Source organism: Kogia breviceps, chromosome 2 (assembly GCF_026419965.1).
Source record: "Kogia breviceps isolate mKogBre1 chromosome 2, mKogBre1 haplotype 1, whole genome shotgun sequence".
NCBI classification, from domain to species: Eukaryota; Metazoa; Chordata; class Mammalia; order Artiodactyla; family Physeteridae; genus Kogia; species Kogia breviceps.
In genome coordinates, this window is record NC_081311.1 from 135,065,630 (window position 1) to 135,187,525 (window position 121,896).

The 121,896-nt window shown below is 35.0% G+C and overlaps 1 protein-coding gene across 9 annotated transcripts; it reads right to left on the bottom strand.

Annotated features, from left to right (window-relative positions):
• Positions 1-6,305: 6,305 nt before the first annotated feature.
• Positions 6,306-115,294, bottom strand: LOC131750102 (sodium channel protein type 3 subunit alpha). Of its 9 annotated transcripts, none has more exons than XM_059052439.2 (29): positions 115,047-115,271; positions 109,916-110,099; positions 95,995-96,189; positions 85,058-85,371; positions 79,348-79,466; positions 77,660-77,749; positions 72,302-72,430; positions 71,529-71,620; positions 70,461-70,733; positions 70,199-70,262; positions 65,313-65,454; positions 64,032-64,238; positions 57,929-58,219; positions 53,322-53,522; positions 52,013-52,145; positions 50,421-50,659; positions 43,288-43,461; positions 41,947-42,303; positions 39,653-40,123; positions 28,674-28,794; positions 27,390-27,544; positions 26,466-26,639; positions 15,569-15,691; positions 12,840-13,112; positions 11,863-11,916; positions 10,899-11,036; positions 9,733-9,837; positions 8,113-8,383; positions 6,306-7,600 (listed from the first exon to the last, which is right to left on the bottom strand). In XM_059052439.2, exons 4-29 carry the CDS (start codon positions 85,319-85,321, stop codon positions 6,405-6,407), a joined length of 5,856 nt encoding a protein of 1,951 aa, XP_058908422.1. In that variant the 5' UTR covers positions 85,322-85,371; positions 95,995-96,189; positions 109,916-110,099; positions 115,047-115,271; the 3' UTR covers positions 6,306-6,404. The 9 variants fall into 9 exon arrangements, with proteins under 9 accessions (XP_058908422.1, XP_066882319.1, XP_066882317.1 ...); XM_067026218.1 differs by having other exon boundaries at positions 53,313-53,522; XM_067026216.1 differs by having other exon boundaries at positions 53,226-53,522.
• Positions 115,295-121,896: the final 6,602 nt, after the last annotated feature.

A 121,896-nucleotide genomic window follows, 5' to 3' on the forward strand; every position in this document is an offset into this window, starting at 1 on the left:
AGCCACTAGTTCTCTATATCTGTGAGTCTGTTTCTGTTTTGTTATATATATACATTTGTTTTAGTTTTTAGATTCCACATATAGGTGATAACATAGAGGACTTACCCTGGTGGTAGTGTGGAGCTGTGCTGCAGAGCAGGCGGGGTACGTGTGGGTTGGGGCATGGGCTGTGGCCATGTGGCTGCAGTCAGGGACACAGACTGCTTCTGATGTGCTGCCTGTGTAAGTGCCTGTAATGTCTGCCCCTGCCCTACTAAGACACTGCTCTGGGTCTGAGCCATCTTTGTGCCTTACAGCCGACATTCCCCTCGGCCACAGCAGCCCTCGCCCTGTGTGGAGTTGTGTCCTGAAGCAAGTGGGTCTAAGCGGTACCCAGCTCAGGCCAGGGCATACGCTGGGATGGTAGGAGGAGTGCAGTTTCAGTGTGCCTTTTCTGCCCTGTTTCAGGAAGGTGGATTTTAAGTCTCCCATTTTGTTTTGATTTCAATCATTACATTCTTTATTTCTGTAAATAGCATGATATCCTTCTTCAAGCATGCCTCATAATTTTGTATCTCTCACTTGTCTTTTTTTCTTTTTCAGGCAGTGTAAATTCTCCAACTATGTTCTTTTATGTCAAGATTATCTTGGCCTTACTCAGTCTTTTGTTTTTCAATATAAGTTTCAGAATCGAGTAATCAATTTCTGTAAAGGAAAAGTTTGCTTGGATTTGAGATTTTTGTTGGGATTGCATTGAAAATAATTACATCATACATGTGTATGATGTAATTATTTTACATTATATGTATATGTGAGATAATATATATATGTTTGTGTATATGACTTTCTAATAATATTGAATTTTACCACGCATGATCTCTCTGCTTTATTTAGACTGAATTCTGGGTCTATGACTATGAACCTTGGGAGACTTTTTTCTATAAACTAGAGCTAAGACAAGACAGAAATGTTCCCTTGCTAAGGTTTTCTTTCTGTCTGCTTTTGCAAGGTTGATTTTTAAAAATGCTTTCATTAAGTGTGTAGCTTTTTGTGGATCTTGAATTTATTCAGTATCTCTAACCCATATTGGGTTAATCTTTGTCTTCTATTTTCTGTACGTAGGCAGTTAAAACCAAGCTATAGATCACTGGGATCAATAGAAGCCCACAAAATAGCCTCTGACTTTAGTGCTAGCTTACCTTTCACTCTCAGTCCTAAGGAATTTCCCTTGTTTTCTGGTAAGGCTAACCATACATTAAAATGATCTTCTAAAAATATTTTATTCTGTTTTTAGATATTTTGTGACAAGAGTTTTAGGATAATTGTCCCATTATATGCTGGAAATATACATTCATCAAGCAAAATCCTAGTTATCAGTGTATTACCAGTGTACCTATGAGTTATTCAAGTGAATAATATATACATGATTAAGGTGGTGAAATAAAACCTGATTATGTTTTCTTATCCATGCAGCATACATCTAATTGAGGACAACTAAGTAAAACTATTCTTTCACTGGCAGAATTAATGAAATGAAGTTTTTTTTTCCAGTAGTTTTTGTTAGGCAATAGGCATTGCTTATAAACTATAGTTACAAGGTGTACTGTATTTCTGAGATATTTTGTAATTATGGTAGTGGTTTATCTGAATTTAGATGGTAATAAATTTGAGAGTCATTCTCAGTAAGGACTGGAAAAAATTTACTGGTGTTGTTGTTTGGCACTTAAGTATTTTTGTGTTTTCCTGCAAGACTCAATTCTTGCAATGTATCTGAAAACTGGTAGTCACATACCCTGTTAGTCATTGCTAATAAAGCATAAAAGGGTGAGAAAATTAATGAGATGCATCCCATACCTTGGATGTACTACAATCTATTAGAAGAGATAAGTGCAAAGGAGGTAATACAGCACAGTATGGTACATAAAATCCTAGATACACATTAGGAAGTCTGAGGAGAAATGTTTTGGGGAAATCTGAGGAAGCTTTGAAAATATGATATTTGAGCCAGTTTTTGAAAGATGAGCAACAATTTGTCAGGAAAAAAAAGAGAAAGACATTTCAGGCAAATACTGTAGCATGTGCCAAGACAGGAGAGATGTCCAAAAATTGTGTAATTGGAGACTATGTGATTCCGTGGGGAGGAGGCATGAGTTGTGGAGTGATGGCCAATGACAGAGGATAGTAGTGGGATATGTGAGGGACAGGTTATTCAGGGTTGTTTTTTTTTAAACTCTGTAATAAGAAAGAGAAATGGATTCTCTGAATAATGGGATGCCATCAGGTTTAGAAGATTTCAGATGTGTAGTTCAGTATGCCAGCTAGACAGAATATTGGAGAGACTCTGGAGAGAAGAGGAGAAATACTGCAGGTGGAAGGACGCATAGGAAGGAGACAGTTAAAACAAAAGTTTGGTTGCATCAAATCATAAATGTCTTTCTCTGTGAAAGAATAAAACATTTTAGGTGTTATCATAAGATAAGAGAATGATGTGCATCTTTTATTTTTTCAGTAAAAATAGTGCTCTAGGGAATATAAGACTTAAACCCAACTTCCTTAAGTTTTGTGGCAAATGTTAATGACAAAGAAGGAGTAAGTACACTTGTAGTTAGAGACAATTTTACAAGTAACTAATGATTTCTTTGTTTTAATCTCTTCTGTTATATATCAGGTGTTGTATTTTAGAAATCTGTAACATCATAGAAGAGAAATAATAGCCATCCTTTCAATTATTTAAAACATTCTTCAACTTTGTCATATAAAATCTTTGAGGACAAGAAGACTTCTTCATTAGTGGGGCTAAAGTCAAGGTCAAATGTTGCATTTCTATTTTAAGTTATCTGAGTAATGTTTAAAATGGTGTATTGACAATGCACTTTTTAAAAATTAAGTATTACTCATATAAAGGAAATTATTCATTTTGAACAGGCAATTTGATTTTGAACATAGAATTTTAGAATTAAAGTACTACTAGAGACAACATCCCTAATCCAGCATCCCCATTCAAATAAAGGGGGAATCTGAGGGGCCAGAATTTGGTTTGCCTGGATTACACTGCTAGTTTTATACCAGAACTAAAACTAAAAGCCAAGTGTCAGAACTCTTGGTCTAGTTCTTTTTACATTTTTCATTTCCACAAAAATGGTCAGTAAGAACTTTCTTTATGATTACTACTGCGTAGTTTGAAATGCACAAGAATGATTTTCAAGTTATTGTATTCTAGTTATTTGAAAATTAGTAAAACACATAAATTTATATAGACATTATCTTTCAGCTACATTATTTGAAATACAGAATTCTCATTTTTCTCTCCACACAAATGGTTTTTCTTTACTAAAGGATCACTTATTGGTAATTTAGTATCACTTATTGGTGAATTTAAGTTTCTTTAATTTCATGGTATTGTTATTTCTATGTCCAACTTGATTAATTCTAGTTTTTACAAAATTCTATCATGAAGTTTAATAATAGAAGGATTTTTCTTGTGAAAGTAGTTATTTCAAAAATCTATCAAATTGCATTAGCAACCCTGTATTCTGAAATTTTTCAGAATATCCTTAGGCTAGGTATATTTTTTGAAGTTTTTTTTTTTCAGCTGAGACTCTTCTGAGCATAAGATCATTTAGATATAATGCATATCAATTAATAGATTGCTTGGCTAATGATTATATAATAGGATGCATAAAAAGGTTAAGGACTTTGCAGAGTAATACTTGACTTCTCTGTGGTGTTGGCAAGGTCTGAAAATTTACCTGAACAGCAAGAAGGCAGTGAATTCCAATTAAGTCACCTCATACCGTTTATGTTGGGGAAATTATGAAATGCATATTTAGATCCAATTCATCAAAAATATAAGCATTATAACTGGAGTTTTCTACTGAGAAGAAACATTTGGTTTTGACCTGACATAAATCCAAGGGACCCTGAAAAAAAGTTAATATAAATTTTCAGTCACTGCATCATTACTATTTTATGTGTAAATAGGAGTTCATAAAATGGATTTAAGTAACAAACTATGTAATATAACATTTATTTACTGCCAAGAAATTTGGAGATTACAATAATTACATTGAGAGGAGTTGAGGTCAAAATGTTTACAGCCAAGGGAGTTAAATGAAATTGATAACCATTGTAGATGGCTATTATTATTGTTGTTGAACTTGAAAGTTGGAATATGTGAGCTTGATCTTTTGCACACAGAAAAATTCACAAAAACTTCTTTTAATAGACTTTATTCTATAGTACTGCTTGGTGGATCATGCAGTAGGTTGTTATAAAATTCATGTGAACTTTTATGTATACAAATGTCAGATCAAGTACAGGTTTCATTAATTATGTATGTTTTAAACTTCCAACAATAAAAAAAAAAACCCAGAAGCCAGGAAATTAAATACAATAAAAAATGAAATATTTATTCGTTTGGCTCAATAATGACATAGCTCACCATTTGTTTTAGTAATAGCAATTCCCTGCATGCAGTTCATCAATACACTACAAGTAAATAGTTGTGTAAAAGGAATTAACATTAATCTTTTGGTTTGTGCAAAAAACAAAAATTTATATCATGTTAGGTAATTGCACAGCTTAGCCACTATGTTCATGGCTAAAAGGGTCAGAGCCCAAGTTATATCTCTGATAGCTTTAGTGCAACAGGAATTAAAAAAATAAGACTAGTCTGCATAAGCAAATACTACAAAAGTTGAGTAAAAAAAAACCTTCCATGAATAAAGGGTTATATTGAGGCAACCATAGTTGGTAGAAAATGATCTAGGTTTGAATTTTTGACCAATGTTCTCGTACTGGAATGGTAGAAAATATATTATAACAAAGAAATCCACAAAACACATTGTCTAACTTTAATTTTAAGAAATTATCCATTGAAAATTCTTATGGATTTAAAAGTTTGGAGTAGTGATTAAAAAGAAAAAGTAAAAGCATAAAGTAAAATAAATTGGCATGTCATCAACCTGAAAATAATTTTCTTATGTACAAAATGCAACAAATAAAATTGATTATATTTTTACATTATTTATATTTAAACAAGTTTTGGACATATTTTAGCAAAATATGAAGTATAGGTTTTGACAGTAGGCAGTATGCAGTGTGTTTCCTTGAAATCTAGAGAGACACCATATGACACAAGTTGAATTAAAAATGCAAAAGGAAAGGTGCTTTTAAATAACTGCAAGCTATTCTGCTTGATGTACTAGACATAGAGCTGGTTGAAATCACTCTACTACCAACATGTGACGACTTCTAACCAAGACTTGTGAAGAATGGATTGAGTAACATAGAGCAGCATAGGTAATTAACATGCATTAGTGGTAATCTTCAAACTATTTATGTTTAATGAATGTTGCAGGATACATCCCTGTTGGAAGCTCGTAAAAGACACATACACTGTGGTACATATTTAATAGAACTTGTTTATCAGGATATATATATATATATATATATATATATATTCCCAAACATGCCCCACAGGATAAAATAACTATTTACATAACAGAGGGTGTGTTTAATTGACATAATATGTCAGCTTTGCTGAGAGCAGGAGATGGCAAAGCAACACTGCATCAGAAGGTGGAACAACTATTCTAAAGCGATACTTTAGATATACTTTTCTAGAACAGATTTATTAGATTACTTTTTTTGGAAAGCATTTAACCAAAATTAAATATAGTGCTCTGGAACTTAGAATAAAATTTGCACTTGCTGAAACAGAATACTTTGCATAAAAATAATCCTTTAAAAATTAGAGGAGACTTTACAGGCACATAACTGTTTAGATATAAACAAACATAGACTAAACACTTTCAAAATTAAAGCCATCTAGAAAATGGAAGTACCTGAAATTGTTATTAGAATTTTTTTTTTCTGGTTTTGAGCAAGAATTTCATCTCTTGGACAAAAACCCTTTTGTCTGATTATTGGAGAAACTTATGGAGTAGGAACCCAGGACTCTTATATACTTTTTTCTCAACTTAAATTTCATTTACAAAAATAGTGACGTAGTATTATGAATAAACTATGAATTAGTGACCAGGGAAATCCACTAGAACAAATTTTGTAAAAATATGGCAGATATGGAAGTTAAAAATAGAGTGGATGCAAGTACTGTACTAAAAGTGTTTGGTATAGTTACAATGATCACTTTGCACGACTATCCCTACAGTCTAGGTAGCCATTGAGTTTCTCCTCAGCAGTGTCAGCTGGTAATGAAAACAGCAACCTCTTGTCAGTGTTGATACCCTGACTCACAGAGTTGTAGTGATGGAGAGGTCACTGTCTTGTTATAGGCACTGACCATGAGTATTTGTTAAAACAGTCAGTTTGGCATAGACCTCCTCTGGGAGTCCAGTTGACACATAAACTTTACCTTCTTAGGCTGTAAACAATTGATCACAAAGATAATTCTTTGTCTCTTTTTACTTTTGATTTTCCCTCACCTCTTTCCCTTTGCTTTCTTTTTCTGGTTTGTCTTTCTCAAACTTTTCTTTGTCTGGCTTTGTTACACTATCATAGGAAGGAGGAGAGGTGGTAGAGGAACTTCCATCTGTTTTTTCTGGGGTAGAGTTCCCATTTAATTTGTCAATAATCATGTTGTCTTTTATAGGTAAGTCAATCCTCCCTTTGATTGCCTCTTTGTTATACTCACTTAATACCTTCTTTAACCTTTGCCTTAAAAGATAACATCTGAAATTACGCTGAATGATAGCAGCAGATACCTCCTCTTGTTTGCGTTTCAAAGTGGTTGTAATGGGCTCATAGGAGACTTTGGAGGGATTCGATGCCATGAACCGATCTTCCATCTGTATTCGAAGGGCATCCATCTCTCCACTCTCACCCAAAACACGCTTTGTAAAGGCAAATAAAATGTCGAGGCAGTGGATCCGGTCCCCACTGACCATGGGCAGATCCATGGCAATGAGCTGAACTTTGTTCGGTTTTGCTATGAGAAGAGGAGGATCCAGGGCAGCCGCAAAATCAGAGAGCTTGGAGAACTCTATGAACTGGGTGGCATCGGGGTCAAACTTCTCCCACACCTCGTAGAACATCTCAAAGTCATCCTCGCTCAGGGGCTCTGCACTTTCTTCAGTGGCAACACTGAAGTTCTCCAGGATGACAGCGATGTACATGTTCACCACGACCAGAAATGATATGATGATGTAACTGACAAAAAAGAAAATCCCCACAGATGGGTTCCCACAGTCTCCCTTAACTGAGCTGCCAGGATGAATTGTGTCAGGGTCACAGTCAGGTGGTGCACTGTTGAGAATAGGTGCTAGCAGTCCATCCCAGCCAGCAGAGGTGGTAATCTGGAACAGGCAGATCATGCTGTTGCCAAAAGTTTCAAAATTGAACATGTCATCAATTCCAGCTTCCTTTTTAACATAGGCGAAGTTGGACATCCCAAAGATGGCATAGATGAACATGACCAGGAAGAGCAGGAGGCCGATGTTAAACAACGCAGGAAGGGACATCATCAAAGCAAAGAGCAGCGTGCGGATCCCCTTGGCCCCTTTGATCAGACGCAGGATTCGGCCAATCCTGGCAAGACGGATCACTCGGAACAGGGTAGGTGACACAAAATATTTCTCTATGAGCTCAGCCAGAAACATACCTATGGAACAATACAGAAACAGCTAAACAGTGAGTATCTTATGCTTACATGAATGCTTTTTCTTTGCAAGGTTAATGAAAACAACAAATTTGTTATGAGTATAATCCTTTACTGTTTGGATCCACTTCCTAATATTACCAGTGAAAGATTATAGAGTTTTATTTAATAATTCTATAATGTCATAAACCAATATGGACTCTTGCAAAATCCTATAAATTAAATAATCTCACATAGTGGTATGGCATTTTAAGATTATATACACCCAATTACTATGAATAGTTATCCTCGCATATGAAATGTGCCAACAGCAAAGACTATTTCTGAAATCTTCAAATATATTGTTTTCTTTTTTTGAATAGTTAAATTCTTCAGTTAGTGGAAAATGAACAGGAGTGTTGAACATTAGATCTATACACATTATGATTCTCAGATCTAATTTCCATGTTACACAGGTGATAGGCTTTGGGGACTTTTCTAACAACTGCACTTCTCTGTAAATAAACCATTCTTACCTACAATGGAGAGAATCACCACCACAAAATCAAAGATGTTCCAGCCTATGGTGAAGTAGTAGTATCTGAGGGAGATAAGTTTCAGCACAAATTCTCCAGTGAACAGGATAATGAACACAAGGTTGATCCGGGACAAGACTAGAGTCATATATTTGCTCTGGTCATCAGTTTCTACCATCATGGTGACCATATTGAGGCAGATAAGGATCATGATGCTGATATCAAAAACTTGTCTGGTTACAAAATCAAAGACCATTCCTTGGAATTTGTTCTAGAAAGAGAGGAAGGAGAAGGTTAATATGTATATTTCATAAATATTGATCCATAAAGTTACAGATGAAGTCCTTCTACGTATGGCCCATGGGATGTGCACCCTTCTCACATTACCACAAATTTGTTAAAAGAAGAGAAATAAATGAAAAATGTCGTATGACAAAAACAAAATATAATTGTTTTATTTAGGTCCCATGGGAAGACAAAGCTGAATAAAACATAAATTGGTGGCAAGTGGTTGATAATGTGCATGGGCTTTGCTTGATTTTAATAACTATGATAATTTTTACAAAAAATAATGACAACTAATAATGAAGATTTACAAAGTAGGTTAATATAGACAGACTTTTAGATGAATGAATATGCCAATTCATTTATCAATGCTTTAAGGATTTTGAATTATAGCTTATTTCTGTCTGTCCAGCCCTCAAAATATATCAGTTGTTTTCTATTTAATTCTGCCTCTTCTAACTATAATATTTAAGTGACATTCAGTAAAGCAGGTATATGCCCTTTTGTGTGCCCTGCCTTACATCCTCCCTCTGCCCTGCTTCCCCACCCCCTCCACCCCCAACCTGCACCTACTCCAGCTACTCTTAAAAATAAGGCAAAGTGAAGTCATTTATAGGATCATGAGACCTTTTCAGGTCCCAGTTCTGGCGATTACAGGCTTTGTGACTTTACGTACAGTATATACCTTCTTTGGATCTCAGTTCCTTATTCCTTACCCATCTAAGAAGATAAGTGATTTAGAATACAGCTCTGTGAACATAGTCCACCATCTTTATGACTTTCCACTATAATGAAGCTCTACAGAGTATGCATTCTGAATAAATATTTTGTGTGTGGGTGTATTTGCTGAAACAAAGTATTTTGATGATACCCTTTTCCCTTCTAAAAACGTTAAAAATATTTTTTAGTCATAACAATGGAGAGAACAAATAGCATAGAGGGAGCCCATGGGTGTAGAATGGGAAGTCTGGAAAACTCCATCTACTTAAAAGGACAAGAGGGTGCCATGTAACAAGATCAGAGGTGCTGGAACCAGGTGCGTTGTTGGCAGCAGTAGGTGGCAGCAGGAGCATGAACCTTGCTTTGGAAGCAGTTATTGGGAACCCTGACTTGGAGGTTTTCAACTGACAAACTAAAGAACATTGCCTCATTTTTAAGAACTTAGTAATTCTTACAGTGTAGTAGTTGCAAATTGTGTCACACAGTATGTACTTTACTATTAGGTCATATTATATATTGGTGATATCACCTAATATGTTCTGATCCAGAGCACTGCCCAATTTCATCATATGGAAATAGGGCTTTGCAGTGTTAAAGAAAATGAGTAATTCTTACTGCAGGCCGAGGTATGGGTTTCTGAGGTTTCTTGGACCCAAGTTTCTTCATTGCATTGTAATATTTTTTTTGTTCCTCTGTCATAAATATGTCTTGACCTCCAAAGTAAAGACATAGTATAAAACTGGTTACAATCCAACCTGTATTACAACAGTACTTTTACAAAAGTATTTCTGAGTCTCTCCTTTAATCTTTTTTTTTCAGTTTTTAAATGGATATTATCCTACTTCATATAGATTTATCCTGCTTTTCCCTTTTGTGTGAAATTCTGCGTACCTTAACATTATGTAAAACCCATAATCACGTAAAACTCTGATTAGTACAGGATTCTAATTTGATTATATTACATTTAGAAGGAGGCTCAGGAGTCTCAAATATATTTTCATGAAAGAAAAAAAATCTTAGTCCATTTCAGTGTTGACAATTTTACTTCTTTATTCAACACTTTTTGAGCACTTCCTGTGTCTTAGACAATGTACCCAGTATCAGAACTACATAGATATATAAGACACAGTGTCTATATGCAAACAAACAAAAACAACCCAGTACTGCAGAGATAACAATAATCTGTTTCTGAATCTGTTCCAAGATTCAGAAACAGGCTTTACATAGGGGAGTACCCTTAAGCTAGATCTTAAAGGATGATTAAGGGTTTGCTAGGCAAAGCATTTTAGGAAGAGAAAATATCCTATGTAAAGTCATGGAGGGAGAAGAGCATGCCTTGTTCAGAAAAGGGCAGAAAATCCATGTAGCTGTGTATGTAGCAAGTGATAGTTATGTTAATGGTGGGTGGGTGGTGACCTGAGGAGTAGGGAAGTGCATATAGAAAGTGTGGTGTGGGAGAAGATGAAGCAGGAAGACTGGGTGGAGATAATTCCTGAAAGGCTCTCTAAGCAAGGGTAAAGCATTGAGGCCCACTGGATGTTTTGAAGCAGTGGTCATATTTTTGAGTCAGAAAGACACTACAGCAGACCTGCAGAGGATGAATCTGGAGAGGAGCCACCAGTTAGAGGCTGGACTCCTCTGCAGCTGAACTGACCACATAGTGAATGGAAGACAATTTAAAAATGATCTAACTCTGTCATGACTATGAGTGTCCTGGTTATTTGGATGTAAAACAGACAGAACTTTAGAATGGAGAAAGGTGAGAGCTGAGGAATACTTATCTTCTTTTTCTGTTGGTTGAAGTTATCTATGATGACACCAATGAATAGATTCAGAGTGAAGAATGACCCAAAGATGATAAAGATGACAAAGTATAAGTACATATACAGATTTTCTTCATATACAGGCTGAAGTTTAACCTAAATAATATTGAAAATATTAAATAATATTTAAAAACACAATAAATACTTGAGCTAAATTAAAAATTTGGTGAGTGTTGTTACTTACTATAGAGTTATTTTTGCCTTGACCTGAGATACTGTTCTGCAAAAGCAATTCTTTTTTCAAATTAGTATGACCTAGTATAATGAAAATTTGTAATTTTACTTTGTTCTTAAATCTGTTTTCCCATTGTGGCTTACCTGTACGTATTCTTTAGAGTAAATAGCAGTGGTATAAACAAGGCAAATTTTTTGAACCTGTTATTAGTCTTACTATAATTTTTTTTGCAATATTTTCTCCTTGGGTTTGGAAATGCTAGCTCTTGGAGATAAGGCTTTAATAACAGAACATTGAATTCTAAGAGGAAAATTCAGCATAAACAGATATGTTCTGAGGAACTATTTTTATTCCTATTTTCTAAATTGAGTTTCCCTGAAACTTGCTTGCTTTTATCATGATATTTTTGGAAGCTGCTTCACAGACTCTGGTTTATCATACTCTCCAGGGATAGGGAGAGACAAGTTACTTCCCCATTGAGCAGCTTTCCCAATCTTAAGAGTCTCATTTACTGGACCAATCTGATTCTTCTAATCCATGTAGTTAGATATCCTTTCATATTAGATCAATAATAGACATATGTTAACCAAAATATCATTTATATTGAAGTGAATTGGCTTAAAAAGAGAATTTCTATATGCAGTTATAAATGTTCTGATTGCTTCTAATATAAAATTCTGGGCCTTTCAGTTAAATTATCACTATGGAAAAATCTAGTAGCTATAAATAGTATTTGATGAAACTTACATCTCGTGAATCAACAGCTGCATACATAATATCCATCCAGCCTTTAAATGTGGCCTGTAAACAACATATATTTGAATTCTGCATAAAAACCTAATCCAAGAATATGCATTTTACCATATGAAAATATGATAGTGTTATTAAATAACTTTTTGTACAATATTATGAAATATTCTACAAAGAGATTGAAATGGATTGAATGAAGAAATGAAATTGAAATAGAACAAGATTTTATTTCAAAACTGGAACTCTTTTTCTTTGTTTGTCTTGGAAGGTATTCTATTTTTTTCTACACTAACAGTAACTAGGTGAAACTCTCATCTCAGACTCAAATCCCTTTCAAAAGGTAAGCTCTATGCTGCAAACCTCTGGTGTGTTTAAACACTCAACTGTTTTCATTAAATTCTTGATTAGTTAATATACTGTCAGTTAAGTCAAAATAATTAAATATTACACATTTTGAAATCCACTCTATAAGATTTGCATTTCCACACATAGTAGAACTATACTCCTTAGATGTTGGTACAATTAATTATCTGTACATTAGTCTGTACATTATCTGTACATTATCTGTATCTGTGTATTAATTGATTAATACATAGATTAATCTATACATTTAATTAATCACTACAATAGATACATTATTATTTTAATACATATAATTGCTTCTTTGGCATTTATTGCTACAGAAAATTAAAAATGGTAATAGTACAATAACACTCAATAATAGAGTAAGAAAAGACAGGAAACAAATATAAAATCACATTAAAACATATTAACAACTGAACACTGGGGAAAATACATTTTAAAATCACTGCAAAACATCTTCTTTACAGTCAAGTCATGCTAATAGTACAGGTGTTATCATCAACTACTTTTGTGCTATCAGATATTGATCACTCAAACAAAGAACATCAGAGAAATGATCTTACTTGAAACATTTTGAAAACGTATTCAAAACTCATACGGTAGGCACTTACCACTTGAAGCAATGCGAGATAGCCAGCGCCAACATTATCAAAGTTTACTTTCACGTTTTTCCACCGAGCTTTCTTGCCAAGAGCCTGACAATCACTCAAATTGTTAACTTCACTAACTTCAAACATGTTACCAGTTGTCGTGTTTACACAGTGGTAGAACTTGCCAGCAAACAAGTTCACACCCATGATGCTAAAGATCAGCCAGAAGATGAGACAAACCAACAGCACGTTCATGATAGAGGGAATTGCTCCAACAAGAGCATTCACAACCACCTAGAAGAGGATGATAAGGATAAGGCAGCTTACAAATCGTTAAAATGGAAACCATTTCTTCCATTATTTATTCAATATAAAATGGGTGTGAAACGAGTTAAATAAAAATCTAGGTGGACAAGTTTGTTTCTTCTGATATTTTCTAGGACATATTCGGTAGGGGAAAACAAACAGTGACACACTGAAGAGCTAAAGGATTTAAAGAAAGCAAAATATGCCAAAGTGTGAAAAGAAATAAACAAAAACCTGATATAGTAAGATGGAGTCAGAAAATGTTTGTATGCTGGGGAAAAAAAGAAAAAAAAAAGATGTATTAAATACCAACAAGAAATAATCACCATTGAACAATACATGTTAACTTTCAAGAGTGTTCATGAATGATTGATTATTTGAAAACATGGTTAAACAAACCCATTACAAATAAACAAAGTATTAATAATGCCTTAAATCTGTATCACCAGATCAAGTTAACTTTTGATGAAGATGAAGAATGGTATAAGGAATTTACAAGGTCCTTTTTCCCCATATTGATAATTCCTAATTTAAAAAATATATATATTAAATTAGGAAATGAGATGGAATTTATCTCTGGACATAAATTACTGAATGTATTCCCATTATTATTGATCCAAATCTCTTAAATGTTCACTTCAGGGCACATGTTACTTCACCAACCCAGGCCAACCTATTTCATGAAGTAGAAATTCAGTCATCTTTCCTCTAAATTCAGAAGAGATTAATGTGTATTTTCAAATCTCTAGTGATTTGTATCTTTTCTTATCTAATTAATCTACCTCATACTGGGACTATTTTGTTAAGCACTTAATATTAAATGAAACGATTGTTTTATTTTAAAATACTGAAACATTGTTTTAGAAATCAACACCAAAGAATTTTAAATTAATATCAAAACCTGAAATCCAAAATTGCAAAAATTTCTTATGCTACTTGAATCTTATTTCTTTTAGAAATTGTCATATATATTATACGGAAACCAGGTTTTCTTGGCTCTAAAATTTGTGTAAAATGACCTCCCACAAGTTCTCTTATCATCAAATAAATGCATACCTTTTACCGTATTTTATACCTAGAATATTAATGCTGCCATATGACAAAATTAAAAATGCCAAACTTAGAATAGTTTTCAGATTAGAGCAAACTTGGAAGTTTTCTATTTTGTTCAATTGCTGTCTCCCCTCAAAAATGAATTATTAATATGAAACCATGCAGCCAGATGAAGGCTTAAATAATGTGAGTAATGGTAAAAGATTGGTGTGGAAAAAACTTGAAATTACATAATCATTTTTATTAATTTTGTCTTGTGACTTTATTTATCAAGTAGCAGTGAAAGAAAATTATAATGTAAAAGCTAGTATTTCTTTGCTTACAGCACATCTGGAGAGTGGTTTCATTCTTCCTGGTGAGTGAATCTCAAAGTCAAGACTGAAGTGTTTTTATCGCTTAAACAAACCACCTCCTAACATAAAAGCCCCATGGCCTAGAAGAAATTCAATATCCATGTGCATTTGCAAGCTGGGTTAAACAAAGCTGACCTTTGTGCTAAATAGTATTTTGAGGGGAGTGGCAAGTAGATGTGTATATAAGTGTGTACTTGATGTTTAGATGCATAAAATATACACTAAGCAAGAGAGCTGGAGAGGAAAATACAATTGCTAATGGAAAAAGTGAACCTCATTCAGAATGCTCACTTAAAAGGGAGATCTATGAAACAAACCCCAGGGGTTGCCTTCAATGCTTAGTTAATTATCCTAACCCCTACTTTGGTTGCTTAGAATATATAGATTTTGTCAGAGGCTACAATTTAGTGTTGTTTTCTTGCACAACAACTTTTATTACTGATATTAATTGAAGAAGTAGAGCACACAAAAAGCATTCTATCTTGCATTCATTACTGATAATTTTTGAGAAATCAAACTACCTATTGAGAGGAAGAAAAATCTCCTCCTAGGATGAATGTCAGTAGTAAATAGTCATTATAAAATGCATAAGCAATGAAAAGAAATAAATGGCAACACATAGTTTGTACTTGTTGTGGAAATATCCTTGAACTGTCACCAGAAGACTTGGATTCTAGTTCTAGCTCTGCCACAAACAATTTTTGAGGGCCTGTTTTAGTTTCAGGAGGCTAGGCTCAGTGATCCTTAGGATTTCTGCTTTGAAATTTTGTAACTCTATGAATAAATATCAGAAGAGTATGGCAGCCCTCTGTATCTAAATCATTATCTACACTTAATTTTTTTTCAACAACGCAGTTTATTTAATTAATTAATTTTTTTTTTGGCTGCGCTGTGTGGCATGTGGGATCTTAGTTCCCTGACCAGGGATTGAACCTCTGCCCCCTGCGTTGGGACCTGGAGTCTTAACCACTGGACTGCCAGGGAAGTCCTTACATTTAATTTTGACATGAATCATCAGAGAGCCTGTATTTTTCTTACCCTCATGCCTTCAAACCGGGATAAAGCCCTTAGTGGTCTTAAAGCTCTTAATGTCCGTAGGGATTTGATGGCACCAAGTTCTGAGTAACCAAGAGCATTGGCTACCAAGCTAACCAAAGAAACCTAAAGAAGAAACAAATATCAATCAGTCCACCAAGAAAATATCTATTCTTTAGTGCCAACCAAATAAAACTTCAGACATACCTTGGCAGCCTTCATATTCCACATAGTGCGATCATCTTACATTGCCAGCCTCATATCATATTATTGCTTTTCTTATCAGTGAAACTGGAGTCTTTGCCCATTTATATAAACATCTGTAAACCCCTCCAGTTAGATATTTTACCCATGGAGCCCTTTTCAACCTGTGCATACACCACTGATGATTTGGGATTTGATTCAAAAGCCATATGCTCCACTGATCTGTGCTTAATATCATTGATTAGAAATCATGCTTTGCTTCCAAATTTATGTAATATCTTAGTTATGTGTATTGGAGGCATTGACCATGTAATAGAGTCAATAGGTTAGATATCTTCTCTCCCCTTCCAGGTCACATTAACTTTTTATGGGCTGAGATGAAGCATTTTTCTTTTAATGGTCCTAATAATGTCTGATTGAATATGTTTTAGTCAATATATGTTAGATAAATTAAAAAAAGAAGAAAGTATAACCTAGAAAAATATTTTATCTAAACTACTGGACTTACAATTTAGAATACAGTACCTCTCATTCAGAATGATAATATATCTTTCTGATATTTACACAAATGCTAAATTTTACTTAAATATATGAAAGGTTAAAGAAGACATGTCTTTTTTGGGAGGAAGAGACTTTATTTGCTTTTAGTTTCTTTCAATATAATAACATTTATTGGAAATTTACTATATGTTAGGTTCTGTTCTGAGTGTCTTACATGTATAAGTCTCAAGAAGTAGATACTATTACTTTTGCCTTTTCACCAGTGAGGAAGTTGAGTTTCCCCCACACTCCCCTCTTCAAAAAAAAAAAAAAAGTATGTACAGGTAGAAAGAGGTGAAGTTAGAATCCAAGTGATCTGACTTCAAAACCATATCTCAACCTTTTTCCTCCATTATCAAAAATTCATTCTTAATCTGAACCACAGAACCCAGAAAATGACTTGTATGATTATCTTCTCAATTCTTGCAAGGATTGTATATTACTAGTCCTCTTCTTGATGCATCAGAGAGAGGTTAATTTACTACATCCACTGGATGGCTTAAGGGTCATGGTGTAAAGGTGACACCAAAATCAGAACCGAGACTTTACAGGCAAATGGAGCCACTGTCCCCTCATTATTTAATTTAACATACATCTCGCAGAATTGAACAGAAAAATAAATGCCTTGAATGTTAAACTTCACTAGTGGCAGTATAATTTATCGAGCTATTCATTTCTGTCTAGTGTTCGTGCTACAGAAGAGTGGAAAGATGGGGAAGGTTATTATTAGAGAACGCACAGGCTTCTATATTCTGGGCTCATTTGCCTCCGGAAGCATTCACAGCTTCTTTAAGTTTCTGGAGCTGCTTTCTGAAGACTTCCCTCATCTTCTCAACCGACCCTGATGTAAGGAAGCTCACACTTTGAAAGGAAAAGAAAGGTAATGGTCAGAACCAGGAGGTTCTGGAAGAATAGCAAGTTGTGGGTTCAAAGCTGAGAGGTACCACTTGCACACTAAGGCGGCTCTGTGTGTTGCTTGAGAAGCTGCATTGTAGTGAACTGCCCTCTTTTAATGGACTTCATTGTCATTTTGTATAGGACAAAAACTCATCTTATTGAGTTAAGTATTGTGAAAAACTTAATATGCTTTAAAGGCAATTTTGAAATAAATAATTTTAAAGATTTTCAACATATTTAAAATTGGAAGATGATGCCTTATGTTGGTAGGGTGCTTGCTTTAAAACTTACAGTGATCTTTTTCACTCATTATCTGTGTCTCAGAGTAGTCAAATGACTAGTCCAAGAAAAGGTAGCAAGGGGCAAGCACATAACTAGAATTTCTCTTTTCATGTCCAATGTATTTCCCATCTCATCAACTTTGTCCTTTTAATCTTAGTCTCTTATGCTAAACACAAAAGGCATTCTTCCTAATGTGTGCAAAGTGTAACAGAAACTCTTTGCCAAAAACTGAATTTTTAGTACAAATTTACATGATTCTAGATACCTTACTACCCAGAAAATATATGAGACCACAGCGGGTGGTTTAGTTGTCATCCACACCCTTCCACGGTCCTTTGGCAGTTGAGACTGAGAAGGAAGGGAATAATGCAGGAGGGAGTTGACGGTTCTGAAGAAGACCCTGGAAGTCCTGTGATTGTTTAATGAACTAAGTGATATGAATTTATTTCCCTTAAAATGGCTAAAGATAATTTTAAAAATTCAGTATAAGCAGTTAAAAGATTAAAACCATATGATCGCCTCCATACATCAAGATGATACATTTCATTGCAAAGCCTTGCTTAATTTTTGATGGAGAAATTTAGAAGCATTCTCATTAAAACCAGAAATAAAAAAATATGTCTACTACCAGTATTGTTATTTAACACTTTCTGGAAAAAGAAATAAGAGCTATAACAATTAGAAAAGTGGAAGAAGCCATTATTTACATATATGTTATTTTTGACCTCAAAAAATCAGGGGAATAAAGTGAAAAACTATTATAAACTATATAATTATTTTCGGTTCTAATATATTTTTTCATATTTTTTAAAGTTTATATGTGTCTTTTGAAACTACACAAACTTTAAAATATTAATAAGGAAAAATAAAAGTATAAGAATAATCTAAAATATTGTTTTAAGAAGAAGAGCAATCAGAAAGGACAAATTCCACCTGATAATAAAGCTAATTATAGATCTGCAATAATTAAAGCTGTCATATTAGTAGACAAAGAAGTGAATCAAACAAACCCAAATTAGACCCAAGGCATACTGGCATACCAAGATTTAGCACATAGAAAAGGGTAGCATTTTAAATGAGAAGTGAAAGAAACAACTAAAGTGAGAAACCACTTTGAGGAAGATAGAATTGGAGTCTCACCTCACACCTTACACCAAAATAAGTTCCAGACTGATCAAAAATTCAAACATAAAAATGGATGAAGAAACAAAACTCAAACAGTAAGGCTGAGGGAAAAAGCATGACAAAATGTTTTAATAATCTTTAAAGCAAATGGTCTTCTAAGCATGAGAAAAACCAAAAAGGGAGAAAAAGGCTGATAAATTTGACTAAACCAATATGAAAACATTTTCACATGACAAAAAAAGGCTCAAGAGACAAAAGCCCAAATCAGCAAAATAGTCATACCACATGTGACAAAATAGTAAATTTCCTTAAAGTAAAAGAGTTCCTACAAATCAGTAACAAAAAGGTCATTAACCAAATAGTATAACATACAAATTCCCTCTAAACTTTCATTTTAATATATTTGAACAACATATTTATTTATACTCCTTATTGAAATTTAACTTGAAGGAAAACAAAAGAATACAAAGAGAATGCAAGAAGAGACAAGAAGGAAGAGAGTTTTTAAAAAATTCTGGAGTTTGAAAAACTAAAGCACACCGGAACGATTACTTTCTCAGCAGAGCAAAAGCAGCAGCAGAAGCCCAAGTGCCTGAAGAAGTAAGTCAGATTATTCCAGTGGACTCTGAAAAGGCTCTGGACATGGAAGCCCTGTGTTCTTCTAAAACGGGGGTAATGGATGGCACTGAAAACAGAATCGGTTCAAAGTCTCTATATAGGGAAGCTGGACATTCTTGAGTCCCTTCACCCACCCCTTTCCAGCCCTGCCAGAGAGCAGAATGGAGTAGTACTCCTTCACGGCTTACAAAGTAAAATCTGTATTTGTTACAGACGTCAGAACGTAGCAACAGTAATCCACGTTGTGGTTGGGTTTCCTTGTGAGACCACAAAAGCCTCTTTATTACATCATGCAATAGAGGGTTTTCCATTCATAGTACCATAGGGTTTAAATAGCATGTGGACTAACTCAGTATTTCCTAGAGAAGGGCACCTAGAATTTCAGATTGCTAAGTGCGTACCTCCTTCCTTCTACTCCAGAACAGTCGGCTAAGCAGCTTCTAAAAAGGGGCTCAGGTGATGGTGAGGGAACAGGTACAAATCTTCCATGGAAGTGGTGGCAGAGGGCTCTTAACAAAGATGGGAGGTTGGGGATACCAGAGATGGCAGGATTTGATCAGCTGGGATGGGTAAGGTTTATGGTAGGAATGGAGTGAAGACCATCCAGTGTCTGAGAAGTGAAGAGCAGTTCGTATGCAATGTCAGTCAGGAATGAAAGTCCTTACACTTTTATGTAAGGGAAGTCTGTAGCTCAAGGCTGCCTCTTTGCTTTTGACATTCTTCTACTTTTATCTTAGGCTTTTATCGTTTATTTATTCGTCTATATCTTTTTACATGATTAGAAAATTCATAATGCTCACCAGACATGTAAAAGTGAGCATCTTGGTAATTATGGTATTGTTTGTGGCAGGGGGAAACTGGAGATAATCTAAGTGCTCATTCCTGGGGAATGGATGAGTAAATTCTGGTGGTGCATAGCTGGGGACTGCACTGTGGCATGTAGACACCATGGGTTCCATAGGAATTTCATTGAAATATTCCAAACACCATTTTTTTAAAAAATGAGGACTTTGAATCAGGTGATTTCTAAGTTTACTTCCTTGCCTGGAATTCCGTAATTTCAAGATGATTAAAGTAATATAATGCTGTATGTTATTCATGTTGAGAAGATAAATCACAGTATCTTTACTAATGGAGGCATCATCTTTAGTCAAGTACTCTACTGGTAAAATACTGGTAAAAGTGGTAGTCTGATTGATTGTGAGGATGATTACTTATGGGGTATGTAATTGTGAATCTGTCCTTAGGTTTAATTATTGTTTTTTTCTAGGAAAACAGGAATTGTTTTTGACATTTTACATAATGAACATATGTTATATAGTCACTTAACAGCTAAGTAATTACTCTGTGTCCCAGTTTCCTCATCTACAAAATTGAGATCATAACAGTGGATACCTCAGTGGTTGTTGTGATGATTAAATGAATTAAAGCAAAGGTTAATCGTTATTAATATTATACATGAGAGCCCTTATCTGCCTTCACTGTCACTGCTTAGAATCTTAGCAGTGATGAGTTGGTACGATATCCCATGGGAAGGCTTTTAGAAAAGGAAAGAGACATGTGGATCTTCCTAAGGGAGGTATTTAACGAGGTCATGACTAGAGGCAGGGAGAACATTTATAAAGCAGCTCGTTGCTTTATGACCACCTAGAGGGCTGGGATAGGGAGGGTGGGAGGGAGATGCAAGAGGGAGGACATATGGGGATATATGTATATGTATATCTGATTCACTTTGTTATAAAGCAGAAACTAACACACCATTTTAAAGCAGTTATACCCCAATAAAGATGTTTAAAAAACAAAAAGCCATTGCTTGGTCCAGTTAGTCATTGTGATGTTGGTGTGTTGTTGAAGAGGAGGGTCCAGACCTCCAATTCATTTTTTAGTTGGTAATTTGAAGTAGAATTTGTTGATTGATGGACAGTGAGGGGTGAAAAAAAGGGAGAGGCTGAAGATGATGTTTAGCTTAGCTTCATAAATATACCACTACCAGACTAAACAGGACATTCAGGAAGAAATGCATGACTGGAGGGAAAAAATAATGAATGTACTCAGTCAAGAGGAGGATCAGTATGTATTATCTAGGAAGCAATTAGAAATGTGAATTGGGGTTTAAGGAAAGACCAGTATTGGCTAAAAGTCATAGTCTTTTAAAAACAGGAATATAGAATTTATGCTGTTAAATTAACAGGATTATCTCTTTAAACCTAGCCAGTGAAAAATTTTTCTTATTAATAAATTGATAATGCTAAAAGAATTAAATTCTTCCTGAAAAGGAACAAAGTGAGTCATTCCTATTAGGAGACATTTGTAGAAAAAGCCAAAGAACATACTAGACTGTTTACATGGAAGTATGTGTTGTTGTTTTTTTTTTTTCGGTACGCAGGCCTCTCACTGTTGTGGCCTCTCCCATTGCGGAGCACAGGCTCCGCACGCGCAGGCTCAGCGGCCCTGGCTCACGGAACCAGCCGCTTCGCGGCATGTGGGATCTTTCCATCCCGGGGCATGAACCTGTGTCCCCTGCATCGGCAGGCGGACTCTCAACCACTGCGCCACCAGGGAAGCCCTGGAAGTATGTTTGAAGAGAGATCAGAAATTGATATGAAATGACAATAATTTATAGCTATTCAGTTCCTTTACCTCAAAGTTCTTAATTTAATCAAATACGTCTAAAAGAGCTCCAGGTGAAATTCAAGGCAGGTGTGTCCACATTAGCAAGGCATATTATTGTTTTCATTCACCACCACCAAATGCAGCCACCTTCAGAGTGTAATGTGGGAACTCTTTGACTATTGCAACATGACATTTTACATACATCTGTGCTCTGTTGCAAAATATGGGGCAAAGAAAGAGCACAGTGCTAGACAGAGGTAGCTCTGAACTAATAGCTGTGTGACATCTCTAAACCTCATTTTATCAGTAGCAAAATAGAGATAATAATAAAAATTACATCACAAGATTGTTAATAAATACTGTATAATTAAAAAGAGATATTGATAATGAGGTTGGTGATGTAGGGGTTAGGAAGCACGGTCATTAGAGCCAGACTCCTTGGTTACAAAATCCATCTTAGCCTCTTTTTTATTTACTGTGTTTACAAGTAACAACTTTTCTTTGTCTTAGTTTCCCCATCTGCAAAATGAGAATAATTATGGTTTCTAACTCATAGAGTTTTGAAGATTGGATGAATTAACGTATGTAAAGTGATTTTAGCAGCAATTGTACACAGTAAGCATTAAATCAGGGTTACCAATTTTCTTTATTATTAGGTAAGGCTCTGAATTAGTGCTACTCCCACAGTAAGTGCTCAGGAAGTGCTAGGCATCTTATTGTGGCTACTAATATTAATAACAATTCTGGCTTCATTATTGAGGATGATGATATGTCAAGAATAAATGTCAAGAACGGCCAGGATCACCGGATCTAGAGGTTGATGGCAATTGTAAATACATATTAGAATCAGAAAATGTCCCTATTCTGCTTTTGTTCCCTTCAGCAGAGCAGCTGATGAGGATTCTAAGGAGCCCTTGAGCAAGCAGGATGTCTGAGTAGCAGACATCAAGCATCTCATTTCAACCACATCAGCAACCTGTGCTGTCTGTAAAGTGGAAATCACTTGTGGACAAAAAATATTTCATGATGGTTGAATCTTTACCAAGAGTGTGTTTTGGACACATTACCACCTTAGGATAATTTAGAACCAAATTTGAAGTTGTCATGATAGATGCTCAATGAATTTTCTTAGGGAGACGTGTGTAAAACTCACCGTGTACTCTTGAATGTCTAATTGGCATCTCAAACTTAGTACATCCCTCTTGCACCTACCATCTGCTTGCCCTGTCAAGCCTGTTTTCTAATCTTACCCATTCCAGTTAATGGTTTCGTCTTCTACCCATTTGTTCAGATTGAAAGAAACTCTGTTTATCGAATTCTCCTTTTCCTTCATATCATACATCCAGTTCATCAGTAAGTCTCATCACCTTAGTGTAAGACATAATCTTCTCTTTCCTAGATTATTAACACAGCTCCCTAATTGGTCTCCCTGCTTTGACTTTTTTGCTGTTCCTTCACCATAGCCAGATGTGATAGTTTAAAAACAGTAGAACAGATCCCCGCTCACCCTTTCTCCCTTGAGTTTCCCATTGTAACTGTAATCAGTATACATTAAATTACATAATATGTACAATATACGTTAAATTAGAGTAAAACATGAACTTCTTACCATGGCCTCTAGGTTCCTTTCTGAATTCAGTGTCTATTACTCCTGCCCGTGTTTCATCACACACAAGCACAACAGTTTTCCTTCTGTCTCTTGAGTGTCCCTGGCTCATGCTTCGGTGCCTTGAGATTGTTCTTTTCTGTTCCCTCAGGTCTTCAAATAACTGTCCCATTGTTATAGACTGAATGTTCATGTCCCCCCCCAAATTCATATGTTGAAACCTAATCCCCAGTGTGAAGGTATTTGGAGGTGGGGTCTTTGGGAGGGTATTAGGTCTTGAAGGCAGAGCCCTCATGAATGGGATTAGTGCCTTTATTTATAAAAGACACCCCAGAGAGCTTGCTTGCCCCTTCCTGTATGTGAAGACACAGCGAGAAGACTGCTGCCTATGAATCAGGAAGCAGGCTCTCACCAGACACTGAATCTTCTGGCACTTTATTCTGGGACTTTGCAGCCTCCAGAACTGTGAGAAATAAATTCTGCTGTTTGTAGGTCAGTAAGTCTATGGTATTCTGTTACAGCAGCCCAAATGGACTGAGACACTTTTTCTCATCATTTACCTCATCAAAGACACCTTCCAGAGACTCTGGATAAAACCCTCCTGCTCCCTACTCTGCAGTCATTCTCTATCCTGTTATCCTGTTTTCTTTCATAGCAGTGATCACCATCTGCTTTTATCTTATTTTTGGATTTTATTTGTTTACATCTTTACTCTCTGTTCCACTCTCTCTTAGAGTGTTAGATCTTGTAGATCTAACAGGGCTTGATTTGTCTGGTTCCTATTTCCTTTATCTAAAATAGCATGTGGCCCTTATTAGGTGCTCAAAATATCTATTAGATCAATGAATGAATGTTAACGGAGGTTGGAGAGATAACCCAATACCTTTATTTTTAGGTAGGGAATTGAAGATAGATAAATTTTACATAGATAAATTTCTCCAGGTTTAAAAGTGTATTTCTTCTGGTTTGAAGTTATTCACTTATACTTCAGTTTTTGGGGTTTTGCTTTGTTTTGTTTTTAGCTTTCTGTGACTGCTTAGTTGGTATAGTATCTTATGGACTGTGAAACCCTTTTAAGTATGTTTTACTTGTACTTTCAAAAACTGTTTTAACTCTATGTTTACTTTAGCTTATTGGACCCAGTGGTCTGAGAACAAGTTGTTAGTTGAGGTTACATGAATTCACACATTTTAGTCCCTGCTTTGGGAAAAGAAGAAGATAGACCCATTTAAGATTACATAACTTGCCCAAAGGTACCCAGTTCCATTTTACGAATTTAAACTTACTAAAACGGAAGTAATTTGGGGGGCACCATTCTTTGACATTATTCCGTAGCTAACTAAGTGTCTATATTAGGTTTCTAAGGATTCAAACATGATACAAAAACTTGACAGATTTTTGCATCATATTTATTTCTTCAATATGAGGGAAATATACGGACTTAAGTACAATGTAGTAAGTGTTTCAGTGAATGTAAATTTTTCAGTAAATGAAAATATTTTAGTAAATTTCAGAATTTTCTGGAGAAGTTCTGTCACATTTGTAAGCAATCTTCATACATGACAACATTTTTTTGAACCAGAGAATATTATGTGTTTCATGTTTCATCATTTCAGGGAAAAGCTGGAGATCATAAATGCTGAATTCCAAAGCCAGTATGAAAATATAAACATAACATTTGTACCAGTTAGATAAGAAATCTGTAGGGTAAAGGAGCACTGAATTGAGAATTAGGAAATTAGAACACTAATCTCAACTTTGTTATTAAGTAGTTGTGCTATCTAAGGAAAATTCTTTAAACTGAGGCTTTAGTTTACAATAAATTGTTTAGAAGACTGTGTAGAATAGAGCCTAGATATTCTTTAAGGTCCATTCAAGCTGCAGAATATGAAAGTATTAAACTTCCCTGTTTGGAAGCTTTTCAGGACAGTATTGAGATTCATCTCTATTATTCATTAAAGACCAAGACACAGGAAGTTGGAAGTCATTTCCGATCTATTAATAGTGACTTGGCACCAGATTTCTGCTCAACTCAAAGGGTTAAACACATTTTGGTTATAGAACTACGAGTATGTATGTATGGGAGAAAGGGGAGTAGAATTTAGATAGGCCCACACTTGTCAAAGATGATAAAAAGAATGAATGCACACATAGTGACAATCATTGATTCATAGTGGCAAGCATTAGAACTAAAAATAAAATGCTTTATGATTGCTGGGAAACAGCTAGAGATAGTGCTTAAAGCACCTTTTTGAGGTGGAGGAGGCTGAGAAGCCTTGTGCAATGGAACATCACAGACTGCAAAGGACCAGTTGACTCTCATTTTGCCCCAGTGCCTCTCCGTTGCTTGGAATAAAAAAGTAGGCTGCAAGTCAGACAGGTCTCGTTATTGGCAATGTTCCTGTGACTGCTCACCTCAGGGTACTCAGATTCAGAACAAGGCTTCTACACCTATCTCTTTGCATGGTAAATATTTAATTAGCTACTGAGATATCTAACTACTGATTTAAGAATGGAAATACATTTTATTGTCTCTGTGGGTTTGTGGCTGAATGAATACAGTGAATAGGTTATTTTAACATTATTTAGTAACATACACTCTAGTAAGGGATTAGAGTGCAATTCTGACAATTCCTGGCCCCAAATATGTCTTGATTTTACCTGCTGGAGATATTTTTTTTCAGTTGAACCGTTAATAAGCTAGATCTGTCAATTAACAGATTTTTAGCTATTCTTTATCTTGAGATCCTTAATTTTCAGAAAAAGAAGAGCTATTTGCTTATGGTTTTCTCTTACCACTGTCCACATTTTTAGGACCTTTTCTACATGCTTCCCATGAGATTTACCTCATTTTTGCATTTTTTTATAGTTTTTTAGAAAGATAATTGCATAATTGTGTCAGAATTAGTGAAACTAGGGTCTAATTAAAGTCAAGGTTTTAATTATAGAAATATATGAAATGTCAAACTTGCCTCTTTTAAGAAGAATTTCATAAAAATCATTTAGGATACTTACATCGACAATCAAGAAATCTAGCCAGCACCAGGCATTAGTGAAATAGGTTTGAAATCCATAAGCTACCCATTTGAGAAGCATTTCCAGGATGAATATATAAGTGAAGACCTTGTCAGCATATTCTAGCATGGTTTTGATAGTTTTTCGTTGTTCAATGTATATATCTTCAAAAGCCTGTGAATCAAGAATGCCTTTATTTTATTTGAATGGCTTGCCTCCACCAAATACTTGATAAAATTCTTAGTAGAATGCTTGGCACAAAGCACTAATTTGATAAATATTGGCTAATATCAGACAAATGTGGAACCAGGTGAAATCTAAAGACTAAAACTAATGGAAAATGTTGGCAAGAAAATGTCAATATCTTTACTGATTTAGTTTGTACTTTCTTCTCTGCCTCTCACCCCAAAATCTGTATCTCAATTACTTCTACAAAGACATGCTTTTAGAGAAGTAATATGAACTCAGAAAGTATCTAGAAGTTGTCTTAACGAGGGATAGACTTGGCCTATTCCAACCTTACTTTCATCAATTCTCTGAATGATCTGGCTCATTTTGAAAGAATAAATTGATTAGACATTAAAAAATACACTTTTAGTCCATAAATATTACTATGATTATTGGGGAGAACTGGATGGGATTTGACATGGAAGGTAATGTAGTTACAGAATGTCCCTGGAAATGGTTGTCTCAGTAAGGAAAACATCTGTTAGGAAAGCACCAGATGAGAAATTCCATCTGGCTGCTCATGGTTCTAATTTATTCTGTAATGAATTTTGCATAGTTAAACCCTGGGTGCCAAGCTCTGCAAAGTACAAATACACCTCTTGTTTTGCTCCTTAAACTAAGTGTATGCTTCTGGTATTTTTGGAGATAAGCTATTTCACTAGAACCTGATTCTTGCCAATTATGCGTTACACTTACCAGAGCACCACTACTGAGAAGGATCATGAAGACAATGAAAGTCTCAAACCAGTTGTGTTCAACAATGCTATAGCAGGTTTTCCGAAGATTCCACCAGACTTTTCCTTTGCCTTCTTCTATACTTACTTGACAGAATGGAAACTTTTTAATACATCCTAAAAGATAACATTAAATATAATAAATTAGAAAAATATATTTCAACCTTAAATAGGAAGAAATAAACTTTGTTGCTTCCTCCCCAATCCTAGTCTCAGATCATCATTTTATACAGCAACTGGCTACTTCATTCCTTAGTTATCTTCAGCATCCCTCCTGTATAGTGAATCATTCTCAGACTTATATATCAGCCAGCTACCTAGAATCAAAGAATTACTTTACCAAGAGCTGCTTGAGTATAAATGGTTCCATTCTTTAATACTGCTTAGGATCTGTCTTTGCCTCAAGGCCAGTCATGGACAAAAACATCTCTCAGGTTTGGGGAAAAACTGCATATTCAAATTGTTTATTCATTTTTTGATGTGATCCTGGATTTTTACACACTTCTTTTCACACAGAAAATTCACCTGTCTCCCTAGGTATCATCCACTGTCAGTTTTCCCAAGCTATTTATTTTCAGCTTTAGTGCTTTTCTTAGTCACACCTATATAACTCATCTTGTCAGTCAGTATCTCTCTTCCTTTGTCCTCCCACTCTTAGCTTTCATGTTATTTCTAACTTCCATCCACTCTTTTGCTCTTTGTTACTACTTATGGGATTCAATCCAATCATACTGAATCAGCAAACCTTTATTGATTTGTGTGCTAGCCACTGTACTGGTCACTGTGAGAATAACTGCTGGTCTCCCTGACAAGGCTCTAGAGCACATCTATATCCCCAAACAGCTCTGGTCACAGCCCAAATTAACCATATTTGAAACTGTAAGTGATGGAGTGTAATTATTGCAGCATCTATAAATCAAATCACAACACTGCCAATGAGGTCTGAAGGAATTGCTTTATCAATAATGAGATGATGTTCCAGAATGTCATTTATCTTCTAGGGTTCACTTCTCCACATTCTGGAGGATGAAAAAAAGGACATGTCAAATTATCTTAATTGTCCAGACACAGTAGCGGCTATAGTATAATCAGGAAATACAGATAAATTAACTTTTTGGAAGAAAAGAGAAAACAAAGATAAATATGCCTTCACCATTTCTTTGAAATATTTCCTTCAAATTAGGTGTATTTAGTCTCTGTAAGGAAAGAAGGGAGATTGCATTTAACCATATTAGAGCTTGTTTACCTTCAGTAAAACAAGCTTCTGGCTTAAGGTCTTCCTCGGGTTCAATTTCAGCTTGTTCACCTTCTCGGGGCAGAGCAACATCAACTGTACTTCCTTCAGATGAGCTGGTTGCATTTAATTTCTGGAAACAAAACCCCATTGCAAAGATGTGATTTTTCTCCCCTTTTATTCAGCTAATTTGGAAATGCTCTGTGATGGTGTGAATAAACAATGGTGGTAGTGATAGCATTTGACTCTGTTAACAGTACTGATAATTATGTACTAATAATTTAACAGACTTGAAGTCCTATTGTTTAAAACAATGTAACTACTAAGTTGATTCAGACAAAAAATGGTTAGACAGCATTCAATGTGGGTGATTTGGGAGTGATTTTACTGATTAACTTGTTTATGATCTCTACTTGTCTAGGGATGCCATATGAAAATAATTTAATACATCAACACTCAGGCCAAATCAAGAATAGTTTGATAAAAGTTTGGTATGCTGACATTCACTATTGATTATATTAATTAAAATGCTTCAAATCAAATTGTAATTTCCACTCTTCAGTGGAAATTTTCAGAGGGCAAAGAGCATTACCAGTTGTCTGTAACTACTGTCCATATTTCTGTAATTTTAGAAAGGAAGAGTGGCACATTAACATTAGTCACAGTCATTATAGTTCAACTTTGAGCTATATTTTTCTCTGGCTTACATAATTTTCTTTTTACTTTACTAGCAGAAAAATGATAGATCTCTCTTTCTCTTTCTCTCTCTTTTTTGAACTGCTTAAATGAATTCAATACTTGCCAAAGAATTCTAAATGAAATGGAAATTTCTTCATAAATGACATTGTTCAAAATCTGTATAGACTTTTATTAGGAGCACATTCCGAATTCAGCATGTGATCAGGCTGTGAATTTTTCCTTTAAAAAAAGTTTTGTGACATGCCACATGGCTAGGAAAAGCCACTTTAGTGTTGCAAGAATAAATACCTAATAAGTACTCTGATACCACTTGGGAAGACATTATGGATGTGCAATGCTTTATGAAAAGTGATGCAAAGACATGACATACAGCACAACCCAGGGAATGTAAAACTTTTAGAATGAAAGAACATGGACATGTTAATGGTTTCAAAGGCCCCATTAACTTTAGTAGCTGAGTGATAGGGTCACTCTGCCCTAACCCTCTGAAAGAGTTAATGTGTTACTGAAAAATACCTGGAAACTCCCTAAGCATCAGTCATATTGGAAGAAATTTGGCTCAAAATTCTTGATTTTTTGAAATCACCATGCAAATGTAGTTTAATACTTTATAATGTGAACATGGAAGAGTAGTATCCAGATGATATTTTCTGTGGTATTACTTTGAGGGTGACGTTAACCATGTCCAATTAAATATATTATGAAAGTTACCCTAAGTCAAAATATAATTCTATAATAAAATATCTCCTAGTCTGGAGTATGCTAAAGAGAGACTAGGCCATTGATTATGGCCAATGGTTCTTAGGATCATTAGAGTACAAGAATTTTTATCATTAAAATCCTCTACTTTTTGGAGAGGTGGAAGGTCAAGACATATTTTCTTCTCTCAGGATTTTTCTGCTTCTTACAGCCAGAATATCTTTATTCTTTTAAGAAAATCCCAGGAAAGCTACTGCTGGATAGAATTGCAACAGCTTCTGGTATAACCAAGAAAATACTAGATAATTCTTCCCTTCCAATTTCATTGGTGGTTTATGGGTTGGACACTCTGACATTTGATGAGTGGCAGCAATAATATCCACTGTATAAATAAAACCAGTAAGAAACCAAATTATTTTGAGGTTAGTTATAGAAAGCTTCATGTTTCTTCTTCCTCTTGGCCAATCCAAGCTGAATAATATCTTCTGAGCCTGGTCACGATCCACCTTTTCCATGAAGCCTTTCTTTCTTATGATTTCTCCATGCTAAATTTTATAGAACGTTTTGCCCATAATACTTGTTTGCTTTGACCAAATATTCTCATAAATATATGTATATAAATTATATATATACACATAAAATTGTATATTTATGTACATATATATTACAATGTACACACATACACAAATATACATCTATACACCAAAAGATCAAGCATAGAATAGACACTAAATGGTTATGTTGAATTTATGAAAAATGAATAAATGAATGAATATTTTGTTATTACTCTTATAGAGAGAATTATAGTGTTTAGATAATTTGATCTCTTCATTTTGATATGTAACCCAATTGTGGCCTTTACAGAAGTCTGTTTAATTGCATTAGAAAATACATTTTCTTAATGAATAGGTATTATTAATGATATTTTAGTGATAAAACACGTATTTCCAAAATGTTTCTCTAAAATATTGGCAGACATTCAGTAAAGAAATCTGAAGGAAGAAAGTAATAAGTATATATGTATACACATGCAAATACACATATACTTTTCCATTTGAAAACTTTAGAAAATATACTCACCCTTCACTTCTTATTTTACCACTGTTAATACAGTTGTGAAATGTTCAATTTTTTGCATCGTAATTCTCTGCCATGTATTACACAAGTGGCTTATATTTAAATACAAATATTTAAAGCAAATCCTTCACAGCACAAGTAGCCATTAATCTGAATGACAGTTGTATCCACCGTTTACCAAGTATTGACCTCTGGATGTGTCTTTGTTATCGGTACTGTCTTTAGATTATAAACTTTTGTGAATGTGGTTAGCATGTTAAAATACAAATAATTACAATTTTCTAAATGGCTGTGGAGGTTATGTACATTGTAAAGCAGAGAGGGTCCGTGTGTGAGTTAGTTTACCTCTATCTGCCTGGCGTTATGAAGCATAGCATGTCTTTTGAAAACAGACAAGGAAAAAAAAACTGCATGTATTCTGCTCTTCTCAAATGAGCAGAACCCATTTTACATGCAGAATTGCTTCACCGTTATCCAGGATTTTTTCTGATTAGAAGGATAAGCTCATTAACTTTATGCTCTGCAAAACTCCTTAAGGAATGTTTAGACAGAGACTGGATGAACCAAAGTTTAAAAAATAGTTTGTAGGCTAGTGTTTCTGCCACTAAAAAGTGTTTTGTGGGAGGCTCCTTTTCCTATGAAAGTTGGCATAAAGTTAATTCCTGCTAGTTGGAGAGTCAGGCTTATTCATGGTTTAATCTTTATAGGCCTCATTTTTGTCATAAGAAAGTACATATACTTTATCCTATGAAGTTATAAAAATATTGTATCAACTACATAAACATTTTAAAGTTGTGAATTTACCTACATTTATAAATTAAAGCTTAGACTTTGTTCTTATTAAGTTACAACAACTTACCAATTAAGATATACTGCCTGATAAGCTTTAGTCACTGGAAACATAAAGAATTTTAGTACTGTATTTTTAAATTTTGAAATTTATATCCTAGAAAACTACTTAAGCATTTAAAATTCTATACATGGATATAATACTATCTTCATAATCTGAACATTTCTGATTAAGTTCAACACTTTGGCATTCATACTCTGGTAGAGGGTAGTTTGTCATACATTTTATCATAGCCATAGCAAAATGACTTCCAAATTTTATTTAAAAACACATAACTGATTTAAAAGCAGGTGACTGATGATAAATACAAAGAATAACTTACTTTCTTTAAATTGCCATAGCTGTGCTACTAAAATGATAAAAAAAAAAGAAATGAAATTTTCCACATTAAGGAACTTGATGCCTATACTAAATAACTAAAATTAATACTTGTTCTGAATTAGTTATAAAAATGTAATTAGGTATATAGGCATAACAGTAGAAAGCTTCCATATAAAACCACATAGTACAAGCTCATCACTTGTTTCCTTGTACTGTTTTCTCCCTATCTGTCCAATATTTTATGGCACTTAAGGCTAGATTCTTCCATCCCTTGTAGAAACTACTGAGTCTACAGAGGGATGATGACTTCTGCTCTACAAATGCACACTGGAAAGCAGGTTTGAAGATGCAACATTCTCCAGACCTAATTCAGCCACAGGAAGCATGCCTGGCTGTAGCAGAAGCCTGGCGCAATGCTGTGGAAGCTGCACTCTGGTCCAAGAACCATGTTCTCAAAGGCATGGTACCCGAATGTGGAGTATTCAAGGTTAGCTGCAAATACTACTTGTAAGAAATGACAGAATCAGCACCCAGAAAGGCAATTTTCCCCCGATAACATGAACTTATATAGAAATCCCCCCTTATGGCGAATATTGCTCAATTTTTATCCAATTAAATAGTGAAATTTAACTTTCAGAAATGGAAAAGAATGTCAACAACTGGCCTACTTCCACCGAAATGCGCTCACATTTCATTTATTTTCAGTCAGCTATCAAATGTTTGACTCTCACAAACTGCTATATGATTCAAAAGGCAAAAAATAAAAGATTCAGCCATTACAGACTGCCTTTAAAATCTAGCCATTTCTTTCAAAACTTCTGGGTTTTGTCTTGAAAGTAAAAGAAGAAAATCTTTTAGTTACACAATCTATCAGGGCCTTAGTCTGATCTTTTGGATATGCATATCCATATCTTGACTTATATTTCATTTGAAGGACAGGTAGCCACACAGTGAGGTCACTGGGCTGCATATCCAAGGCAGGAGGAACACGACTAAAACCAATAGCTCTTTTTTTTTCTGGACCACTTATTGAATTGTTAAAAATATAAACCATCTCTATTTAGTTTGGCCTTAACATATTTTAAATGTGTAACACCCCTGATGCACCTTTTATTTTAAAAGAGCCTTACTAAGAACATAACATAGGAAACTGACAATAATTATATGGTAGTTGAAGAATAAGGTAAAAGGACATCCAGCAGGCAAAAGAAAAAGCTGGTTTATGTTAAGAAGATAATACAAAGATTTCCATCTAAACTTGCCTTAATTTTTATTTCAGCAGAAGTACACTGAAGCACCAAAACCATTCTCGAAAGGTCGAGATAGGTTTAAAATGGCTATTCATACTCCCATCTGTGCCTCTGAAAGAGTTGTGTCACATTCAGTTTCACAGAGAGCATTTGGAAGACACTGAGAACATAACAAATGGGAAGCTAGAGGTACTCTCCCATTGCTCTCCAGATTCTGAAAACAGAGCACAGGGCCTTTTCTAGAAGGGTATGTGCTTGGGACCTTAGTCAAGCATCATTTACAAAGTTTCCATAACGGCTTTGAAAAAGAGGGAATCCTGTTATAAACATGGTGTAAAAGATAATTTTCCAGTACCATTTAATTCTTCCCTGCTTGTGAAGAAAAAATAATCAGATTTTCTTCAATGACTAATAATCTTGTTTTACTCCTAAAACTAAAAAGTCATTTTAAGTAAAATTACATAAATCACCAGGGGCTGTATTTTAAAAAAATTTTATTTATAATTTTATGTCTGAATTTGTTTCATTTTACAGCTAATTCTCAATAATCCCTAAAGAAGAAGAGAGTATGTATAAATTAAACCTACAGACAAACCCCAAGCTCTAATTAGGTTTTTTTTTGCACCAAAAGTCTTGAAAACTGCTAATAGTCATGAACTTTTCACTTTTGCTTTTTAATTTGCCTTCAAGAACACACACTCTGGGGAATTCCCTGGCTGTCCAGTGGTTAAGACTTGGGCTTTCACTGCTGTGGACCTGGGTTCGATCCCTAGTCAGGGAACTAAGATCCCACAAGCCGTATGGTGTGCTCAAAAACAAACAAACAAGAACACTCACTCTGTCTGTGATTCCAGTAACAGGAGAAAGTTGAGTTAAGAGAATAAACTAAAGATTTATTTCATCCACAAACCTACAGCAATTTTTGGAGGTATCCTTTATTCTTCATAAAACTATAATCAATAATTAATAATCCAAAGTAGGAAATTTTCCAGGTCTCTTTTTTGCCTGCTCAGTTTTGGGTAGAATATTTAGGGAGAAATTAATGTAGATCAGGGAAATTTTTTTAAATGGGTACACTGAACCAATTACTTAATATTAAGATACAATGAACTTTTCCTACCCTGTATCATGATGCTTTTCATTTTTTAATTACAGTGATCACTTAGGGTTTGGCAGACACATGACTTAACAACTTCCCCAAACTACATGACAATCCAAGATATGTGGTGCCCAAATGTATACAGACTATGGCCCTTCATATCAAAATCTCATGATCACCTTACTCTTTTTTTTTTTAACGGAGGCTTTCCCCCAAAACATGAAAGCAAACATTTCTCTCTGGAGCACATGAATTGGATGGATTGGAAATTATATTCACAGATCTGAATATAATGATCTGAAAATGGCAACACTATCAATCAAACCCTGTGAGGCTCATTTTGGTAATACAGTTTACTTATAAGGGCTGAATCAACAACAACAAAAAGTTGTGGTCTTATTTTAATGAAATAAAAGCAGAAAAAAATGCATCCTCTCAAGTTCTTAACTATTTTGAACTTTAAACATTTGTATCATGTTTTAAAATAGATATAAATCCTATAGAGCATGCAATTATTGCTTTTAAAAGCCTAAACAGACTAAACTGGAAAGTCATTAACAGAATCAAATATGGTGTTGGGACTGCCCGTCTTGCCTGACCATGCTGTGATGTGTCACACGATTCAGCAGAGAGCAGCTGGGCACGTCTAGCACTTCCTTGCCATGGCAGGGGAAGGAACGTAGCTGAGTAGCATGCAGGCCAGTCAAAATTTATTTAGAAAGTGATTGTACGTGTACAACTTGCTTGGGTAACCTGGGTAAAAGTGGTGGCACGAGCCTCTGGCTGGTTAAAAAACACCAGAGTTTCATTCTTGAAGGCTCCAGCTTGATTTTACCCCTGTGAGAAGTAAGAATGGTAAGCAGTGAAGGTCACAGTATGATATTCCTAGATTGAGCTTTGGAATTCAACTTCAAATATGCTTCTTAAGAGCATTTATTCTATATCCTTCACCTGGGAAGACAATGAAACCTTTTAAGAACTAAATTGTAAAAATCCATAATTATATAAAAATGTCAAGAAATCATGTTTATATAAAAACAAAATTCTACATTATATCTTGTCACAAAATATGTATAATTCCAAGTTTTTCCAAAATAAAAGGATCACTATTGTGAAATCCATGCCTTCAATTTCCTTAAAATTTTTTTCATGCAAAACTTTATGTTCGTTTCCATACCAGTCTGTTTATGTTACTGGTGCATATAATAGATACACATATATAAAATATGTATTACATAATATAATAACAGCAATTCATATTTTTATCTCTAAAAACTTCTAGAGATCATTTCTCCCCAACTGTGGTATAGCTAGATATTTTGAAAATGAATGGGAGGAATGGAGCAGCTAGAGTTTTCAAATACTATCTAAATTAATGATTAATTTACTGCCTCTTCTTAAAGCAGAAATGTGTTGCAATTCTTTTTTCTTTTCTTTCTTCCTTTCTTTCTTTCTTTCTTTTGAAATGTATCATTCTGTTAGGTTTAACTTGTACGATTTTTCACTTTGTCAGCAAAGAGAAAGGATATTTTGTGTCCCCCAAAGCACAGCCCAATGTTCTTTTTCTACTTGTGTTCAAAAGACTAAGAAGCGCGAACCAATATGCCACTTTATGGATACGTTATTTTTAATTTGTGTGTGTGTGTGTGTATGAGTGTGTGTGTGCAATAGCTAATAAAGAAGAACAACCCAGCCAACATAAATGTGAATTTTATATGTGATCTGTGTTCAATGCCAGCAGTTTTCAGAAATTTCAGATTAAAACTGAACTTCACTGGAATTTATTTAAATCTATTCTATGATGCCGATTTTTGCTTTTATTTTTGAAAACAGTGTACAGTTGACCCTTGGACGACACAGGATTGAACTGTGCAGGTCCACTTACACACAGATTTTTTTCAATAGTAAATACTACAGTACTACAGGATCCTCAGTTGGCTGAATTTGCAGATGTGGGAGTGCAGATACGAAATCATGTATATGGAGGGGAAACTAAATTATACTCGGATTTTCAACTGGATGTAGGGTTGACACCCCTAACTCCTGTATTGTTCAAGGGTCAACTGTACTTTTAAACTTGTGTGAGCATATGTGAGAATTGCCCTATTATTCTTTCAAGGTTTTTCTGGTACTCATTTTAAAAATCATCCACATAAAACTTATTGCTGAATTTAATTTTACTGTGCAAAATAATTTGAAATTTTATCCTAGCTTTATAAAAGTTTTAATTTTATATTTACTTTTAAGTATTTTCCCTCTAATATATCTGTACACTTTAAATAATTTTATTACATTCTATAATTGGATTCCATGTATCCAAAACTAGCTTGGAAGAGGACAGATGATTATTTAAAAAATCACCCAGTAAAGAATTTTTGTTCAGATAATAAAATGTTTTCAAGGACTTGAAAATGAAGACATTGTATCTCATTGTTCCAAATTTATGATTTTTTAGTCATGAAAAAAAAGACATGACAATGAGGTAGTATTCTCCTAAAGCAATAATTTGAAATATCTGTGGACATCATAGAGTTTTTTTTTTTTTTAACATCTTTATTGGAGTATAACTGCTTTACAGTGTTGTGTTAGTTTCTGCTGTATAACAAAGTGAGTTTTTGAAGTATTCTGGAGACCAACTTTTTGGTAGAAATTAAGATATATCATTTCCATGAGTGCAGTGAGATGAAACCTATGATGTTAACATAGCAAATGTTTCTCTACCTCTTTGGCTTTTCTGTCTCTTCTTGACCCCAAGCTAGTCTTGTCCCTAGTCTTCCCTTATTTTCTCTTTGTAATTACTTCTTTGGGGAACTCCTCTATTTTCAAGGAATCAGGTAATTATGAAATCTGCATTATTAAATCTATGTTTAAACCCTGACTGCTATTCCAGTCTCTCGTTCCCACTATATCCCACTTCTAATTCAGTATGTCCCAATTGAATTCTTTCTCTTCCCACATAAACCCGGTAACCTTCTTAAAAAGGCTATTTCAGACAGTTGCATCACCATTTTCCCAATTTCTCAGATTCTTTACTAGGTTGGTCGAAAGCCAGTTAGTCTCAGTTCCCATACTTATTACCCTAGCCCAGAATTCTGTCACCTTATTATTATCAAATGATTGTTACCATATTCCCCAAGATAACAGTTTTCACTCTAAATGGTTTTACTTATTGCTATCAAATACATTTTCCTAAAACATCACTTTCCTATTGCTTTTCACCTGCTTCAGAACAAATAGCACCTTATTGACTATGCAGCCAATTCCAAGCTCTTTGACTTACTTCAAAGACTGTGTAATCTGAAACTACCTTACTCACCCATACATATTTTTCTGGTCTTTTCAACCAATACTTTATGTATGCTGATTATTTCACTGCTGCACCTTAATACTAAGCTCACTGTAACTCTGGCTTTTGTTTAGTAAGTTTCTGCTTTCTGTTCATGTATTTGACCCACATTTTGAGGCCTACTTTAATTTTATCTCTTCCGTTTAACAATTTGCTATGTTCTTCTCAATACTTGTATAATCTTGTATTCAGCCCTACAGGATTAAACTTTTTAATAGGTTTTTAATAATTTTGTGAGTTAGTATTAGCTTTCTCAAAGATGTCGAGATATCCCTGAAGGGGGTTATGTTATGACTCTCTCCTTTAACTCTTCCTTACCCTTAGTATCCAGCAGCGTGCTGAATTCACAAAAGTGCTCAATAAATGCTTGTTAATTAATTGATGATTTTCTTAAATAAATCTATGTCAAGTGATGGAAAATAAAATTAAAATTGAATTCTTATTTTACCAGAATGAGCAACACATAAATTAGAAGTGAACTCTCTAAGTAGACTTTGAGTGGAATTTCGGAGAAAGAATGTTATACCTCGTTTTGTATGTATTTTTACCTTTTTCAAAATATTTTCAAATTTACTATTACAATATACCTGAGAAGCTCTGAAATGCCTGAAAAAAAGGATCGGAAGGCTCTCAGTTGTGACACTGTCAGCTACTTACTACTTATACAAATTCTGTTGACACATTACTAAAAAAAGAAGGTTCCAAAATATGCAAATATGCTCACAGAATCAGACATCATTTGTCTGATTCCTATGGTGTCAATATTTATAACCTCATGCTAAAACCTGTCTTTTATAACCCTGTGCTAGATTTAACTTCCTACTGGTATATCAGAAGTCTATAAATAAGTAATAGTAAAAAATTTAATCCTGTTCTCCACAATGCAGAATTGCAGAATTAATACCACTAAGCTACTATCATAGGACCCTATGAATTTTAATCCTACAGGAGGAACAATTTCCTTTCTTTTCTTTTAAATAAGTAGTAATATGACAGTAAGAACAGCTTTCCATTCTACAGTTTAACTGTAATTCTTAAGTAGAGTTTTTCTAAATAGTTCTTACTATTTCCAAGTTAATCTGGAAGACCTTATAGATTTGCTCATCCTTGACTGGGCAAAATGTAATCAGTACTACTTTTAATTTCCTAATATGTATAACATTTTAATAAATGAATAATACTCTTATCATAGGCAATAAAACGTTTAGAGGAGAACAAAAACTATACAAAACTTTCACATTAAAAAAATCATAGCAAAACTTAATATATTATAGAAAGTAAGGAGATAACACTTTAACAATGATCAATAAAATATGGTTCATTGTTTTTTTTCTAAAGAGCATAATCTAATGTAGAATAGAATGTATTAAATAAAATCTATTTTTTGGAAGGGCACATTTTTTAATCAGACTTTCAAACTATCAAGAAGATGAATATACTAATTATTCAGAATGATGACTTTCTGTGGAAAGTTGGAATTTCAATGGATGGAATTCTCAAAAAAGAATATCTCATAATTTTCCAACATTACTCTATATGTGACTTCCAATACACTTTTTAATAATGCATATAAGCACAATAAAAATACTGAGTAACTGTGGTGCATGGTTTTCATAGGAAATGCAAGAAAAACTTTAAAAGCATTCTTACCTCTTTGCTTTCTTCTAGTTCTGACTCACTGCTGAACTCTTCAGTATTTAAGTTTTCAAAGTCAGACTCTCCAACAGCAATTGGCACTGTTACAGTGAGGCTGGGATTGTTTATGAATGACATATAATCATTTTCATCGATTACATATTTTTCAACACTGCTTCCAGTACCTACACCACTGGTGGTTCCGTTCCCATCCTTAAGATAATTAAGCTCTTTGCTTATTTCAATTCCAGTATTATTGGACACACAGCTGTCTATTTGGTTGCCTTCATGGATTTCTATAACTTTTGGCTTTCTGAAAAAGGTTTTTTGGAAACACTCCTGTATCTTATTTTTCACATAATCAATTCCCTTTTGCATCCTTCCTACTGCAATCTGGAGATTGTTCATTTCATTATCATCATCAGTGGCAGCAAGATTGTCTGAGCTAAATGAACTCAACAATAAGGCCAGAAAGAGGTTCAGAACCTAAAAGAAAAAAAAGAAAATTTTCCTGTATTAATATTGAAGTATGCATAAACATAATAGGTTAAACAGGGAACTCATAGATCTTTGCTAAAATTAATTCAACAACTGCTTCTTGAATGCTTACTGTATTTCAGAAACCTTGTCTTAATCACACACCATTTAAAAAACCTGAAATCTTCTACCTGCTCTAAGGACAAAATGGTAAAACAAGCACCCTTCTTTTCAAGCTGAGAAGGACAACAGGAAACTGGAGGTTCTAAGATTTAAATTGTGTCTACTCAGGGTTGTCAGTGAAAAGACAAAATAATCCCATTTTTGTGGTTTTGGCCAATGAGAAAAAAAGAGATATTTTCATTTTAGTCATTTTACTGCGTTTTACAAGTTTGTCTAGGGAATGTCTAATTTCATGTGTGTAAATAATGAATTTATTTATTTAATAGCCTGATGGATATGTGTTAAAACAACATGCTTGAAATACAAATTCCATTTTCCAATGACCACAAACTTTTATAGCAGCAGATATTACTAAAGGCGAATTATAAAAGGTTTAACACATTTCTCATCAGTATACTTTGAAATATATGTGTCCAAATAGTTCAGCAGATGGAGAGAAGTCTAAAATTATTCCAGGGTTTAGACTGGACCCATATAATATAAATTACTTTTCTTTTTCCTTTTTTTTTGCAGAAAATATGAAGAAATCTCAGAGTATCATTTGGATACATGGGGAAAAATATTACCCAATTAACTGATAAAATATGAATAATAGAAGAATTAATTATAGCTGATTCAAAAGAAAATTTATTTATAGGAGTATTTTTAGCCTGAAATGTAGTTACTGAGTTTCAAAAAATGTTACATGGTAGGAAGACTCATGCTAAGCCAGAACCCCAGTTTGTCGTCTTATTTTTATATCAGATTTGTTCAGAATCTAGAGCTTCCTTATTTACTATTCTGAAAAAAATTGCATGTCCACAGATATCCCACAAACATTCTTTTAAGCAATCTCATTTGAAATGTACTTCTCAAAGGAAAGGTTCAGTATGATAGCGTAAAGAAACACTCTGACCACACATGATTGAAAAATGTAAGCATTAACACACATAAACATACAAATTGTGTTTCTATATTAGTGCTTTTAAGTCAGAGCTAAAAGTAAGTCTTTTAAATCTGGTCAGTGTTTATACATGTGCATAACTTAAATCACAATAATTTATTTTCCTTTAATAAAACAAATTCAGGGAAGAATATATTTCCAAGTTGTTTGGATAATTACAATACATAGGTAAAATATAATGCACTATTTTATTGAAATTTGTCTTCAAAATTTGGTAATATGCAACTTATGCCTCTGCGTAAGCAAACAGTATGAACTATGTATGTGTAAAGGACAGTTTCAATACAGTTTCAATAGTCTTTTTTGTTGAGAATTACTGGCGATCACTATCTCATCAAAATAATAATAGAATAAAAAATAATTCAGGCCATAAAAAATAATATTAGGACAAAGTTAGTCTTGATAAAGACATTTTTTTTGAAGAAGGAAAACTGAAAACTAATATTTTTGTCCCTGGACTGTCATGGGTATACCTCATGTAATCCTCACATAAACCATAAGATTTCAGTTTTGTTATTCCAGTTTCATAGTCGGGGAATTTTAGGCTGAGAGAAGTTAAGCAACTTGTCCATGCTCAGAGTGCTAGTACTGGGATTTGAGTCTAGGTAGTTGATGATAAAACCAGATGTGTCTGCTGCATCAGGCCACCTTCTTAGCCACTATCTGATCTTGTTCTTAATTATGAGCATTTGTAATACATACGTACCACCAGGTTTCCAATGACCATGACCAACATGAAAACAATAAGGCACATGGCTTGACCGGCGACCTCCATGCAGTCCCACATGGTCTCTATCCACTCTCCACACAGCACTCGGAACACAATCAGGAAGGAGTGGAAGAAGTCATTCATGTGCCAGCGTGGGAGTTGACAGTCACTAGAAATCTTGCAGACACATTCTTTGTAGCTCTTACCAAAGAGCTGCATGCCGACCACAGCAAAAATGAAGACAATGATGGCCAACACCAAGGTGAGGTTACCTAGAGCCCCCACTGAATTGCCAATGATCTTAATTAGCATATTCAGGGTGGGCCAGGATTTTGCCAGCTTGAAAACTCGAAGCTGTAATCAAGTGAAAATATACTCTTAGTAGTAGTCACAATATAATTTAAAAAGTTAGTTAGACATCATTTTATCACCATGATACTATATTGTAGTCCTACCTCTGAGGAATATAAAATCTCAAACTATACTAAAATTCAAATCCAGAAAAAAGTATTAATAATACTGGAATTGTAAGTCAAATCATAATATCATTTAAGTGCAAATATAAGAGAGAGAAAATATTTCAGAAATGATAAAACATTTCTGATTCATCAACAGATATATCCATGAAAACAAATTAATACTTTGATTACAGACATTTGTGAATTTAGCAAGCTAATGTCACCTCCAACCATATTTTAGAGAGTAAAAAGAAATATTAAAAGTATGAGTTATATATTTTAATGGACATTTATAATATAAAAGTAAAATAAACTAATTTGATAAACTTAAGGAAAAGCTTCTTTTCAATTTGAAAATTACACATTTTACTTAATTTCCAATAAAATTTTGCATATTTTAAAATAATTTTTTTTGCTAAATCCAAAAAAATTGGTTATACCATTGTCTAAAGTGCTAATGGGATCAAATATTTTCCCACATATTCCTTTAAAGTAGTTACCACTAATATAAGTAAGATTGATAAAAAGATAAGATTAATTGGGTATAAAGTTTTTATTTATATTTCTTTATAGACTTTAAAGCAAAAAAATTTTTTAATGAATTTAAAACATAATTTTAGAAGCACATGTGTGTTTTTAAATGTGCCTTACACAGTTAATTATTATGAAGTGTTTCAACCATTTTTCATCATTCTTGATAAACAGTCACACTCAGCTTTAAAGAGAACATTTATATATTTTCTTAGACTATCACACATACTGGTTTAAGTTTAAAATATCATTGAGGTAAAAAACTATAAAAACTATACACATTGATTCATTTTTGAAATAATTATTTTGCCAGTGAAAGATAGAATATAAACATAGTCTATGCAGATACCAGTCTGAACGATCTCAGTACAGACAGTCCCTCCACATTTGCCAGGCCAAGCTCCATTAAACTAAGGCTGACAATAATTCCATCAAAGATATTCCAGCCCTCTTGGAAATAATAATATGGATCCATGGCAATGATCTTGAGGACCATTTCTGCTGTGAAGATCCCAGTGAAGACCTAAAGTAAAATAGAGATCAGTACTTCGCAAGCATTGAAAAAGTTTTGACACTCTAAGAATTTGTAAAGAAGGTTAAACAGTTATGAGTAAAAATATCTAAAGTTTAAAGTGAAGAAATGTGACAAATGGATATACAAGTTTAGCATTTTTTTCAGGGGAATATTTTAAGTGGATTTGTGTTAGTTAATGAATCTGCTAGATTTCCAAGACAATGCTGATTTGAAAACATTTCATTGTCCACATTTGAAATCCGATACTAAATAATAGCTACTGAATTATTGCCATTTTTGGTACCCTATGTTTCTACCATAATCACAACCAATTTTTTTAAAGTATTGCATTAAGAACAATATGTATTATTGGAAGTCACTCAAAAATTACCTCAAATTGGTAAAAACCATATTTTGTTCTTGATTTTTGTTTTTTGGGGAGACACCATCTTATTTCTATAATTTTATAAACATCCCTGAAATGAGTGAGTTTGCCACAAATGTTTTATAATAATTACCTCTGGATTTATGCCTCAGAATTAAGGTTAATGGATAAGTAGAGCAAGGAACTGCAGATTTAATTGAAAGCATCAGGAGAACATTCTCAGTATGCATACACCCAAAATTAGGATTAATAAATTATTTGAGTGGCTGGATGAATGTCTATTTGAAAATGGTTTTGTTTTTTTAATTCAAAACCACAGGCGAAGATGCCCAAGGACATGCAGAGCTATGAAATTACTCTTGCAAAAAATCTTTTAAAGCAATTATATTAATTAACTATAGGTAAAAGCTGCATATTATGACTAAAGTCAAGCTTACCACTTACCAAGGTAAATCAGCCTTTACCTTGAAGGAACTTTGTCAAAATAACAGTATCAAAATTATTTGGTTTCCTAAAATATCATATTAATGAAAGGAAATCTTGTTCTAGTCTTACAAAGTATAATTGCAGCTAACATCTCATTTTCCCAATCACAGAAAGACCTAAGGGAAATACCCATACCAGAAAAGATAGCTTAACTTCAGCATCATTCATTCACTCAAACAGAAGTAAAATGTAATTCAAGCAAGCTTAGTACATGAAAATCCAGATATGCTGGAATGCAAATTAAAAAGTGATTTTTTTCATTTATAGAAGGACTTACCCTGGGGTATTTTTTTCCCTGGTGAATGTAAAATAAGTTCTGATTTATATGAATTTTATTTCTTATATAAAGTTTTAGGAGCAGCTACTATTTGAAATAAACAGCCTGATTATAGAAATATATTAGTTAAATAGAGTTAGAAACAATCCAGGTAAATGATCTACAAATATCTCTTCCTACAGAAAATCATAAGGTGAACTTTTCAGCTCTTCTGAAATGACTAGAAAATGTTCTGCATTTAAAAAACCCATACCTTAAACTTACATTCTTTCACCTAAAATTTAATCCCAGCATGAAATTCTCTTTAAAAATAACATTTTAATTAGAATTTGCAGTTTAATGTCATAGCTATTTATCTCTTTAAATGCTTTCAATTTAGGCCCTAAAAATCATTGGGATTGTTTAATGTACATTTTAGTCTAGTTTAGCATTGTCAGTGATTAAGAGTTTTGAAAAAATCTTTCTCATTCTAGCAAAGGTCAGCTGAGGCTATTGATCATGAAGCTTATGTTTATAAAATTTTAAAGCTCCATCAAAAAATGCTAAGAACACAGAGAACTGCAACCCCTGGATATGTATATGGTTATGTACATAAGTCTGTGTATGGTTTATAAACATAATTCTGCTGCCTGAATTTCTTTATCATGAAGAATTTTTAAGACTAAGGCAATTAATAAAAACATACTGAATGTTTATTGTTTGGACTTAGCCTAATTATAATATATCTTGTCTTCTGAAGCAGCTTTTTGTTTTTTGAAATTTTGGATTATATGTTTCTGTAGCCATTCATTCATTAATAAAAAATTGCTGAGTACTTACTAGACATTGTACTAGGCTTTGAAAATGCAGTACTAATTAGGATATACAAACTGAGATTGCATAAACCTAATTCATTTAGGCTGATAAATTTCTTATGGACAGTACATCTATAGGCTTCCTAAGCCAGCTTCTTTAATGAGGAGATAAGTTCAGTGAGAAGTTTCTAACCTATTGTATGTGATGACACAAGACAATCAGCAAAAGTGTAAGTGCCAAAGATGGGGATGAGAATCAGCCTGGAAGTCTGGACCAAGAGTAAACAAATTTCGAGCATTTTGTTTTGGCAGGTACTGGGCTTGGATGATCAAATGTTAGGGCTTAAGGTCTCAGTTCAGGGATAAGAAAGTTTCCTTACTGAGTATTTACTTAGAGAGGAAGGTTCTATTGATACATACATTAAAAAGATAGAAATGTTAGTTCTAAAGGCTCAAGTTTGAATATTGATCAGTTGCTCCACAGAACCTCTTCTTGTCCAGACTGACATTCCACTATTTTGTAGTGAATTTGACATAACTGTAGCCGTCTTTCGCTCCATTACTATTAGCTTCTTGTTTTAATGGTTTTAGTTTTATCATCCCCATGCCTTTTGGATTTGTATCTTTAAATATTTGTTGTTGTTATTGATTCTTTTTTGGAGGATGAAATTGAAATATATTTAAAGAAAAATGGTGGGACCTCATTTAACATTTATGATTTTCTTTTATCTCATCTGTCAAATGAGGATGGTGAGATGATTCATCAGGTCTGTGTTTAATATTCTTGGATTTCTATCAGTATTATATTGCTTAGCAAATTTTATTACAAACTGTAGTGTACACACAATTATTGTTACACAAGAGCTTTATTAGTAGTTGTTAGAAAGAGATGAGAAGGCAGTTTTATATTACACTAGGAGAGGAGTTAGATGGCCAAATAGCACTTCTTCATTGATGCGAGAGGCTTCATAGGTGAGGTCTAGAATTTGGCTCCCATGGGTTTTATCTTTCAATAAACGGGCCATTTTTTTCCTTCAAAAGGTTATCATGTCCCATTCCTGAGATTTTGAATTCATATCCTACACCATACCATTTAATTAAAATAATTTTGCTAATTATGTTTCTTTAGACTTTTATTTGCAAATAGCCTGTAAGATTTTTAGAACAGGTACCATTTTCTAAGTTCCCATCTAGGTCTAGCAGAATAAAGGGATATCATGGACCTCTAATCACTGGTTAGGAGAGTTATAGTAAGACAAATAATTAGTGTAGGAGCTACAGATCTCTATCAATATTCCCTGAAGAAAAAGTTACAAGTTAGTTGGAAATGTTTGTATGATGAAGAGGTTATCTAACCTACTATGACTGATGGAAGATTCCTTGCTTATAGAATCTCTAAGATGAGTGCATGGGTTTTATAATGGTTAAAAGAAAATTTTAAAACAAAAACAAAACAGAGCATCTTAGAGAAACTCAATAGAGATTTGAGGTCTCTTGATACTCAGATTTGATCAATCCAGTCAACAGGAAGTGATGTAATTTTTATATGCTCCAGAAAGAGGAAACAAAAAGGCACATTGATCTAAGTAAAGACTGGAAGTTCCACAACTCTTTTATGGAACATTCTTTTGTTATCAATTCAACCAAAAACCTCGATGTCCTTATTTATAAGGCAATATGCAATCATTTGAGTAGTAATAAACTAGTCCATAGAAATTTTAAATTTATTTTAATGAGCAAACTGTAAACTCCCCACAAAATATGCAATGTAACATCCATCCATGGAGTATAATATAAATCCAAATTCAGCTAAGTACCCATGCTATAAGGAATATATTCTTTTTCTCTGTTTATATATATTATATATATATAATTTTTCATATATAAATATTTATTATATAGCTTGTTATGGGTATAAAATAATATATGCGAAACTATGAAATACTTTACAGATATACAACATTATTACTACTACTAATAATGAGCTTTTAGCCAATAGTAACAGTCAGTTTACACATTCTCTTATTCCTAAGGTTAGAAATAGTTAAGTCTGTTCTTTGTCATCTACACTCTCTGTCAAGAGTTTTGTTTTCCCAACACTAAGCTCAGCTTATGCATGGTTCTACCACAAACAGTCAAACAGTGGTAGAACCCCACTTCCCTACTTCATTATCTCCATCACTACTCAAAGTTACAGATTTTAGAATGAGGGACATCTAGTCCAACACATTGTGCTCATGAGAAGGAAATACTTGTGACTTTTTAAAGACCACCCAGATATTTAGCATGGACAACTGGATTTGGACCCAGATTTGGTGCTTTAGTCTAATTCTTTTCCATTTGATTGTCCTATAATCCAATGTCTCTTATCCTGTCCCTCCATACTCAGTTGCTTCAACAATGAAATTCTATAAAACCTCAGTTTCCTGCTTCACTCTGACAAATTTCCAAAATTTTTCCTAACTGTTCAACTTCCCTAACTGTCTAATATCCTGGGAAAAATACAGCAGCTAGAGCATAACTATTTTCCATCAGTATTTCAAAGAAAGGTTAACAGCATACAGAAGAGGAAGGAAATTGTTTATTGAGCACGTGCTAGATGCCAGGCACAGTGCTACGTGTTTTCACATTATCTCATTAGATCTTCACAACAACTCTGGGAGATGAGTATTATTATATCAATTTCAATAATAGAAAACAAAGACTCAGATTTTTTATCAGACTTGTCCAGATGCTTCATTATTAGTAAGGTCAAACCCAGTTCCACCTGACTCCATACCCATGTTCTTTTATGAAAAGATGCTGCACGATGCCTTTTTGGGTAGGAAACAACCAGTTGGTTATTTATCGAGCTACAACCATGTAAACACTCTGCAAGATACAAAAGAAAAATGGGATGTGAGCTCTGCCATGGAGTAATTTATAGTGGATTTTGTTTAATATTCAACCATGTTCTATTCACAAATGCATTAGGAATTAAGAAAAAGTATGTTTGATATGGGCTGAGTATCATATTAGAGAAGATGAGGCTTCAGTTGGACCTTGAAGAATATGAAGAATTGAGATGAAGTGATTTGAGTTGGAATACTTTAAATGTGAAGGTAGAGAACAGTGAAATACTATCCCATATGTAAGCATATAAACATTTGTGTGTTATAGAGACAAGGCTGTTCTGATAAGGCTGGTGGTGGTTGGTTAGGAACCAAAGGAAAATAAGCTGGTATAGGAAGGACGGAATCAGATAGGGAGTTTTGAAAACCAGGTAAGAGTGTTGAACCACAAATATAGGCAATAGATACTTTAGCAAGATGAAAGCATACTGAGTGCAGCGTATTAGAAATATGATTTTAATAGTAGTTATAGGAGTAAAAAAGTTGATACCTGGAAAAAAAGAAGTAATGGGTCTTCATATAAAATTGTATAAATATATAAGAAATAAAGATAAAGTAAGTCAAATGGCTATCTTTGAAGCTGGAAGGCTCTTTGAAGTTGGAAGGCTACTACTAGAGGTAATACAAGACTAAACTGAGATTTTTAGGGCTTTTAGTAAATTGTGAGAAAGATGATATTTCAGATGTCACATACTGTGTTTAAAGTTATCCTGGAGCAATGATCCGTAACTGTTGGAAATACAGGAATGGAACACAACTTACACCATAATTGTGGATAATACCTAGAGTTGTTGAGTACATAGTAATATTGAGTGAAAAACATAGCCTTACTAGGCAAAAGAAGAGAAGTCCAGACAAGGAAGCAGAGATAGAGTGATTGGAAAGATGAAAGAGAAATCATCTCCTTCCGATGAAGGAGAAGTTGGACAAAAAAATCAGTATCACAGGTGTCAAAGATGAAGAAAGTGTCAAGAAAGTGTCCATCTGGTGGGTGTTCTATAATGCAGTGAAGTTGAGTTCTCTTATTGGAGTAGAAATTTATGCAACTGTCTGCCCAGTATTCGCTTTCTTCTTTCTGTTGGGAATAGTTCCTCCACCTGTGTAATTCCTAAGGACTGCCATTTTCACATGACTCCACCCTCGCCAATGGTGATGAAACCACAGGTGAGCATCTGACCCAGGTTATGCTGAATAGAGCTCTATCACGAGAGTCTGAGCTAGAACTGAAAAAGAGATCCAGTCTTTTTCCAGTGCAGAGGTTACAAGATGTGAAACCAATGAGCTATGGCTGATCATGTTCCTGACCTACAGAGAAAAGATGCAATGAATGTTTGGGCTATATCCAGTCCCTTGGTTAAAGGATATCCTGAAGCCCAATTGCAAAATTACCCTTCATATGGTTTGGTAGTTTGTCTTTTTCTTTCCATTCCATGAGTCAGTCTTTTTTACTTTCCTTTTAAGCTAATTTGAGTTCTGTTTCTGTCTTGTGCCAAAAAAGAAGGTCTTGATTAGTCAACTATGTAAATTCTTTTCTTACTTGTTCATCCATTTCAGATTCTTCATATACATTTAGGAGGAAATGTACATGTCAGCATACACATACACAGATGTCTGCCCAAGTAACTTGAACCAAAAATGTGGCTAAATTACAAATGCATTTTTATCAACTATTTCTTCTCTTCTGTGAATTCTACTGAAGCATTTTATTAAGAAGTTCAGTTTGAAACAACTATGCCCTCTTTTGCACAGAAATCAATCCTTATGTATTCCCTTCAAAGAACATGATTTCTTCAGAAGCTATGTGTGCTAAAACTGCATGCCTGTGGAGCCAGAATTAGATGTCATTGTTTCTCTGGGCCTATATTTCCAGCAAGAATGACAGTAAAGATTTTAACAAGTTTACAAAGGGTAAGACACCATGATCAGTCAGCACAGATGTTGGTCTCAATAGTCAGCATTTATACCAGAATTCTAGACCTTATCACTGAGAATACCTTCAATATTCCTTTAGATATTTCTTCCTATGAAGAAAGAGGGTATAATTTAGGGGTTCCACACAGCACAAATGGATTTCTTCTTTGGTCTATCTGCCCCATCCCTGACAAAGTAAATAAGTAAACATCAAATGAACTCACCAGGTTTCCTACAGTCAACACACTACTGAATTGACCAGTCATTGGGTAGTGCTCCATGGCCATGAAGAGGGTATTTAGGACAATGCAAATAGTGATGGCAAGATCGACAAATGGATCCATAACAATTAAATTCACAAGATGCTTTACTTTTAACCATGGATCACAGCAGTCCCAGATCAAGAACACATTGGCAAATCTGTACCAGCATGGTGGACATTTCTGCCTAGATTCTTCAAGCTCTGGAGGAACAATAAAGAGTAAGAGTAGTAAATAACTATAAAAACAAATTATTGTTGTTGTAGATTATACATTATTTGATAAAATTGATCCTTCTACTTGGGGTTGGAAGTTCATATTAGTTTAATGGACTTGAGAAGACAATCCTATTAAATATTTTCACAATATATTCATTAAAAATGTCAAGTAAATAGACTTTCTCCTTTAATTAAACAGAAAATAAATACTTTGAATTTAATATTTTGCTTCAAACTAACTTAATTACCTATTAAATAGGTAATGGGTCATTAAATTTTAGCTATATTTTCTTTATCAAAACAGAGTTTTAAAGTAAGCTTTATAGAACTATTAAATATATCAAACAATTATTGTTTCTTTTGAAAGACCTCTTTAAGAATACTGTCTAAAGCTGTGATCCTTATTAATGTGTGTGACCCATTCTTTCGTCTCTCTGTCTCCACATCAGCATTGATCTTCCACACACTGAGAATGTAGTATTTCCTTTTTAATATAGATTTAGACCCAAATCTAGTTCTGTTATTCATAGTTACTCATATTTTTCAGAATTTTAGCTAATATATTAAAAAGGCACTAGTAATTTAATGGGAGAAACCTATTATAATTATTATATGCCCATTTGTATATCCCATACACCAATGGGATAAGATACAAAATGTAATTGAAGTTTTCTAAAGAATTCATATTAGATATGACTTATAAATGATTTATAAAATTGAAGTACTAATATAATATTCCTCCAAACTTGAAGAAATGGGGACTTAATGAATGAACAAGGAAGTAATAGTTGCTGCCCATTCGTGTGTATCAAAATCAACAAATATTTGTGTCAGCTGTTCATTGGAGGAACGTAATGATTTTTGTGTATGTGGAAGATGGAGGAAAAAATCTTTTTTGAGGATCCCTGTCGAAGCGGAGCACAGGTTTTGATTCCTCTAACTCATTCATATGCCTCCCCAACCCATCACTACCTCCTGGACAACAGATTGAAGCTTGAAAGAGATGTTTCCTTGTGCTTCTACACACCAAAACTTAAAAAGGCAAGTTTTTACTCTAATTGCTTAAGGATAATATAACATAAGGATAAATCCTCACTGGTGAGGTATCAAGTGGTGAAATATCGCTCCTTCAGATGAGAACCAGAATCAAAAAGAAATAAGGACAATATTAGTTTTTGTAATCAATGTGATAATAGTGTATTCCATATATTATCTACTTAGGTCTGTTATACAGTTTTGATCTTGGGTAACTGACTTTCGTAATTCTATGGGAATAAATAATAGTTCCATAAAATATATAATCATAGGAAGCTGACTATCCCATGACCTTCTTCTTACCCTCCATTGTGTTAGTCAGGATGCTGGCTATGCTCATGGCTCTTTGTTTTCCGGAGGAATCCTCTAGCATCTCCATGGAAATCTGGTAAGAACTTAGCCTTCTCTTTCTGACTTCTGTTTCCGTGGTGGTACCCTGCAAACCAAACACTGCTGGCTCAAACCACCCTTTTCAATGAATAATACAACACAACGTAACATTTCTCTGAAAAGGCATGCTACGTGCAGTTTTCCCAAGTAACAGTAAAATACTAAATTTATTATTAAGTTATAAATACTTTAACAAATCACAGGTGATACCCTAAAGGGTTAAAACAAGAATTTACTAGTTGGATGCAATTATATAAGGCAATTATTTTGCAGAAATGTTTTAGTTTACCTGTTGGAGTTTTCAGGGAAAATTTTCATAAGCATGCCAAAGTCATGTATTATTCTATTTCATTCAAATGCAAAGAATTTTAACTTATCTCAATGATTAATAATCAGATCAATCTTCCCCCAAAACAAATAACAGTATTATATAGTCTTAAGGCTGAATTATTATCTTTGAGGCTATATTGAAAATATTGACATACATGGGCCAATTTTTTTCCATGCACAAACACAGATGTACAATGAAATGTGTGTGCTTTCCTGAGATTTCTTTAGTTATTTCTATATGCCATCCTATAAGAAATCAAAACACTTTAGAGTCATTTAATAGACATCAAAACATTTTAGAGTCACTGTAATATTGACAGTTGTATGAAAAGTGCCCATTATCAATATATTGGTCATTACAATATTTAATTTTAAGTATATGAAGTTTCCAGGATATGAATAGATTATTATACAATTCTGGGTCGACAAACATCTGTAATAGCAATTTGGTTGTCAAGGCGCCCATTATTTTGTGCTGGTAGGTCTACTGAATTTGCAGATACGAGTTTCATCCCAGTCTCTAAAAACTGGGCTCTTTTAACCTAAAGCATTTGAAAGTTAACAGTCCCACACAATTCAGTTGGTTCTAAAGATCCTATTGTTTTCCATTCAATAAATCATATATTATTTTTAAGGACTTTCATTTTCGGGAAGCAGGATGGTGTAAGAGGCTAAAATGCCCAGGCCTCGGTTATTTTAAATTGGTGTATAATGTCAATAGAGCTAATTTATTATCTATTATCACCTCTGGCGGAAGTTGTCCAGTAGGTGAGGTTAGAGCTGATGGTCCACCCACCAAGGAAACCACACCATTGCAATCCACAGTGCTGTGCATCTTCCCATTTGCTGGAAGCCCTGGCACCATCCTGGATGACATACTGGCCTGACTAACGTTACTGTTGCGTCGCTCTCCGTGTCTGTGTGGCACAAACAGTGAGTCTCTCCTGCTCTCGCTGTCTTCAAATGTACTGTGTTCATCATCAGCAAAGTCATTTTCAGAACCAATATCCTTCGCCCGACCTCTGAAGCTGAAAATACTTGTTTTGCTATTGCGTCGTGGGGAAAACAGGGAGCCACGGATACTTAATAGAGACTGAGGAGAGAGCAAGGAAGAAAAGAATTGGGATGGGGGACACAACTATTTAATAAAAGTCTTAATATTACAGAATCTATTTGCTTTTGGGCTAGAATAGTCTTGCTCTTAAACACAGGTAATCAAGTTTACAGAGAACACATATGTTTTGATATTTTTATTAAAGACCACAATGCACATTTAAGTATAAAAGAGTAGTTTTTCTCATTAAGAATTCTGATATGCAATTTACTAAGTGCATGACCACTTCATTTAATCTTCACTCTAGTACTGTGAGGTGGATTTTGTTACTGTAATGTTCTAGGAGCAGAACCTGATGCTGGAGAGGACAAATGATTCTTTTTGTTAGGTGGCTTTCACTCCTAAATGCTATGATCTGAAAGGGCATACAACTTGGAAAACAAGTTATGGTTCAAGTGAGACTGTTGGCTTAAATTTAAAATATTTGTACCAAATATGTTATTTTGGGATAATGATTTAAAAACAAAACCATTATCTCTCCATTCTCTTATTTTGAGTTCTAAAAAAGGAAATTACTCTTTTTTTCTGGACTTGCTTTTCTCTACCCACATGGGCATAAAAGTCACAAAACTTAACCTATGATGCTGTCTTCTAAATTTGCTAACAGTTTCCCAAATGGCTACTAATGATTCACCTGTTTTGAGAGAATATATGTCATAGCAAACACAACAGAGAGAATGCCTAAATTGCTGTATAAATTACTATTCTTACTTAAAATTTAACACTGCCTTAAAAAAGTAAGACATTTATACATGACTTTACAATAGGGTAATGTAGAAGACAGCTTATCCTTCTAAACACAATTTAATTTTATTAAAAGGAACTGGATGATTCAGAAACTTTTAAAATTATATTTGTTTGTGAATAAATCAAGCAAACAGTTTCTGGTACTGGAAAATGAGGATTTAGCATGAAACCCCTTCTTTCACTTTTTCAATGGACTTTAAAAATCAGCAGCAGCACCAAATAATTCTGTGTTTATTTTAGCCTTGGTGAGTTTTCAAAAACATCTTTATTCTCCTGCAAAATCTTTGTTTACTACCTCCCTCATTAACAATGACATTTCCAATATTCCCCTCCCACCCCCAGCAGTTTCTCATGGCCTGTTCTATTCTCTCTGCATTGACAGGGTAACATATATACATACATACACATACATATGCATACATATCCATATGCCAGCAGGAAACATGCCTGGACTTTCCCTTTCTTCCTCCAAGCTTCAGTGTAAAACCAGAGAAAATAATTCTAGTGGAAAAAAAGTAAGAAAGGCAAAGACTCCCTCAAACTTATGTTTGGTGCCTCTGCCTAATTAGGTCATGCTGATTTTCTTAGGCCCCATTTTTAGTTTTATTTTTATGGCTTTTCCCTGCCTGCAAAGCACTAGAGTAATCTTTCTGCCCTCTGTCTCAGTGATGTTCTGGAAAGATACTATTCATCGAGAAATGTGCTATTGCTTTGGATTTGGTTAGAAACATTCACAGGAATTATTGACTGCCCAGCTTATCTAGCCTGAGACTGTGTGTATGTGATACTCAGTTCATGCAGCAGGTTTGTTTACCCAATGTCAGACAGTAGTTAGACTGATTTTCCAGTCATCAAAGTGATCAAGAAATTAGACATTGTGAAGACATTAATTCAGCCCTCAGTAATAAGGAATGGTAATGTTTTTAATCTCTTCAGACTCAATTATCAATATAATATTAGTATGTTCAGACTCATATTTGAAACCTTAGGGTGTAGTTTTAGGCCCCAGCTTTTTGGAATTGGGATTCAGTAAGCAGGGGGTAGGACTCTGGAATCTGAGTATTCAACATACATTCTAGGTGATTCTAACGCAGGTGGACCTCACCCTACACTCAGAGGAATACCAGCATTGTCTTACACTAATTTCTAGGATGGTTCAATACAGTCATCTTAATATACCTGTGTTAGAATACTGTCTTTGGAAACTGAAAATCTGTATACACAATATTGGTTGGGAGTTTGTGGTATGTGTGTACATCCATAACGTATCTGGTACATGCCTTTAATTTGCATGTTTTTATGTCAGGGTGTTTTCAAAGGCGTTCCAGATCCTTGGGTTTATTTGAAACTTCTATTCACTCTTTGGAAAGTATAATAATGGGTATGAGCACAGCTTTCAAGGCAACAGAGACTGAGAAAAGAAGATAGCAAAAATAGTATTGAGAGAAAATAAACCAAAAATAACACACTAGAAGATGCAGCAGAGTGGAGGGTTTTTCTAGAACTATTTCTTCCACATAGTAGGTGATCAATGTGGATTGGCTGAGTGAAATGATCCACAAGCTTTTGGCTGAGTGAACTAATCCACAAGCTTTTATTTGAGCATTATATGATGAAACAATGATGGAAATAGTGCTATTTTCAAAACACCTAAATATGTTCATGTAATTATTACTACTATGTGTATACATTTGTGATAACTGAAACTAGTCAAAAATTTTTAGTTTCCCTAATTTGTAATTCAATGACCCATTTTATCTTAATAAGAGCTCTACTATTTGTCCCATAGGGTTTCTAATATTGCTTAATATATAGAACTCTTTAAGAACCCACAGCTCTTTAAGGTAGACATTATTACCCCATTTTACAGAAATTTTACAAAGTACAAGTGACTCGAACAAGGTCACAGAACTAACTTGGAGTGGAGATATGAACATAAGCCTTCAATCATTATGCTATAATGTCAAATATTCCTAATCTTAATGACTCCTAATAGTCTTAATAATGCTAAAATATCAGGAGTGAAGTTTAAACCAAAAAATCTAATCTGAGAAATTAACTTGGCCTATTGAGCTTCAAGTTAATCCCAAATGTATTATTCTCATGCAATACCATACTTTATATTTGTACTATGCAAGGTAATAGTTGGATCTCTTGATACTGGCATTATCTGTAGGGAAATGGTTTTTGTCTTATAAATTTTTGTGTATGCATATATATTTTGTCCTAATGTGAGAATTCAAGTTATACGTTATTAATATAGAGTTTATTTCTTTTTAAAATTCTTACTTACATATTCAGTATAAACTATAAAATAAACACCCATTGTTAACTAGCATATGCATTTTCCTCTCAGCCAAGAGCTAAACACTATACTGAATTTTGTGCTTATCACTCCATTTTTTCAAAAATATTTGTTCTTTATAAGACCCCTTAGATGATGCACAGTTTTTTGATTTAACTTAATTATATAGCGTGTCTCCCAAAGCATTATCTTTAGGACATTAATTCTGACCCAGATTAATATAATTAGAAGAGTTAATAATTCATAGCCCATGAAATTCTAATGGAACCAGATGGGGTTCAAAGCCATAATTGTACTTATCACAGATTTCATAACTATTTACTTTTCATTATGCAACTGATAGAACTTATAAACAAAGAGTTGAAACTATTTTCCCTCTTTGACTTGAAAATATGCTGAAGAATTGGGTACTTGGCATTAAATCAGAGCGAAAATAGACTGTCTTTAATTTAGTTCTCTTCGAGAGCATTTAGGTCATAACTTCATTCTAATGTATCAAGGCATGACACCATATCAGCATAATGGAAGCTCATGACAGTACAGTTCTCATATCAAAAGATGAAAGCAGGGCTTCCCTGGTGGCACAGTGGTTGGGAGTCTGCCTGCCAATGCAGGGGACACAGGTTCGAGCCCTGGTCCAGGAAGATCCCACATGCTGCGGAGTAACTAAGCCCATGCACCACAACTACTGAGCCCTCATGCCACAACTATTGAAGCCCACGTGCCTAGAGCCCGAGCTCCACAGCAAGAGAAGCCACTGCAACGAGCAGCCTACGCTCCATAATGAAGAGTAGCCCTCGCTCGCCACAACAAGAGAAAGCCCGCATGCAGCAATAAAGACCCAATGCAGCCAAAAATAAATAAATAAAATAAATAAATTTATTTTAAAAAAAGATAAAAGAAAAAATCCAGAGACATTTCTTTTCAAAATTCATACATATCTTGCATCACAACCTCAGGTAATAAAGGCAGAAACCCATATGGAAAAAAAGTCGGTTCATCTGAGGTCTCAAAATGGAAAAGGTAAACAAGGGATTACAAAACTGTCTCAGAAGAAAAAAGTCTTGATAGATAGTTTTCACTCCCCCTACCTCCCAAAAAAGCTGATTAAGAAAATGGTCTCAAAATAGTGCAATGCTTAAAACTGATTACCTTAAAATAAAAGTTGTTAATGATTTAATAAAAGTCCCTTGTAAAGACAATTTAGGGTATACATTTAAATAATCGTATTAAATGTTAGTTCCCTGTCCCTCATTTAAATCAGATATTACAAAAAATATACCAAAATACAGCAATGACAAAACAAACTGGAGCACTTAGTAGAAAACCATACCTGATGAGGGGAGTAGAATTTCTTGTCACTAGTCAGTCGATTTCCATCCATGGAGAAAAGGAAGCTTCTTCTTTTGACACTGTCCTCAGATTCAGATTTGGGAAACCTGTTTCCTGGTCCTTTGTTGTTTCCTTCAAGAAGCTCCCTCTGTCTTCTTTTCTTTCTTCGGTTCCTCCACTCCTTAGCACTTTTAGAGCTTAATTTTGATGCTTCTGAAGAGCTTTCCAAGAGCTCTCCTAACCCACCTATTCCACTGAAATCTCTTGAAGCAGCTGCTGCTGCTGCAACTGCCTGTTTAAACAAAACCAGGCATTATTTAGAACATACAACTTTGGAAAACAGTTGAATGTGATACAAATGTTGCTATTTAAGACTATTAACTATATGTGAAAATGATGTCTTCTGGTCATTTCATTGTGTTTTACTACAAGAGAGTTTACTTAATAATGACAGTTTTAAATAGTATAAAGCAATATGTTAGCTTATGCATTAAGACTAGAAAAGTCTGGTTTGGCACATCTTCTGAAGAGTCTTTTTTTAAAAACTCCGTTGAGATTAGCTTCATTTCAGGGAACAACTGCTCTCTTAAAAATATCTTCTACACTTTAAAAGCAAATGTTCTCTAAGTGGTGGTTCTTGGTCTGATTACTCTTCCAATTCCATCCATGGGTTTATTACTCCCACTTGTGATTGTGAACAACCTAGTGGTATTTTTTCCTTTTAAATCTAGGACAAAAGTCTTTTTCTTCTCTTGCATTTAAAGTGTCTAGTTTTTTACCTCTAGCTGGGAGTAGTGGGAATGTATTGGCTAGTTGATCCTCTTCCTTTATTTGAATCACATTCAGTATAATTGTTCCCATTCCTGGGGTCATATTAATCTCAGAGTTTAACATGATTAATTTATTAGATAGCACTTTTAGCTTTAAATTTTAAATGTTTATATATTATTTATTATTATTATAAATAATAACAAATGATTAACATATCAGTCAGTAAGTACCTGAAATAATCATTCAAGGGATTATGAGTACTTCTTCAAATACTTTCTTTTCATATTTCATCACTAAATATACTTAAGCATTTTGAATTTCTGTACCTACTAAAGAAACACAGCAGGTCTGAGGTGAACCATGGCATGCCAGGTGTTTTGTATTTTTATTTATATGAATAGTAGTTTTAGATAAGAATTGATCTAACCATTAACTAGAGAGGATATGAAACTCAAAGCTGAGTTCTCATTAAGTATATTTCTGTTTATAAACATAAATGATTAAATTATGAGAATATTGGTTCAACTCTTTACATGTGTCATTGCTGAATTACAAACAAGTCTAATATAGCTACCATTTTGTTCTATCTTCTCCACTTAGACTCTAAGCTAGTTAGGAATTCTGTCATTTGTGTGTGTGTGTGTGTGTGTGTTTGTGTGTTTGTCTGTGTGCACATTGCCTCTTCTGTCTCCTGACATTAAAAAAAAAACCCAGATCTAAGACTCGATATAGGACAATGCCTAACATTTAAATGAAACTTTAATTCAGAACTTATAGAATTGCATATAATCAGATAATCACATTATTTTATTGAATTATTGATCATCAGTATCACTTTTAATATCATCAGTAATGAAAGATGAGAAATATTAAGGGCCCTTTATAAATATGAATGTTTAATATAAATGTGTAAAATAAAGTGGATAAATGAAGTACTAATCTGTAGCAAGTTAAATATAGTTGCATAGTGCTTGATACATAGGAGATACATAACATACAGCACTCCTTGAAAGAATGAATATATATATATATATATATATATATATTTCTTTTTATCTGAATAAAGTCAATTCTCCTTTCCATTTTGTATAGGCAGAAACACACAACACATAGTGCTAATCTTTTATTGGCTTGTTTGTTGTCAGGAACAAAGGAAGTGGAAGTGGTGGTAATATTCCCTTGCCATAATTCTGAAACTCAGTTCATTTAAATCACTTCCGGAATTTGTTTTGCATAAGACATGATTTCCCTACCTATTGTGGGTAACAGTTGGAGTAACTCAAAACCAAACAGATTTGTAAGGCATCAAAGGTAACCTCCCAACAGAACACATTTTCTGTGTCACTCATTAACTCAAATTTGTCACTTGTTCCACTTCCAGGGATTTGCCAATTCCCTTTCAAAGGCAGATGTTTCCTGTCACCTCCCATGTCTGTGTACCTGTTTATACCCAGCTCTGTGACATGGCCAATGTCCTGTTTACTTAGACTAATAGGGTTACTTTCACAACTGGCTTGCTGAATTCCTCTTGTAACAAATAACAAATATGTGCTAATAGTTCCACAGGGAATAACATTTGCTTTTTCTTATATCATTTCTGTGTGATTCAAAATAGGCTCTATAACTTACTGTATCTGTGTGTCCTTAAAAAAAATAAAACCACATGACTATGTGTGATTATACTTCACTGTGAACATAAGATCCAGCTTTAAAATCCCATTTTAAAACTACAAGACATTGACTATACTTATTACAATTCTACCCCTAATTATATTGGATCTCTTAAATGCCACTATTTCTAATTTTGTCCCAAAGCTTACTCCTAAATTTTTCCTATCAGACCAATGTATACTGCTATGGAATATGCTGTGTTGGGCACTATTAGATGTTTAAAGATCACAAATTAAATGCCAAACACAATTATGACAATATAGGACAACACATTTCTTTCTTTGTTGGCTTTTCTCTCTGTGTCTTTTAAAGTTGTACTTGGTTTGTGAATACACTGAGCTGAATACGAATTTTTTTTTCATGTCTAAACAATGACTAGCACTAGGAGGTCCTTCAACAGTTATTAAATAAAAATGGAAATGATGCTAGGCTTCATGAAGTCATTAGCTAGATAGTAGCTTTTGAAGAGTCAAAGGTGGTTAGCAAGACTCACATTACACTGGAGCACCAGTGATCTCAGGGGTGGACTAAGTACCCGCCCCCCCCCCCCCGTGCCCTCCCCCACTCCCTCCTTTCCTTCAACACTGGCTATTTATTGGTCATTGTCACCTGCATTGTCAATAAGGAAGTAAAATTAACTTAGTCCTGTGCCATCCCAGTCAATATTAAAACACTGGGATAAGATACCCTGGAATCAGTTTAAATTTTTTTTATGTATAAAGCTAAAGCTGAGTCAAATCATGATTTAATCACTGTAATCCAATAACTGACTTTTAAGTGAAAAGAACTGACATTTTTTTAGCTGACCTAATTAGGATAGAAATAATTAAGTTCTTTAAACTTCTGTTAGACATAGTGTACTTTTACTGCTAAATTTAAAAGATTATACTCTTTTAATTGATGCCATATTTTCCCTAAAGTGGCTGAATTTCAGAGTACATTCTTACCCCTGTACTGTATGTCTGTTTAGTATTCTCAAGCACATCGCTTTGTCTGTTTTTATAAATAATAGAATAATCCAATGCTTTAAAATACATCTATGCATTATCTATCTATATGTATACATGTATGTTATTTCCTATAACATTTATTTAAGCTTTGAAATGAAGAAATTCTTTGCCCTGCAATTAGCTATCTTATTTCATTATCTTACAAATGTGTTTTATTTGTAGTGATCTGGAATAAACTCTTAGATACTTGAAATATAGAAATTTATGGCAAGCATGATGTATACTTTATAAGATTTTCAAGTATCATCAAATTTGTTTTTGGCTTTTCTTATAAAATTAATAAACTATAACCATGATACTGCTCTGTACCCAACGGTAAGACGAAGATTCCAAGGATTTACTGACGTTCGAATAATGCTTCAATTATTTGGAAACATCCATCTGGAAAAAAATCACTATGCACAAAAGTTATTTGGACTTCTGCTTCTGATCAAGATATAGTAACAGCTCAGATTTGCTCTTCCTCTGAAACAACCACTGAAACAGACTAAATACATGTAACAGTGGTTTTGAAGACACTATGTGAATGGGCCATTGGGTAGAATTTTCAGGATTTTCACTTAGTAGTAGGGAATAATTAGCCTTAGATAAAATTTTAAGTTCTACCTAACAAATCTTCAAAGGTTTGAAGATGGAAAGTATCAAACTGTTTATAAGTAATTTAACTATGCTCCCAAACAAGGATCGAGAATTTTTATAGGAATACAACAATATCCAGCACCCCAAAAGGTAAAGTTTCAGATGTCTGGAATTTAATTGAAGATTGTCAGAAATGCAAAAAAAAAATCAGGAATATATAACCAAAAATGAAGAATAAATTATGAAAATCGACCAAGATCTGACGCAGATGTTAGAATTAGCAGACAGGGACTTTAGGACTCTAAACAGTTATTAAAACTGTATTGTGTATGTTCAAAATGTTAGCTATGTGGGAGATATAAAAGAGATGCAGATCAGCTTTTAGAGATGAAAGCTATAATGTCTGAGATGAAAAATACAGTGGATGGGATTAATGGTAGATCCAGTGTTGCAGGAGAAAAGATGATAAATTTGAAGACATAACAATAGAAACTATCCATACTGAATTGACAAGCTGATTCTAAAACTCATATGAAACTATACATTTTAAAAATATATTTGACCTGGAATAGTCAAAACAGTCTTGAAAAAGACTATCTGATTTCAAGACTGTAGCTATTAAATAGCTACAGTAATTAAGAGAGTGCAGTTTTGGTATAAAGAGAAGCAAACAAATCAATTGAATAGGATAGAATCCAGAAATAGACTCACTCACATATGGACAATTGATTTTTGACAAAGGTTCAATGGCTGTTTAGTGGAGTAAAGATATTTCATTCAACAAGTGGTGCTGGAATAATTAGATATCCATATGCAAAAAAAAAACACATAAATCACATCACCTTACACAAAAATTAACTTAAAATGGGTCATTGACCTAAATATAAAACATAAAACTATAAACATTTCAGAAGAAAAATTAAGAGAAAATATTTGTGATTTTGATTTGGCAGAAATTTCTTAGATGCAACACCAAAAGCATGATCAAAGAAACAGAAAAAAAAGTTTGATAAACTGTACTTCATCAAAGTTAAAAACTCTTACCCCAGAAAAGTACAGTTAGGACAATGAAAGACAAATTACAGACTGGGAGAAAATATTTGCAAAGCATAGATATCATGAAGGACTATAGGACTTATTTCATTTATATATTAAAACTACTCAAACTCAATAATAAGAAAACAAACAACACAGCTAAAAAATGGGCATAATATTTGAATATCCACTTTACAATAGAAGCCATACAGATAGAAAATAAAAACATGAAAAGATGCTCAGATTCCTTAATAATTAAGAAAATGCAAAATAAGACATCAATGAAATACCTAGTAGAATGTTTAATAAGACTGATCATACTGAATATTGGTGAAGACGTAGAGGATCTATAATTCTCACTGAAGTGAATCGGATTTCGCTTTGTCTTCCCATGACTTTCACCTTCAATTTATGTTCTTTTCTTTAAATCAAGTACTGTTTTTCTCTCTCTTTTCCTCAAGACATGAATGCCCCATTCACTATGGCCCTAGCCCAAACGTCCTTTAATATTAATGAGAATTTAAAGTCGGAATCTAATAGCAGATGCCTTCCTGATATCCTGATATCCTATTGTGCTATAGAAATTCCGAAGAATGGTTAAAATTAGGTATGCGTAAAGTTTTCATGTTCACATTTGAGATCAATCAACTGTAGAATAACAAATGTTGTAATTAGGGGTAAAACAGGAATCGTTGGAAATAATCCATTATGTATCTTTTCTACATTAAACTGAAAATCAAAATCTCCCCTGAGTTTTCATGTGACAATTGCATAGTTAACCTTATTCTGAATATGTTTTCTACCCTGAGCTAATTTCCTTATCTATAATATCTAAAAAGCTACTCTGACTCTAACTTAGGAAACAATTTTATGTTTGAATAGCTTTCTCTTTTCTAATGACAATGCCTGTATGCCAAATGAAAAGCCAGTTCCAGTTTGACCTCTATGGTACAACAATATTCCTACTTAAAACTAAATAATAATAACAATGATAATAATAATAATAATAAAGCAGCTTTGCTTATTATCACTTAGTACCTGAGCTTCTTCCTGTTGCTTTTTAATCTGTTCGAGCATTTGCTGAAATTCAGCCTCTTTCTGTTCTGCCTCTTCTAAGGTGGCCTGATTCTGTTCTTCATAGGCCATGGCTACCACAGCCAGGATCAAATTCACCAAATAAAAAGAGCCCAAGAAAATCACCAGGACAAAAAATATCATGTATGTTTTTCCAGCAGCACGTAACGTCTAGGGGGGAAAAAAAAGATAAATTTCAACAATATTTTATAAAATGTCCTCAAATAAAGATCGGATTAGCATCATTAGACAGTCAGAAGACAAATGCTTTTTAGCATTCAATGTATTTTGACCAAGATTTTATTTGGTGTTAAAATGCACATACACACACAGACAGACACACAAATAATAGTTAAATTATTTGAGGCTTGATTGTAGTGTCATTTGATGTAAGCACACACATTTCAAATACTATATACTGGATATATATTTGAACACTACTAAAATACATTTCTTAGAGTCTATAATGTGGGGCAGTATTACAAGTAAGGACACTTTTTAATTCCTTTCAGTGGAGTTACTATTCTCCACATCATCTAGAGATAACATCTTTCTTCCCTCCTCTTCTAGCTCCAATTAACCTTAGGTTTAATTTGAAATTTTTATATAATTGAGTTCCAAATCTTCTCACATGTTCTTGTTAAATCCACAACTATATTATAAACTCAAAGTCATGAACATTCTCTGCATCCTCCATAGCCCCTAGCAGAATGCTTATCATTGAAGAATCTCAATATACATGTACTGACTGAATGAACAATTGGGATCCTGGGCACACTTGCTTTATGCTGGACCCTTCTCTGTATTCTAGAATGTTATAAACAAATATCTATACTAGTCATTTCATATATGTTCATAAATTTAAATTTCATGCGTTAGTTTGAACCTTTCTGCTGTGCTCTGAATGTGTGTCCCCCCCCCCCAAATTCATATGTTGAAATCCTAATTCCCATTGTGATGCTGTTAGAAGGTGTGGCCTCTGGGAGGTGCTTAGGTCATGAGAGTGGAGCCCGCATGAATGGGATTAGTGCCTAATAAAAAGAGACTCCAGAGAGATCCCTAACCCCTTCCTCTGGGTGATGACACAGCAAGAAGATGTCAGTTTATGAACCGGGAAAAGGGCTCTTGTCAGAATGAGATCATGCTGGTGTCTTGATCTTGGACTCCCCAGCCTCCAGAACTGTGAGAAATATATTTCTGTTATGGCATTTTGTTATAGCAACCCAAAGGGACTAATACACTTACCAGCTGGTAAAGGTTCTCCCAGTAGTCTTGAGTCATGAGTCGAAATAGAGACAAGAAAGCCCAGCTAAAGGTGTCGAAGCTTGTGTAGCCATAGTTGGGGTTTCGACCAACCTTCACACAGATGTATCCTTCCGGACACTGGCTGCAAGAGAGAGAAATGGAGCTGGGGTCAGCAGAGCAATTATAGCTATTTCAATACATATTAATTTATAGGAATTGTCAAAACCCAGAATTGCTGTCTGTGATGAATTTGCTTGCCTTCATTTCCAGAACACTTTAGATAATTGCTCACAGTGAAACTGTTATCAGATGAAATTTATTAGGAAAATCAATAGAAAACTTAGGTGTGAGGAATCATTTATAGACATTTAGAATGGCAAAGAGGCAGCAACCACACATTTTTTTGCCTCTGACACCTTTCTTTTCAAAGTGGCAAGAATCAATGATTAAAAATGAAAAGTCAGAAAACAACCAAAAGGTAGGGAACAACTTAATGAGTTACTTCTATAAAAATTCCTAAAATAAAACTTATATTTTAGAATAATTTTAGATGTGCAGAAAAATTGCAAAGAGAGTACAGAGACTTCCCATATATCCCATGCCTAGTTTCCCATATAATTAATATCTTATGTTGGTATGGTACACTTCAATCAATATTGATATATTATTATTAACCAAAGTCCATAATTTAGTCATATTTTCTCCATTTTTCCCTAATATCCTTTTTATGTTCCAAGATCCCATCCAGGATGCACATTACATTTAGTCATCATGTCTCATTAGGCTCCTCTTGGCTGTGACAGTTTATCAGACTTTTCCTTGTTTCTGATTACCTTGACATTTTTGAGGAACACTGGTCAGGTATTTTGAAGAATATCTTTCAATTGGGATTTGTCTGATGTTTTTCTCATGATTAGATATTGAGGTTATGGATTTTTGGGGAGGAAGACCATAGACGTAAAATATTATTATCCTTACATCATATCTGGGGTACATGCTATCAGTATGACTTATCACTGTTGATGCTAACTTTCATCACCTGACTTGAGATAGTGTTTGTCAGCTGAGATAGTGTTTGTCAGGTTCCTCCACTGTAAATTTACTCTTTTTTTCTTTTTCCATACTGCACTCTTTGGAATAAAGTCATTATGTGCAGCCTACACATAAGGAGCAGGGAGTTCTGATCCACCTTCTTAAGAGTGGAGTATGTACAGAAATTATTTGGAATTCTGCATGAGATTTATCTATTATCTTTCATTTATTTATTTATTCAATTAGTCATTTATGTAAGTATGTACTCATGGATATTCATTTTATACTTTGAATTATAATACAATTATATTTATAATATAATTATTGTAATTTTTTGCTCAAATTGTTCCAGTTTTGGCCATGAGGAGCTTTTTCACTTGACTCCTGTATCTCTTTGCCACAACCCATGGAGGTGTGTGTTTTGTTTTTGTTTGTTTTTCAGCACTTTCTTACATTCTGGAACTACAAGATGCTCCAGGCTCATCTTCTATATTTTCTGCCCCAGTCCTAGAATCAGCCATTCCTCCAAGGAGCCTTTGCTCTTTTATTGAAGAATAGCATTAGAAATCATGATAAATGTGTGTATGTGTTTGTGTATACACATATATCTCCTCGCTCTGCCAGCTGAGGGCCTAGAAGCAATGACACTGCCTTGGTAATAAACACAGCACCCAGATCTTGCTTTCTAATACCATATGTATATATTTTTGTATGTGCCTAGATTAAGCTAAATATGAGATCATACTCATTTCTCCAACTTTATTTCATTACTGTGGGATCATTCTGGATTGATCCTCCTCCCTTTGCTTATCTGTAACCCCTCGCTCCAAAAGTGAGAAACCTGGCTTCTGTCATCTATCTGTATACTTAATTGTTCAGTACCAGTATACATGTATAATTGTTTCAGTATTGTTAATCCATATTATCATGGAAAACAACTTTATCAAATATAGTACAGTTCCTTTTGCCTTAGTCTTACAGGCTCCATTCATTTCTAAAGTTACTTAGATTAGCATCTATTTCCCTCCTTCAGTGAGGTTATTTTATATTTTAAAATATATTAAAATATATATATATATATATATATATATATATATATATTTAGATACCTTTGTCACATTCTGTGTTTCAACCTGGGATCCCTAAACCTCACATAAGATTTTTTTTTGCTTATGCTGTAAAGTTCTATGAATTTGACAAATGCTTAATGTTCACCATTTCAGAATCATACAGAATAGTTTCTCCACCCTAAAAAATCCCCTATGCATCAACCAGTCAAGGCCCTACCCTGAACCCCTGGAAAACATTGATCTTTTTATCATCTCTATTGTGTATCTTTTTCAGAATGTCATGTAATTGGAATTATACAGAATGTAGCTTTTTCAGATTGGCTTTTTTTCACTTATTAATATGCATTTAAGGTTCATCAATGTTTTTATGGCTTGATAACTCATTTCTTTTTATTACTCAGTAATGTTTCATTGTATGAGTATACCACAGTTTGTTTACTCACTTCTTGAGGGATAACTTGATTGCTTCCAGTTTCTTGTGATTATGAATGCAGCTGCTATAAATAAATATTCATATCAGCTTTTTGTGTGGATACAAATTTTCAAATTAATTAGCTAAATATTTAGTAGGGCAGTTGCTGAGTTGCATGGTAAGACTGTGTTTATTTTGTAAGAAACTGCCAAATTGTCTTTTAAAGTGGTAGTGCTATTTTGCATTCCAACCAGAAATGAATGAATGAGAATTCCTGTTCTGCATCTTCACCAGCAGTTGGTATTTTCAGTTTTTTAAAAAAATTTGTCATTCTAATAGCTATATAGTAGTAACTCATTATTGTTTTACTTTCAACTCCCTAGTGACAAAAGATGTTGAGCATCTTTATATATCCATATTAGCTATCTGTGTATATATTCTTTTGTAAGGTGTCTGTTCAGAGTTTTGCCCATTTTAAAATTGGGTTATTTGTTTTCTTTTTTTTGAGTTTTAAGAGTGCTTTGTTTATTTTGGATACAAGTCCTTTATCAGGTATGTGTTTTGCAAATACTTTTTCCCACTCTGTGGCTTGTCTTTTCACTCCCTTTACAGTGTCTTTGCAGAGAAGAAGCTTTTAATTTTAATAAAGTCCAACTTATCAATTATTTCTTTCATGGACTGTGCTATTGTGGTAGCATTTAAAAGCTCATCACAAATTCCACAGTCATGTAGCTTTTATTCTATGTTTTCTTAAAGAATTTTAATAATTTTGTATTTTACATTTAGGTTCATGATTAGCGTTGAGTTAATTTTTGTGTAGGGTGTAAAGCTGTATCTAGATTCATTTTATTGCATATGGATCACCAATTGTTTTAGCACCACTTTTTGAAAAATTTTTCCTGTCTCTATTGAATTGCATTTTCTTCTTTGTCAAAAACTAGTTGACTACATTTTTTGTGGTCTATTTTTTTGGCTGTCTGCTCTGTTTCATTGATCTATACCTACTATTTCCCAATATTATTGTCTTAATGACTATAGTCTTATAGGAAGTCTTGAAATTGCATAGATTTCTTTATAATTTTACTTGACATATAACAGTAGAGTGACGGTCAATTTTACCATGTAAATTACCTGACCCATAGCAGGTACTCAATAAAGGGAAGGGATTAGTATGGTTTCGTAGGGATAAAGTATGCATTAACCAACCTTATCCAAAATTTCATCTAGGTTTTTACATTAACCGTAATAATAAACACCATAGCTAACATGCAGTAAATGTTTTTGATGGACCAGGTGCTAGTCCAAATGCTTTATATGTATCAAGTAATTAATCACCATAATAACCCCAAGAGAGAGAAGATATTACTCTCTTCATTTTAGAAATAAATAAACTCAAATACAGAGAGCTTTGGACACTTTTCCAAGGCCAAAGAGTTTGTAAATGGTGGAGGTAGGATTTGAACCCAGGTATACATAAACTGTAGAACCTGTGCTCTTATTCACCATACTCTCCTACCAAAGTTTGAGAAAACTATCAGGAAAAAAAATTTCCCCCAAATTCCATCTCTGTGACTGGTATATGGTTTCAGTAACCCTCTTAAACCTTTATGACCACACCAGTTTCCCATTTTCTAGGATGACTCAAAATATGTTCTGTGTAAGTTCTGTGATCTAAGAGTCACCTACTATTGCTATCCCTTGGCTTCTAAGAAATTCACTCTCTACCCTGACTTAAAGTTAATTTATAATACTCTTGGCAAAATATGTTAAGTATGAGAGACTAGCAGGATAGCTAAGACATCACAGCATCTCTTATTGTGGAATGTGAAAAAAACTGTAAAATATGCAGATGCAGACTCAAATATGCCTTTGACATACATCTGCCACGTGGCTTCCTTGCACACAGGATTTCATGCTATTTCAAGAATACCTAAGTGTCTCAAAGCAGTTTCCCAACTGGGTTTGCACCCTGAAGACCATGTTACAGTCTGGATCATTTCTAGCCACAGCAAAACTTATCCCATCAGTACATCCTCACATCAATCAAAATGTACCCATCTCATGTTTCCTTCCCTGTAATTCTTAAATGGCTCTGATGGGTTTACAGACAGGACAGATGTTGGGCCTTCACACTTGGGTTAATAATTCAGGTACATCTTAACTGTCAAATTCTTGATGACAGTTCTTCACCCAAAGGGATGATTTTAATGCCTGTGTGTTTAGAATCGATACCAATCCAATTAAGACAGAGAAGGTACTTCCTAGGTAGGCAGTACCCCTCTTTATTATACACATAAGGCTACCCTGGTATATTTTTCTTATTTGCTTTTTTTCCGAAGTGTTCTACATCTTTAGAAAAAAGTTTTCCTTACCCTGCATCTGAGCCATTTCCACAGAGTAAAGGGTCTTTTTGTCCATCCAAAACATAAAAATGACCTGTTAATATAAAGAATAAACTGTTTCATTTCATATCAGTCCTATTGCCATTAGGAACAAATGAGAATTTGTTTAGTTCAGTTATTTCCAAAGTGGACACCAATTTACAAAGATGGCTTCAAGCCCACAGCCTCAACTATTTATAGTTGAAAACTCATTCAGCAACACTGAGATTAACAATGGAGCAATCTCTCTTACTGTCATCTTCAATGTAATCCTTCCAGTTAAATGTGCTCATTGTTACATTAACAAATGTCCCATTTGAATTCATTGTGCCATTAAAGAAGGAGGTGGTGTTGGTTTCAAAAGCAGAATCGCTTGGGGGCCATTGCAAACATTTATTCCGCAGGTTGCCCATGAACAGCTGCAGACCAATTAGAGCAAACACGCTCAGACAGAACACAGTCAAGATCATGACGTCAGAAAGCTTCTTCACAGACTGGATCAGGGCACCCACGATGGTCTTTAAACCTGGGGAGAGAGAAGGATAGGTCAGCTGAGGAAGAGTGTCATAAGCCACAATGTCTTCTTAATAGTCATACACATTCTCTTTCCCCACAAACAATTGTTTGTCTCTTTAGACACCAAAGCTTTATGGACAGCCAGATGGTTTGGGAAATTGATGAAGAGCAGATTTTATTTATGATCAGTATGCTTTCTGGAGGTTTAAAATGAAAGTGTAAATATCTAGGCAGGAGGTTTTCTTAATGTGTGGTTTTATGTGCTGCCACGAACATGTAAGGGCAAACTTGCAGTTGTTTTACACTTCAGATTTTGTGTTTCATGAGGCTGTTTCTCTCCAACCATTTTTTAATACTAGCTTCCAAGTAGCAATGATTTAGGGGAGGAAAGAATTTTAAAATAATAAAAATCCCATGCCATGTACATGCTGTTCAATAATAATCTTTTCTCCTTTATAAGAGGAGATCCACTTTCGAAATAGATCTGCGGTAAATGGTAAAATCTAAATCAGTTAGTAAAGCCATGGTAGCAAATCTTTTTTAGAATGTAAGAAAGAAAACATTGCATCGTAAATGCAAAAAAAAGTGCGTGAGAAAGAGAGCAAAACTAGTATTTTTTATAGACACCTCATGCAATTCTCTGTTAAACTCAAAGGCTGACTTTATAAATAAACATGTAATTTCATTTGGCATTCTTGAAGATGACAGACAATAAGCAACAAGGCTAATGTTATAAGTGTAATTTCAACCTCAATATTATTACAGTGTATTTAAAGTCAGCCTCGGTGTTTAAGCTAGCTCTCACCTGGAATGACTGAAATTGTTTTCAGTGCTCGGAGAACTCTGAATGTTCTCAACGCTGAGACATTGCCCAGGTCCACAAACTCTGTCACATATCTGTAATAGGGAGTTCACACACAAACACAATAACACAAAAGAAAAGTTGGAGATATAAGGGGCCTACCATCTTACACCAGTTTCTTCTTACCTGGGATTACAGAAATAGTTTTCAGAGCTCTCAAGACTCTGAAAGTTCGAAGGGCTGAAACATTGCCTAGGCTTACAAATTCTGTTACATACCTGTAGAATTAAATCAGAGTTACTGATAGTTTTGGAAAAGTTTATACTAAATAAAGAATGAAAAGTGGGTTGGTTGGGCATATAGAGCTCCTTGAGTTTTATGGAAATGCTATAGACTTCAGGGTGCCATGTGCTAACAGCTGCCTTTACGGAATAAAATATTGCTGCTTTATTTCAATGCAGTTTTCACTAATATGAACAAGTTTGTTTACAAAACTAATCGAAGTACAGTTGGTGGTATTAAATTATAGTCAATGAATAACTTCACTTTGATGAAGTAGAAGGTTATATGACATGAAGGTAATTCCACTTATTGCTCATTTACCAGATATATTTACCTTGCAATATATATTCTAATATGTATTCTCAAAATATATGAGGCATGTAGTTAATTTGGCTTATAAGCAAACTCTACTTTAAAAATATGTCACAGCTACCTGGTTTATGCTGCAACTATTTTCATTCCTTTGAGCTTAACATGTTTTCAAAAATACTCACGCCATCACAATGACACTGAAATCCAGCCAGTTCCATGGATCACGAAGGAATGTAAAATCTTCTAAGCAAAACCCTCTTGCCAAGATTTTTATAAGTGACTCAAAGGTATAGATTCCAGTGAATGTGTACCTAGGTAAAGCAGCCAAACAAAAATTAACTGTTTTGTTTGAACTTTTAAAATATAGCAAATCCTATCCTTTTGTGGTTTTTCACTTCACTAAGACCTTGTTCCTTATTTCCACTTACAAAAAAAACCTACTAGTTTAATCTTATGAGCTTGAGTAAAGAGTTAAGCTGAAGAGATAATATCTTCCACAAAGAATCTGATCTTGTTTACATATTTGGGTTTTAGAATAATAGTTTCATGTGTTTTACGGATAATTATCAAGCTTGATCTGCTAGAGCAACACTGTCCAAATGAAATATAATACAAGCTACATATGTAGTTTTAAAATTTCTAGTAACCAAATAAAAAAGTAAGAAGGAAGGAGTAAACTTAGTTTGCATATTATATTTTATTTAAACCAATATATCTAAAATGTTATCCTTTCAACAATTAAGACTAGCCAAATTTCAAGTTTCAATAGCTGCATGTGGCTCATTGGATATTATAGCTCATTGGACATTATAGCTCAAGAGATAACATTTCTTGGATTTGTTTATTTATAATAAAATATTTCACTCAAATTTCTTAATCACTAAAATAAGTTTGGGAGATATTTTACATGTCTAATCTAGCAAATATACTTCCCCTTTTTATCCTTAAGATTCAGGCATAAAGTTATAAATCTGCTCCCCCCACCCCCACTCTCTCTCTCTCTCTCTCTATATATATATATATATATATATATATATACACACACACACACACACACACACACACACACACACACACACACACACACACATATTCACCAAATATATATATATGTGTATATATACATATTCATCAAAAAACTTTCAGTGCATTAGTATTTTCTGTGTTTGTGTTTATACAATTACCAAAATTACCAAAATTCAGGGATACCAAAATTCCTGAATCTAACCTCTCATCAGTTACTATGCAATTGGGCCAAATCATTTAAACATGCTCAAATTCAAGATTCAGCCTCCAAAATGGTGAAAGACTTTTCCATTTGTTGTTTGGTAGTGAATTTCTAGCCCTCTCTCCTTTGAGTGTTGACAATACAAGTTATTTCTGTTTCTTCCAAAAATAGTTGGGAGAGAGTACTTGTTTTTCAACAGTGGATTCTTTTTAAAAGTACAGTCTAAGTTTGTTCTTCAGATTACTCCTCTCAAGCCACAAAGATTTAATTTACTTTCATTAAAATTCATTATCTTTTCTACCCTACTAGTATTTTATATGTGAAAAAAAGGGTTATTTTCACATTTTTTTTCTGTAGAAATTTCTCTCTTATGAGGGAACAAAGAAATCAAAGGAAAATGTATGCAGAAATCTTCACATCTAGTTTTCCTAAGTCTTCCTTTTTTAAACAATTCAATTAATTTCATGAGGAGTAAGTATAACTGCTATCTTTACTTATTATGAAGTAGCTGACTTTATTAGGAAGACATATAATTTACAATGCCAAGCTTATGGTTACTTGTGTTTTGGTTTGGATCTTTGTGTATTACACATAATCACCATGACACTTCTGTTTGGAGAGTTACCTGGCATTACAAAAGACATAAGAGACAGCTCCCATGTATGTTCTGTTTATCCTATTAATGGTTAGTGCCCTGTGGTTTATGCTTAAGCAATTCTAAGTTATCTACAGACTAGAAACAAGATTAAAGTCCCTGATCCTATTCCTGTTTTTGGAAAAGGAAGAAAATTTGTGGGGACATTTGGAGTTTATGGTGAGTGTGATAGCTGCTATCCAAGGAAGAGAGGTCTTAGAACATAACATTTGAGACAGCTTTGCACAGAATGGGTGTTCAGATGTACCTATTAGCAAACTAGATTGAACAGTTCAGTGAGAATCAAGGGGATCTTGATTTTTCTTGGCTGTACCGCCACTAGGCTCTTAATCATATTGTTGATTCTGTCCATGTTACAAGGTGTTCCATTTTCCCCTGTAATTTTAATGTCTATAGAAGTGCCTTGCCTTACATAATAACAACCTTCACTGTACAATATGGTCCTCAGGCCTTCTGAGTATGCCACCTCTTTGTACAGGGACAGTTTCTGCTATCAGTGACTTCTATTTTCATGTCGGAACTGACTTCTCTTTTCATTGGACTCTGCTTTTTTGTGTGATTTTTTTGTCTGTTTGTTTCTTTGTTTTGTTTTGTTTTTTGGCTGTAACCACTAATATTTTGCTTGTTTTCCTGCTGCCTTGCTGCCAACTGACTAGAGATAATTGATCAGAAACCTGTGCAAAGTTTCCCAACTAAACAGTGTAAGTCAAAAGCTTTGGTAAAGCTAAGACTTTTCATAATGGATATAGTCATCTCTAAAAATGACTTGGAAAAGAGAAAACTGCATATTCAAGTAATAATATTTAAGTGTCCCCTTTACCTGTCTCTCTTTTTTTTTTAACATCTTTATTGGAGTATAATTGCCTTACAATGGTGTGTTAATTTCTGCTTTATAACAAAGTGAATCAGGTATACATATACATATACCCCATATCTCCTCCCTCTTGCGTCTCCCTCCCACCCTCCCTATCCCATCCCCCTAGGTGGTCACAAAGCACCGAGCTAATCTCCCTGTTCTATGTGGCTGCTTCCCACTAGCTATCTATTTGGTAGTGTATATATGTCCATGCCACTCTCTCATGTACCTATCTTTTAATAATGTTATACAAATTTTAACATACATGTTAAAATATGTCAATAATTTCTGCAGGGAAAAGAACATACAGAGTAGTTTTATATAGGTATGTCCATTTGTTAATCCCCAAATCATAAGAATTCTGTTAAGTGGCTTGCCTCAACATAAGAACTGGAATCTCTACTAAAATGATTTCTAGGGAGCATTTTCAATCTACTATCAAAAAAGTCTTTAACTGATGTGTTAAACCACTGACAAATGATAGCTTAGAATGATGCTGTAAATCCTTATAGAAATCTATAAAAAACAGAAATAGAAGTGGCAGTATTTGTCATAATAACTTATCTCCTGTTGGAAATTACTTTAAAAAATATAACAATAAGAAGGATGTAATAAAATTTTCTTTTGCACTGAAACAAATACCTGATCGTTGCATTATACCATACATAAATAGCCTGTATAACCTAAACATCTTCTGTTTCACTAAATAGCATGTTTCTTTGTCACGAATAATCTCACACGTTATGGACAAATTGAGGAATAATGTTGTTATAATGCAGAGATTGTATTAGTTAAAGCACAGTTTTCCCCAGCGTATTGCTGCTTTGAAATAATCAGGGACAGCTTTTCCTTCACATTTACATAGAACATCCTTAGCAATAAAAGACCTTAATACGAATGAAAAAATTAACAGAACTTCCTTCTTTAGTGCAAGTAGGGTCTAGTTTAACATGCCCAAAACTACTGTGCTTAGATATTTCCCTCTGTATTAAAATACTGAGTCAAATGTTTTATTTTGATGATATCATTCAAATGTTCCCAGGGTCTCCATTGCAAGAGAGAAAGGACAAGACCCATGGTCTGAGACTGCAGGGAGGTTGCTGGCTGAGATTTTAGGTACAAATGTCCATAGAGATTTAACTGGGCCAATATCTTTTTATTAGGATTGTCATTGTTTTTATTAGTGTTCTAATTACAAAGTTTTATAAGTTTTGAGTGATCTGTCCATAATCATGTTTCCCCCTTAAGCCCTGTTATTTATTTATTTTTTTTCCTGTGGTACGTGGGCCTCTCACTGTTGTGGCCTCTCCCGTTGCAGAGCCAGGCTCCAGACGCGCAGGCTCAGCGACCATGGCTCACGGGCCCAGCCGCTCCACGGCATGTGGGATCTTCCCAGACTGGGGCACGAACCTGTGTCCCCTGCATCGGCAGGCGGACTCTCAACCCCTGCGCCACCAGGGAAGCCCTAAGCCCTGTTATTTTTTTGAACATGGTTTTGCAAAGACATTTTATTTCCTTTTTTTTTAAACATCTTTATTGGAGTATAACTGCTTTACAATGGTGTATTAGTTTCTGCTTTATAACAAAGTGAATCAGCTATACATATACATATATGCCCATACCTCCTCCCGCTTGCGTCTCCCTCCCACCTTCCCTATCCCACCCCTCTAGGTGGTCACAAAGCACCGTGCTGATCTCCCTGTGCTATGCAGCTACTTCTCATTAGCTATCTATTTTACATTTGGTAGTGTATATATGTCCATGCAACTCTCTCACTTCATCCCAGCTTACCCTTCCCCCTCCCCATGTCCTCAAGTCCATTCTCTACGTCTGTGTCTTTATTCCTGTCCTGCCCCTAGGTTCTTCAGAACCATTTTTTTTTTTTTTTTTTAGATTCCATGTATACGTGTTAGCATACAGTATTTGTTTTTCTCTTTCTGAGTTACATCACTCAGTATGACAGACTCTAGGTCCATCCACCTCACTACAAATAACTCAATTTTGTTTCTTTTTATGGCTGAGTAATATTCCATTGTATATATGTGCCACATCATCTTTATCCATTCATCTGTCGATGGACACTTAGGTTGCTTCCATGTCCTGGTTATTGTAAATAGAGCTGCAATGAACATTGTGGTGCATGACTCTTTTTGAATTACGGTTTTCTTAGGGTATATGCCCAGTAGTGGGATTTCTGGGTCATATGGTAGTTCTGTATTTCCTTTTTACAGAACACATCTGTGGTGTTTTAGCACACATCCTCTGTCTAAATAAACTATGTGTTGAAATATAAATAAACAGCAAAGTAACTTAAATACCCAAATGTATTTTTCCTAAATGTAATGATACAACATATAACTGAAATGCCTAATATAGTAATATAGAGCTAAATGCCTAAATCTATTTTATCAGAATATAACAATAATGGTAATATACTAGAATAAAATAATTTTATTTATAAAATTATTCAAATGGTAATTATATTTTATCTAAAGGACATAACTGTGATTCAGTCTTAACTTTTATGCTAAATGATTGTATAGTTTACCACCTAGTATATACAATTAATAACCTTTCTTAAACAGATACTATCCTTTGTCGGAAGAAATACCTACCTCATAGGAGAAAAAGTCCCCTAAAGAACTTCCTCTATTTTTTTCATATTATGGAAATAACTTTTTCTTAAAAGTGTTTAGCCTGACTTCAAAAAAGTGGAAACCATGAGTCAGACCATAACTATAAGGAGATTGCTAGAGAATTTGAGTGTGTATTTCTCATTCCAAGAAATTATTTCTACTTACTCTACATTCTTTGTCCAGTCTGGAGGATTACTCAGGGTCATAAATACACAGTTGGTCAAAATAGTGCACATGATAAGCATGCTGAATAAAGTAGATTATAGTTAAGGAATAAATGCTAGTACAATGTCATGGCCACTTAAAAATGACCCAGTACAAAAAAAAAAAAAAAAAACTCAACACAAGTTACCTGTAAAATTAACCTTACTTATTTCTTTTAAAACAATGGCAAAAACAGTAAGAAACTTCAAAGTCTGTCATACACTCTTGGTCCATTCTTTTTTATTTTACATCATTTTCTCACAAAACTGAATTCAATAGAAAGAGAAGCAAATGGGAATTTTGCATTTCAGTGAGTTGCGTGAAACTGCACTACAGGGGAAATGACCATTCTTTAGGAAGTTTATAGTATAAGTCTAAAAGTTATACTTCAGGTATCGTTTACAGTTTCTACTGACAGAAAAAAGGTTAATGAGTGCAATATAATACACTTGAGAATGTACAGCCCCATATATTTGAGGATTACACTGATTGAGAATTCCGCTGTAATTAGGAACTCTAGCAGTCTTATAGTGATGTAACTTGTTCCTTTAGCATTTACAACGTAAGAATAAAGAGAGAGACAATTTTTTGCTAAAGAGCTAGTATTATTTTCTTTCTATTACCACTTGAGAGTGTGGGAACTTTGACCATCTAGCTATCTTCCTGTATCTAGTTCACACCATACCTAAACAAACACTGTTTTTAAACCTTCCTAAGAATTAGGTAGAGTAATTTCCCTTAGGATCTCAATCCAGACTTCACTCTAAGGAAGTTTATGATTACATATTTTGAGGTAAATCTTTCATTTTAAAACGTCAGTACTTTATTAAACCGTAGAATGGGAGAATTCAAATGCACTTCAAAAGGTTACCAGTCCTATTTCCCCTGTCTCTAGGTTAACCCTGTCTCTTTTGTCTCTCTTTTAGTTTTTATGTTAGCCTGTTTTGAATCTGTATAAATGCCCATTCTTGAACACTATGTCTGAAGATGACCTTTCTATTTTATTATCATGTCTTGAGAATTTTCTTGAAATCCACCCCTATTACGTCATTTTACATATACATTTTGACTATCACTGTAAGTAGTTTTAAGTTCAATGAGTTTTAAATATATATTATCAATCATATACATAGGCACATAGTAGTTTAAAAGATATTTACTAAAGGAAGGAAAGAGGGAAGAAAGGAAGGAAGGAAGGAAGGAGGGAGGGAGAAAGGGAGGGAGGGAGGGAGGGAGGACAGGCCCAGTTGATGAAAATATAGGATGAATTAAGGCACAAAAGTTTGAACATTTGGTAATATAGATAATAATACTAAGCACCATAGACTATGTTTCTTTAGTGGTGGTTATATATGGTCTAATTGAGGTTAATAAATAGTTTGAAGTAGATTTGCTGTTGTTCCTACTACGCAATGTGTTTCATTTACACATTCACTATCATGGTAGCGTTTTTTACTTCTATAATCATATAATAGTCATTCTACAATAATCTTATTATAAATAGCAGAAAATCAATGAGTAAAACAGATTAAACAACAATGTTACCATTAATCTCAAAGAAATTTTATATTTTTTTGAAAAGTAATGACATTTTTTTGTAAAATCAACTACTAGAAACAGCATTTAGACAATTCACATGAAAAGGATATGAATGTACCAAAATCTTAATAGCAATTTTCCTAACAGGGTTTAGCGGAGTTAATATATACAAGGCAGAGGTGGCACTGAATCGGAAAATTGCCTTCCCTTTATTCAATACTATAAAAGTCTGAAAAAGAAAATATGAGAAAAAAATTACTAGATTAGACATGTGGCTTATTTGAAGAGCTTATACACATAAAAAAACTTTTTACCTGATTTGTTTGAACTTGTTTAAGCCAGTTTGTATATCATAACTATAAACATGTTAGATGTTTCTCCCTTAAATTAACATATAGCTACAAATAAAGATACGATATACTATTATCTAATCTGTCTCTCAGGTATCAACTTCCTGATACAAACTGATGATCCTACACAAAATTTTTACCAAGATGTAAGGTAGCTTTATGGACTCTAAGTCTATCTAAGACTTACCATCTGTCTCCAGCTTTGATAACTTTTCAGATTATTATGTACATACTGCTATTAAAATAATGTTTTATAAATATTTTAATTGCATCAAGTCTTTTAACTCCAAAGTTTATGAAGGCTATTTTCCCTCTGGTAGTTATCCTACTTTAAAATGTTCAAACAGGCTGAATAACCTGGTTTTGCTCATTCTATAGATCTGCTGGTAATACTGAGAAGGAACAGCTGCATTAAGAGTTAGGCTGAAAAAAAAAAAAAAAAAAAAAGAGGCTGAACTACATGGTTTCAAAGGGCATTCCCTGAAACCTATAATCTTCAATTCAGCATTTAAGCTGTACTACCCAGCGATTACCTAGTAGGTCTCTCTAGGATCATCTTTTATTTTTTTCCCACCAAAGCATCTCTGTTCCAGCCAATCAATTCACTTGCCAATTCCATTCACTGTCAACGTCTCCCACTGATTCTGAAAATGAGTGTCATAGAATCCTAGAGGAGGGAGGCACCTGAAAGGTCATGTAATGCAAACTTCCTCCCGTTTCAGGTCTGTAACAGACCTGACAATAAGGTCCCACCTACAATGACCCACTATTATATCAAAGGTTCTTAGTCTTGTCCACATGTTAGAATTTCCTGGGGTGATTTTAAAATCACCGATATATGGGATACACGCAAGAACAATTGAATCAATTTCTGGAGGATGGGCACAAACAATGGTATGTTTAAAAATTTCCTCACGTGATTCTAATATGCAGCCAAGGATTGAAAATTCCTACTCTCTGGGAATGTCCTCAGCTATCAAGATCATCTCCTCCACCATGTCTTTCCAGATAAATCACACTGCCTTCTGATCACTCCCTAATTGTTTCCCTTTTCCAGTAAGTCTTAGTACATTAATATACGCACATTGGCATGTTGCTTGTAATTACAGTCAAGTAGCAATTTACATGTAGAGTTCATTCCACTGAGGACTAGCTTAGAAGTTGTTATAAATCATTGAGCATAAAGAGCCTGTTCGCTACTTTTTCTCCATTTTTTTCCACAGTATTTAATAGCCTGGTTTGCAAATAAACACTTGTTTTCATTAAATGTGGGTTTATCTTTAAAATGCCATTTACCTTTAAGACATCTATTCTGTATAACCAGTTACTTAATAATATGTTTTTATCCTTTAAGTAAGGGCTATATCCCATACATTCTTGTTCACTGACAACATGCTCTGTTTGAATAGATATATTGTGAGTATAATATTTATATTTTATAAATATAAAATATTTATATTGTAAGTATAAAGGGTAGAGAAAACAACGTCTCTGCACATTGGCCTTTGATATTCAAGACCATGGACCTCACCAACCATTTTCCATGAACAGTACTCTGTAAATTTGAACAATTCTATGGCAAGGGCAAATAAACTGTTCTTTACTAGCACTGAGATTATCCACAAGGGACAGTGGACATTGAGAAGAGTGCCCTTGAAGCACAAATGCATTAAAGGATTTTTTGAATTCACAGGATTAAATCATGTAATATTATAGCCAAACAATCTAGATCCATTTAAACATTCAATGACAGCAGTAATATGTAAAGTTTACCATAGTTTAAGGTGCATTTACTCATGCTTTTTTGAAACAATATCCCTGAAAAAACCACTTGTAACATTGAGAGGATTTTATTTTGAAAAGATCTCCAAAAATAGAGTGAACAGGAATGAACTGTCCCTTAAAACATAGAATCCTCTTCTCTTCCCACAAGATTGGCCTTTGTAGTACTAATAGGATTAAAAACGACATGCCAAGGGCATCTTCGGTGAATTTACTGATTCTGGAAAAAGCAGACCTTAAGAACCAATACCAGTTTATTTTTGGAGAACAGCCCCTAACACAAAGAAAACTCTGAGTTCTGAGAAATTCAGAATAAAACGTTAATGTCCTGTATGGTGAAAAAAATTTCAAGAACGACATTTGAAATTTGGGGCTCTTACGTTATTGAGAGATATGTCTAAACTGAAAATTATTTGACAGAATGACATGTCAAAAGAGGAGAGATAAATAGTGTCAATTCCAAAATCAGTCCTCTAAGAAATGATTAGTATTGATGTGACTTAAAAAAATAGTACTACTTATTGCTACTAAGGTGATGAATGTTATATCCGGAAGTATGTTAAACTGGTTATTGTCTACTCTGGAATGCTGCTTGCTTCTTTTTTCCAGGTAAATGCACATTTTACAGGTTCATTAAAATTTTTACTACTTGAGGCAAGAATAAGTTCTCTGAGCAGAACCGCATACATCAGAGAATTCAAAATTATAAAACCAATTGTTTTTAAAAAATTATTTTCTTTTTGTTTTTTGTGGTACGCGGGCCTCTCACTGTCGCGGCCTCTCCCGTTGCGGACATGCAGGCTCAGCGGCCATGGCTCACGGGCTCAGCCGCTCCGCGGCATGTGGGATGTGGGATCTTCCCGGACCGCGGCACAAACCCGCATCCCCTGCATCGGCAGGCGGACTCTCAACCACTGCGCCACCAGGGAAGCCCTCTTTTCTTATATTAATAAACACCATATGTAGTTTTGCTTAGTGGTTATGAGCTCTGGCTCTGGAGCCTGACTGCCTGGGTTCGAATCCTAATCCACCACTTATGGAATGTGACTTTGGGCAAGTTACTTAACATCTCTGGGCTTCACCTTCCCATCTATAAAATGAGGTTAACATAGTACCTGCCTCACTAGTTCTTTGAATATTAAATAAGTTATACCAGTTAAAGCACACAAACAGTACCTGACAAAGTATGAGCATAACAAATGTTAGCTATTATTATTACTGTCACTATTCTTAAGTTTTATCTGTTCAATTTGAATGCCATTAAAATACACTGTGATGTTGCTCATATGATTAAATTAGGTATGTAAACTGTATCATTAATTGATGGAAGCAAAGTTACATAATGCTTTACAATTTTAAAATGCCTTTCATCTGCATTATTTCATATAATTAACAAGCTCTATACCATATTTTAAATTCCAAAACTTCTCCATTAGCTTCCTACATTAGCTCCTTCTATCCTAAGAACTACAAACTACCTTTTTCTTCAATAGCACCTCAATCTTTATCTTTATGGACACTTCATAAAGGAAAGCTGTGCAGACAACAGTAAACAGTCTAGATGTCTCTCAAGATGGGTCATGGCCATTATGAGTAAATCAGGGTTCAAGTCTTGCTGTCAGACAGGAAGGCAATAAAAACTGACTTTCTTAGCACACAGAGAACAATTCTGATCCTGAGCGGTAGACTCACATTAACCAAGCTTTAAAGCCTGATATAAAATCAGAATGCCAATCTACTTATATACAACCAGATATATCACTGTCACATGGGCTGAAATAATTGCCGTAGCACAACCAGCACATTCTTTTCTTTAAGCAGATCTATGGGAAGACAAATTATAAGATATTCTTTGCTGAGGGTGGAGTCCAAATAAGCTGACTTAGTTAAATAATACGTATGTTTGATGACATCTTGATTAGGTAGTACAGTGTAGCCCCTTTACAATGAAGTGACTTTCTGGGAGGAATATGCTTTCAGGGCTACTACTAACTAAAGATCTGTCTCCCTGGGAAAATGGTAATGTTTGTCTCTGTTATTCTCCTTTTTCCCCCTTAATTTTACCAGTTCCCTTTCTTAAGGACACTTCCTTTCTTTAAGTAGCAGATACTTTTAATCATGTCAGAGTATCAGTCATGCCCCTGTCTCTTGAAGGTATCTTTGCAAATATATAGTTTGAATCAATAATATTCAGAGGAGAATTTTCTTCTAGTTTCTTGGGGGAATGCCTCAGTAGCATCATCATGTGTAATAATACAGTAACTAAATTTCAAAATTTTCTTTATCAATTCTATAGTAAACTACTGGAATAAATTATTTTTAGAACTATATGAATATATATTATCTGCCACCTTTCATGAAGCTAGTTTAAAAGGAGGAAGAAGAAAGGACCTGTTTATTTAACTTTGTTCTGTAACTTTAAATAAAGCATTTTAAAGCTCGCTACTCGAAGCGTGGCCCATGTACTAGCAGCATGAGTCTCACTCGAGGGCTTGTTAGAAACGCAGGATCCGTGACCCCACCCCAGATCGATGGAATCAGAATCTGTATTTTAACAAGATCCTCTGGTGATGTGTATGTACATGTAAGTTTGAGAAGCACTCCTTTAGAGCAATAGGGCTAGTTCCATGTCTGAATTGTTAATTGTCAGTTCCTTTAACCATCATTGATCTTATAAATTGTTTGCTGCTTAAAGAATGCAATTTCTTTCGCCATTCCTTTTAAAAGGGCTGGCTTCGGCTAATAAAAGTGCTCAGTATCTCCTTTAATCTGTAAGCCAGTGACTCGTGGTGATATTAATTTATCTTTAGTTTCTACATGGGCCTGTTTTTATGCTTGTGAACATGAAATACAAATTGTGGTTGTAAGATGTCAAAATACCCAATTAGAAAGCATAGAATCGATCATCCATTTTTTATATTTCCTATAAAATACTGTACAGCTGGTTTAACATCAAAACTAGCTAATTCTGACAGAATTATGTGATTATTATAGTATTAGGAAGGCACAGTCATAGCTGTTGATTTAAATCATATATAGATGGAAAAATGAGGTTTTCTGGGGTTTTTTTTTTTGCCTTCTGTTCTTGACATTTTTTTCTTGGAGTGATTTTTTAACAATATGTAAGTGTTATAGAATCTAGCCTGTGACAAATTAAGGTTAAGAGAAGCTCCCAATCATATTCCAGGTTAGTGGACCAAAAACATGTGTCCTTGGGTGACCATGCTTCTCAATGTATATCTTCCTATAAGAGGATGCTAAGTAAAAGATTATTTATTGCCCTCTAGAACACAAATCTATTGTGAAGAAACCTCAAGGCAAATAAGAACTAAAAAATAGGTATATGTATCCCATAACTCTTCTTTCACATAGCTACTATTCTGTTGTCTACTGTGTGCTTAAATATGTCGGCAATAGCATATTTTGATTTGTTGATGTCAGTTTTAATTTTGAAAGTATCAATTACTATGAAATTGTACAAATTGTTCATCTCTTTATATCTCTTTACTTTGGCCAGATCCTGACTTCATTCATTATAAATGTTTCTGCTTATTATATTGTGCTTAAAAATAAGTGGAAATAAAAAGTATAAAATCTTTAACGGTAGAAAAATTATGGTGTTATATATATATGAGCCCCAGCAAAGTATATTAAAGTTGAGTATTGGAAGGATAAAATCAACACTCACTTTCTTATTGATATAGTATGGGTCCAGGTCCTCCAGTGGCTCTGATACCATCCCTGGAGGGATGTCTCCGTAAATAAATGGAAGGTTCTTTCCAGCTTCCAAGTCACTGTTTGGCTTTGGTTCATTCTCATCATCGTTGTCTTGTTCTCTCTTGGGTTTCTTGGCTTTCTCTTCTGCAGCACGATTTTCGATAGCAGCAAGAGATTCTCTAGTAAAAAGGCGGAAGCTTTCAGGTCCTGGGGGTACCAGAAGTGCCTGTGCCATCTTTTCATCCTGCACATTTAATTACGTTTAGCTTCTTACATAAGAATAGCCTACAATTTTAAAAAAATGCACGAGAGTTAGGAAACCAAATGAATGAGAGGGATTAAGAAAATCAACCAAGATGTCATTTAATGTTTCTTCTAGTAATTTTTTAAAGTATAAACTTTAAGTAGTGCTTTTCATGCTGCACTACAAATTTTAACTTAGAAGCATCATTCAATCTAATTTTCAATACACCAACTTTATATGTCCATCAAAAGTCTGTTCTGATACCTTTGCACCAAAGTATAGTATATGTTTGGTAAAGAGTAATGCCAAGAATGCTCGTCAATAAAATTACTCAAGGACCCATTATTTCTCTCCGTCCTCTTTTTATCACATCTTACTAACTTTCCAAAGAAAGAAATCCTGGTGACAATGCAGTGGTATATCCCTGACTCATAAAATCTCAGGATAGGAAAATAAGTTTTGCCTAACCCAGCCACTGTTCTGATTATCAGCATCATTGACCACTGGTTTTCCAGACAAGGTCTGACTGTCAGCAGGGACAGAGAAGTCAAAACTGTTTCTGTTTAGCTTTTCACCTTGGATCCTTCTGAGGTATCTTCTGAAGCAATGCAGAATATATTTACTTCCTTTCCCAGTCTGCTGCTCTTTAAGTATTCCAAGACAATTTTCATCTTCTTCCTGAATCTTCCATTTGGTGTAGTGCGGTAAAAGCATGGACTATGGAGCTAGACTTCTGTTCTAAACCCTGGCTCTGCCACTGATGAGCTGCATGACTTTAAAAATGTAACCTCTTGGTGCTTCAGTCTTCATCTATAAAATGGGGATAACATGAAAACTGACCTCCCAGGTTATTGTAAGGAATAAATGAATTAATTTACATTAAATGTTTAGACTTTTCTGGAATTAGCAAGCACTGTACTAGTGTCAACTATCATAATCTAATAATTATCTTCAGTTCCTCCAGCCATTTCCTCTGTTGTGGTTTCAAGCATCCTCACAATTCAAGCCACTCTTCTTTAAATAAGGTCTTAACTTGCTGGAACTACAACTGACTGTGGATGTTCAGGAATGGGCTGGGAATTGCAGAGTACAGGGGCACATTCATTCATGCCTACCACCTGGCTGGGAGAGGAATTGAGATAAGGCAGACATGTGGAGCAGACATGTTCAATTTCCCAGGGACGGGAAAAAATTCTATCTGCTGGAAATGTGACAGAGCTGTCAAAAATACAGGAAATCAGCTACATAAATTTTGAAACATAAGTTAACAGTTATATTATTTTTCACTGCCAAGAATCTCATTATAAAATCAAGATAAAAAATAGAAAAAGTAACAAAAAAACAGTGAGTACACCAGTCATCTTGTAGAATGATCTACAACCTTGGCATCAAAATAATCATCCAAGTTATCTGTGACATTTTCCTTATCTGCAACCACCCACCTGTCTCTGCCCTTATTCTAGTCTCCATGGTAGTTTATCCCTAAATGGCCTTCTAATTCTTAGCAGTTGATTGCATGGATATACTGACCTTCCAGAGAAGGAGAAACTCTAGATCTTATAGTAACATAAGAAAAATGATATAGGTTATTATATGTTTTTTGAGTGTATATCTGAGTTACTGGTTCCCTGGTCTGTTCCAGTAACAAAACGTATTTTAATACCTGTGTCTTTTCATAGAATTCATACTCATAATATGACATTGTTAGTATATTTCCTGCTATTATGAAGGTATATTCTAGATAAGTTATAACTTATCAGACTTGTCAAAAACTTGTGCCATTTTTGCTACTAGTTCTGAAAATGAACTTCTGATTTGTGGTGGGACAAGGCTCTTTTTTTATGTTCCATCAACTGGTATATAAATCAGAAGGTTTGGGAACAGTTATTCTATTTTACTTAAAAATCAATCAACCATCTATTTGGTGCTTTCTAAATTCATGGTAGACGGCACAAAGTAGAATTAATGGTTTCAGCCATTTTATGTGGTTTCAATGGCGACATAGTCACTCCAAACTCTAGGCTGCTGTGGAATAATCACAGCTTTTATACTTTTCAGTGTGGAGAGAGTTTGTGCTTAACTGCAAACCTTAAATACCCAGGGATGTGTAATCCACCTTTGTCTCATCACCTGTCATGAATTAAATGGATAAGGTTCTTCCCCAGTGCTAAATGAAAATGACACAGCATGAGAAAAATATCTTTAAAAATTTCTGTGGAATGTGGTTGCTTTCTTAAGGGAAAAGAAAGGTTACTTTTGTATTTGAGCATTTACTTGCACTGATTTTGGTTTCTTTACTAACAATGGAATGAAAACCATGCAGCAATTGGTATCAGATCTAGATTAGTATTGAGTCTGTTACTGTTTGTCATTTAACCTTCTTCAACCTCAGTGTCATTGAAGTACCTTATCATGTATGAGGCAACACTTTGCCATAAAGAAATAATTATACTTATTTAATTGGAGTCTCCTGGTTCCTAAGTTTTAAAATAGAATTAGTTTAAACATGTAGAAATCTTTCAGTAATCTTTACAGATGACTTTGATTTCTCTGGGATGACATGGAACAAGGAACCATCAAAAATCATGAAAATTTATTTTAAAATAAATAATCCTTTACCTTCTTGTTCACTTATCAAGGTCTAGAATAAAAAATTTGAGTCTTGGTCCAAAGGAAGTAAAGAAGTCTCTTTGAAATTCCCATGCTGCTGTCTCTAAATCCTGAGAAGACAGGCCAGTTCTAGACTCTCAGATTTTTGTCTGCAAGGGGACTAGGGTTTGTTTAATATTTGGATAGGCTGAGGCATTAAAGATTATAGTGAACAGAGTTTCTCGGGGCTTCATCTACAGCGTTGCTGTTTAGAAACCTCTCATAGTTCTTTGGCAGTTCTATTTTAATTTTTTTCCTCTTCTTTCTTGTTCTTTGTGAGCTTATTATACAGAGCTCCTACATAATTTTATATTCCTATTAGGGCCAGACTTTACAAAATTGATTCCTACTGATGCCTTGGTGTGGAATATATATTATTAATGAATATATGTGCATTATAATTTATTAAAACACATCAAATTTAACATGCCAAATTTTCTCCAGAACTGTCCTTGCAAGGACAAAAAAGATAAAAGATCTGAGGAGATGATCTCTTTGATTAAAAACTAAAGTGTTTGTGTGTGTTAATGTGTGTGAGTAAAACAAATACATCCTTCTGTTAATCAAGAAAAGACTGTAGTTCAAAATATCCAAAATATCCTGTTGTAGGGGTGGACGACAATAGGGGTGGTCAAGCCTGGAAAGAACCTTAGGATCATTTATTAAATATTTATTGAGGGACTACTATGTATCAACACTGTGCTTAGACTAGGTACCCATAGTCCCTGCCCTTAAGGAACTGACAGTCCATTGAGAGAGACAGATTTCTATACTAATAATTATAATACAATTATATATAACTGCTTGTTGTCTGAGGTCCGTAAAAGGGAGCAATTTATTCTGCCCAGAGAGGTATGGTTCGGGCAAGTTTTCCTGAAGAAGTGATATTGGGGTAGGTTTTGTAGACTGGTTGGGATTTGACCAACTGGTTGTGGTGGTGGTAGTTGGGGGAGGGTTGGTAGAAAGACATATCAGTAGAGACCTACTTGGTAGGCAGGGAGGTAGCGTGTATATGGACTCAGAAGACCAACCTGCCCAAAAGGGAGTGGAAAGAGAAAGGAATGGAAATTTAGGCAGGATATAGATCACCAAAGGCCTCATTCAGCACACTAAGGTAGGCTGTGGGTGGGGAGTGGCATGATCATTTGGAAGGTTGGAAAGATGGTGGCCATATGAAAGGCAGACAGATAGGGAGTGATCCGAGAGCAATGGTTTTCACACATTTTGGTTTCAGGATCCCATAATACTCCTAAAATTATAGAAGACCTCAAAGAGCTTTTGTTTAAGGGGAGGCTTATCTATCCATATTTACTGTATTAAGAATTAAAATAGAAAATTTAAAAACATGCTTTAATTAACTTAATAACAAGCCCTTGTATGTTTACATATAAAACAGATTTTTAATGAAAATAACTTGTTATCCCAAAGGAAAAGAATTGAGTAGAAGAATGAACTTGTTTTACATTTGGGCAAATCTCTTTCCTGTCTGGCTTAATGAAATACACCTAGATTCTCACATCCTCTTCGGGGTTCCATCTGTTGAGATATGGTTTTTGTTTCTTTTTTTAATTAATTAATTTATTTATTTATTTACTTATTTTTGGCTGTGTTGGGTCTTCGTTTCTGTGCGAGGGCTTTCTCTAGTTGCGGCGAGCGGGGGCCACTCTTCATCGTGGTGCGCGTGCCTCTCACTGTTGTGGCCTCTCCCGTTGCGGAGCACAAGCTCCAGACACGCAGGCTCAGTAGTTGTGGCTCACGGGCCCAGTTGCTCTGCGGCATGTGGGATCTTCCCAGACCAGGGCTTGAACCTGTGTCCCCTGCATTGGCAGCCAGATTCTCAAACACTGCACCACCAGGGAAGCCCAGATATGTTGTTGATTGAAGTACAAGAAGAAAATCCTCCTGGGACTTCCCTGGTGGCACAGTGGTTAAGAATCCGCCTGCCAAACCTGGGCTTCCAGTGGTTTGGTTTTTGTTATTTTGAAATTTTGTTCTTGTTTTTCTTCTGCTGTTCAGCTCTGTTTCAGATAATTGCAGTTGATACATTTCTAAGTTCTTTAAATCTTAGATTGAGAACTATTTAAGTATTTCTTGCTAGAAAATGGGAATTCAATATCAAGAACAATCTTGAAATTAAGAATTTGATATTTTAAACCGTTACCTTTATGTTGTATTCAGCTAAATGCAGTTATTCTTTTTTTAAAAAATTTTTATTCTTTTTTTAAATAGATTTTATTTATTTATTTATTTATTGGCTGCATTGGGTCTTCCATTGCTGTGCATGGGCTTTCTCTAGTTGCAGCGAGGGGGGGCTACTCTTCGTTATGGTGTGAAGGCTTCTCATTGCAGTGTCTTCTCTTGTTGCGGAGCACAGGCTCTAGGTGCACAGACTTCAGTAGTTGTGGCACACGGGCTTCCATAGTTGTGGCTTGAAGGCTCTAGAGCACAGGCTCAGTAGTTGTGGCACATGGGTTTAGTTGCTTCACAGCATGTAGGATTTTCCTGGACCAGGGCTCGGACCCATGTCCTCTGCATTGGCAGACGGTTCCTTAACCATTGCGCCACCAGGGAAGCCCAATGCAGTTATTCTTAAGAGCTCATATATACAAAGCAAAAAGTTGCAGAGTATAAAATTAAGTTCATGGCATTTTAGAAATTTCCTGGAGTATCGACTCCCACTGCTTGTTTTTATGAGAAATAAAACTTCTCAAGACACACACACACACACACGCACAAAGAATCCGCCTGCCAATTCAGGGGACATGGGTTTGATCCCTGGGCCTGATAGATCCCACATGCTGTGGAGCAACTAAGCCCATGTGCCACAGATACTGAGCCTGTGCTACAACTACTGAGCCTGTGCTCTAGAGCCTGTGAGCCACAACTACTGAGCCCATGCACCGCAACTACTGAAGCCCTCGCGCTCTAGGTCCTGTGCTCTGCAACAAGGGAACCACCACAATGAGAAGCCCGCGCACTGCAACAAAAAGTAGTCCCTGCTCGCTGCAACTAGGGAAAGCCCATGGGCAGCAAAGAAGACCCAACACAGCCAAAAACAAATAAAATTTAAAAATAAAATAAAAATTTTTTTAAAGAAAGAAGAAAATCCTCTCACATATATGTAACTGGAAAATAGGGAATATTCTAATTTCTTTATCAGACAATTGGGAATATTATTCTTTGACAAACACCAAAACTCTACAAATGGTACTTTCTTAAATTAGTTTCAATGTGGAATCAGAAACCATATCAGTGAACTTTTGATTGATCTTGCCCTTTGGATGGATTTCGTACCATCATGCATGGATCATTTGGAAAATATCAGCACATTATTATGCATATTTTCCAAATTTTGACAAATTTTATTATATAACATTCAAACATCACATTTGGTAATATCACCATTGATCTCTTGAGAAAAGTCATAATGTATTGGGAGACTGTCAAGCTCCCAGTGTCAGATAAAAGTTTTCCAAAATTCCAATTTCCACTTGAAAGCTCCAGTTTTAACATTGGCAACAAATGCTGTCATTTGCTTTCCCTGAAATGACAAGTTTTTCCTTTGTTCATTTTTGAGAAAATATCTGCCAAATACCCAAGTCTGACTAACCATAGTTTGTCAGTTCTTTCTTTCAAGTGAAAATGGGGTTCCATGAAAAAAAAAGTGGTGTATTCAGCTCCTGACACATTCACACAAGTGCTTTTCCTTGAGACAACCATGGTGCTCTCAGTATGCAGAAGAAATGCTTTATGTATTCTTTCCCTATCATCATACAGAATATTAAAAATATGTGTTCTTTAGGGTCAAGATTTAATAAAGTTAATAATATTTACTGCTTCATCAAAGATGTTCTTATGTGAACTGGCATTTTTTTTCTTACTGAAAGTGTTTAGTGGTGAAGAAAACAAGGACTCTTCCTTCAGTATGATTCCACTGCCTTGATTCCCACTCAGATGTTAGCAGTTTTACCCCATGACTTTAGCACTGTCAATGCAAATGTCAGAACAGTGAAGAAAAGGCAAATGACACCTTGGTATTATTAAGAAAATCGTTTCTACCTCAGAGCCCCTCTGAAAGGGACTCAGGAACACCGCGTTGTCTGCAGACCACCCTTTGAGAACAGCTTCCCTAAAAGGAAGCAGGTGGACACCAGTGGGCTAAAGCAGAGGGCAAGAGAATTTGACTATAGCTTTATTATTTAAGGGCATGGATTTGGCAATTAGGACTGCATTCAAGTCCTGGCTCTGCTACATTCTAGCAGTGTGACCTTGGATAATTTTTTTTTTATCCTTCATAATCTTCAGGTTCCCAGTCAACATAGTGAAGATAATGATAGCAATGATAGCACATACTTCATAGAGTTAATGTGACCTTTAAATGAGAAAATGCATCTAAAGGTGAGCAGGTGCCTGGAAAATGGTAGGCAGTCAATAAGTTAGAGAGAAAACAAACGATGGCCCGAGGACTGTACTCAAAGCACAATTAGGAAGAGAAGACCAATAAGATTTTGTGATGATTTGATAAGGTGAAGAAGAGTTATGGGATTAAGTTCATTTCCAGATTTCTGGTTTAAGCCACAAATTTAACCCAACCAAGACATGGAGAAGGTTTATAGGGCACAATAATAAATTCTGCTTGAGTTTTATTTAGTTTCACATGCCTGTGAGACAACTGGATGTGTAATTAAAATATGGGTCTGAGACTCAAGAAAGCTGCCTGGACTGGGAAAATGTTGATTAAGCAGTCATCAGTTGAAACTGAAGAATATGCAATACATTATTTAGGAAAAAATTGGAAGATGAGGAGCAGGACTCTTGTGACTACCAATTTTAAGGAGAGGAAACACAGAGGATATTAGACAATGAAATTAGAAGAGTTACATGGATGCCAAAAGAGGAATTTCCAAGATACTAATTAAAAGGTATGCATTGGATTTGACAATTAGTCGAACTTCCTGCCTTTAAAATAAATGAGGAACAGGCGCAGAGAAGCAAAGTAATCTTCACTGAAGTGTCTATTGACAAACACAAATTGTTGCTCTGAGGCAAAACATTTTTCACACAGTCTGTTCTTAATGGATTTTTCCTACTTGTTGTTGACATTTTTTATCTTGAATCTTACTGTTGTGTGATTTGATATTAAAGATCTAAGCTGTATATAAATAACTACAGAAAAATTGATTCATATACCTCAGTTCAGTTTTCCAGGCTCACATATCTGTATGCTATGATACTAACATAAGCTGCTGAAACTATGTGAACCCAACAAATAAAATGAATACAAAACTAATAATTGTTAATGAATCAGAATCTAAGAAAAGTGGCACAGTAAATATTTGGGATGTGCTATGGCATTATTGCAGCAAAGACAGATTATTTTTTCCATTAGTCATTTAGCCCGTGAATTCTCGTCTTGCCTGATTTTCCAGAACAGAAGACAGTTTGTTGAACTGTATTGCTCTATAGCCTGTTAATATCAATAGTGTCTCTCTCTGTAGGGATTTTTATAATTATGTTACAGACAAAATCATTTAGTTCTGGTCTATTCCCATGGAAAGAAAATTATGTCAGAGGCTGTAAGTTTGCCATCTTCAAGGATGGAAAGTTGCTCTGTGTCATGCAACTTGAGAGATCAGGGGAAAAAAAAACATCCAGATGTATTTTCATGTTCTTGATGACAAGGGAGGGAGTTGTCAGGGAAAGACTGGGTCCATTACTAAGGAAAGGATGCTGTCTGTGTTTTCTTGGTATCAACAAGAGACTATTATAGGAAGGGTATAATCTAGAAGACAAAGTGGACCAATTAACTACTGTCCTACTAAGAAAGTTATTAATTTTTTCCAAAGGAATTTTCGTTTAGTGCTAATGATTGTCTAGTATTTGCTATATATCCTCAGGTAGCAGGTGTGACCAAGAGCGTATTTTATCAAAGGCATACACACAGCATTCAGCACATTATAATAATAAACACTGGATACTCACCAAGGCAGAATTAAATATTATTTTCCATGTTTTAAAAGAGTTTTGAAATAATACTTTGTTGGTGTGCCTACCTAACCAGGTGGCTTTGAGGATTAAATAATAATAATAGATAAACCTCTGTTGAATAATTACTGTGTCTCAGATACTCTGTCATTTAATTTATGCACACTAACTCATTTAATTGTCATTTTAATCTTATGAGATAGTACTATTATTATTATTCCCATTTTACAGATCAAAAAACCTAGGTGCAGGTAGGTTAGATAACTTGTCCAAGTTACAAAAGTAATAAGGAGTCAGGATTTGAACCCAGATAGTTTAGGAAAAGCTGGGCCCCAAGCCTGCAAAATGAGAAGAATTTAGTTCATGTTTTCAGAAATGTAATTAGGATGAGTCAGCTACCTTATTAGGAGGTTATTATGTATAGAGCCCCGTGTTAGGAACGGGGTGGTGCAGCCTAAGAAATGTAGCAATATAGTCCTCACCTTTGTTTTAAAGTAGAATACAAAACAAGCAGGAATGAATTAATAAAACCACCATCTAATAGATACCTGCTTACACGTATGTTAAGCATTTTGGAATTATTTAAAGGGAACTTAAATGCTTAGGCTAGCTTCTTCTTCTGTGTAATGTACCTCTTGTTCTTAGTGTGATGTCAAGGAATTCAGTATTACTATTGGTTTGGACAAACCTACTGAGAAAGTAACTGTAGTATGGATATCACTATGCCATGGCCAAATACAAATGAAATCTAGACTTTCTCTACCATTGTTCCCTTCCTGTTAGCTAAACACATGATTGTCCGTACACAAATATAATTATTGATTTACTAACTGTTCAATAAAAAAACTATTTTTGCCTTTCTCTACCTGGACTTAATGTCATGCCTCTGACAAAAATAGCTGAGTGTGAAAGCACAAGTCATCTCTGTCTTCAGAACAATTTTTGTCTTGGAAATAATAATTACCTTCTAGGAGATGAAGTTCCCTGTGACTTTATCTTTATCAGACAGCTATAAGCTCAGAGAGACAACTGCTAACTAATAACAACAATTAAGCCAACGTTGTAATAGATATATCAGCATCATTGGTTTCATCAGCTCCTGAGTTTTTCTACTGTATGTTTGCAAACTGAAGCAGATTTTGTGTTCATCTCCCCAGTGACCATTCCACTTTGACACCTCCTCCAAGCCCCTTCCCAATCATTGGTTAAGGATTAGGCATTTGGTCCAATTCTGGCTAATGAAAGATGAGGGGAAGTCTGCCAAGTGGGTGTTTGTAAAAGATTTATTCACTCAAAAGAAAGAGACCGAGGAGGAGACAGAATTCTCTGTCCCCTGGATCTTAGCATCAGGGTATGATACATGGCACTCCTGCAGGCACTTACAACCGGAATGGATGCCATTGTGAGGGCAAAGCTGACAGACTTCGGGCGGCAGATCACAGAAACAGATCTACCCCTGGGCTCTTGATGGATCACTCAGCTCTTGGACCCAAACAACCTCTGCACCGCTTATGTTCGATAAACATCCTTCTTGACTTCGATAATTTTAGACAGCTTTTTTAGTTAAATTGCAGCTGATACACCAAATAAATAAACACTCCTCAGTAGGTTCAAAAACTTGGCCAGTCCAGAAGCCAGCTTATAATCAACTTTTGACCACATGTTTTGCTGTCCTTTATCCTATACAGAGGTGAACTATGGAACCAATTACCACATAAATATAATAAAATTCAAGTAAATACAATCCGAGGTAATACACAGGATGAATGTCTCTTTTGAAAGAAAAATAAATAAAAAGCTGGGTTAGTTTCTCTTTCTTACATCAATGGCCTTTATCGTCATTCCACTCCCTGAGATCATCTCTGCCGTGTCTCTAAGTGTTTTTCTCTTTGGAGGAACAAACTAGCAAAGAGGCAGGAAATCACTCCTCTACCTTCTTTTGATCCTGAAACTGCTACCGCTGTTAGCTAATAAAGATTTTAGTTTATCTTCCACAAACACAGATTTATACCCATTAGCAGTTTAGGTACCTTAGATAGTCACAGCACCTTTTTCTGGAAAAGCTCCAGGCCGCTTCTGGGAATTATCTCATTTGTTCTTACACTAGTCTTACAAGAGATTCTGCGTTTTTATTCCAGTAAGCCACTCTACCACAAATCCTTGACAGGTATCTCATCCCTGATGAATTCTGATGTGGCTTGGCATCAGCTTTCTTGCTCCATGATCTGTGTAGAAAGAGAACACAGGTGAAGTGAGCCCAGCATCTTTGGCATTTGGATTGATGTGAGTGCTCTGGTTCTAGGTCTGGGTTTTTGTGTTTTGTTTACTTACAGTCCTAGATCAAGGAAGCAGGATTGACACAAAACAGGTTGTTTGATCTGTGTGAGAAGCATGCCCTTGTGTGCTCAAGGAAGGACAGAGCCTGGAGCCACTGTCAGGATACTAGGGTGGGCATGGGGCTCCCTATGCGTTGTTGGCAGCCCTGATTCAATCACCCCTTCTGAAGCCAGGCTGGAGCTCTAGAGCATCTTCCTGTTCTTCACCTCCTACTTCCTTCCTTCCTCTCCCCTCTTTACTTCCCCTTTGTTTCTTTTCTTCAAATACCAGAAAGGTTGGAGAGGTAGACCAGTGGAGCATGTGGTCCACATGGATGTTGTGGGTTATTATTTCCAGTTCCTTTTCAGCTCCTTTTCCTCTCCACCTAAAACCCCATTTGATTGGCTGACTAAGGTAAGACCAATAAACTTTATTCAGTGGCTTCTAAGAATAAATTTTAGATAAGCAGGGGTAAAAAAAACCAGCATGTTAAACCTAGGCGTAATATCTGATGTCATATTCCTTCCAGCTATAACCATTAGCAATGGCTAAGCCCAGCTAAACCAGGATTTTTTAAAGGACAATATATGTAATTTTAAAATCAGCAGTAGATATTTTAAAAAATATTTCAGTTCACTTATACAAAGCTTACGAGTCAAACTGGTCTGAATCCTCACTAACAAATCTCCTTTTACAATTTACTGTGACAAAAAAACCATTCAATGTCACCTTTTTATTTAATACACAGTCTTTCACAGTCTTTGTTTTCACATGAGAACTCATTCCTAAGCTACCAATCTTTAATCTGTCATCAGAGTGATCTTTCTAAAATGTACATTTTACCCTTATTAAAATTTGTCAGTGGTTCTCAGTGACTTATCATCACTTTAGCAAAGTGTGCTGGTGCCTTTATGATCTGGCCTCTGCCTCTTCTCTCTTACCTTTCACTTGGTAACAACACAGACCTGGCTCTGCCACTTGCTAGCTGTTTGACATTGAACGTGTTACCTAACCAATCCAATTTTTAGTTTCCCATCTGTTAATGGAGATTATAATACACAGTGAAAGAGGGTTGTTGTTAGAATTAAATGATCTCACACACACATGCATATAAAGTCACTTGTATAATAGCTGGTATAAAGTAGGTTTTCTATAAAAGCTGGAGGTTTTAGTAGTAATAGAAGTAGCAATAATAGTAATAATAGTATTATAGCTATTATTACATTAGTAATACCCATCAGACAGATCCGTGCATCAGAGCTTGAACCATTAAATTGTTAAATAAATTTATAGTCCTTAAATAAATGTTAGTTCCCTCTACTTTACAGCCACAGCTTAATAAATGCTACTTCTCTCCTTCACAGCACATAAATAACTGGGTTTTAAATACCTTGATCTCCAGCCTGACATATAATGAGCGTGACATTAAATAACCAAAATATCAATTTAGATATTCCAAAGTATTTGCAGTCTTTTCTCTGAGGACAAGGAGGGGGGGGAGGTAGGGAGGGCGGAATATCAAAGAGAAACTAAGAAATTAAGGAGGAACAGAAGAGTGGAGTTTGAGAAAGCATGCCAGCTTGAGTTCTCTTTCTTTAACCTTCCCTTATGAAAATCACTGATTCACGGATCAGGGAAAATATATCTCGTGGCCTGGGCTCCAAATGCGAGAGATTTTTTCAGTCTCAAGTACACATGGAAAATAGTGATTTCTGCATATGGCCTCATGCTCCAATTTAGGCCTCATACTGTAAGTTGTATTATGTCCTAATAAGATCTCTATCTCACTCATCTTTCAAAGTAGACCATGGCTTATAGATTAATCGTAAGATAAAATTGGACTACATGAGTTAAGAGGAGATTGAGGACTCTTTAAATCAGTTCTGAACTTCAGTGAGCATAAGAATCATTTGGACTACTTGTTAAAGTTGCAGATTTCTGGGTTCAGCCTCTGGAGATTCTGAAAAAGTTGGTCTGGGGCAAGGCCCAGGGAACTACATTTTAATCTAGCTCCTTAAATGAATTTGGTGGAGGTGGCACATGGATTACAAGTTAAGAAGTTTGCCCTGAAGGAAAACAGTAGAGATTACTATGAATATGAGATGGTCACTTTATACAATCAAGGCTGGCATTTAGCTCTGTTGTTCCCAGTAGGTAAGAAAAAGTGGAAGCACACTGGGTCACATGTATTTGATTTTATTTTAGGAAACAAAACCAAAAACAATCTTAAAAGCTATGTATAAAAAGAGAAACTTTCTCTGAGAACTAAACTGAGGGAAGTTTTTTTATCATAAGGGACACTAGGTAACATGCTTAGCAGATGTCTTAAATTTAATTTCACAGAAGACCCATACAAGGTTTAATCAAATAAGACTTCTACTGATGGCTATAATTAGTTAAACTCAGTGAATTCCATTAAGATGGTGATGAGATAAGATGATTCAGAAACTATACTTTCAGATTATTTAATATAAGTATTGGACCTGGAGATCCCCCCAAAATGGATAGCCTACCTTTGAAATTACCTTAATAGAATTTTAGCAGTTTGGAAATTAAGGGGAAGTTCTTTATACCACAAATGAGGAAGTGCTTGTTCAAAGTGTAATAGAAGCTTTACTCTGAAAAGGGTAGGTGTCACCAGCTGAGGAACTTTGGACAAAGTTGCTTTAATTTTATTTTTGTTAACTCATTTCTATTTTTACTATTAATAATTGTAATTCTAATGCCAACAAAGGTATTTTGTAGAGATAAGTTTATTTATATTTCCTTTTGTGTTAGTTTATCCTAACAATTGATTTATCATTTAATATCTTTAAAGTCCAGTGTTTAATTTTTGTCTTACTCCAGCTGCATTGTTTTTAACCATTATTTTCCCTCTTTAGTTTCTCCTTTAGTTATTTTTGGCCACTTATGCCATTTTCTTTCCTTTCAATCCATTTTATCTTCCTTTATGCTGATGTGATGTACCTGCCTTAGAATTTTCCAGATCAAAACCATTTCTGGCAGGCATTAGGCTGTAAAATTCTGGGACTCAGCTCTTTGTGCAAGGGCTGAAGCAAATCCAAAGCCGCTCACTGAGTAGCTCACAGATTTTGCCAGCAGGTCCCTGGCAGCGTTTCCCCATGGGGAAAGGGCAGCCTTCCATCTGGATGGGATTGCTGGTTGGCTCTTCAATGTCTGTAATAGCCTTATCCTACCAGCTGCTCATTTGGTTTTAAGTCTTGAGACTCTTATCAAGGAAATAACTTCACATGGTCAAATCACCAAGATATTGTGAGTGAAAAACTGGAAATTTGTCTAGGAAGCAAAACCATGCATCTACTTCTCTGTGTACTCCAGAGATTCTCCTGGAGCAAATTTGACCATTAGAAGACTAAATGGGGGTCTAGGTTAGGTTAACTTAATACCTGGGATTTCTTTCTTTGAGTTGTATTAAGTTCATTTCTGCCTTACCCTAAAAATGTTGAGCCCAGGAGGCTCAGAGCTAAATGTACATTCTAAAACAGTAACTTCATTAATACACAATCTTTAACAGGTTTATCATCTACACTTTCTCCATTTTCCTTGTCTTCAACTGCCTAGTGCATGTGGATTTTGAAAAAATAATATACCACTTTACTTCACTTTTTTATAAAGAGATGGAATATAATAAATAAAAGTTAAATTTCTCTAAATACATGATTTTAAAGATTTATTTATTCTTAATCATGAGTCTGTGCTTCTTATAAACAAATCATTTTTCTCAAGGACTATACTTAATTTTACAATGAAAATAAATGTTAAACACTGAGCTTGGAAGCTCAGTATTCCACAATTGAAAAGGATCTTTCAGGCCATCTAGTTTTCACCATTAGCGTTTATAGCAGTGGTCCTCAAAATTTAGCATCAGAATCACCTGTAGGGCTTTTATTAAAACACAGCTTGCCAGGTCCCACCCCAGAGTTGCTGATTCTGTAGATATGGGTGAAGCCCCAAATTCTGCATTTCTAGTAAGTGCACAGAAGATGCTGATGATGCTGGCCCAGGAATCACATTTTGACAATGACTGGCCTGTAGACTCCAGAAGTGCTTTTTTGTTTGTTTGTTTTGAAGTTAGAAACATATGTACCAGTCATACTGCTCTCATTTTTATGATTTCTCAACGATGACAGTCATAGCTTCTTCAGTCTCATTTGTTCATTTGTTTAATGTCCTGTGGTGTAATTCTTCTGAACCTGGAACCTTGAAATGATTTTTGTCAGTATTTCACAGAAGCCTGCAATAGCTTCCTAACCATCTCCCTGCTTCCAGCCTGGTTCCCACATAGCCTATTTTCACCCAGCAGTCAGAGTGATTTGCGAAAAACAGAAAGCACATCAAATATAGGCTCTGTGCAGGAGCCTATAGGAGCCACCCAGAGAAAAGGCCAGACTCCTTACAATTGCCTCTCAGACCTTATGATATGGCGTTCCAGTTACCTAGTTGAAACTCATCTTGTGCTCTCCTACTTTCTCACTCCTCCCTAGCCAAATTGGCTTCTGGCTGTCCTCTGCACCTACCAAACATACATATACTGTTCCCTCTCCCATGAGTGTTCTTTCCACTAGATGGCCTAACTTCCTCATTTCTTCGAGTCTTGGTCAAAAGTTTACCTTTTCAAAGAGACCTACTGTGCTTCCTCTCCAGCTGCTTATCCCACTTTACTGTTTCCAAAGCACTTATCACCTTATTATGTACTATGGAATTTACTTACTTATAATGTTTATTGTTCATTTTCTATTTCTCCTGGCTAGAGCATAAGACTTACAGGGGCTGGAATATTTGCCTTTTTTAGTCCATTTTGTTCACCAGTGAATCCCAAGTGCTTAGAACAGTGCACATAGCACATACCGGGTGCTCAACAGACATTTTCTGAATAAATGAATTATTTAATTTTAGTTTCTCAAAAAGATTTAAACTTTTTACTTAGACTTACTATTTAGAAGTTCAGCCTACTTACTATTTAGAAGTTCAGCCTACAAGTACTCTTTAGAAAGTCTTGTATTCTATTTAAGGCAGCATATTGTATAATAGCAAAGTCTGGGAAAAAACTGAAATATCTGCTAATAGGGGATTGGTTAGGTAAATATAGTAACTCAATTTTGTATCATGCAGCCATGAAGATGATAACACATAAAAGAACAACAACAAAAGGTAAATTCTCTATAGGCACAATATTTCTGAATTATGTAGTCTTATTTAATCTAGACCAAAATACATACATTCAGGTCCTGTTTACCTCAAAGATAATTGACTATGTAAGCTAAGTTTACCAGACTCTCCTTAAAACAAAGCAAATTGAGGACTGAATGTTTTACTCAAAGAATTTCCCATTTCAAAATATCTTAGAGAAGTGATAGTGGTGATAATAGAGGACACTAACTAAGCACTTGCTCTGTACCAGACAGTGATTAGCTCATTTTATCTTCACAATAACCCTATGAGATAATGGTGATTATTGTCCTCATTTTGTAGGTAAGGAAATAATAAGGTTCAAAGGGGATAAGTAACATGTCCAAGGTCACATGGCTAGTAAATCATGCCACCAAATCCAGTGTCTTTTTTTCTTTAGAAAAAGTAATAATCAGAGACTCTCTCTAAAAAATATTTTACTAATCTGCTTCTCCAGCTTCATCTTAAATGTATGCTCCTCCGTAGTCAAACTGATCTAGTTGCCATTCCCTGAAAGCCCCCAGTCTCTGGCCTCTGGCTTTCAAAAACATTCCCTCTGCCTGAAATATCATTCACCTCCAAAGAAGACATACAGATGGCCAACAAACACACGAAAAGATGCTCAACTTCACCAGTTAGTAGAGAAATGCAAATCAAAACTACAGTGAGGTATCACCTCACACCAGTCAGAATGGCCATCATGAAAAAATCTACAAACAATAAATGCTGGAGAGGGTGTGCAGAAAAGGGAACCCTCTTGCACTGTTGGTGGGAATGTAAATTGATACAGCCACTATGGAGAACAGTATGGAGATTCCTTAAACAACTAAAAATAGAACTACCATATGACCCAGCAATCCCACTACCGGGCACATACCCTGAGAAAACCATAATTCAAAAAGACACATGCACTCCAATGTTTCATTGCAGCTCTATTTATTGGTTGGCCAAAACATTCATTTGGGTTTTTCCATAAGATGTTAAGGAAAAATCCAAACAAACTTTTTGGCCAACCCAATGCAATAGTCAGGACATGGAAGCAACCTAAATGTCCATCAACAGATGAATGGACAAAGAAGACGTGTTACATATATACAATGGAATATTACTCAGCTGTAAAAAGGAGCAAAATTGTGTCATTGGCAGAGACGTGGATGGACCTAGAGACTGTCATACAGAGTGAAATAAGTCAGAAAGAGAAAAACAAATATCATATATTAACGCACGTATGTGGAATTTAGAAAAAATGGTAAAGGTGATCTTATTTGCAAAGCAGAAATAGAGACACAGACGTAGACAACAGATGTATGGATACCAAAGGGGAAGGGGGGGTGGGATGAATTGGGAGATTGGGATTGACATATATACACTACCATGTATAACGTAGATAGCTATTGAGAAGCTTATGTATAGCACAAGGAACTCAGTACTCTGTGGTGACTTAAACGGGAAGGAAATCCAAAACAGAGGGGATATATGTATATGTATGGCTGATTCACTTTGCTTTACACAGCAGTGTAAAGCAGCTATACTCCAATTTAAAAAAAAAATCCTACCTATACTGCAAGGCTCATCATACCCAAATTCTGAGTCAGAAGTGATTTTGCCTTCCTCTGAACTCCAACAACATGCACATATTGCTTTAAAAATTCATATAATAATTATAATATTCTGGCTTCTGCTTTTATTAAGGATGTGTCTTATTGCTTCTACATTTTAAATTCCTTTAGGATAAGGATTTTATTGCTTACCTATCACAGTAAGCAGGACATTATTAGATATCTGTTGAATATAATTACCTAAAACAAATTCTGCAAATACCCTGTCCAATGTGGTAGCCCTGGTCACATGTAAGAATTGAGCACTAAAAATGTCACTAGTGCCAAATCAGAAATAATATTTTGGGTATATTGGCTTAAAAAAAAAGCATTAGTGGACTTCCCCAGTGGCGCAATGGTTAAGAATCCGCCTGCCAATGCAGGGGTCACGTGTCGAGCCCTGATCTGGGAAGATGCCACATGCCGTGGAGCAACTAAGCCTGTGTGCCACAAGTACTGAGCCTGCGCTCTAGAGCCCGCGAGCCACAACTGCTGAAGCCCGCGAACCTACAGCCCGTGCTCCGCAACAAGAGAAGCCACTGCAATGAGAAGCCCACACAATGCAATGAAGAGTAGCCCCCACTTGCTGCAACGAAAAGAAAGCCCGCGCGCAGCAACGAAGACCCAACACACCCCAAAATAAATAAATAAATAAATAAATAAATAAATTTATTTGAAAGAAAAGCATTAGGAACATTAATGTCATTTGTTTCTTTGTCTTTTTTATGTTAGCATCTAAAAATTTTTAAAGTACATATGTGTCTCATTATATTTATATTGGCTACTGCTTGTCTAGTGTATGCCTTTCCCCTATTCCTTCACCCGCCACCGGGTGATCAAACCCATAAACAAATGTGTGAATTAAGAAAGGGGGCAGGGCTTCCCTGGTGGCGCAGTGGTTGGGAGCCCGCCTGCCGATGCAGGGGACACGGGTTCGTGCCCAGGTCCGGGAAGATCCCACGTGCCGCGGAGCGGCTGGGCCCGTGAGCCATGGCCGCTGAGCCTGCGCGTCCGGAGCCTGTGCTCCGCAAGGGGAGAGGCCACAACAGTGAGAGGCCCGCGTACCGCAAAAAAAAAAAAAAAAGAAAAGAAAGGGGGCAATCCCTTGTTGTGAGTTGCTCTAAAAGGGAGGGGCAGGCTCTCTCTGGACTGATAATTTTCCTGTTTTACTTGGTCAGATTGTTGTTTTTGTTCTTAATTCCTAGGATTTTGGGCTGAGAAACCAAAGTGAGCATTTTGTGTGTGTGTGTGTGTGTGTGTGTGTGTAATGCGTGCACGTGTTTCTGGAGCAGAAACCACATTTAAATCAGAATATAACTAGAATTATAGGAAGCTTTCTATTTTGAAGTAAATTGGCATCATGGAAAATAGAAAGCAATAAATAATCCTTGATCCATATTCCTATCGTAACATAAGTTTTGCTTTAGCCATAATAGAGAGCCTTCTGAGTTGCCCTCAGCCACGTCTCTCCTACTGCTTGCTGGTGACTTGTGCTTTAGCCAGTTTCTTTCCAAGCAACCACAGACTGTTTATTTACTGTAATCAAAATGACAGTGCACTGTTTTCACAACAGAGCGTTGAGAGTTGATTGCCTTTTTCCCTTGGCAACCTGAGGGAACTTGAGGTACAACTTTCATTACTTCAAAATGGTGATGCTTACTTCACATGTTACCTGCACTCCTTTGAGGCTTAAAATACAGAGGATTGAGCTTTATCTAGCCGGGAGCAGGGAAGCTGTAAAATCTGCTCTCAGGTTAGTGCTAGTGGTAAACTCCACTGGAGCACAGACTGATTTAGGTGGGGCTGCAGTTCGGCTGTCACGTGATTCTTCACCAGCCAGAACCCAGCCACCTGAGTGGCCTCTCTGTTCAGCATTTCCCCTAGCTAGATGGTTATAATGCTGTGGAGTCTGATTACCCTGAGGTGGTGCTGCAGAAGATAGTGTAACATAATGGAAAAGCACGCCCTGCCCCATCTTTTTAGAAACAAGGTTTAATGAAAAGATAAGGAAGAGAGGGAGGAAAACAGAAAGAGGGGAATGTACCTGCGATTCAGGTAACCTGTTTTCTAGGCTTATCTTTGACATCACTTGCTGTGACATATTGAACACTCGTCGTGTCTTTGGTGTTGAGTGTCCACATGTGTTATAGAGAGGGAGTGGGGGAAAGTGACTAGTTGATTTGTAGTGCCTCTTTTATCTCAGAAGCGCAGGGACTCTGCACTCAGTGTATTCCAACATTCATCCCTTCTGAGAGACAATGATCTAAGGGTACAGCAGTAGCCTTATACTCTGAACAAAAAGGGTCATTGAATATTGGACTAGTGATGTAACTGGAGTTGGCTGTGTTATACCTATTAAAGTCTGCCTTCATATACAGAATACTTCAGTGAACTATGTGCTTGCTCAAATTTAAACTATGTTTTTTGATGAGTCAACACTATGAATGGCTTGAGAAGAGCATAGCCAGAGAGTTGGTTTCTGAAAATAACTATCCCTTAACTCCTTTCTAGCTTTAGATATTCAATTCTGTATACATGATTTCTTCATGAAATTGGTAATATCAAAAATCTCATGAGAAATTCTATACAAATAATAATTTTTTAAAAAAACGACAAAACTTGAAGTCTAGTTTTCAGTGAAATATGACCAGTCACTAAAGAAACTGAAAATATCATCCCTAGGATCTGAATTCAGGACTCAAGAGAGTCTGTGTTTTTCCTTCAGCCATTTAGCACATCACGGCACCAAAATAAAGCAGGGGCCTGTGTGTACTGCCCTGATTTAGGTGTAGATGTTGCCACTTATTGCAGCGGGAACACACAGTGAAGGGTCTCTGCATGGAAAGGCGGGAGGGATGCTGTTCAGTGCTCAATTCTTTTGAGGCTAAAGGAAAGCCAGAATGCCACAGGTAAGAGAAAATTACATTTGATGCAAAACTTTATTTCTGACAGATTGCAGGAACCAATATGCTAATTAGAGAAAAGGCAGGCATAGCCTATCTGGCCTTTCCCAGGATGGAGGATCTAGCAAGTAAGACCACAGCTAGAGAGGGCAGCAATCATGAGGAGAAAAGTAAGAGCTGAATAGAGAAGATGCTAGGAAGGACAGAACTGGAATTTGTGGCATTTCTACAATGTTCCATGTGTGCAACCTGAACTAACTCCCCAAGGACATGGATAATTTAGGATTCTGATCAAATTGCCTGTGCAAAGTTGAGCACTGAATTCAGTTATTCTTCAAGTGTCTTTCCCCTTTTAAAAAAACTTAATAGACTTTATTTTTGTAGGGCATTTCTAGGTTTACCAAAAAATTGATTAGAAAGTTCACAGGCATATAAAACAAACGTATAGTTACCAAAGGGGAAAGGGGAGGGAGGGATAAATTTAGGAGTTTGCAGACACAAACTACTGTATATAAAATAGATAAACTAACAAAGTCCTACTGTAGGGAACTATATTCAATATCTTGTAATAATCTATAATGGAAAAGAATATGAAAAAATATATATATATGCATTCATACATATATATATAAATGAGTTACTTTGCTCTGCACCAGAAACTAACACAACATTGTAAATCAACTATACTTCAACTTTTAAAAATCATAGAAAAAATAAAATATCTATCGAATGTTGAAAAAAAAAAGTTCAAAGAGTTTCCAAATCAAGTGTGCCTTTTTATGTCTTAGATATTTAGTTTTCAAATTTTTGTTCAGGAAGAAATTAAGAGAATAAATAGAAAATGTTTTGTCATGCATAAAATTCCCCAAATTTAGCTTTCCTGAGGGATATGGATTGTTAGAAAAAATGAGTATTATGGTTAAATTGGTCTCAGAGTGTTGTTTGAAATGTAGCACCATTATTATAGTACATTTAATGGATATTTAAAAGAAATGTGTCTTACAAAGACTCAGGATAATTTTGAGACAGAGTAAACAAATCTAACAAATGTATGAGAGAGCTTGCTATTGTGGTTTCCGTGGCGTATTTTAACTCTTGTGCTAATTTGCATAGAGATCTGCATCATGATTTGGATGTGCTCTGCCACTTTTCATTTACGCCTAAGCATTACCTTTTCCCTTTGCAAAATATACTTAATGCTTTTGAATAACAAGTTGGAATTCTTTTCCCAAAGAATCAAGTTAGTTCTCACAGTTGTCACTGTGTTGGTGGAGGGAATGCTTTAATCAACAGTAAATTTTTTGCTCTCTACACTGACTAATTTAAGGTGATCCTTCATCAAAAAACATTAGTTTTGGTTCAGGCTTTCATTCTTACTAGTATTTTACTGGTTTGTTACTTATATTTTCATTGTAGACTACCAAAGTACTTTGTGTATAAAGCTAGGATGTAATTTTTTTGAAAGTCAGTGATCCAATCCCAGTTTGAGAACTCAAGCACCATTTCATAGACATCATCATAAACTTAGCCTCAAACATAATATAGCATTCCTTCTGTTCACCGTGCAATCACCACCCTCCTGATTCAGAATATGTATATTTTCATCCTAAGATTTAATAGATCTTTCATACATGGTGATAATTGTGGTGACCTGGTTGACAGAATGGTAGAGGTCACGAAGAAAGCATAGTTCGGTAGTAATATTAAAGGATGTTTCTCCAGAGGAAAGACTTTAGGATATAATCTGCTCTGAAGGATGTAGAGGATTGTTTTAGTAGGGGCTACCACAGTCTCTCCCCAGTCGCAGAAAGGACTGTGGGAAATCAACATGGAAAAGCAACTGTGGTGTTAACCCAGCAAATGTCTCCTTAAAGAATTGAAAAGGCAGACTCACCTTAGTAATGGAATTCCTTTTTGGAAACTCAATTAATTATTAATTCCACTTAGCTATTAGGTTAATTCATTTCTTCCTCAGAAATGCCACTTTCTGAAAATACATTTTTAAGTGAATTTTGGCTTTAAAAAATTTGTTGGTTTACATATCTGCTTCTCCTCTAAATCTGCCACAATTGAAGTTTCAATAATTACAAATCAATGTTTTGTTTCCAGCTGAATGACCTGGACATTCAAAGAGTATCTTTCAATGGACACTCTTATTTGATTTTAAGACAATTTTCAAAGGAGCAATTTATAAGGTACAGAATAAAAAGAGGGCAAATCTCTGGCTGTATAAATTGAAGTTAATGGATGCTTATTTTTGAGTGTGCACAATTGTTTATATTGTTAGTTTGCAAAATATACCATAACCAGCAGCTGGGTCAACTTTCAAGTAGAGGTAAGGGTAGGAAATTAACAATTTGAAATATAAAACTGCTTAAACATATAGAATAAATACCACCCTTTTCAACCAAGGGAGAAATGGACACAAATGTATTTTTTGCTATTTTAAGTATTTGCATAGTCTTTTTACTTTACACGCGCCCACTTGTTAGAATTTTGAAATTATTCTGAAAGTCATTTCTCAGTTGTCTTTCATTTCTCTGGCCAAGCTTTCATTAGCTTCTCTTATTTTTCTCTGTCTTCCTTTAGTCAGTTGCTTTTCAAACCTGGATGCATATTTGAACTATGCTTACAGAGCTTTTAAACAAACGTGGACACCTAGGCTTAGCCCCAGAGCATCTAATTGAATTGGCCTAAGATGGAGCCAGCTTTGCTCTTTTTTTAAGCTTCCCAGGTGATTCCAATGTGCAGCCAGAGCTGTGGGCCACTCTCTGAATAAGCTCATCATGTTTTACCTCTTTACATTTTCTCTCAAATGTTTGCATATCTATTCCCCTTCAACTGTTTTTTTTTTCTCCTGTCATTTTTTATTAGGAGGTTTAAAAAATCTGACTTTTTTCATTTTTCATTTTGCTTTTTCTTTCTGATTTCCATAACGGCCAAGAAGTTCTCATTCTAGGCATATGTATTTGATTTTTATTCTTATCTAATACTACCAAGTTTCATATCAATGAAAGAGAATGCGATATATTTGTGAATGATACTTTTGTCTGTTCTTCCAATGCTAATATAATAATATACTTTAATTTTTGCTATAGGTATATAAAGATTGATAACAGAGCCCAATAAAGTTGTTGAAAAATAATATTAAGAATGGATTTACTTGAACTGTAATCAGTATTGGCTATGATTAAAGATAGTTTAATAAGATATTTTAAAACTTTGAGACCATGTGGACTCAAGGACATATAAATATCCTATTAATAATATTTTTATCTTTTCACAGCTAAAGGATGTGTTTGCCCTACAAACTTCAGTCATTTCAGAACAGTGCAGAAATGGGAATATCACATACCTCATCAAATAGCATATCAGTAACAAGATATCCACAGCAAGGGGAGAATTAATAGCAACAAAAAAGGGGAGAAAAAAGATCTATGAAGACAATTAAAGCTCAGTGATGTAATTAGCAGCAGTATAAACAGAAATGTGGGAGGGAATATGTAGAACATTCAAGGATTTGAAATGAAACAGATAGAAAAATGGTGGTGGGCAGTTGGTTGAGCCTAGAGGAGCAGACAGGAAATCTGAGTGCTAGTGTAGCAGTTCCTCCAAATACAGTCAAGCCATTTCCTCTCCATGAAGTTTATTTTCCTGCATTGGTAAAACTTCTGGTTGGATTGGCAAAAGGAAAAAATACCTGGCCAAAAATCCCTTGGCCATATCCTGCCTGTAGATATGCTTTGTTGAATCTATCCAGTATTGTAAATAATTTGAAAGAGATGACAACATTTAACAAGAGGGAAGTTTCTCATAAAAATCTAGATTTTAAACTTCATTGGGAAAATCATTTGATTCAACAGTCTCCTATCCCCTCTTTAGAAAGCACATGGGCTATGGAGTTCCTTTGTCCCAGCCTGACTAGCTTTACTCATTTTTCTTACCTGCTTTGCACATGTAGGAATTTGGGCTTATTTCTTGGAGAATTTATTCTTAAGGTTATGTCCAACCATGATATAAGTTCCATGAAAAGAAATTGCTTAGAATACTTTGTTTAGTCTACAGCCATACCACCCTGAATTCTCCTGATCTCATCAGAATACTTTGTTTGGGTACAGCAAAAGTAACCTATAAAGAGAAAAATAAATGTCACAAGCAAAAACATCAAGGACAAAGAAAAGCTAACACACAGGTTATCAGTTCTCAAATAGAGGCTTGAGCCCATAAAACGTGTCCTGTTAATAAGCTCTGTGCAAGAATATTTGGGGTTCTGGTTCAGAAGCACAAGGTCACTTAACAAGAACTGGGATTTAATGAATTATTCCAGTTCAAGCTCTTGGAAAAAGAAAAGGACAAAATGTTCTGTACAACCCAAGTAAGAATAAAGTATCTTCTGAATATTAGGAGATTAAAATTCCCAAAAGTTAGCTTCTTGGCAGAAAATGGCCGAAGTTATTTAAAGAGTGACTTCCCATCTTTGAAATCACCCATTGAATAAAACAATATTAAACCACTGTTTAAAAATTTAAGGACCATCATTTCTTTCACTTTCCTCCAGCTCAGAGCTTAATCACATGCAGGGCTCCCTATATGCAGTCTCCAAAAGGATGAAAACCTAATTCAGTTATTACAGAAATAACTCCAGACTTTTAAAAGGTTTCTCTGAACTAAAACAACCCCTGAGAATTCCCTAATACAACCACCTAGCATATGTTATATGCACTGTATTTGTGTTTAATATTTATATTTAATTTGTAAGCATGCTTATAAGTTACTTTGCCGCTGTTCTCTATTCATATATACTGGGCAGAAATTTCTTTAATATTCTCTCTATAAGGTTCTTTATCATTTCAAACCGTGGAAAAAAGAGGTGTAGTATTATAAGAATCACTCAGTAAATACGTATTAAAACTTGTTATCCACCTGAGTAGATATGCATATAAATTTTAAAGAACTCTTCTGTTGTGGCTAATTATATGTCTGAATGTAGATTCAAATTTCAGATATCCAAAGAGCTGATGCACATCAGGCAGTTCACAGAGCAAAGCACATCTTTGCTTAGCAAGAGAGCAAGATTTTCTTCATTAACTTAAAGTAAAATTAACAGAAAATTAACATTATTCTGCTCTTAAATCTACGCTTCTTATATCCCATTAAAATGCATCCAAAGAATGTGCTAACTTCACCCCAGTGTGAAAAATATTATCAGGTAAAGCTAAACTGAAAAGGCAGCTTCCTAATCAAAGATAAATAGGTGAGCTTGCAACCCAAGGGACAATAAAATTGGCTTTTATCCTTCCCAAATTTTATAATTACCTCAAAGAACAATCTACCTCAAGAACTAGTAGTTTGGATACTAGGTTCTACACTGAATTGCCATTAAAGGTGTTTATGGGTAAAATTTAAGTGGAAGTAAAGATAATTTAAGATTGAAGTTAATAAAAATTTAAAAACGGATCCCCAGTACAGAAGTGTACTGTTAATATCTTAAATTATATCTCAGGGGTAGGTGGGTAAGTTAATCCTCACAGTTTTTGAAAACTGGTAAAATAACCATTAATATTAAGGTGGAATGAATATTTTTAGATGACAAATTAAACATTAATTCCCAGCCTTCAGTGAGTTCACAGTGTTCCTATACATGAGTGATGATGAGAAAAAAGTAATCTGCACACCCACCCATGCAAAGAAATTTCACTATCTAGTCACATGTTCATTCCTTGGTGAAAAAACGTATTTGTTTTTATATGCCTACACTCATGGGTGCTTTCATTTAACCCCTAAAAATAAGGAATCAGAAGAGCTGGGAGTGAGCCAGAGTCAGGGAGATGGACTAGTTACAAATTCCAAGCGGAGCATTGTCTAATTGAGAAAACTTCCGCTCATGTCTTTAAGACTCTCAAACTCAAGGCCATCTCAGATCTATCTAATCATGAGCCCATTAAGTCATCTTGCCTACCATGAAGATGAAACTGACAGCACAGTTATTTGAGTCAGTTTAAAGAGGCCCAGGGTGGTTGAAGGGAAGGCTTAGGAGGCCTGGGGTGCTGAAAGGACATCCCAGCTCTAGCTCCCCAAGATCCCAGTAGCACACAGCTGTCAAGAGCACGAAGCTGTATGTAGAGAAACCCTTTGGAGGGAAGCAGGGATTTTGCCGTATGTCAACAATTTCATCAGGCACAATTTGACTTTCCGCCTCTCATTGGACCATCAATATGATTTAAGCAGTAGACAGTTTGTGAGTTGATCGCATAGCCAACACATGCAATCATTTCTGGGATTCAGGTGCTGTAATTTGATGGTCATAGTAGAAATTATTTGGCATATAAATGTGGTTCTTGGTGAAATCTAGATTTTCTCTGAATCTTCACAAAGCCTTTTGTCTAATAGGTGTATCTATTAAGGTACAAGTGAAATAAAGTCTTTTGCCTCTATTTTTGTTAAAAAGAAGCAAGCCTTTGAAGTGGGGTCCATGATAATATATCATTGGGCAAAAGAGTAGTCTTCTAGAAGGTATTATGAGAGTTCTATAAACAATCCAGGAAATGGCCAGATGTTAACACTAATTGATATTATTATAGGGAACACATTTTTTGTTGTTGTTTCAGCAAGGGCATGCTTCCAGGATGAGAATTATTCCCTTTTCAACTACAGAATTTCTTGGCAGTTTCACTCTATTCTTCCTGTTGTGGTGGAAGATATATTACCATCACCAGTATTAAAATGATATCTGTTCCTTTTGTCAGGGGTTGGGGAACAGGGGAGGAGGGGGGGGGTGGGCATTTAATCATGTCCCAGGATATATAATAAACACTGGACAGACAATATTTATTTATACAATCCTGCAACATAGGCATCATCATTCCTATTTTATAGGTGATATAATAGAGGCTCAGAAAGTTTCAATCTTTGTCAGTTAATAGTGGAGCTAGGACTTATCCTGCCAGCCCTTTCTCTTAACCACTTCTCCATGTTGCTTTCTGGTTGTTTCCACCACAGAGAACCTGGCCAAGGACCTTTAAAACCTCTCTATTTCTCTGTCCTCATGTTTAGCACACCATTAACGGTAACAAACAACTCAGTAAAAGTCAAAGATGCATCAGATTACAGTTAAGTGGAGAAATAAATTGGTGAAAATCCAGATAGATTAGAATCATAGAATTTTAAGAATGAAAAGTATCCTTATATATCCTTGATTCCAATTCCCATCTTTTACAGGTATCTCTTCTGAGGTGACAAAGCTTATTAGTAGCAGAACTTGCATCAGAAATCAAGACTTCCAGCTCAGTGTCCAACCTATTTTTCTCTGTCACACCAATAAACTATAGTTATTATTCTTGACCTTAGAAGTGAAGTAAGTCACTATTAGTTCTTTAAAAGAATAAGATACCAAACTTATTTGATGTATCATTTAATAAAAACAGGTTTGATTTCTAAAAATTTTCAAAGAGCACATTTAGTGAAGAACTCTGTATGCATTTGTTCTTCACATTGTGACTACATACACAGACAAAAATTAAGAGATTCTTGCAACTATACCGATAAAAATATCGCTAATAATCAGGGCCAAAATATAAGCATCCATTCATAAATGTAAAACAGTTCTGAAAGACCAGCTCTGGTGTTTACACAGAATAAAGTTATATTCAGTCACCTATAAAGAAACATGGAGTGTACACTATGCTCAAGCCAATTAGCATCCATTTCTGGGAACCCTTTTCAAAGACACAGTTTTCTTTATATCCTATGGTAGGAGATCTCCTGAAATACATAAAACCTAGGGCTTTTCTCTGAGGCAACTGCTATTTTGTAACATTTTTAGCGGGAGTATTATTGCTACCCATGGTAAAATCTTAGGTGAGAAATCAATATTTTTCCATATCATTAGAGATTACAGTTGCTTTTAAAGCTGAGGCCTCAAGTTCTGTTTTTAGGCTGATTTGACCAGTACTGACTAGAAACCCAGGTTGAAATCAGAGGTCTTTATTCCACACAGGGCACTCACTACTTGGACTGATTGTGATGAAATGTTTTCATGCAAATTCCTGTAAGCACGTATGCCTTTATCTTTGTCCTCATATGCTACATTACACCACCTGTTGTATTTTTTAAAAAGCTTTATGATTTTTAAAACTCTTCTTTAGATTAATACCTGTAGATTTTCTGCCAATAATTTGCTGTTCTAACTATGTGATTGCTAATTGAGCAAAACATTTATGATTATTCTATAAGGTATTTTAAAGAAAACTATAGAAAATACAGATTATAGATAAAGTAAGTAATTGGTTTTTGTCCAAGTGCTCTCCCTGATAATTAGTAATAATGAAAATAACCAGGTATTAAATACACACAGAAAAAATACAGAAATATATGAAGCTTATGAGACAACTCACAGAAGGTACAATACCCTTTACATCAATAAATAGAATGGTAAATATTTAATATAAAATGTATATATTAAAATAAAGAAACAACACATACTGGAGTATATTATAGGGATCATTTTATTACTAGAAGGTTAAATCTCATTTTAATGATTGGTATTGGTGAGAATAGATTATTTTAGAGACAAATGATAATGTTTTTCAAACAGCTGTATACCTCTATATTATCACTCCTTATACGCATGGCCTCTCTAAAGCTGTTAAAAAAAAAGACCAAAGCACGAGAATGACAGTTCCAATTTCACTACACATTTATGTTTTTAAAATATTTGGCACACTGGACATTTAAATAGATAAGGTACAGCCACAAAATCAATTAGGCTAGCTCTGTGTAATAAAAAAATATTTTCTCTGACTACAATGAATCATAAGCATCTACATGTTTCAAAAATACAAGCTCAGTAGTGCCTAGTCTGTACCATAAGTCACCATTTCTAGACAGAGGCTCTGTTTCCTTTGAGATAAAGGAATAGTAAGCAGTTTACACATCAGATGATGCCTTTGGTTCCTGTAATTTACATTAAAACAACATTAGGTTAAAAATAGCAGCATGAAGATAATTTTAAAATAAGAAAAATGATCTGGTGGCTAGATTCTATGGTTCAGATAATTAAATGTTTTGCCAGCTTACCTGATAAAACAGAGCCTTATGGATCACAGCATAACAAAGCCCGCATCCAAGATGGTTAGAGTATAATGAGCCTCCTGCAGTTGTTCAGATTTTTGGCCACAGAGGTTTACATATTAACTATAATTTTTTTTTCTTTGCTTTCTCTGTGGACAAGAAAACAAAGAGACCTTTCCAGAATCCTCTCTGCTTATGCCTCCGCTTCCTGTTCTGAGATTCACTCTGTGGTACCCAACATATATCAGAAAACAGCTTTGAGGAGAAAAAAAAAAAAAAAGCCAACAGCACTCAACATGGTACCGCCATCTACTGGCAGACACATAAAATTGAACAAAAGGAAAAACATCCCCATTATTTTTTATCATAAGGTAAAATGTAACCTATCCCCTGCATATGAGTATGTACAAAAATATTCTTTTGCATACTAAATTACCTGAGTATGCACATTTTCTAATATTGTATATTTTTCTAAATTTTATAAGTTTACAAAGTTGATTCAGCCATAAATGACTAAATTAAAAACCCTCCAAATTTCTGTTTGAAAATTAGGTTTTTAGATTACCTTACACCTTACATATAGAGTTTTGTAAAATATCTCTTTTGGCCTGCTCTAGCCTTCTGAAAACTTTTATCTTTGCACAGGATGAATTCTTTTCTGAGTGAGTAATCTGACTCCTTACAGAACAGTGTAAAATTGGTAGTCATTTTGTATTGCTTTTTGGTAAAACATTTACGAGAAATAATATCTGGGAAAGTATTTTAAGCTTAAGTGAGGCCTATGTAATTTAGATTTATGGATTATTTGGTCTGTATATGACACAAGGAACAGGTGAAATTCATCTTACATAAGATAATTCAATCAAAGGTTATATACTATTATATCTATGTAGTTAAAACACTTAAGAAAACATGGCTTATAAGAATATTGAAGCACACAATACATAAGCAAAATGAAAATGATTTTATCAGTGTATTAAAAGATTTCTTAACTGTAAGTGCTATTCATTTCATTTGACTATTCAATTTACTTTAGAGAAAACAACTATAATTGTATTCGTTTATCATTAATTAATTAAATATGTTCATATTGATGGAGCACCTTAGTATATGTCAGGCACTATATTAGCTTTGAAAAGACAAAGATAAAAACACACAGTGCCTGTCACGAAGGATCTTACGTATAATGAAAAGAGAAATATAGCAGGTACCGTATTTTTATGCCATGTGCTCAAGGAGTGTTATTTACTTAGCTTTTAAATTCTAGCCCCCATTTTGCCTAATGGCAGGAAAATAAATCCTGTCAATTCCAGGTGGACTGAGTCACTTGAGGCTTTCTCCAGTGATTTCAGGTTTATACTCTTCTCACGGGGACTGATCTCAGTCCGGGAATATATATGGAGAAAAGCAGAGTTTGATCCCCAGCCTCCCACTTTCCATGTGGGCATCCAGTGAGGGGTAGAATCCTGTCTGATCCCTGGGCATCACCATTCCTCCACGCAGACATCTACCAATGTTCCTTCATTCCTGTTTGGCCCCAGAAACACCATCAATTCAGTTTTGCATGGCAGCATCCCCTCTTCATGACCATTAGTTACCTCAGGTTTTGTCAGCTCTTTCTCTCAGGTAACTTTTGTTCCTGTGCTTAGGGGAAGAGGGAAAACAAGCAAGTAGCGACTTTCCAGAGTCACTCTGGGCTGCAATTGGCTGATGGAAGTCCCATGTCCCAGGCACCCTACACGGCCATCTCGGTTCTCCTGTTTCCATTCCAGCATAATGTGTTCTGTGGGCTTCAGACAAATGAGGCACAATCCCTGCTACATTCGAATATTTCAACTTCTTATCTTTCTGCCTTTTTAGCTACTACTGAGCAGGCAATCTATGTAGGGGCCCCTTATTAGAGACCCCAGTTGGGTTGGGTTCCCTTGCTTCTTCACAAGCTTCCATTCCAGCACCCAAAGAGTTTAGCTTGGCTCTCTTCCTTTTGTGCCAGTAGTAAACTGGATCCACAAGTTTTCCTCTGAAATCTTTCCTGTCTTATACATAACATGTTAGTTTGCTTGGGCTGCTATAAGTATCACACTGGGTAGCTCAGACCAACAGAAATTTATTGTCTCACAGTCCTGGAGGTTAGAAGTCCTAAATCGAGGTGTCGTCAGGGTCATGCTCCTTCTGAAAACTGTAGGGATCCTCCCTTGTATCTTTCAAGCTTCTGGTAGCCCAGACATTCCTTGTGACAATATAACTCCAATCTCTGTCTCTGGTCTTTCCGTAGTGTTCTCCCTGCATCTCTTCACATTGTCTTCCCTCTGTGCACACCTGTCTCTGTGTCCAAATTTCTCCTTTTTATAATGACACAAGTCATTTTGGATTAGGGTTGACCCTAATGACTTCATTTTAACTTGCTCACCTATATAAAGACCTTATTTCCAAATAAGGGCATATTTTGAGTCACTGGAGATTAGGATTTCAACATATTTCTTTTCTGAAGGTGTGTGGAAACAATTGAACTCATAACACTTAGATTAAGACGTTTTATTATTTATTTATTTATTTTAACATCTTTATCGGAGTATAATTCCTTTACAATGGTGTGTTAGTTTCTTTTTTTATAACAAAGTGAATCAGTTATACATATACATATATCCCCATATCTCTTCCCTCTTGCGTCTCCCTCCCTCCCACCCTCCCTATCCCACTCCTCTAGGTGGTCACAAAGCACTGAGCTGATCTCCCTGTGCTATGTGGCTGCTTCCCACTAGTTATCGATTTTACATTTGGTAGTGTATATATGTCCATGTCATTCTCTCACTTTGTCCCAGCTTACCCTTCCCCCTCCCCGTATCTTCAGTCCATTCTCTAGTAGGTCAGCCTCTTTATTCCCGTCTTGCCCCTAAGTTCTTCATGACCATTTATTTTTGTGTTTTAGATTCCATATATGTGTTAGCATACGGTATTTGTTTTTCTCTTTCTGACTTACTTCACTCTGTATGACAGACTCTAGGTCCATCCACCTCACTACAAATAACTCAATTTCATTTCCTTTAATGGCTGAGTAATATTCCATTGTATATATGGGCCACATCTTCTTTATAAATTCATCTATTGATGGACACTTAGGTTGTTTCCATGTCCTGGCTATTGTAAGTAGAGCTGCATTTATGATTTCCTTTGCTCTGCAAAAACTTTTAAGTTTCATTAGGTCCCATTTGTTTATTTTTGTTTTTACTTCTATTCCTCTAGGAGGTGGGTCAAAAAGGATCTTGCTGTGATTTATGTCATAGAATGTTCTGCCTATGTTTTCCTCTGAAAGTTTGATAGTATCTAGCCTTACATTTAGGTCTTTAATCCATTTTGAGTTTATTTTTGTGCATGGTGTTAGGGAGTGTTCTAATTTCATTCTTTTACAGGTAGCTGTCCAGTTTTCCCAGCACCACTTATTGAAGAGGCTGTCTTTTCTCCACTGTATATCCTTGCCTCCTTTATCAAAGATAAGGTGACCATATGTGCGTGGGTTTATCTCTTGGCTTTCTATCCTGTTCCATTGATCAATATTTCTGTTTTGGGGCCAGTACCATCCTGTCTTGATTACTGTAGCTTTGTAGTGTAGTCTGAAGTCAGGGAGCCTGATTCCTCCATTTCCGTTTTCCATTCTCAACATTTCTTTGGCTATTTGGGGTCTTTTTTGTGTCCATACAAATTGTGCAATTTTTTGTTCTAGTTCTGTGAAAAATGCCATTGGTAGTTTGATAGGGATTGCATTGAATCTGTAGATTGCTTTGGGTAGTATAGTCATTTTCACAATGTTGATTCTTCCAATCCAAGAACATGGTATATATCTCCATCTGTTTGTATCATCTTTAAGTTCTTTCATCAGTGTCTTATAGTTTCCTGCATACAGGTCTTTTGTCTCCTTAGGTAGGTTTATTCCTAGGTATTTTATTCTTTTTGTTGCATGGTAAATGGGAGTGTTTCCTTAATTCCTCTTTCAGGTTTTTCATCATTAGTGTATAGGAATGCAAGAGATTTCTGTGCATTAGTTTTGTATCCTGCTACTCTAACACATTCATTGGTTAGCTCTAGTAGTTTTCTGGTAGCATCTTTAGGATTCACTATGTATAGTATCATGTCATCTGAAAACAGTGACAGCTTTACTTCTTTTCCGATTTGGATTCCTTTTATTTCTTTTTCTTCTCTGATTGCTGTGGCTAAAACTTCCAAAAGTATGTTGCATAATAGTGGTGAGAGTGGGCAACCTTGTCTTGTTTCTGATCTTAGTGGAAATGGTTTCAGCTTTTCACCATTGAGGACAATGTTGGCTGTGGGCTTGTCATATATGACCTTTATTACGTTGAGGTAAGTTCCCTCTATGCCTACTTTCTGGAGGGTTTTTTTAATCATAAATGGGTGTTTCTTTGTTCTGAAAGAAAATAATGAAATACTTTCATCTGGTCCATCTTTTTTTCTTTATAATGTCTCTAAAAGTTGAGAAGTGTAGATATTTTTCACATCTTTTAGCTGAGATAAATTGGTACAGAAAGACAAAAATTACATGGTGGTAAAAATTGGTCTAAAAAACAGGATTATTGTCAGTTTCAAGTCTACTAAGTAGACAATGTGATTTTATATCAAGGACTCAAATATTCCAGATATAACAGCTGTCAAAATATTACTTAAGTGTGCTTCAGTTCAGGAATATTAAAATATTTTTATCCTTATTATAAAAAAATAATGCAGTAAAAAATTCTCCATTTCCAGGTGGTTTCCAAATACAGATTACCCTCCATGTTGTCGCTATACAGCTATGTAATTACAATTTTCTAAAAGCACCTTGGGCCACTATGCCATTTTAATTGTTATTCCCTCAGCTTGAAATTACTTTCCATTATTGCTTTCTTCATACCCATTTCCCTTCCAACACCTGCCCAGTTGCTATTTATTCTTGAAGACTCAGTTAGGATAATGAACTTGATATCCTGCTCTGCTCTCCCCATAAATGACTTATATACCCTCCTCTGCATTCCCCAGATTATGGGTAGCACTATATTATATGGTGGTACTATATTATGTCATATTACATGGTAGTATTTTTCATACTACACTATCAATTTTGCCTTATTTGTTTCCAATCATCCTCTTCAGCACTGTCCTAAACAGACTATGAGTTCCTTGAGAGCAAGTACTCTACTTTTTTATATCCTTTTCTTTGTTACTTAATGCCTGGCAGGGAGTAGGTATTCAATAAGTATCTGTTATGCATAGGATAGTATTGTGTCACTATGTATAAACTGGTGTATCATTTACCTCTTTCATTTAGAAAGCCAGTAATGAGAAAAGCTTTGCCATCTAATACCAGAGTTAGAACAAGAATCTACTCTATTTTTAGAGGGTAAGCAAATTTACTTCACCTCACCAATAGTAATAACTTGTAGGAACCCATACTTTAAGTGCAAAGTATTAACTATAACCTTTCAGTATTACCTTTCATACTGCTGTACCCATTGTCAGAAGTGAGAATGTGTCATCCATTCAGATGACTAAATATTCTTAAATGCTTGTAAGTGCCCATTATTTACCAGGGGATTTCATTGGGAAAGGACAGGTGTGAAGCAGATAAGGTCAGGTATTGGAGATATGCTCTGCTTCTCTCAGGAAAGATCGCTGGATAATCTGTTTAACCATATGCACACATGCTTTCTGCTCTAGGGCTTTGTGACTAAGCAACAGACCTTTTTTTTCCTACACAAACTTGTTAGTGTGACACTGTCAGACTATGGGATCCCCTAAGCTAAAGGGAAAAAATACATTGTTGTTTTTTCCATGAGACCTTAGCATCTGTTGCTAATTGTAAGCAAGCAGTGAGACAATTCACTTATACAGTTTCTCATTCTATCTTCTAAAATTTGGTACATGCGAGTGATTATGTCCCAGTCGATGCAGGATTAGGTTAAAATAAGAAGAATTACATTTTTCATTTAATATACTATTAATATACTATTTTTTTATTTTTTGAAAATATTTACTTGAACTTACATTAAAATTTTGCTGTTTGTTTAGCATTATTTAATGCTAACACAATAAGATAGGAAACATGAGTAGACTACATGTGTAAGTCTAGAGGGTGTAATCCTTTATAAGCTTGTTTTGTAAGCTATATTTTTATTTAGTTTATCGATTTTAAGAAGTGAATTTAGCTGAAAAAAAACTCCTAGCAGTTTGAAAGTTCACTTTATTAGTGGAGAAAAGAAACTAGAATTATTTTTTAGTCAAACTAATCACAATTGAAATTATTGTGTTTATATTTCAGAAAATAACTAAGTTTACAAAGATAAATAGGTTAATGAAACTTTCCAATGTGCTTTGGGCAGAAAGAAGCGTCATTGAAAACAATGTGAAGGTCAGGGGGTGTGGGAGGAATTGGGAGATGTTGATGAGGGAGAAACTGCAAAGGAAGCAAGGGGCTGCATTCTTAAGGTACTCCATCTACTAGAAAGAAGCCAAGAGGAAAGGCAGGGAGAAAAATGGCGTGTTATTGTTGTAAGTCTGGGATAAAGATGATGATATGCATAAATCAGTGGAAGTGGAGATAGATAAAAGTATACAGATTTGAAATATATTATAAAACTTACGTTGTATATATGAATTTTAGTCTATATGCAGGTGTATGAAAACTTAGATTGATAGTAATTTCAACTTCAGTAAGTAATTACTAGGGCACCTCCACTCATCATATCAAAGTTCCAGACTCTTGTATAGGATCAAGGCAGAAGGTAGAGGTGAAGAGTTCAAGGATTCATTTATTCAACAATATTACTGAGCATCTACTGTTTGCCAGGAAATGTTCTTGGTGCTTGAA

Coding starts and splice junctions, on each gene's coding strand:
- LOC131750102 (XM_059052431.2), bottom strand. CDS start 85,321: ATGGCACAGGCACTTCTGGTACCCCCAGGACCTGAAAGCTTCCGCCTT. Junction 77,750..79,347: donor ATTAAGATTTTGGTACATTC/ATATCCTTTTCA, acceptor ACTATAATCTAC/TTTATTCAGCATGCTTATCA. Junction 72,431..77,659: donor GACTGGACAAAGAATGTAGA/GTAAGTAGAAAT, acceptor TGCTTTACCTAG/GTACACATTCACTGGAATCT.